Source organism: Sorex araneus, chromosome 4 (genome assembly GCF_027595985.1).
Source record: "Sorex araneus isolate mSorAra2 chromosome 4, mSorAra2.pri, whole genome shotgun sequence".
NCBI lineage: Eukaryota > Metazoa > Chordata > Mammalia > Eulipotyphla > Soricidae > Sorex > Sorex araneus.
The window spans coordinates 75930310-76052205 of record NC_073305.1 but is presented as its reverse complement, the minus strand read 5'-3'; the positions used below and the strand labels follow the sequence as shown (position 1 = coordinate 76052205).

The following is a 121896-nucleotide window of genomic DNA, read 5'->3' as shown; positions in this document are numbered from 1 at the left end:
TCTGTCCAGGGAAGGGAGGGGTGTCACAAGGGTCCCAGGCTCCTGCCAAGTGGATCCAGCCTCTGAGGGATCCACAGGGTGACCCACCGCAGGCCTGGTGTCCAGTGACTGGAGCCGGAGTCACCCCCCTGCCCTTGCCTGCTCCCCGGATCACACAGAGGCTGCACCAGGGCTGTCCCTGACTGCGGGCCAGCGCCAGCAGGGAGGGGGCTGGGGGCAGACAGGGAGAGACCAGCCAAACTCCAGGGAGCGGAGCCCCCATGCATGGAGGGCAGCGTAGCACTGGGTGCACCTAGGCTGGGAGTGCACATATGCGTGTATGCATGTATGCACTGTGTATTCATATGCACACATGTGTGTGTACATGTGCGTATACGTGCACACATGCTTGCATGTATGTGTGTGCACATGTGTGTATGTTTATGTGCACATGTGTGTGAGTGTGTAAGTATGCATATATGCACATGTGTGTATTGTGTGCACATGTGTGTATGCATGTGAATGTGTGTGCATATGCATGTGTACATATGTGTATTGTGTGAACATGTGTATGTGTGTGCATATGCATGTGCACATGTGCATGTATATGCATATACACAGGTACACATGTATGTGTGCACGTGTGTGCGCGTGTGTATGCATGTGCACATGTGGGTGTGCGTATGTGTATGTGTAGCACCTACGTGACTTTCTCGGGAGAGAACCCCACTGCCACCAGGGACCTCTAGCCCTGTCCCCTACAGCCTGTGGAGAGTGGCTGGGACTTCTTGGAGCTGGGGAAGCGGGCACAGGCAAAAGCACAGGCCCACTGTGTCCGCTCAGACAGGGCACACGCCCGGTCACCCCATCACTGCTGCCTCCCGAGCCTAGGTCTCTGGTCTAGGCTGCAGTAGGAAAAGTCACCTTTTAGGGGGATGACAACTGCTTGCACCCAGGCCAGGGCCCCTGTGGGTGGGGTTCTAATCCACATGTCTTCAAGGTAGGACGGCTGAGTTTTCCTGTGGGAAAAATACAGGACTGTTCCCAATCCCAGGACTGCATGACCTCTGGCCTTTGACCCCTCCTGCAGGTCATCCACAGGGTACCTGGCCTGTGACAAGTACTGCCAGGGCTGCCTGGAGGACAAAGATTATATGGCACCTCCCTCATTACTGTCCCCAAAGGGCTTTCGTTGAGATGACAAAGCTCATCAGGGTCCTAGGAGTAGCCCTGGAGAGGCAGGCGCCCAGCCCACATCTGCTGGGGTCAAAGGGCACCACCTGGGGTCTCATCCCAAGCCGGGCTCTGAGCAGCATCCTGGCAGCTGCTTCATGCAGACACACTGAGCTCTTCCCAATCTGCTCCCCACCTCCTCCTTCCTTCCTTCCTTCCTTCCTTCCTTCCTTCCTTCCTTCCTTCCTTCCTTCCTTCCTTCCTTCCTTCCTTCCTTCCTTCCTTCCTTCCTTCCTTCCTTCCTCCCTCCCTCCCTCCCTCCCTCCCTCCCTCCCTCCTTCCTTCCTTCCTTTTTCCTTCCTTCCTTCCTTCCTTCCTTCCTTCCTTCCTTCCTTCCTCCCTCTTTTTCCTTCCTTCCTTCCTTCCTCCCTCTTTTCCTTCCTTCCTTCCTCCCTCTTTTTCCTTCCTTCCTTCCTTCCTCCCTCTTTTCCTTCCTTCCTTCCTTCCTTCCTTCCTTCCTCCCTCCCTCCCTCCCTCCCTCCCTCCCTCCCTCCCTCCCTTCCTTCCTTCCTTCCTTCCTTCCTTCCTTCCTTCCTTCCTTCCTCCCTCCCTCCCTCCCTCCCTCCCTCCCTCCTTCCTTCCTTCCTTCCTTCCTTCCTTCCTTCCTTCCTTCCTTCCTTCCTTCCTCCCTCTTTTTCCTTCCTTCCTTCCTTCCTCCCTCTTTTCCTTCCTTCCTTCCTTCCTTCCTTCCTTCCTTCCTTCCTTCCTTCCTCCCTCTTTTTCCTTCCTTCCTTCCTTCCTCCCTCTTTTCCTTCCTTCCTTCCTTCCTTCCTTCCTTCCTTCCTTCCTTCCTTCCTTCCTTCCTCCCTCCCTCCCTCCCTCCCTCCCTCCCTCCCTCCCTTCCTTCCTTCCTTCCTTCCTTCCTTCCTTCCTTCCTTCCTTCCTTCCTTCCTTCCTTCCTCCCTCCCTCCCTCCCTCCCTCCCTCCCTCCCTCCCTCCTTCCTTCCTTCCTTCCTTCCTTCCTTCCTTCCTTCCTTCCTTCCTCCCTCTTTTTCCTTCCTTCCTTCCTTCCTCCCTCTTTTCCTTCCTTCCTTCCTTCCTTCCGCCCTTCCTTTCTCCCTCCCTCCCTCCCTCCCTCCCTTCCTTCCTTCCTGTTTTGGGTCTCACCCATCAGTACTCTGGACCTAATCCTGGCTCTGTGCCCAGGGATCACTCCTGGTGGGCCAGGGCACATATGGGACCAATCTGGGGTTGACTCTGTGCAAGGCAAGCTCTCCCCGCTGTGCGGCCTCCTGAACCCCAGGGTGGATCTCTGAGCTGCGGACAGGCCCCCTCTCTCTTGCCCCGGCAGGAGACGATTCTCACCTCCTCCCTCGATGCATTATGACCCTGAAGGTCCCACCTGTGGCAGAGGCCAGAGCCCACCCCCACGTCTCCTCCCTCAGTAGCCCCAGCTTGCCTGTGTGGCCCCCAGTCCCCTGCCTTTTGCATTCTCCTTCAGACGTGCCTGGGGGAGTGAGGAGGCCCGGGGGTGAGGAAGCCCTGAGTAGCTGTGGAGTCTCAGAATGTCAGATTTGCTTGAGACCCGGAGGAGCAGGTTTTTCTTTTTTTTTTAATTTTTTTATTGAGTCACCATGTGGAAAGTTACAAAGTTTTCAGGTTTAAATCTCAGTTATACAATGCTCGAATACCCATCCCTTCACCAGTGCACATATTCCACCACCAAGAATCCCAGTATAGCTCCACCCTGCACCCCCACACCCCTAACCCCCCACGCCCCTAGCACCCCCTTAGCCCCCCCACCTGTGTAACTAATAAATTTCACTTTACTTTCACTTTGATTGCATTCAATATTTTAACAAAACTCACTATTATTGTTTGGAGAGTCTCTCCCCTAAAGTCAGACCTGCTGAAAAGGAAGCATTAGATAATTTGTTTTCCATTGCTGAGGATGAAGAGGTATGAGGTCGAGTGACCACACTTAGCGGCCTCTCGGTTTTGGGTTTCTGTATTTTAGTATTTTAGTAGCTAAGTCCAGAGAGATATCTGTCAGAAGTTGCATCGTTGCCAACTTGTACTTCTCAGTTACATTATATTCCACATATGAGTGCAATCTTTCTATGTCTGTCTCTTTCTTTCTGACTCATTTCACTCAACATGATACTTTCCATGTTGATCCATTTATATGCAAATTTCATGACTTCATGTTTTCTGCCGGCTACATAGTATTCCATTGTGTAGATGTACCAGAGTTTCTTTTTTTTTTTTTTTTGAGCCTCAATTTCTTTATCTGTGAAATAATTCTTTGGATGAGATAATCAACTGATACAAATAGTTGTTTTAATTCACTACTAGGTCAATGTTATAATCTAGCATATGAAAGACAAGTTGAAAAGCAAGTTTTTAGGGATCATTTTTTTTTTTAAATAAAAATTTTATTTTATTAAATCACCGTGTGGAAGATTACAATGCTTTCAGGCTTAGGTCTCAGTTATACAATGCTGAAACAACCATCCCTTCACCAATGCCCACATACCACCACCAAAAAAAAACCCACACAGTACACCTCCCATCCCGCCCCCCCACCCCCTACCTTGTAACTGATAAGTTTCATTTTACATTCTAAACTTTGGTTACATTCAATATTTCAACACAAACCTCACCATTGTTGTTAGGAGTACCCCACTAGATTCAGACCTACTGTGAAGACAAATAAGGTCGCGCGGCCGCAGTAGCGGCCACACGGTTTTGAATTTCTGTACTTTAACACAAAGTCCAGGGAGATTTCTTCCAGATATTGGATCATTGCAGGCTTGAAAACCCAATCTGTGGTCGTCTTAATATGGCGGGCACCGCGCCCTTCATCCCCGGAGAGAAAGAGGCGAGAGAGAGAAATACCTTTCCCCTCCTGGGCGGGCACGGGGCCGAGGCTTAGTTCTCAGGCTGGAGACATTCTGCGAGGAGTTGTTGCCCATGCCGAAAGAGGTTTTGCTGGGTCTGGGTTCACGCTTGTGCAGCTGTGGAAAGGCCGCACATGTGTGCGGCCCCCGGGATAACATCTCGGCAGTCTGGGATCATTTAAAAAGAGAGCATCTCTTTCAACTTGTTGAACATTTCAGCACTGTTTATATAATTTGACATGCCAGGGGGATTTTTTTAAATTTATCAGCATATTTATATTAAATAGTAGGACATGAAGGTAACAGCAAATACATTATAATTTATGGCATATGGAACTATTTTCTTTTCTTTTTTTTTATTTTATTTTTTTATTTTTAATTAGTGAATCACCGTGAGGGTACAGTTACAGATTTATACAATTTTGCGCTCATGTTTCCCTCATACAAGGTTTGAGAACCCATCCCTTCACCAGTGCCCATTCTCCACCACCAGTAAACCCAGCATCCCTCCCACCCTCCCCAATCCCATCTCTCCCCACCCCACCCTGCCACTGTGGCAGGGCATTCCCTTCTGTTCTCTCTCTCTAATTAGCTGTTGTGGTTTGCAATAAAGGTGTTGAGTGGCCACTGTGCTCGGTCTCTAGCCCTCATTCAGCCCACAACTCCCTTCCCCCGCATGGCCTTCGTCTAAATTATAGTTGGTTATCCCTTCTCTGCGTTGCCCTTTCCCCAGAATGTGAGGCCAGCCTCCAAACCATGGAGTCAACCTCCTGGTACTTATTTCTACAATTCTTGGGTATTAGTCTCCCACTCTGTTATTCTATATACCATAGATGAGTGCAATCTTTCTATGTCTGTCTCTCTCTTTCTGACTCATTTCACTCAGCATGAAACTTTCCATGCCGGTCCACTTATATACAAAATTCATGATCTCCTTTTTTCTAACAGCTGCATAGTATTCCATTGTATAGATGTACCAAAGTTTCCTCATCCAGTCATCCGTTCTAGGGCATTCGGGTTTTTTCCAAATTCTGGCTATTGTAAACAGTGCTGCGATGAACATATAAGTGCAGATGTCGTTTCGACTATACTTTTTTGCCTCTCTGGGATATATTCCCAGCAGTGGTATTGCTGGGTCAAATGGGAGCTCAATATCTAATTTTTTGAGAATCGTCCATATTGTTTTCCAAAAGGGCTGAACGAGTCGACATTCCCACCAGCAGTGTAGAAGGGTCCCTTTCTCCCCACATCCTCTCCAACAGCGGTTGCTTTTGTTCTTTTGGATGTGTGCTAGTCTCTGTGGTGTGAGGTGGTATCTCGTGGTTGTTTTGATCTGCATCTCTCTGTTGATTAGTGATGTAGAGCACTTTTTCATGTGCCTTTTGGCCATTTGTATTTCTTCCTTGGTAAAGTTTCTGTTCATTTCTTCGCCCCATTTTTTGATGGGGTTGGATGTTTTCTTCTTGTAGAGATCAACCAGTGCTTTATATACCATTGATATCAACCCCTTATCTGATGTAAATATTGTGTAAATATCCTTTCCCATTCTGTGGATAGTCTTTGTATTCTGGTCACTGTATCTTTTGCGGTGCAGAAGCTTTTTAGTTTAATGTAGTCCCATTTGTTGATCTCTGTTTTTACTAGATTGCTTAGTTCCGTGTCATCTTTGAAGATACCTTTATCTTCAATATCGTGGAGGGTTTTGCCGACCTTGTCTTCAATGTACCTTATGGTTTGTGGTCTGATGTTGAGGTCTTTAATCCATTTTTTTTAATCTTTTTTTTTTATTTTTTTTTGCTTTTTGGGTCACACCTGGCGATGCACAGGAGTTACTCCTGGCTCTGCACTCAGGAATTACCCCTGGCCATGCTCAGGGGACCATATGGGATGCTGGGATTTGAACCCGGGTCGGCCGCGTGCAAGGCAAACGCCCTACCCGCTGTGCTATCTCTCCAGCCCCTCTTTAATCCATTTTGATCTGGCTTTTGTGCATGGTGTCAGATCAAGGTCTAAGCCCATTTTTTTGCATGTGGTTGTCCAGTTGTGTCAGCACCCTTTGTTAAAGAGGCTTTCCTTGCTCCACTTCACATCTCTTGCTCCCTTATCAAAGATTAGATGATCATACATTTGGGAACAGGATATTCCACCCTGTTCCATCGGTGTACAGCTCTGCCTTTGTTCCAGTACCATGCTGTTTTAATTATTACTGCTTTGTAGTAAAGTTTGAGGTTGGGGAGGGTGATGCCTCCCATCATCTTTTTCCCAAGAATTGTTTTAGCTATCCATGGACGTTTGTTATTCCATATGAATTTTAGGATAGCTTGATCCGTTTCTTTGAAGAATGTCATGGGTGTCCTTATAGGGATCGCGTTGAATCTGTATAATGCTTTGGGGAGTATTGCCATTTTGACAACATTGATTCTCCCTATCCACGAGCAGGGTATATGTTTCCATTTCCTCATGTCCTCTTTTATTCCATAGAGTAGCGTTTTATAGTTTTCTTTGTAGAGGTCTTTTACTTCCTTGGTTAAGCTGATTCCGAGGTACTTGATTTTCTGGGGCACGTACCAGAGTTTCTTTAACCAGTCATCTGTTTTGGGGCACTCTGGTTTTTTCCAGATTCTGGCTATTGTAAACAGTGCTTCAATGAACATAGAAATACATATGCCATCTCTACTATACCTTTTTGCCCCTCTGGGATATATTCCCAGGAGTGGTATTGCTGGGTCAAATGGAAGCTCAATTTCTAATTTTTTGAGAATCGTCCATATTGTTTTCCAAAAGGGCTGAACCAGTCGGCATTCCCACCAGCAGTGAAGGAGAGTCCCTTTCTCCGGAGCAGGTTTTTCGACTAAGGACACCAGCAACCATCTTCCTGCAGCACCTGATGGCTGGCAGGAAGTGGGTGCTAACTGCTGGGGCCAGCGGTACTGGACTGGGTCTCAGAGCCTCACGTGACAGGCTGGGCTCTGCCGCTGGGGCAGCTCTCCAGCCCCTTAGCACTTTCTTTTTTGCTTTATTTTTTCAGCTTTTGGGCCACCCCTAGTGACGTTCAGGCCTTACTTCTGTCAGTGTCAGTGGGCCATACGGGATGCCAGGGATTGAACCCGGGTCTACCTGCTGTAAGTCACGGGCCTTACCGACTGTACAATAACTCTAGCCCCTGGAAAGGACTATTTATTTTATTTTATTTTTGGGGTTTTGGTCATACCTGGTGATGCTCAGGAGTTAATCCTGCCTCTGCACTCGGGGATCTCTCCTGGCAGGTGCCTGGAGGATCACATGAGACGCCGGCGGTCAGACCTGAGTTACGGCATACAAAGCAAACGTCTTTCTCTCTGTACTATGGCTTCAGCCCTCCTCAGTCCTTCCTGAATCCCAAGACCCACCATTTATTCGGGCTGAGCCTGGGCTCTCCTAGGACATTCAGACTCCATGTGTGGACACCGTGTCCTCCAGCTCGCAGCCCTGTCCCTAACGAGCCCCAAGCCCACTAGCATTGTCTGCCGGGGGACAAGGAGGAAGCGGAAGAGACATCACCCGTGGCAACTGGGCTCTGTCCCTGGCACCACATGCGGTTCCCTGAGTGCAGAGCCAGGAGTCCAGTCAGCTCTGAGCACCACCAGGTGTGACCCAAAAAACAGGAAAAAAAAAAAAGACTTTGCCTATAGCCTCCTCGGCTCACTCAGGCTTCTTCCCTGATCTTACTGCTCCTGGCTGGGGATTCCCAAGGACAGAGCCAGGGGGACCGCTATGAGGGAGGGGGTGTTTGATCTGGTGCTTGAGGGAGCCTGCAGGGGGTCGGGGGTGAATCGGGGCTTCCCACCTGCAAGGCACGAGCCCTTCACACCCACTTCCGGGCACCAGCTCTGGGACTTGAACTCAGCCAGCTCGTGGCCTTGTGCGTGCCAGTGAGAGCTTTTAGCCACCAGACCATCTTCCCGGAGCTAGCGGGGAGTCACTCAGGTACCCCCTGACCTTTGCAGGACCTGTGCTGTGGCCCTCAGAGGAGCCTGTGCTGCTTGGGGGTGGGGGTAGGTTGTGCCGAGGGTCTGCACCCCTTTCCCACCTCCCCTGCACACTCTGGTGTGTGCAGGTTCCATTTCTGGGACAGTCCACTTGGCAGGAAATTGAGCTGGCCATGTGGACAGCGGCAGGGACGGGGCCCACAGGTGGCCTGACAACTGAGCGTGCAGTTGTCCTGCCTCGTCAGAGGGGCCCACCCCCCTGCACGTCAGGACACCGCGGAGAAATCTAAGCCCTCAGGCCCCTGGGGTTCCGGGAAGCTGCAGGACCCTCGCCCTGCGTCCTGGGCCACCAGACGCTCGGCCGCGGCCCTGCTACCGTCTCTCCCGTGGGCGTGGGATGCTCAGCAACACGCCTGTGCAGAAACGTGTTCAATAGTATCATTAAAGAAATAATCAATCTATAGCTCTCTAATAAGAACAGGTTCATCCTCATCTTTTATTTTTGGGGTGAGGGGAGGGCAATATCGCCCAGGGGTCATTCCTGGCCCTGTGGTTGGCTGTCGGGGACCACGAGGCCTCGTGTTCACGCTCTGGCCGGCGACACTGCCTCAGCCCTTTTCATCCTTGTTAGGCCTGACGTGTCTCCGTTAGACCTGACATCCTTCTTTGCGTCATGAACCTCTGACTGGGCACTGCTGCTCCTCCATCTTTTTATTTTGTTTTGGGTTTTGTTTGGGGGCCACACCTGGTGGTGCTCAGGGGTCACTCCTGGCTCTGCACTCAGGAATCACCCCTGGCTATGCTCAGGGGACTATATGGGATGCCAGGGATCGAACCCACATCAGCCACATGCTGAACTATCTCTCTGGCCCCTAGTCCCTTCATCCTCGGGGTTGCTCTCTTCTTTCTCATTTTTCAGTTTCTGCAGCGCTTCAGCTGTTTACAACCTTCTTTCTAAAATAGCTTTACAGGGCAGGAGGGAAACTGGGAACACTGTAGTGGGAAATGTCCTGGTGAAGGGACGATATTGGAATATTGTATGACTGAAACCCAATCATGAACAACTTAGAAACTGTGTTTTTCTTGGTGGTTCAATTAAAATATATACATATATATTAAATAAATAAAATAAGTTTACAGGGGCTGGAGCGATAGCACAGCGGGTAGGGCGTTTGCCTTGCATGCGGCCGACCCGGGTTCAAATCCCAGCATCCCATATGGTCCCCTGAGCATGGCCAGGGGTAATTCCTGAGTGCAGAGCCAGGAGTAACCCCTGTGCATTGCCGGGTGTGACCCAAAAAGCAAAATAATAATAATAATAATAATAATAATAATAATAATAATAAGTTTACAGATCCTGAAGAGCGTGTAGGGGTTAAGGCACTTGCCTTGCACGTGGCTGACCCAGGTTTGATTACCAGCACTTTGAGCTCCTCCTCCCCAGCCCCACCGGAGCAATCCGTGGTAATTCCGTGTACAGAGATGGGTTTATCCCCTCTTTGTTTCTGCTGCCCAATGCACGCCCTTAATCTCATTTGGGGAAAACATCAGAAAAACCTAAATTGCATCCTACAAAATAATTTTAGAGGTAGCATGTTCATAAAAAGACAAAAACAGCAACAAAACCCCAAAAACTCCCAAATAAGGGTCTGTCACAGATAGAAGGAGACAAACTAAACAGATGTGAAAAGGAAATGCAACAAGGGAGGAAACTCGACGGGTCTTTAGGTGGGAGAGTGACATTAGTGGGGGAAAAGGGTGACATTCAAATAGACTATCCATCAGTCCATGCTGTTTGGTCACGACTGACTTCCTGTACTACAGCTATGATGGAACAGCTGACAGTTGGTGGTCTAAATAAAAAGTATACGGCATTGGCTGGAGAAGCAGGACAGGAGTTAAGGATCCTGGCCTTGCACATGGCAAACCTGGGTTCAAATCTTGAAGCCACATGGCATATGTCATAGGGCAAGTTCCTATAGCAGTGCTTTTTAACTCCGTGTGTGTGCGTGTGTGTGTGCGCGCGCGCGTGTCACGTGTGTGTGTGTGTGTGTGTGTGTGTGTGTTGGTGGGGGCACACCCAGCAATACTCAGAGCTTTCTCCTGACTCTGTCTTCAGGGATCACTCCTGGCGGGGTTCAGGGGACCATGTGGGATGCTGAGGATTGAACTTGCCTGCTGGACAATCTCTCCAGTCCCCCATTTTAAACTTTTTTTTCCCTGCAGAACAGCACAGTCTACCGATGTAGTGGGTTGAAAACTTTTGCTTCATACTATGCTGGCAAATTCTCTTTAAGTTGAAAATTATATGAAAAGAGAGGAAAAAGGTAAATTCTGTGAACTTGAAATACAATTTTAGGGGGCCAGAGACGTAGGACAGCGGGTAGGGTGCTTGACTTGCACGTGACTGACCCTGAGTGGAAGCCTGGCACTCCATATGGTCCCCTGAGCCTGCCTGGAGTGAGCCCTGAGTTCAGAGCCAGGAGGAACCCCTGAGCATCGCTGGGTGTGTTCCCCCCCCACCGCCAAAAATAATTTTAGGTTCAATGTGTTCCCAGTAGGTTTGGTTGAACTAAACGTGTGTGTGTGGTTAAGTTTATACCCTACATACACAACTTAAGGAAATAGCTATAAAATCATGGTAAAAACAGAAGCTATAACTAAAATTCACACAAAAGCTGCTGAAGGCTTAAGGCTTATCCAATACCTGTCCTCAGAGGCAAGACATGATCATTCTGCTCTACGAACTTACTATCTTTTATTTGATTTTGAACAACACCCAATGTTGATCAGGGGCTGCCACCAAAATGTGGCTCAGGGGTCGTTGATAGTGGTACTTAAGGGATAATATGGTTCCGGGGAGCGAACCTGAATCTTCCACATGCAAAATATGTGCACTAGTCCTCTAACTTATCTTCCCAGACCCTCTGGGGTGAAGTTATTTCATGCGTCAGAAGACACAGAAGGGGCTGGAGCCATAGCACAGTGGGAAGGGCGTGTGCCTTGCACATGGCTGACCCAGGTTTCATCCCTGGCACCCCATATGGTCTCCCACACACCACCAGGAGTGATTCCTGAGTGCAGAGACAGGAGTAACCCTGAGTATTGCCGGGTGTCCAGTCCCCTCCCCCCGCCAAAAAAGAAGACACAGAAACTTCAGCCATCCCTTTTCAACCCAGAGTCCTCAAAAGCTCTCCTTTAGTGTCTGATTGCAGGGCTGGTCATGAGGTGCCGGCCTGACCACCAACTGACCACCATTGGTCAGTTTTCAGTTTGAGTGAAAGTGTTCTTGATAGGAACGAGAAATTACACGTAACCTAAATGAACAGAACTAAGTAATCCGGACTCCTGTGGTGATAGAGCATTGTACAGCCACCAAGTGATAAGAATGTTTATCTCAATGTATGTGCCTTAAATGTCAAAAGCAGAAGTCGCATTTACACTCTGATTACAGCCATGATAACATCTGAGTACGTACAGTATGAGCTAGAAGATAACCTAGAACAGCACAGATGGTTGTAGCTTCCAGGGGCCGTGATTGGGAGGGGGGTGCAGGCAGTACTCAGGGCTTTCGGCCCTGTGTGTGCTCAGGGATCACTCCTGGCATGCAATCACTTGGGAGACATGTGCTGGGACTGAGCGATAGCACAGCGGGTAGGCATTTGCCTTGCACGTGGCTGACCCGGGTTTGAGTCCTCCGTCCCTCTTGGAGAGCCCAGCAAGCCACCGAGAGTATCCCGCCCGCACGGCAGAGCCTGGCAAGGTCCCCGTGGCGTATTCAATATGCCAAAAACATTAACAACAAGTCTCACAATGGAGACATTACTGGTGCCCGCTTGAGCAAATCGATGAACAATGGGACGACAGTGCAGTGCTACAGACAGTGGCTGCATGCGATGCAAGCACCTTAATGCCGCTACTGTCCCTGGCCCATGCTGTGATTTTCAAAAGAGACATATGTATAGTATTCTAAATGAAATTTAGTACACAAGTTTTAAGTGGAAAAATATGCTCAGTGGGTAAGGCACTCACCTTGCACGTGCTCAGTGGGAGAGTATGTGCCTCACATATGTGAAGATCTGTGTTCAATCTGACACAAAGAGAGAGGGGTGGGAAAGGAAGAGAGGGAGAAGAAGATAGAGAAGAAAGAAGGGAGGGAGGGAGGGGAAGGCTGGAGCAATTGTACAGTGGGTAGGGCACTTGTTTTGCATGTGGCTGACCAGGATTCAATCCCACCATCTGATATGGTCCCCTGAGCACTGTCCGGAGTGATCCCTGAGTACAGAGTCAGGAGTAAGCCCTGAGCACCACTGGCGGTGGCCCCAAAACTAAATATAAATAAATAAATAACAGTCAAAAAAGAAGAGAGAGGGAGAGAAGGAAAGAATGCAAGCAAGCAAATAAAATTGGTGAATGCTTTGACTCTTATACTGTTGGACACGGATCGGGGCAGGAGCAACTCCATCATGCCTTGTTCCTGCTTCACGTTTTGTTTTATTTAAACCTTTTTTCTTTTTTTGATGGCATTGCACAGGGGTTACTCCTGGCTCTGCACTCAGGAATTACTCCTGGCGGTGCTCAGGGGACCACATGGGATGCTGGGAATCGAACCCGGGTTGGCTGCATGCAAGGCAAATGCCCTACCTGCTGTGCTATCACTCCAGCCCACCTTTTTGTTTTTCTTAAAACCCTGCTTCTCCCCCCCGGCCATCTATGAGAGAAGGACAACTGGGCTGGAAACTCGGCCTTGGCAAATAGTTTCATCACCGCTATGCGCTGTCTATAAAAGCCACCCAGACACAAGCAGGGTGGGTAGCTGCCAGGATGTTCTGAAAACATGTCTAGATCACCTATCTGGAACTGCTTGTTTGTACTATTTGAAAGTATGTCTTCTTCTGAATCATGAAACTTGCATTTTCACTTATGTTTTTGTTAAAATTCGTATGTGCGGGTTAGGATGTAAGCAGATGTAAGCACTGACTATAAAATTTGCGGCTTTTCCCTTGTTCGGGTCTTGCTTGGGCCTGTGTGCCTAGAAGCCTGACCCCAGCTAGCTGGCTTAATAAACTCCGCTTGTGTTTTACATTACTGGCTGAACTCTTTGTGCGGGTCCGGAGAGGGGGAAATTATCGACACCAGACCCTAACAATACAGAGGTGTTGAGTTATGTAGTTAAATTCTATAATGTTGTATACGAATGGTAAGTCAATAAAAGAGATCCTGAGGGGCTGGAGTGATAGCACAGCAGGTAGGACATTTTCCTTGCACGCGGCCAACCTGGGTTTGATTCCCAGCATCCCATATGGTCCCCTAAGCACTGCCAGGAGTGGTTCCTTCGCGCAGAATGAGGAGTAACCCCTGTGCGTTGCCAGGTGTGACCCGAAAAGCAAAAAAGGAAAAAGAGATCCTGAAATCCTTCACGCAAAGGTGCGGGGATTGACCTTTTAAGGTGAATGGAGAGGGTCGGAGAGATAGGACAGTGGGCTGGGTGCTCGCCTCGCACATGGCCAAGCCAGGTTGGATCCCCAGCACACTGCATGGTCCCCTGGGCCTCCGTGAGCACAGAGTCAGAGTAAGTCCTGAGCACTACTGAAAACAAACAACAGAAAAAGATGAATGGAGGGGCTGAGCGATAGCACAGCGGGGAGGGCGTTTTCCTCTCACGCAGCTGACCCGGGTTCGATTCCCAGCATCCCATATGGTCCCCTGAGCACCGCCAGGACTGATTCCTGAGTGCAGAGCCAGGAGTAACCCCTGTGCATTGCCAGGTATGACCCAAAAAGCAAAAAAAAAAAAAAAAATGAATGGAATGGCTGTGTGGACCACTAAGACTGGATACTTTATTGGAGCCAGAGCTATAGTATACAGCTGGGAGGGCACTTGTCTTGCACATGACCCACCTGGGTTTGATTCCTGCCATTCCAAAAAAAGCTTGGACTCTTTTATAGTCCACATCTAAGGGTTGCGGGGAGCTACATGAAGTCCTATAGTCACACTATATGATCAAAGCTGGATCGCTGGGCGTGGCCAAAAAAACCCAAAAAACAGGAACTAGAGCGATAGCACAGCAGATAGGGCATTTGCTTTGCACGCAGCCAACCTGGATTCGATTCCCAGCATCCCATATGGTCCCCTGAGCACCATCAGGAGTAATTTCTGAGTGCATGAGCCATGACTAACCCCTGAGCATTGCCAGGTGTGACCCAAAAAGCAAAAAAAAAAAAAAAAAAAAGATCAAAACCAAACCAAGCAAGGCCCTGTTCTCTCCAGTCCCAAACCACGTTTTCACAGGGGCCGCTTCCTATGATGTTTAAGGCCCCAGCAGTGTTTAGTGTGGGGCTGTGTTGCCAAGGGTCAAACTCTGCCACCTAGCTATTTCCCGATCTGTATTTTTAATTTTCCCCCCCTTCATGTTATTGTATTACATCCAGCAGTGTTCAGGGCTTACTCCTGGCTCAGCACTCAGGGGTCATTACTGGTGGGGTTTGGGAGACCAAATGGGGTACCAGGATCAAACCATGGTAGGCTCCATGTATTTTTAATTTGGGGGAAATTTTTTTTTGGCTTTTTTGGGTCATACCTGGTGATGCTCAAGGGTTACTCCTGGCTCTGCACTCAGGAATTACTCCTGGCGGTGCTCAGAGGTCCATATGGGATGCTGGGGATTGAACGAGGGTGGGCCGCATGCAAGGCAAACGCCCTACCTCCTATGCTATCCTGTGCCCACCCAGCCCCCCAACCCCCCCACCCACCAAAGTTTTTTTTTTTTTAGGGGCCGGAGTAATAGTGGGTAAGGCACTCATCTTGCATGTGGTAAGCTGAGATTCGATCCCTGCACCCCATGTGGTCCCCGAACCCTGTCAGGAGTAGCCGTTTAGGGATTGAAAGTCTCACTAAACTCATCAGCTTTGATGTTCTGTAGGCAGAGCAGAAACGAAGAACAGAAGAACTGGTCTTCAGCAGGAGGCTCTGAGATGGGGGTGGGGATAGCTAGGGAGGGGGGCACCAGGACAGTGGGGAGGGGAAGGTGACTGCCACAGAGGCAGGCTGGGGGGCAGGAGGAAAACTGGGGACATGGGTGGAGGGTAGTGGACACTGGTGAAGGGCTTGGTGTTGCAGCAATGCCTGAAACTCAATCACAGTATCTCTGTGACTTTGCCATTCACACACAACGATTCAAGTTAAAACTTTTTTTTTTTAAAGAAAGAAAATGAATCTTTTCAAAGACTCTTCTCCCTAATGTACTGTATCACCATAAAAAAAATTTTTTTTTTAATTTTTGGGATGGTGAGGGGGCTGGGGTGATAGCACAGCGGGTAGGGCGTTTGCCTTGCACGCGGCCAACCCAGGTTCGATTCCCAGCATCCCATATGGTCCCCCGAGCACCACCAGGAGTGATTCTTGAGTGTAGAGCCAGGAGTAACCCCTGAGCATCACTGAGTATGACCCAAAAGCAAGAAAAAAAAAGGTGGGGATGGTGAGATAACTCCAAGGCAAGCTTGACCCCTGCTCCTGCATCCCCTCCCGAGCACGACCAGGTGTAGTGGTGGGGTCCACACCGCTGGGGAGGTGCCCCCCAATTAAACAAAGACTTTTTTTGTGTGGGGGGAGGTGTGTTACTGTGTAGAAACCACGGCCTGGTGAAAGCAAGGCAGGCGCCTTGCCAACTCTGCCGCCTGCCCCCCCGGGTCACCAGGTGTCCCTGATGGATTTTCAGGTGGGGGGACAGGGGGACAGGAAAGGCCTCTTTCCTGGAAGCCTCCACATGCATAATCCCAGGTATTAGTTTGGTTTTGGGTCACACCCGGTGATGCTCAGGGGTTACTCCTGGCTCTGCACTCAGGAATCACTCCCTGTGGTGCTCCAGGGACCATATGGGATGCCGGGGATCAAAACCTGGGCCGGCCATGTGCAAGGCAAAAGTCTTACCTGCTCCGGCCCTTGTCTTAGACAATTTTCGGGGTTGGGGCACCCCTAGTGGCACCAGGACCACTTCTCTGCAAACCAGCTCACTTAACGCAAGACGAGCGCCAGAACTCCTGGACTGTCTCTCCGGCCCAGGCCTTGGACTTGGCCAACGTCTCAGAGGAGCTCAGAGGGGGAGCACTGGGGTGATGCAGAGGGAGAGAGAAGCCAGGCCTGGCCCCATCAGGGACTCCTCAGGGGCTTCCTGCCACTGTCCGGGGTCCCGAGTGTCCCGCCAGGCCCGGGCTGGGAGAAGCCCAGGTCTGCAGGGAGATGGGGTGGCCCAGGACACAGCCCGGGCTGTCGGACCCCGCGCCACGGAGAGCTCAGCTCACTGCGCCTGTATCCGGGTGAAGGTGACCTTGGGCGGGAGGCGGGGGTTCTGAATGGCTTGGAAAGTGGCCTCAGCACACATCCGGACATGGGGGGGGGGGGTCCTGTCCTGAAAGGTGGGCAGGACGTGACAGGGAGTGAGGACAGCAGGGGAAGAAGGGGGCTTTCCAGGAACGGAGGGGAGCCTGCGAGAGAGCACAAACGGCTGGGGTGGGTGGCGGCAGGGACTGAGCGGCTGTCCAGTCAGACGGGGGAGGCAGGGGGTGCAGATCCCCAGGCAGGCAGTGAGGTTTGGGGGGGTCTGTGGACTCCCTGGAGGCGCGTCACGGGGGTCTGAATGGCCTCATAAGACAGGGCATGGGCGTGGCTGTGGGTTCTGCTTTCTTCACAGCAACTTGCAAAATTATAAAGATCCCATGATTCCGTGTTTTGGGTTTTGGTCCGTGCTTGGTGATGCTCCGTACAGCTCCAGCGGTTCTTCCTGGCACTGCATTCGGGAATTGTTCCTGGCAGCGCTAAGGGGACCCTAGGGGGTGCCAGGGGTGGAACCCAGGCCAGCCGCATGCAAGGCAAGTGCCCTCCCTACCCTCTGCGCTATCTCTCCCTCGGGCTCGAAGCCTGTGATTGTTTCCAGCCTTGGGATACAGTGTGTCTCTGGGAACAGCCAGGCGGAGGGGGCGTGATCTGACCTTGAGATGCAGCCCAGCAGGTCTCTGGCTCTGTGCTGGCCCGAGCAGACCACTGGTGCTTTCCTCCCTTTGCCCATGGCAGAGAAGAGAGGCCCCGGCACACTGGCAGAGGCAGATGGGGGCGGTGGGCAGTGGAAACCCCCCGCTGGCTGTGGTCTCTAGGTGTGGGCAGCCTGGGCCTGGCCTTCCACAGGGGTTCGAGCACTTGACAAATGTGTCTGGAACCCTGAGTGCAGGGACAAGGGCACAGTGAGCATATTAAGCATGGCGACTTTTCCCGTCCACCCAGAGATGGAGACCCTGCCTGTGCCGGCCAGCAGGGCACAGCAGGGGTGCGACCCAGGGCCAGGAGGACCAACGCCAGGCAGCATCAAACGATAGCGGACACGGCGGTGGACAGAAGCAGCGGCCGGCCCTGCCCCAGGCCTCCAGCCCTTGCAGACTGTGAGAGGCTGTATGTAGAGAGGGTACGGGTGGGGCAGAGTGGTAGCTCAGCGGGGAGGGCGCCTGCCTGGCACGGGGCCAACCAAGTTTCAATCCCAGCATCCTACATAGTCCCCTGAGCCTTCCCGGAGTAATTCCTGAGTGCAGAGCTGGAAGTAACCCATAACCATCCCCAAGCGTGGCACCCGAACAAAACAGAACAGAAGCAAGAAGGCAAGAACAGTGGAAGGCAGTTGCCTCGTGTGATGCTGACCCTGGCTGGAACCCGTGGCACCACGTGTGGTCCCCCAGCACCACCAGGAGGAATCTCCAAGCACAGGGCCTGGAACAGCTTTTGGACACCCCTGGGTGTGGCCCCCAAACCAAAAACCCAAACCAGACCCATGAGAGGGGTACCAGAAGTGGGTGCAGCTTACACTGGGCTCACCCAACACGTACTGAAGGATGATGAGAATTTCTGCAAAGACCCTATTTGATGGCAAAATCTTCCCAAAGCACCCCAATGCCTCTGGTGCAGACTGTGGGGTCCCCCGCTGCATGAGAGTTGAAGCTATCTCAATGGTCATCATGACTCACCACCGGCATCCTTACGACTGACCGTATCAAACCCCAGACGATGGTGGGTGCTGGGGCCCGGGCCCCTGAGTGCACACCTTCTAGAACCACCAGCTCTAGTTTGGCTCCCTAAGGGGACTTTTGGGCTGTCACCACCTTTGTCCTGCTGCTGGTGTCGGGAGTGTTACAGTGGCTGATTAACGTTCATCTCCGCACAGGACAGTTCCCACCCCAAGAATTATGGCTTCCAAAATGTCTTAGCAAACCAAGGCTGAGAAAGCTGCCCTCGGACCCCAGGTCCCGCACCTCGAACTCCATAGGAGCCCCTGGCTCCTGGACAAGCTGTAATCTTGGCCGCCACACCTGGTGGCACTTAATTCTTCCCTATCTCCCGACCTCCTGGCCTCCACTGCTTGTGTTAAAAAGTCAACAATTGAAAAGTCTTTTTGCGGCCCCCCTCCTACCAAGAGGGAAAACACACAGAGACGATAGCTCCCCCGGAACCCAGGGTTCCTGGGCAAAGAGGTCATGTTTGCTCAGGGCAGGGAGGTGGGGCCGGGACCGGGGCCCCGGGTATAAAGGAAGAAGGCGCACACAGGCCTTCACTCCGCTGCGGCTACGCTCCTTGGAGTCGCTTCTCCTCTGCGGCAAGATGGGACTCGGCATCATGAAGTGGGCGGTGGTGGCCCTGGTCTGCCTCCAGCTCCTGGAGGCAGCAGTGGTTAAGTGAGTCGGGTGCCCGGCACTGTGCAGGGGGTAGGGGGGCTGGGTCTGTTGCTGTTCTGCAATGTCTGCAGGGGGCAAGGGAGGCTTCCTGAGCCACTGCAGGGCACGACGCAGAGGAGGCGAGAGACACAGCCTCTGCTGGGGAACCCCCAGCCCAGGGCACCCCCTTCCCTCCACCTGACACAGAAGGGGTGACCGTGTGGCAAGGGCGCTTTCCTCCCCGCAGAGGGCCAAGGATGGTCTCCTGGGGGCCACACCGGGCAGCAGGCAGGCCTACGGAACTGTCCCAGGCTCTGAGTAGGGTGGTGGCCCTGGGGACAGATTCCTGTCTCTGTCCGGCCTGAGCATCTGTCTTCCCAGACCCTCGAACAATTGTTTCTGGAGAGGAAGATCTTTGCTGGAAATTTTCTTTTTCTTTCTTTCTTTTTTTTTTTTTTTTGCTTTTTGGGTCACATCTGGCGATGCACAGGGGTTACTCCTGGCTCTGCACTCAGGAATTATTCCTGGGGGTGCTCAGGGGACCATATGGGATGCTGAGAATCGAACCTGGGTTGGCCGCTTGCAAGGCAAACGCCCTCCCCGCTGTGCTATCACTCCAGCCCCTACAAATTTTCTTAAAGACAATTTGACAGTTGTCACGGGGATCAGAGCAGACACAGGTGCACTGTGACCTCTGTAGGCTGTGGTGGCACGTGGCTGGAGGGAGGGCTCGAGGGAACACAGGGAGGGCACCAGGCTGTCCATTAGTCCACCAGGAGTGATTTCCTGGGCAAAGACGATAACTCTCTCCAGAATCTCCATTTCATGTGCAGACTTTGGCAAAATAGCGGGTCCGGCAAAGAGCTTCAGAAGAATGCAAGGTTCTGGGTTCAGGGAGAAAGCTCGTGGGCTGAGTGCAGGCTTTGCATGTGGGCGGCCTGGGTTTGATCCCTGGCACTGCAGGGTTTCCCAGACATTGTTGGGAACAAAGCCTGAGCACGCAGCCAGGAGTAACCTCAGAGCACAGAGCCAGGAGTAACTCCAGAATCCTGGCAGGTGTGGCCTGAAAACAAACAAAACAAGAACAGAAAAAGAAAATGCAGGGTCAGAGAGATAACACAGCAGGCCAGGCACCTGCCTTACAGATGGCCAATCTGGGTTCGATCCCCGGCATCCCGTACGGTCGCCCGAGCACCGCCAGGGGTGATTCCTGAGCACAGAGCCAGGAGTAACCTCTGAGCATCACTGGGTATGACCCCAAAACAAAACCAAAACAGAAAGAAAGAAAATGCAGGGTGGTGTTGAGGGAGTGGGGGCCCAGCGGGGGAAGCATGAGCAGCAGGTACTCTGGGCCCGGGCGGCCGACGGGCCTGCTGGGAGAGACGAGGCCCCGTGAGGGGAGAAACGCCCCGTTCCACAGCCGGCTCAGAGCACCCAGGCCGCAGCCTGCAGGGGACCCAAGACCGGAAGTGACCCCAGGATCAGGTCAGGCTCCACTTTGCCTCCACGTCAGCGTGGCTCCCCCTGCCCCAGCTCAGTCCCGCGCTGGGCCTGGCGTCCACGCCCACTGCAGGGAGGCCTCTCCCTGCAGAACGTTGGCGCCAGCCCGGGAAGAGGGATGTCCGAGGCTCCGCTTCCCCTCCCCCATTCCTGGGGGCAAATGCTGGGGTGTACGAGTGCAGACCCCGGGGTGGGGGTGGGGGTCCTGGGGATGGGGGCATGCGTGGGTGAGGGAACTGGCCTCAGAATCTTTGAGCATACGCTGAGAAGTTTGGATCTTTTTCTTTCCCCCTTTTTGTTTTTTTTGGTGGTGGTGTGGGGGGGCAGGCCACACCTAGCAGTGCTCAGGGGTCACTCCTGGCTCAGCACTCAGGAGTCACTCCTGGCAGTGCTTGGCAGGGTGCGGGGGGCAGGGGGGCCGACAATATGGGATGCCAGGGATCAAATCTGGGTAAGGTGCCTACAAGGCCAGTGCCAACAATGAACTGTCTCTCTGTTCACACTCCATTTTTGTTTTCGAGTCACATCTGGCAGTGCTCAGAGGCAATCCTGGCTTGGTGCTCGGGGTCACTCCTAGTAGTGCTCAGGAGATCATGCAGTGTCGGGGATTGAACCCGGGCCTCCTGCACACGAACATGCACGCAGCCCCTGGAACCATCTCTCTGGCCCTCTAACTTAGTTTTGAAAGGCAGAGAGAGAACGAGGTGCCGGAGCGAGGGTAGAGCAGGGAGGGCATTGGTCTTGCACGTGAACCAAGCCAGGTTCCATCCCCAGCAACCCCGATACTCCCCCAAGCCCACCAGGAATGATCCCTGAGCACAGAGCCAGGAGTCAGCCCTGAGCACCACCGGGTGTGGCCCCCAAACAAAATCTAAACGAAAAAGACAAAGAGAGAAGGTGGCAGCGCCTGGGGTGGGGGACACACTCCAGTGACAGACACGCAGGGGTGCGGGGAGGAAGGCCGGGAGAGTGGGATGGCAAGAGACAGGGAGCGGGAGGAGAGCGAGACCTGGGCTCTGAGCGCCGAGAGCCAGGCCCCGCCCTGCCCCCGCCTCCCCAGGGTGCCCCTGAAGAAGTTCAAGTCCATCCGAGAGACCCTGCGGGAGCAGGGCTTGCTGGAAGAGTTCCTGAGGACCCGCCCGTACGACCCCGCCCAAAAGTACCACTTTGGCGACTTCAGCGTGGCCTACGAGCCGATGGCCTACCTGGATGTGAGTGGTGACCCTCCCGTCCTCCTCACACACCTGCCACCCCCACACCGGCTGCCCCCGAGCTGACCACCCACCCCCGCCCCCTCCCCACCGCAGGCCGCCTACTTCGGGGAGATCAGCATCGGGACCCCTCCTCAGAACTTCCTGGTCCTGTTTGACACGGGTTCCTCCAACCTGTGGGTGCCCTCCGTCTACTGCCAGAGCCAGGCCTGCAGTGAGTGTGGGGCGCAGGGAGCGGGGGTGGGGGGAGCTGTGCCCGAGTCGGGGTGCCAGGAGTTCACGGACCCCTTCATCTGATCCCGTTGGGCCCTTTCCGGGGGCCAGTCCCTAACGTGCCCACACAAGAGCTCTGGGGAGCAAGGCTGTCAGCTCCTGCAAGCCTTCCACCGACCCGGGGTGCTGGACACGGAGGTGGCCCCCAACCAGCCTGCCTGACTCCCGGCACCCCCTCCCCCCACAGCTGGCCACGCCCGCTTCAACCCCAGCAAGTCCTCCACCTACTCCACCAACGGGCAGACCTTCTCCCTGCAGTACGGCAGCGGCAGCCTCACCGGCTTCTTCGGCTACGACACGATGACCGTATGTGGGGCCCTGCGCGCCAGCCCCGGGGCCCGAGTCTGCTGGGGGTCGGGGTATAGACGGAGGCCTGGGAACCGAGTCCTCTCTAGGGCCCCTGCGAACCATCGTGCCTGGCCAGGCGCCAAGGACACCAGGGGTGCCCCAGATGAGCCGGTGGTTTTCCTTGAGGAGTTTCAAGCAGGTCGTTCAGAGGAGGGGCTGGGGCGGAGGAGGTGTCTCTAGCAGCATCAAGTTCCACGAAAATGGGGTATGGGACATGAGTGAGGGCTGGAGGTGAGGTGAGCAGGTGCCCGGATGGGAGGCCCAGGATGTTTCTGACTTGCCCCGATCCCCCTTGCAGCTTCAGAACATCAAGGTGCCCCACCAGGAGTTTGGCCTGAGTCAGAACGAGCCGGGAGACAACTTCGTCTACGCCCAGTTTGACGGCATCATGGGCATGGCCTACCCCACCCTGGCCATGGGGGGCGCCACCACGGCCCTGCAGGGCATGCTGCAGGCGGGCGCCCTCGACAGCCCCGTCTTCAGCTTCTACCTCAGCAAGTGAGGACCCCACAGGCGCCCCCCCACACCCCGCCTGCCCCTCCCTGGGCCCTGACACACCCGGACAGTCCCAGTGGCTCAGGATCTTGGGGCTCCCACAGGGCACTTCCCTTCCTGCTCCCCTGTGGGCCCCCAGAACCCCCCAACTCTGCTTTTCTGGGCCAGCACAGACTCACTTCCTCTTCTGCCCAAATGACGCTTTGCATGTGGCGGCGGCTCTCAGGCCCTCTGCAGGGACCTTCTCCCAGCGCCCTGGGCAGTGGGGCCCCTCCCACCCCCATCTCCCCTCCAATGGCTTTTCCCTCTCCCTCCATCCGTTGCTCTAGCCGGGTGCTTCTGCGCTGGGCCCCCCATGCACTGCTCCTCACCTCAGACGCTGCCAAACGGGGTGGGAAGGGCTGCGTGCCTGAGACAGACTTCCTGCCCCAGACGCAGCCAATCGGCTTCTCGGGAGAGTCCCCTCACCTCTCCCGTGCCAGCATCAGGTCACGAACACTCCTTGTTCCCTGGATCTCCACCTCTGTGCTCAGGAAGTACTCCTGGCGGTGCTTGGGGGATCATACGGAGTGCTGGGGATCAAACCCAGGTTGGCCGTGTGCACGGCAAACGCCCTGTGCCCTTGCTATGACTCTGGCCCCGTGGTTCTCTACCTCTGATGATATAATCACTTTTAACTTAGCTTGTCCCAGTTCTGCCCACATTAGGCAACCCGGGGTGGTCCTCTAAACCAGCAGGGAGTCCCCTCTCCTGCCCTCCCATCCCAGCAAAAACAAGCTGGACAAGGAGCGGATTCCCAGAGAATGGGGTGTGGGACAAGGCTGGGTTTAGACGCCCCGTGGCTTTACCCCAGACACCAGTCAGTGGAGCACTGGGCTTTGTGTCCAAGCTCTAAGTGAGGAGGTGCCCAGTCCTGTCCTCAGGGAGCCCCAGTCTGAAGGGACACTGTCCTGTCCTCAGGGAGACCCTGTCTGAGGGGACACAGCCCCGTCCTTAGGGAGCCCAGTCTGTGGGGATACAGCTCTGCCCTCAGGGAGCCCCAGTCTGAGGGGACACAGCCCTGTCCTCAGGGAGCCCCGTCTGAGGGGACACAGCCCTGTCCTCAGGGAGCCCAGTCTGAGGGGACACAGCCCCATCCTCAGGGAGCCCCGTCTGAGGGGACACAGTCCTGTCCTCAGGGAGCCCCAGTCTGAGGGGACACAGTCCTGTCCTCAGGGAGCCCCGTCTGTGCGGATACAGCCCCACCCTCAGGGAGCCCCAGTCTGAGGGGACACAGTCCTGTCCTCAGGGAGCCCCAGTCTGTGGGGATACAGCCCCGTCCTCAGGGAGCCCAGTCTGAGGGGACACAGCCCCGTCCTCAGGGAGCCCAGTCTGAGGGGATACAGTCCTATTTAAGAGAACCCCAGTCTGAGGGGACACAGCTCTGTCCTCCAAGAGGAGTCGGGGGCCATCACCTCTCCCTCTGAGGGCTACTGCTCCTTCCAGCCCCTCCCTGATGCACCCCCTTTCTCTGCCTCCTGCAGCCAGCAGAGCTCCCAGGATGGAGGTGCGGTCGTCTTTGGGGGTGTGGACAACAGCCTGTACACGGGGCAGATCTTCTGGACTCCCGTCACCCAGGAGCTCTACTGGCAGATTGGTGTTGAACAGTAAGAGTGGGGGCGCAGCGGGGAGGCCCGGGGAGGTGGTGCTGCCTGGAGCTGACTCTGGGTCACTGCAGGTCACTCCAGGTAGTGCTGGGGTGGGGCGAGAGAACCCCCAGGCTATCTTGGAGGCCCAGCTAGGGTGGGCTGGGGTGGGAACACTTGGGGTCCCCAACCTCACAAGCCCCTCAGTCCAGCTCCACGGACTGGCTCATACACTAGAAACTGGGGCGTGTGGGAGGGGAGGGGAAATAATTTGTTCAAAGTCCTTCCCTCCAGGGGCTGGAGCGATAGCACAGCGGGTAGGGCGTTTGCCTTGCACGCGGCCGATCTAGGTTCGATTCCCAGCATCCCATATGGTCCCCCGAGCACCACCAGGAGTAACTCTTGAGTGCAGAGCCAGGAGTAACCCCTGTGCATCGCCGGGTGTGACCCCCCCTAAAAAAAGTCTTTCCCTCCAATCAACAGCTTTGTCTTTTAGGCTTCTAGAACTTTCCCCAGAACTTTATGCTAGGGATCCCTAGGTAGCCTCTGGTAGGTGTGAAGAGGAGGGCTGAGTGGCCCTCTTCTGGTGCACCCTGACTATCCTGAGCTAGGGTGCTGAACCTCCTCCCCCGTCCAGGTTCCTCATCGGCGGCCAGGCTACCGGCTGGTGCTCCCAGGGCTGCCAGGCCATCGTGGACACTGGCACGTCCCTGCTCACCGTGCCCCAGCAGTACATGAGCGCCCTGCAGCAGGCCACGGGCGCCCAGCTGGACCAGTACGGACAGGTGTGTGGGCCCTTCTCAGAGTCTCTCCGGGGAGCAAGGGAGCAGGCAGATTCTGGGGCTCCATGAACAGGCTGTCCCTGGACATGTGAGGTGGGAGTGCTGGAGGCCGGAGGCTGGAGGGGGTTGAGGAGGGCCCCCGCTTGGCCGATCTCCCCCAGTCCCTCAGAAGAAGCAGGTCTCACACTTGCCAGGCCCTTTGGGGTGTGAGACCCAAGCGCCTGTGCCTTCTCCTTGCAGATGGTGGTGAACTGCAACAACATCCAGAACCTGCCCACCCTCACCTTTGTCATCAACGGGGTCCAGTTCCCCCTGCTGCCCTCTGCCTACGTCCTGAATGTGAGTCCCGGGGCTAGAGGGAGCGGCTCAGCCAGGGCGGGGTGGGGGGCCCAGAACACGGGGTGCCATGTTCCAGCTCCTCGCCGCAGGACTGTTTCTCCCACTTTTTTTCTCTTTTTTTTGGGCAATGCACAGGGGTCACTCCTGGTTAATGCACTCAGGAATTACTCCTGGTGGTGCTCAGGGGACCCTATGGGATGCTGGGAATAGAACCCGGGTCGGCCGCATGCAAGGCAAACGCCCTCCCATCTGTGCTATCGCTCCAGCCCCTGTTTCTCCCACTCTTGATTTAACCTCCTGCTGGGGATCCAGCAGGGAGTCCTGGATGGCTGACAGTTCCTTTTTTCATATGGTGGGGGGTGAGCCATTGCCTTCCCCTCTCTCCCAGGCTCTGGGTGATAATTCCTGGGGGGGGGGTCCTGCTGGGGCAGGGAGGTTCAGCAAAGTGAAGGAACTGACCATAGCTAGTCCAGTGAAGCGAAGGTGGAATCCAAGTGGGGGTGGCGGCTCTTGGCTCATCCACAAGTGGTGGACCCTGAAGAACATTGCCTGGGCCACACTCTCACCCAGACATCCCTCCCTAGACATTCCTCTCTCTGGGGGTGTCACTGGGCGTCCTGACCTGAGAGCCAATGAATGAATGAATGAATGAATGAATCTGCCTTCTCCCTTCTTCTTTGCTTTGTTTTTTCTTTGCTTTGTTTGGGGGTCCCACCCAGCGGTGCTCAGGGCTTCCTCCCGGTTCTGGCTCAGATTGGCTCCTGGCAGGCTCAGGGGACCCCATGGGGTGCCAGGGATGGACTCAGGGTGACGGTGTGCAAGGCTGCGCCCTGCCCGCTGCGCTATCCTGAATCAACCTGCTCTCTGTCTCGCAGAACAATGGCTACTGCACCCTGGGTGTGGAGCCCACCTATCTGCCCTCCCCGACGGGCCAGCCCCTGTGGATCCTCGGCGACGTCTTCCTCAGGTCCTACTACTCCGTCTACGACATGGGCAACAACAGAGTGGGCTTCGCCACTGCTGCCTAGAGCCCGCGCCTGGACGCCCCGGCCCTCGGCCACCTCCTGGCGCCCCGACCCGCTCGGGGCCCTCTCGGACCTGCTTCTCCGGGGTCGACCTTAACCTGGACTCCCCACTTTCTCCCTTAATAAATAGCTCTTCACCGCATCTGCGGCCTGTCGTTCTTAGGGCGGGGCTACCGTGGCCCGGGAGGCTGCAATTGGTCGGAGGGCTGGGAGAGGGCGTGTCAGGCCGCGCTGGCCACGCCCTCTCCGGGTTGCTGAGCACTTTGGTGGTGGGTCCCTGGAACTCTTAAGAGGAATGGGGCTTAAGCTGAGGTCTTGGCCGAGAAATGGTGCAGGGGTTAAGGGCCCTGTCTTGCACGGCTGTCTCTAGTTTGACCCCCACTCCGCATAAGGTCTCCTGAACACCACCAGGACTGATCCCTGAGCACAGAGCTGGGAGTAAGCCTGAGCACAACCAGGTGTGTCTCAAAAGACAAACAGAAAAATATGGAGTTGGGGCTGGAGCGATAGCACAGTGGGTAGGATGTTTGCCTTGCATGCGATCGATCCGGGTTCGATCCCCGGCATCCCACATGGTCCCTCGAGCACCGCCAGGAGTGATTCCTGAGTGCAGAGCCAGGAGTTAATCCCTGTGCATCGCCGGGTGTGACCCAAAAAGCAAAAAAGGAAAATAAGATGGAGTGTGGGGATGGGCTCCTCAGAGCTTGGAGTGTGTGTGCAGTTTGCTCCTGGAGAGGGAAGGTTGAGGGCTGGGGACATCCCTTTGTGATCAAAGGCTCTCCAATCACACCCACGTAGTCTGCCACAGCCTCCCAGTGTTCCCAAATGTTGACCCACGTCAGGGGCAGAGGTTGCTGGTGACAGAAGTTGCATGCGCCCTGGGAGGAGGTGCCACTGTTAAGTTACTGCCCTGGAGGGCATCGGAAGGCCTGGACCCAGTTTCACCCATTTACCTCTATGTCCTAGCACTTGCATTTGAACATGGGCTGGTCTTCAGCTGTGGACAACAGGTCTGGCTACTCAAATACTGTGCGAACAAAGTCCATTGGTCCTAACCGGCTGTTGCAGTAGGGTTCCTACCCAGTGTGTAAGGAGTCAGTTTGATGTAGGAAGGTAGATCCACTGACATCAGTTCAATAAGCAATTCCTGGACACTGGCAAGGGGGATATGAGGATATGAATACAACTCAGTTTTTTTGTTTGTTTTAGCCACACTCAGCAGTGCTCAGGGCTTCCTCCTGGCTCTGTGCTCAGGGATCACTCCTGACAGTGCTGCGGTTGGGAGATTAAACACAGGTCCACGGTGCAAGGCGAATGCTCTACCAGCAGGGCTATCTCCCCAGCCAGGCTCTGGAAAGCATGAGGTGCCTCCCACAAAGGCACACTTCCCCGGGCCGCTGCAAGCTGAGTGGCAGGCTGCTCCCTGGGCTTCTGGCTGCGACAGGCTCTCAGGATCTTCCACTCCTCTTGAGGTTCACTGAATTTGCTGGAGTGGTTCACAGAACTCAGGAAGCTGGATGGATTACTCACTAGATCACCGATGTATTAGGAAGCGATTATATCTCAGGAAAATCAGGTGGAAGAGAGGCAAAGGGCAAGACCAGGAAAGATCAGGGCCCTAGGACCTCTCTGGATGCACCTTCCTCCCCAAACCTCTGTCAGTGTCACCAAGTCCCTCCCTGTGGAATCTCCCAGAGGCTATCTTACTGAGTCTGACTGATTATGCTACTGGCCATTGGCAATGACTGGAACTTAACCTCAAATTCCTTTTCCCTTCCCTGAGGTCAGAAGGGTGGGGACTGGAAGTTCCAATGCTCCAAGCACTTGGCTGTCCTTACTAGGAACCTGCTCCATTCGCAGATACTTCTCAAAGGTCACCTCAGTCAGACAACAGAAGACCCCACCTTGAACTCACCTACACTTAGGGAATTTGAAAGCGTTTTTGGAGTCTAGCACTGCAGCACTGCACTGTCCTCCTGTTGTTCATTGATTTGCTCGAGTGGGCACCAGTAACGTCTCCATTGTGAGACTTGTAGCTGTTTTTGGCATCTCGAATACACCGCGGGTAGCTTGCCAGGTTCTGCCATGTGGGAGGGATACTCTCGGTAGCTTGCCGGGCTCTCAGAGAGGGATGGAGGAGTAGAACCCGGGTCGGCTGCATGCAAGGCAAACACCCTACCCACTGTGCTATCGCTCCAGCCCTTGGAGTCTAGAATGGGGACAATGACCAAATAAATGTGAGAACTATATTTTGGTTTTCTTGAAAGTCCAAATATCCACCCCACCCTAAATATAACCCCAAATATATGTGTCTGTGTATGTGTTTCTTATAAACCAAAATATTGCACGAAGTGAGCAAGAAGCCTTGTGGACTTATTTCTGAGCTCCCTCCTGCCCTTCTCAGGAGACACCTAGCAAAATCCCCAGTAAGCTGGCCACCAGGGGTAGGGGTGGAGGGAGGAACTGCGAGAGGAGAATGGAAGACGGAAGAGCAGCAGAATGATAGCGTAGCACCTGCAATTTACAACAGGAGCAGATGACCTGCAGGAGATGGGAAGTGCAAGTTGGCAGCAAGTTGGTGCCAACCAACGAGGCCCGGAAGGGAGGGTAGAGATGGGGAACCCATGTGGCAGCTCTCGTTCTCCATCCAGCCTCGCCCCTGGGGCAGGTGTCAGAGTCCAACCCCCGGGTCTGGCCCGACTCTCCAGCCAGGAGAGGTGCAGACGTTTCTCACGGCGTCGTGTGGTGCCCACAGCCATAGCAGGATGCCCGCTGGGACCCCGCATCTTTCCTAGGCTGGGGACGACGCTGCCGGACACACACCAAGCTCGGGCCCTGGGACCAGGCAGGACACACGAAACGGAGCAGGGCGCTCTGGCCTGGGCCATGCCTGCCTGAGGAGAGAAGGGAAGCCGGCAAACGAGGCCGGCCGGCACCGAGCGGAACAAAGCGGGCAGGCTGGATCCCGGGCGCGGGGTGAGTTCCAGGCCGGGTCGCCGAGCGGGACTACAACTCCCGGCGTGCCCGCGTGCCGCAGCGCGGACTACGCCTCCCAGAAGGCGCCGGGCGGGGCGGGGCCGGGCGGGGCCGGGCGGGGCGGGGCGGCGGGTGGGCTGCTGCCCTCTGCCGGGCGCGGCGGGAAGTGGGGGTGCGAGTGACAGCGGGGCCGGGGCGCGGGGCGCGGGTGACAGCGGCGGCGGCCGGGACGCAGGCGGCGGCGGGGCGGCGGCGGCGGCGGCGGCGCAGCGGGGCGCGCGGCCGGGCGGGCGGCGGCGGCGCAGAGCCCGCGGAGCCCGGGCGGGGGCGGCCGGCGCGGCTCGCGGGCCGGACACCTGAACTTGGGACAAGTTGCCGGAGTGGCGGGGCGCGGGCGGCGGACGGCCTGACCTTCAGCGCGAGGTGAGCGGGGCCGGGGGCGTGCGGCGGGGGGGCGCGGGCCGGGGGCGGCTGCGCCCCGGCTTATGTAACCGCGCGGGAGGGGCCGGGCGTGGGAGTGGACTCGCGGGGAGCCGGCGGGCCGCGCGGCCGAGGGTCGGGGCCGGGCCGGGCCGCGCCCCGCCCCGGGAAGTGGCCGCGCGTCCCTCCCCGGGCCCCCGCCGGCCCCCCGGGCGCCCCGCGCGCCCCCCGCGCCCGCGGACCCTCGCCGCGCCCCGGCGGCGCCTCGCGGGGAGCCGGCCGGTGCCGGCCCGTCCCGCCCGTCCGCGGCCCGGGCTTCTGGCCGCCCTGGCGCGCCGCTGCCCCGGGCTGGTTGGCGCCGCGGCTGCCCGGCGCTGCCCGGCGCTGCCCGGCGCTGCCCGCTCCCCGCCCGCCCGCGCTCCCCGGCGGCGGCGCGCCCTGGGCTGCGCTCCGGGCCCGGGCGGCGCACCTGGCCGGCGGCCCCCGCCCCGGCGGACGGCCCCGCAGCCCCCGCGCGCGGCTCGGGGCGGCCCTGCCGGCGTCCGTGCGGGGCCGGGGGCTGGCTGGCCGGCCCGGCGGGGGGGCGTGTGCACATGTGCACCGGATGCGCGTGCGCCCTGATCTGTGGCGCTCGGCGCCTCCCGGGCCTTTCCCCTCTGGGACCGTCCGGATTAGCGGGCGTGGGCTGGGGGACTTCCTCGAGGGGAGCCGGGGTGTCCGGGGGCCGCGGGCAGTGCTCGGGGGCCGTCCCGGGTTCGCTCCAGATCATCTGCCCGGAAACTTGCTTCCTGCCTCAGTTTCCCCGGCAGCCTCGCTGTCGCCTCCTTCGCTCGGCCGGCAGGCCGCCGTGGCGGGAGCGGGCGTAAGCGGAGGTGGTTGGGGTGGCTCCCTGGAGCCCAGCCGTGTTGCTTCCAGTTTCCAAGGCCTGCTGGCGTCCCAGCGCCCCTGCGCGGCCTCGGCGAGGGGGACCCAGGTGTGCTGCCCTGGCACCCTGCAGGGGCGCGTGCAGGTGTAGGCGGGGGACCCCTCCAGGGTGTGCCGCCCCGTGGACTGAGGACCTGTGACTCACAGTCAGGTGGGCAGGAGCCCACGGAGCCTCCTGGGGAAGTGGACGCCCCTTCCTCTCCTGGAGCCCACGAAGCTCCCCAGCCTCTTTGCCGGCAGGGGGACAGGCTGGCTTTGAGGGGAGGGAGCACCGGCCTGGTGGAAGGGTCAGCCGCCCCGCCCTCGGGGACTCTGGTTCTGGCCATAATTGCCCCATTAGCTACAGTTTATAGCTCCCAGGCACCTGCCCTTAGGGAGTGCCCAGGGCCCCTGGGCTCCTGCCCCTCCTCTTCAGCTCAGCTGGGGGTGTAGGGGGGGCGGGTTCCCGCCTGGCAGGAGCACAGCACCGCCCCCACCCTCCAGTTGGGCCTTTGTCCTGGGCATGGAGGGCAGTCAGCACCTGGGCCCTGGCTGGGGGCCCCTGGAGCGGACCTTGGGGATGACCGTGGGAGTGGGGTGGGCCTCCTCCGATACTGCAGCGGGGCAGGCCCCAAGCTGTGTGTGCTCCTCACCTCCCAGGGATGCTCCGAGAGGCCCGGGCTGGGAGGGCTGCCGGGTGAGGGTGTGGCTGGGAGCGCGTGTGCTGTCAGTGTCTGGGACCCGTGTGCATCCGCCTGAGATCCCGGTGTGAGGGCACATGTCAGGGTGCGGAGGGAAGACCCCTCTTTTCCCTTCCGCTAGAGCGGAACAGTTTATAGTGAAGTGTAGGTGTGAACCCTTGTTGCCAGCCTGTCTTGTGTGTCTGCTTTAGAATGAGGTAGGGATTATTTTCTTAATACTGATTCAGAGGGGTTAAGCCATTTGCCTGAAGTCACACAGCACAGGTGTTGGAGTCTAACTCAGTGCCACTGAGCTCTAAACCCAAACCCCATGTGGGCTTCTCTTAAAGGTGGAGGTGCGGGCTGGAGCCATAGCACAAAGGGGAGGGTGCTTGCCTGGTACGTGCCCGACCCGGGTTCCATCCCCAGCATCCTCTAAGTCCCTGAGCGCCACCAGGAGAAATTCCTGAGTTCTGAGGCAGGAGTCCCCGAGCGTCAGGCTCGGTGCCTCCACACAGCGGGGACTGCAGCCTGCACCCACTCATGGAGTGTCCCGACACGTGGGAGACCATCCAGATGCAGTGTCCTGGGTCTCCCCGGACCCCGTGACCTGGTTCCAGGGAAGCCACCGAGGGCCCAGAGGCAGAGAAGGCGCTGTGGGGTGCTGGACTCCTCCCAGCCTGTCCCCGCCTCCGTGAGCCCCCTGCGTGGGGAACTTCCTCCTGCTCTGGCAGCGGACTAGGGGCTGCAGGGCGGGCGGGCGGCTGAAACCTGAGGACGACCTTGACTCCATGCCCTGTGCCAGAGCCACCCGCTGGCTCAGCCTGCGACCAGACGACAGAGCCGTGGCTGCCTCCGGTGGGGCCCTGGGAGCTGTGGGATCCCGAGTCATGCCCTGCCCAGGCACTGCCCCCAGCCTGCCCCTCCGCCTCTGAGAAGGGAGGGCTGAGCCCCAGCTCCAGCGGGTAGGGGCGCGGGGCATGCACAGGCCTGGGAACACACAGCGGCCATGGGCTTTTGGTTGTTGGTTTTGGTTTTGTTGGCCTCTCCCAGCTGTGGTCAGGGCTTCCGCCTGGCTCTGTGTTCGGGGGTCACTCCTGGGGGCACTCGGGGCGCCGAGAGTCTAATCGGGACCTAACTGGATGGGGCGCATGCAAGGCAAGCGCCCTCCCCGCTGTCCTATCACTCTGGCCCCTGGAGAGCCTTTTTGTTTGGGGGGTCACAGCAGGAGTGCTCAGGGCTTACTCCTGGCTCTGCACTCGGGGGTCGCTCCTGGCAGAATTGGGGGCAGCCTCCGTGGTCCTGGGGACTGACCCTGGATTGACCCGGCAGAAGGCAGGCGCCCCGCTCACTGGCGCAGCCCCACGAATACTCTTACAGCTAATTTCTTCTGTGGTGTTTGGGCCGTACCTGGGGGTGCTCAGAGCTGGTCCCTGCTTCTTCCTTGGGGTTTGCTCCAGGTGACACTAGCCGTGGGGTGGGGGCGACCCTGCAGTGCTGGACCTGATCCGGGGCTCACCCTGCGAAGCGTGCTACCCCAGACCACTGAGCTACGCCTTTTCTTTCTTTCCTTTCCTTTTTTGGGGGGTGCCACATCCAGTGATGCTCAAGGATCACTCCTGGCAGTGCTCGGGGGGACCATACGGGATGCTGGGGGTAGAACCAGGGTAGGCTGTGTGCAGGGCCAGTGCCCAGTGCCCTACCCACTGTGCTATCTCTCCGGCCACAACCTCATTTCTTTCTTCCTTTAGGCTTTATTCTGCTGGCTCTGTGCTCCAAAGGGGCGTCACATGTATTGCCGGAGACGGAACTCAGGCCAGCTGTGTGGAAGGCAGCTGCCTCACCTGCTATCCAGTCTCTCAGGCCCCCACTGCCTTATTTGATTCTCATTTTCATCTGGGGAAACAGAGGCGCAGAGAGCTCAAGGGGAGAAGTCTGGAGCTGAGGGTTGCATATAGACCTGTCTGAGTGGCCCGTGGCATCTGAGGAGCTGACTTCCCAGGCCCCTGTGCCCCACCCGTCCTGGCCAGGGGCCTTGACCTCGTCAACAGCAGCTTGGCCACCTGCCCTGGGGACTCCTGGGAGGCCATCTGGCCTGGCCACTTGGACCCACCCTGAATGGTGGCTCTCCCCTCCCTCTTTGCCGGACTCCTCCACACCGTTGCAGACTTAGCTACAATGTCACTGACTGTGGAGATAACACCAGAGATAGGGTAGCCTGGGGACTTATCTGGCCACAGGAAGTGCTTGGCAGGGGGAGGAGGGAGAGCAGAGAGCTGGGGGTGGGGGGGCTAGAGGCCCGCATCAAGGCTCATTTTCTTTATCTTTCTCTGTTTGGTTTTTGGGCCACACCTGGCAGTGCTCTGCGCATGGTCCTGACTGTGCTCAGGGGTCACTCTTGGCAGAACCACCTGTGGGTTGATGCACGCTAGGCCGCAGGCGCCCTGCCGCCCGGCTCGCTGGACGCAAGGCCAGTTTCCTCTCCTCTCTCACTGTGGAGCGGAGGAGGGGGAGACACGGGGGCTGTGTCTGTGGGTGGGGCCCCTAGTGGAGGGTCAGCGTAAACGGGGGCCCTGGGGTACAAGTGGGGTATCATCTTGGTTCTGCAGACTCCAGAAACCCCAGGTCTGAAGCCCTCCTCCTGTCCCGTTGGGCCCTTCTAGGGCGACCCCACCCCGCCCTCCTGACACCGCGTCCTCTGAGCCCCAAGGCATGCCTCCCGGCCTCCAGGGCTGCCCTGTCTACAGACAGACCGGGGTGCTGCTGGTTTGGGGGCTACACCCGGCGATGCTCAGGGGTTGCTCCTGGCTCTGTACTCAGGAATCACTCCTGGCGGGGCTCAGGGAACCATGTGGGATGGTGGGGATGGAACTCAGGTTGTAAGGCAGGTGCCCTTCCTGCTGTCCTATCTCTCTGACCCCCCAGGTCAGCACTCTTTTGGGGAGGGGGTTTGGGCCACACCTGGTGGTGCTCAGGACTTACTCATAGTGGGACTCAGGGGACCATATGGGGTGCTGGGGCTTGAGCCCGGTCAGCCGCATGTAAGGCAAGCGCCCTACCTGCCGTGCTCTCTCCGGCCCTCTAGTTTCTTCTGGAGCCACACCCGGCACTGCTTGGGGGTTCCTCCTGGCTCTGAACTCAGGAGTCACTCCTGGGGGTGCCCAGGAAGCCATACGGGGGCCGGGATCAAACCCGGGTCAGGCGTGTGAAGGCACATGCACATGCCCCCCCTGCTGTCCTGTGGCTCGGGCCCCTGTCTCCTGCAGACCCCCCGAGCCCGGAGATGGCTCAGGCCGGCACACAGCTGGCTTGTGAGTTCAAACCTGGGTGCCCACCCTACTCTCGGGAACCACAGCAGGGCCCGCCTTGGAGGAGGCTCAGAGCTTGGGCGCCCCGGGCCGGAGCCCGCCACTGCGCCTTCTCAGGCAGGGCCTGCGTGCTGAGTGACTCCAGCGCCCGGCCGGTAGCTAGGGCAGAGGTTCCCTGCGGCTGGGGGGCTTTGCGCCCTCTGGAGGAATTGTCCAAGCCCACTTGGAGGTGTGCGGACCCCTGGGCTCCAGCGTTGCCTTCCTGACCGGCTCTTGGGCGATCCCCACCGTCAGGGCCCAGCGAGCTGCCGAGGCATATGCCTGCCGAGTCTGGCGTCTGCTTGGCCCACTGGGTGCCCCTCACCCGCCTGATCTAGCTGCTCTGTCCTTGCCACCACCTCCCACCCAGACTAGCCCCTACCAGCCCCAAACCTGGTTCTCTGGGCCAGTCTTAGGAATCATTTGGTCCCCAATCAGTGGTATGAGGGGGACGTAGCCACAGCCTCGGCTCTGAAGCACCTGTCGGAGGGACCCCAGCACCATTCCTGGAGAGGGGGTGACATCCCGGGGCCCCAGTGGGGGGGTGAGGCTGCTGGCTGCCGATTCTTGTTAAGAATGAAAATGGGAAGGGTCTGGAGGGATAGCAAAGTGGGTCAGGCTCTTGCCTTTCACGCCTCCACTTGGGTTCCGTCCCCAGCACCCCATATAGTTTTCTGAGTCCCGCCAAGAGTGATCCCTGAGCAAGGGCCAGGAATCAGCCCTGAGCACAGAGCCGGGAGTGAGCCCTGAGCACAGAGCCGGGAGTAATCCCTGGGCACAGAGCCAGGGGTAAGCCCTGAGCATTGCTGGGTGTGGCCCAAAAAACAATGGAACATAACAGAATGAAAGTGGAGAGATGGCCCAGAGGGGCCGGAGCACATCCCTTGCCCTGTGACCCCCCCCCCAGGTGGCCCTGCACAGCCCTCCCTGGCCCAAGCACTGCCCAGTTCAGCCCCCCCACTCTGTGTCCAGACTCACTGGGAGCAGCCCTGCCCAGCAGGGCCCCCGAGACGCACAGAGGACAGAGGGGGTTGCGGAGGGTCCTGCCCTGGGCTTTGAGGACAGTGGACAGGAGGGCCACGGGGGGGGGGGGAAGCTTGTGGAGGTGGAGTGTCCCTGGGAAGTGGGGTGAGGCCGGTGGGGGTCTCTGCTCTGCAGGGTGGGCTCTTCCGCCTCTGCCCTGTGAGTCTGCCGCTCCTCGGGGGGGGTCAGGGGATCGGGGCTTTGAGGCAGGAGCCGTTTGTGCCCCGTGAGCAGGGTCTCTGTGGGGGAGCACCACCCCCAGACCCAGGCCTTGCCCAGGGCCGCTCCAGCCTGGGGCTCCCCCTGCCCCCCACCCCGCCTCGTGCCAGCTCCAAGGGAGGTCACAGCCTGTCCTCTGCCTTGTTTATAGTTGGTCTGGGGACAGCACCTGCCCCAGCCCCTGCAGAGTCGCCAGGAGGTGACATCCTATCCGAGCCACCCCCCACCCCCCCGCCTGGCGTCCCCCCCAGCGGGCAGGCACGAGCCAGGTGTGTGCTCAGCTGCTGGTGGACTGCGGCTGCGGCCAGCAGGGAGAGGAGAGACAGGGGCCCGGGGGGGGCACCCCTGAGCCCTGAGCACGCTAGGGAGCAGGCTTGGCCTGGCACTGTGAGCTGTCCCCGGGTGTCACCGGCATACCACCCGCCCCTTTGCCCGGGCTGGGATGAGTGGACGGAAGGGCTCCTGGAGGGCAGGTCCAGCAGGGCCGCTGCTTCCCTGGCTCAGTCCTTCCCCCGTGGGGGCCGGGTGGGGCTCCCCGCGCACTCAGCGGCCTCTGACCCACGTGTGGTTGCAGCCCAAGGCGTGGGCCTGGGACGGGCAGCCCCCAAGTCCCGCGTCGCTCCCCTGCCCCTCTGCTCGCCCGCTCAGGGCCCCGACACCCTCACCTCCTTGTGCCCGTTTGCCCAGCCCTCTGCTGCTCCGTCCCGCGCGCTTTCCTTTTCTCTCTCTCTGGCCTTGGGGCCTCACGCGGCGGTGTTCTGGGTCCTGGGGCTGCCGGGACTGTGATCTGCCCTCCCGGCCAGGCTCGTGCTCCCGCCCCGTGCTCTCCCCGGCCTCCTCCTTTAGTCACTGATGATTTATGTACTTTGGAGGGTGCTTGCTTGGGCCTTACTCCTGGCTCTGTGCTCGGGAATCACTCCTGGTGGTTGCTGGGGATCAAACCACGGTTGGCCACGTGCAAGGCAGGCGCCTTACCCCCCGCACTGTCTCCCTGGCCCCTTCATTTAATGTCCTGCTTTATTTTTGTTTGGGCGGCCACACCCAGCAATGCTCAAGGGTTACTCCTGGCTCTGCACTCAAGAATCACTACTCGTGGTGGGGCTGGAGCAATAGCACAGCGGGTAGGGCGTTTGCCTTGCATGTGGCCGACCTGGATTCGATTCCCAGCATCCCATAGGGTCCCCTTGAGCACTGCCAGGAGTAATTCCTGAGTGCATGAACCAGGAGTAACCCCTGAGCATGGCTGGGTGTGACCCCCCAAAAAAAAAAAAAAAGAATCACTCCTGGTGGTGCTCAGGGGACCCTATGGGATGCGAGGGATCAACCCGGGTTGGCTGTGTGCAAGGCAAACGCCCTGCCACTGTACTGACACTCCGGCTGTTCCCTTTTTACTTGACCCCTCCTCCCCTTCTCTAGTTTCCACAGGGCCTGCAGCCGGGGTGGGTGCTACTGGGGTGGTGGGGAGGTGGGCGGTGCTGCTCGTGTGCTCCGTCTAGGTGCTTCCTGGCCCGCAGAGCATTCCCCCATTCCCCCCCCCCCCCCGCCCCGGGCATGGCTGCAGGCTGTGCTTTCGGGAGCAGGGGCTGGGGACGGGCCCGCCTTGGGCCGTCAGCAGCTGCAGGTGGCACCGGATCTGGGAAAGCAGGGTTACCCAGCATGGTGCTCAGGGCGGGCGGGGTCCAGGGGGGGAACCCGGCCTCACACTTGCAGGGCCCGCGCTGTCCCCACGGAACCCGCTCCCCGCCTCCCTCCTGCCGGGGGGGTCAGTGTCGGTGGCTCCTGCTAACTTTCCCTGGAGAGCCCAGGGGAATGGCCAGGGGCAGGCGCGGGGGCGGGGGGGGGGGGAGAGGGGGGTGAGAGCGCCCGGTGCCAGGCGGCCCCCTGCTCCTGGCCAGGCAGGTGAGGGAGGCAGCAGGGGGAGGGCCCCTGGGAAGCCCCTCTGTGCAAGGCACCGGGGCTAGACCCGGGCTAAGTATAGGTTCTCAGGGCAGGTGTGAGGAGGACCGGCCGCCCCTCTGCTTCCTTGGCGCTCCTCGGCCTCCCCTTTGGGTCCTGCGGGGCGTGACCCCGGGTGGGTCTGTGGTGGGGCTGGGGATCCCTCCCGCTGCCCCTTTCTGAGATCCAGGACCCCACCCCGGGCTGTGACCCTGAGGCCAGTGTCCCCAGCTGAGCACACACCCAGCCACCTGCCACCCCAGCATGTGGGAAGAGCAGCCTGTACCCCGTGCAGGGTACCGGTGACATTCCTCCCTCCCCCCTGCCTCCTACTTCCCCTCCCTGCCTCTCCCCTCCCTTTCTCTCCTTTTCCTCTCCCCTCTCCCTCCCCCTTCCTCTCCCCTCTCCCTCCCCCTTCCTCTCCCCTCTCCCTCCCACTCCCTTTCCCCCTCTCCCTTTCCCCTTCCTCTCCTTTCTCTTTCTCTTCCCCCTCCTCTTCCCTCCCCATCTCTCCCCTCTCACCACTCACCTCCCCTCTGCTCCTCTCTCCTCCCCACCCTTCCCTTCCTTCCTCCCCTCCCCTTTCCCTCTTCTTCCTCCCCTCTCCTCTCTTCCTCTCCTCTCCCCCCTCCTTCCCTCCCCTCCTCTCCCCTTCTCTTCCTTTCCCTTCCTGTCTCCTCCCCTCCCCTCCTCTCCCTTTCCCTTCCCTTTTCTTCCCCTCTCCTCCCCTCCCCTCCTCTCCTTTTCCCTTCCCCTCTCTTCCCCTCCCCTTCTCTCCCTTTCCCTTCCCCTCTCCTCCCCTCCTCTCCCCTTCCCTCCCTTTCCCTCTTTCCCCTCCCCTCCTCTCCCCTTCTCTCCCTTTCCCTTTCCCTCTCCTCCCCTTCCCTCCTTCCCTGTTCCGTCTCCTCCCTTCCTCTCCCCTCTTCTCCAGTCCTAGCCTCTCTCCTCCCCTCCCCCCCTCCTCTACTCCCTCCTTCCCTCTCTCACCCACACCTGGTGAGTACCTACTCTCAGGGGTACTCCTGACTCTGTGCTCAGGAACCACTCTTGACTGTTTGGGGGACCCGCTGCTGCACTGAGGATGGGCCGGATGGACCCTTCTCCTGTCCTGGCCCTCTGCCCCTCTGGCGTCTGTCTGGGTCTGCCTGCTGACTCTGAGCCCCGCTGGTGTTCATGAGCAGCTCCCTGGGAAGAGTCGACGGGATGCAAGTGCTTTGGGGGGCGGGGAGGAGCCCCTGCGAGTCCCCTGCCCCGAATTCACCCTCCCTCCCCATCTTCTGATGGGTGGGTGCGGCCTTTCCGGGACCCTCTCCTGGAACAGTGCTCCCCAGGGGTGACTCTGCCGCTCCTGCTCTGAGTGCTGAGTGCTGAGTGCAGCCCAGGCCTGGCCCGTGCTGCAGTCGTGCTGTGTTTGAGAAACAGGTTCCCTGAGATCTGGGCCCGGGGACGGTCACCTCAAGCTTTGATTCTGTCTCTTTGTCTGAAAACCAGTGTGGTAGGGTTGCTGCCCCCCCTCCCACTGTGGGCAGGAAGAAGGGGGCTCCTTGGGAAGGACCCATTCCAGCCTGTGATCCCTCGGCCCTGATCCAGTGCTGGAGGCGTCCGAGGACTGTGTGTGTGTGGGTGTGTGTCTGTGTGTGTGTCTGCGTGAGCATGTGTGTATGTGGACATGTGTGTGTAGGGTGTGTGTGCGCGCATGAGCGTATGTGTGTGGGCATGTGTGTGCAGGCGTGTGTTGGGTGTGTATGTATGCGGGTGTGCGTAGGTGTGTGTGGGTGCATGTGTGTGCACACAGGTATGTGGGCATGTGTGTGTACGTCTGGGGGGCATGTGTGTATGCGCATGGGCTTGTGTGTGTGGGCATGTGTGGGCATGTGTGTGCCAGCATGTGTGTGAGGGTGTGTGTGGGTGTGCATGTGTGCAGGTGTGTGTGTGCATGGGTGTGTGTGCTCATGTGTGTATGCATGCGTGTGCGCGCATGTGTCTACGTGTGTGTGCGTGTGTGGCGGGGGCAGCCTTTTGACAAGGGCTGCAGAAATGCGGGATTGTGCTCCAGGCTGTCTGGGCCAGTGCGCCCGACTTTGTCCTGTTGCGAGCGTTGATAAGCGGAGCTTATCGTGGTCCTTATCTGAGGCCCGGATGCTGTGGGGTGGTGGGGGGCAAGAGCCAGAGGTCCCCACGGGGGCCCTGTGTCCTTCTGGTCCACTGTCCGGCCAAAGTCCTGGTCAGTCCTAGCCGGAACTCGCCGGGCCCCTCTGCCTGCTCTCGTGGTGGCGCTGCCCGCCCGCCCCCTGCCCTCGCCCCTTGGAAACACCCGAAGGGGGAAGCCCCTCAGAGCACCGGCGGGGAGCAATGCTGAGCACAGAGCAGGAGAGGCCTGGGGCCTGCCGGTGTGGCCCCAAACCAAGAATAAAACCCAGGAACCTGAACCGGAGCCTCACAGGACCCCGAAAGGACCCAGCAAACTGGCCCACCCTGAGATACAGAGGAAGCAGAGGATGTCAGGGCAGCAGGGCAGTCAGAGCAGGGGGCCAGGGGGCCCTGGCCAGGCCGGCTGAGGCGGCACCGCAGGGGTGGGGGGGTCGGGGTCGGGGTTTGCCCAGTGGGGCAGTGTGGGGGGGGTCCTCTGGAGGCTGCAGAACCGGCTCCACTAGGACCAACCTCGCGTGGGCTCCAGGGGCCGTCAGGCCACGCCTGGGGCTGCCCCGGGAGCCCCCTGGGTGCGCCGAGGCCTTGCCAGCAGCGTGCGTTTGCCCGGTCTGGTCTCTGTGCTCCATGACTAACCCTTGGCTCGGCCCAGGCTCCCAGGGGATTGTGCAACTTCCTCCGAGGCCGGGGCCGGGTGAGAGGCAGTGCCGGGGAAAGGAGGAACCGCGGTGCTGGGCCGGGCCAGGCCCCAGGCTCGAGGGCACGGCAGGGCACGCGGGAGGGACGGCCGTGGACGGGGTGGGGAGACCCCTGCCCCCACCCCCAAAGGATGCACGGCGGGGGTTAGTGGGGTCCCGGGGCCCCTGTGTCCTGGCCCTTCTCAGACCCCAGAGAGGAGGGTGGGTCCCACACAATGCACCCCAGGAAGCAGCCTCCACTGGGCTGGGAGTGGACGCTGCGGCCAGCGCTAGGCTGCCCATCCCCGGAGGCTCCTCAGGCTCTAGGACCGCAGTTTCCTCCTCTGGCACGTGGAGATGACACTCACAGTGACCTCGGGTCATTCTGAACTCCTTAGGTGTTTGGGCCACGCTGGCCGGGCCCAGCGGTCATGCCTGGTGGTGCTCAGGAGGGGACTGGGGGCTGCCCACGGACTCGGTCTCTGGCCCGCATCCCGCCAAAATGACTTCTGTGGTGTGCTGGGCGCTCGCAGGGAGAACTCAGTGCCTGGGAGCACGGGTTCCCTGAGTGCCACCAGGAGGAGGGTCTCAGGGCTCCTGGGTGTCCCTTGAAGGTGGACATTGGAGCGGACTGCCTCGGCACGTCAGGTGTGAGGGCACACTGGAACCGGCTCTCGGGGCCGTGTGGAGGCCAGGGCCCAAGTGACAGGCCTCAGGGCCACAGCCACAGGAGCGTGTATCCGTGCCTCGTACCCCAGCCCCTCTCTGGACACCCTGGGGGTGTGGGGGGGCAGTGGCTGGAGAGGGTGAGGCCCTTCTTCTCTGCGCCACTTCTATTGTTTTCTCTGGGGGCCACTCCTGGGGGGCTCAGGGGGCCATATGGGGGGCCCGGGATTGAACCTGGGCGGATTGCATGCAAGGCGAATGCTCCCCGCTGTGCAGTCGCTCCGGCCACCGTGCCCGCTTCTGGTGGGCGCCAGCAGGTTGAAGAGGTCAGCCGAGGGTTCCTAGGAGCAGGCGTCAGGGAACTGCGGCGCTTTCCCTCGGGGCAGTGGCAAGGAAGCGGGGGCCTGGCCTCCCCTGAGCAGGGCGGCCTTTGAGGAGCTGGTGGACTTCCTTGGGGGGGGGGTGCTGTGACCGCCAGCCCAGGGCACAGCGGTGACACATGGGCCCCACACCAGACAGACCTGCCTTTGAGTTCTGCCCAAGCTGCCGGCTGACCTGGGCCTGGGCTCCCTCCCTCGCCCGGGGGCACGCAGCACTGTCAGGTGTCCAGAAAGGGGCTTCTGTGGGCAGGGGCGGCGTACCCTTGGGACTGCTGTTTGGACCCTGACCCATGAAATCAGCTTCCTGGGTCTTGTGAGCATATTGGGGTGGGGAGGGGAGGGGTCTCCCGGGACCGCTCAGGGGCCGAGGGCCGCACCTGGACTGCCTCAGCTAGTCAGGCCGGAGGGTTCCGGGCCTGGGCCCCCTGGAGGGGGCCGGGGGGACAGACATGCACTCCATCCCATTGATCTCGGTGACGTGAGCCTGACTGCATTCAGGAATCCCTCCTGGCCGTGCCTGGAAGGCCAGCGGGGTGCCAGGCGTCGAACCCTGGCCTGTCCCTGCTCTCCTGCCCCCTCCCCCGCCCTCTCCAGCCCTGCTTGGCCCATGAGTATTTTGTGTGTGTTTGGGGGGGGGGGGGTTGGAGCGTCACCAGGCAGTGCTCAGGGACTGTTTCTGGCTCTGCTCTCAGGAGTGACCCCTGATGGTGCTTGATGGTGCTGGGAATTTGAACCGTTTGTCAGGACAAAAGGCAAGCCCCTTTGCCTCTGTACTAACTCTCCAGTCCCTGAACATTTGGGGCGGGGGTATGGGGCTATACCCAGGGGACCGTGTGCAGTGCTGGGGATACAGCCTAATTGGCTGCATGCGGGGCAAGTGCCTTAACTTCTGTACTATCTCTTGACACCTGAACATTTTTTTTTTTGGGGGGGCAGTCAGGCAAAATAGTTGATTGAAAAAATTTACTTAAGTGTTAGGAGAGAGAGACAGAGATGTGTTCAAGAGGGAACATGGACCTTTTCAGAGTGGACAAAGCCTTCCCACATTTTTTTTTATTAATTCATTCATTTCTTTTTAATGATGATTTGCTACTGCGTCCAGTATTCCAGCCCCAACCCCACCACCATTATACTTCCCTGCACCACTGTCTTCATGTTGCTTTTGGGTCACTTCCAATGACACTGAGGAGTCACTCCTAGCGGGACTCGGGGAATAAGAAGGGTGCCAGGCCACATGCAAGGCAAATGCCCTAGCACTGTACTGTCGCTCTATAGAGAGAGAGAGAGAGAGAGAGAATGCCACAGAGGTGGGGGGCGGGTTGGGGGATGGGACCTGGGGACACTGGTGCTGGGAAATGGACACTGGTGGAGGGATGGGTGTTGGAACACGGTATGACTGATGCCTGATCATGAACAGCTTTCTCTATCTCACAGTGATTCATTCAATTAAAAAGGTAAGATTTGAAAATTTAAAATTAAATTTAAATTTAAAATTAAAAAAAGAAAAACAGATCAGAAAATGTATAAGGTGTGTTGTCCGTTCCAGTATCCGTGGTGCGGCCGTCTGGGTCCAGTCCAGTCCACTGTGGGGGCCACACCCGGCTCTGTGCTCTGGGCACCAAGGGTGGGGCCAGAGTTTGGACCACGGGCTGCAGGCCCCACTGATTATTAGACAAACGCCCTGACTTCTGTGTGGTCAGTTTTTCTGGGAGTGGCCTCGCACCCATGACTCCGGTAGGGACGCTCTCCCACCTGTGCGGACCTGGGCCCCAGGGGGCTCTGTGTGGAGGGGGCGTCTCAGTGGTGGGGCAGGCTAGTGGGGTCGGCAGGGTGGGAGGAGGGCCTTGGGGAGCACTTCCTGCGTGATGACCGTGCTCTTTTCATGGGGAGGGGACGTAAGAGGAGATAAGGCCCGGGGAAATGATTCCGTGGGGTCTGACGCTGGAGCCTCGAGGGAGGTTGCGGGGTCCGAGTCCTTTCAGGATAGTGTGGCCGGGCCAGGGCCTCACATGTGTCCCCCCGCTGAGCTCTGGAGCTGGTGAAGTGCCCACCCGCTTCTCCACATACTGGGTACAAGAGATGGGGCAGGGGCAGGCCCGGCAGTTTCCCCTTCCCCTGAGGCCCCGGGGGTCTCCCGAGCCTTCTCCCTGCCCCCCACTCCGTCTCTGGCACCAGCTGAGCCCCCAGCCCTGGTCCATGAGCCGAAGCCATTTTGGGTTTTGATTCGTTTTTGTTTGGGGGCTCCTGGTCTGCATCAGGACATCCCTTCAAGCCGGGGGGCTTGAATCTGGGTTGGCCTCACGCCAGGTGTGCCCTCCCAGCTGTGCTCTGGGGCCTTCTCAGGCCTCGGGTCTCTGCTGGTGGGGCGGGTCAGGCACTCCGTCGCCTCATCTGCACTGTGGGCCTGCTGGCCTGCTGCGGGGGGCACCGTCTCGGGGCTGAGTGTGGGGGAGTCGGCTGGGGAAGTGTGGAGCACTGTGGCTGCCGCATCGCGGGTGGGGGTGTTCCCACCTCGAAGGCTGGCAAGGTCATGAGCCCATCAGCTGCCTTCCACCTCATGACCTCGGGCCACGGGACGGTGGAGGGGAGAGACCCGTGAGTCTCCCCGGCTCTGGGGGACGGCGAGGCTGAGAGCCGGGGGCGGGAGCCCCACCCTCCCGAGACCCCGCTTGCTGGGGCGGCTGGCACTGCTGAGCACTCCCGCGGGTGGGTGTGGCGGGGACGAGAGTGCCCTGGCCCAGACCCTCGCAAGGTGCTGAGGAGGCCCCGAGGACCCACTGAGCTGGGCTGGCCGGGCCTGGGCCTCCCGCTGCCTTCGAGCCCGACCTTCCCCAGGGAATGCACCTCCCGACCTTGAGTCCGGGCCCTGAGAAGTGGGGGTGGACACAGTGCCCGCCAGGGCAGGGTCGGGGGCGTGGCAGGAGATAAGGATGGACGGAGTGCTTAGAACATGGTGGGGTACAGGAAGTATACTCCGCTTCCCACCTCAAGTTTTTTTTTTTTTTTGCTTTCTTTTTGGGTCACATCTGGCGATGCACAGGGTTTACTCCTGGCTCTGCACTCAGGAATTGCCCCTGGCCATGCTCAGGGGACCATATGGGATGCTGGGATTTGAATCCGGGTCGGCCGCGTGCAAGGCAAACGCCCTACCCGCTGTGCTATCTCTCCAGCCCCCTCAAGTTTTTTTTTTAATTGAATCACTGTGAGATACACAGTTACAAAGTTGTTCATGATTGAGTTTCAGTCATACAATGTCTCAACACCTGTTCCTCCAAGGTGCACATTTCCACCACCACCCACCCTGGTTTCCCTCCCACCCCACCGCCTCCAGTCTGCCTCTGTGACAGGTACTTTTCTTCTGTCTCTGTCTCTCTCTCTGCCTCTGCTTCCTCCCCACTTCCCCCGCCACGCAACACACCCTTTTGGGCACTGAGGTTTGCAGTACAGATACTGAGAGGTCATCATGTATATCTCTTTACCTACTTCCCCTCTCTTCCCCCTTATCGCCATCCCGTGCTTGCAGCCGCCACCTATTGTGGGACGCCCCCCACCCCAGGCCACCCCCATGCCCAGATGGCCCCAGGATCCTTGCCCATGCCCCAGGCCCTGCAGCAGGATCATTGAGGAGCAGATGAGCTCAGAAATCTGGGCTGTTCCTTTGGGACACAGGAACACGGGTGCTCAGTGCAGTGAGCCTGGGGAGGGTGGGGGCCTAGCTGGGGATGTTTGGGGTTGACAGCTCAGTGTGACGTGGTGAGGTGGGCACCAGGGCCTGCCACACTGTGTTGGCCCCAGCTGTAAGTTTTCCTGTTTGCTGTGACCCCTTTGAGCATTTAAACTAAGGACCTCACGTGAAAGGGTCAGCATCAAGTAGACGTGGAGGGTAAAATAAAATAAGCGTGGGACCTGAGAGCTCAGCAGGGAAGGCACCTGCTTTACACGTGACTCGCCCGGGTGAGGCCCCCGAGCAGGCCAAGAGGGAGCCCTGAGCACTGGGGGGGATGGCCCCACACAGAACAAAACAGAGTCCCCCACATCAACTAAAACCAGAAGTACAACGGGGACGGGGAGGTGGTTCAAGCCTTCCACAGACGGAGCCTGTGGAGGGCCCTGAGTGGGACCCAACACACCTGTCGTGGCCCTGGTGGGTTCTGCCAGGAGCGGCCCCTGTGGGGACGCAGGAGTCTCGGCTGTTGCCCGTGGTTCCTGTGCCGATGGTTTGCCCCAAAATGTAGCTGGGCAAAGGCCTAGTTTTATTTATTTATGTATTTTATTTTAAATATCCTTTTATTTTTTGCTTTTTGGGTCACACCCCGCGATGCACAGGGGTTACTCCTGGCTCTGCACTCAGGAATTACCCCTGGCGGTGCTCAGGGGACCATATGGGATGCTGGAATCGAACCCGGGTCGGCCGAGTGCAAGGCAAGCGCCCTACCCGCTGTGCTGTCGCTCCAGTCCTGTATCACTCTAGCCTCTAAAAAAAAAAAAAAAAAGAGTTGTTTGGTTTGTCTGTTTGCTTTTCCTGCCGGTCGTCTTTGGGCCCCTCCGAGGCATGGATGGAGTGAGACGTGGAGGGCACCCTGTGGGCTCCTCACCCTCCTCGCGCAGAGGCTGTGCCCCGCACAGGCCTCGTGCTTGGTGGGGTCCCGAGCAGCCCAACTCGGCCTCCTGACCGCCACCCCAGGCCTCCTTGTGCACAGTGAGGCTGGTGCCCCACGCTGGGCACGGGAGGGCTCTGTGCCAAGGCGCCGTCTGCCAGGCGGCCACGGCCTGGCCTCTGGCTCGGGGGAGTGCACGGCCAGGCAGGTCTGGTTCGGGCCGTCCCCCGGGTCCCCATCTGGCCCCTGCCCTGGGGTTCTTGGCTCCAGGCTGTGTGAAGTGGGGCGCAGCGGGGGAGGGGCAGGCAGGGGAGCCCCTCCTGCGTCCCTGGGGTGCTCCCCCCCTCCACGACACCCACCCACGGCTCTCAAGTTGGCAGCGAGAGCCCCTTCGTGACCTCTGAGGGCCCCCCGGCTGGCAGTTGGGGGGCTTCCTGCCGGGGGGCCCTCAGAGGTCACGAAGGGGCTCGAGTGAAGCCAGGGCTGGGCCGAGGGCCGGTGGTGGCTTCCTGGCGGCGTCATGGCCAGCGCCGTGTGCCCGGGTTAATCTTAGCCCTGACTCATTGGAGCGGCTATTTTTAGCCGTGCGCTGAGTGCTGCCAACATCTGTGCAGCCTGTGTCCATCCTCGAGGGGGTGGGGCCTGGCAGGGGGCTGGAGGGCCGGGCGCTGGGCAGGGAAGCCGAGTGGAAGGTGCTCATCCTCTGTGGAGGGAAGGAGCCCCTGGTGTCGGGCACTGGTTACCAGGCCCTGCCCACCCCCCGAAAGCTGTACGTCTACTTCCTGTGCTCCCAGGTGCTCAGTCTGTGCTCAGCTGCTCTGAGAGAAAGCCTGAGTGTTGAGTAAGACAGTTAGGCACGAGGCGCCCGATGGCAAGTTCTCTGTGACGGGTAGCGTGGGGGGGGGGGATCGGCAGTGTGTTAGGGGCCCAGGGAGGGGTGTTTTCTCGGGCCACCCTGTCCCGAACATCTCTCGTCCCGCACGCAGAGCTGGGATGGGGCCTAGAAGGGGTTCACCCGAGAGCCCCGGAGGCTGTGATGGCTGCAAGTCTGGGGGGGTGTTCAAGAGCAGGGGGGTGTTGGCTGCCTTCCCTGCAGCACTGCAGGAGGTGGGAAAGGCGGCCGGAGCTGTGGGTCAAGGAGTCTTCTGGGTGTCTGACTCGGGGTTTGCTGCCTGCTTTCTCTGGGAGGGAGGGGTGCTGCTGTCCCGGGGTAGGCGGGGAGAGCCTGGCCCAGCGTTTGGGGGGCCTGGGGGCCCCGGAGACCAGCCAGCCACGGCTCTCCACTCTCCTCACACAGGGCTGTCGGGGCTGTGGGGGTTGGGGCCCCAGGGGAGGCAGGTGTCTGGCCCCGGGTGTTCTCAGGTATGACATGCCGGGGTTCCGTGTAGCTTGCTCTTGAGAGTGGGCGCTCTGCTGAAAGTGTCTGGGCGCCCCCCAGCACCCTCGCCTGGTGGCTGGGTCCCGCGGCTTAGCCTGGGCGCTGGAATGCTGCTTGGGGGCCGTGAGGGTCCGAGGGGGCACCCAGCAGTCTGTTCCCAGGGAAGGGACAGGACACCTGCCAGCCCGGGGGTGCCCGGGGATGCCCAGCCCAGGAGAAACCACACAGGCCCGGGAGCGGGGCTGGGCGACAGGCTGCCTCTGGCGCTGTCAGCACTCCGGGAGTATTGGACTGCTTCTGAGGCGTGTGCTGGGGCTCGAACCCAGGGCCTCGTGTCTATGTGAAAGGCAGGACGAAGCACAGAGGCGAGTCCAGTTGGGACACGGCTCAGCCCAGCGCATCCAGCACACGCCACACGCCACACACACGCTGACACAGGCCCACGCCACAGACACATGCCGCCCAGCTCCCCCCACCTGGCCTCGCACCCCCTCCTCGGTCGGGCCCGGCTGGTTCATAAACAAGAACAAAGGCACTCGCCCGGCCTGAACCTGTTGGTTCATCAGGAAAAGAAAAAGGCGGAGGAAGCTTCAGAAGGTTTCTGCCTCCCCGCCCTCAGCCTCACCTCTGCTCTCAGCACGGCTCTCTCCGAGCTTCACACACACACACACACACACACACACACACACACACACACACACACACACACACACACCCCACACACACACCCCCACCCCCCCCACACACACACCCACACACACACCCCACACCCCCACACACACACCCACACACACACACCCACACCCCCCACACACACCCCCCCACACACACCCCCCCACACACACCCCCCCCACACACAAACACACCCCCCCACACACACACCCCCCAACACACCCCACACACACACTCCACACCCCCCCACACCCCCCCCCACACACACCCCCACACACACCCCCCACACACACACCCCACACACACCCCACACACACACAAACACACCCCCCCACACACACCCCACACACACACCCCACACACACACCCCACACACACCCCCCACACACCCCCCACACACACCCCCCCACACACATACACCACACACACCCCCCACACACACCCCACACACACCCCCCCACACACATACACCACACACACCCACACACACACACACCCCACACACATACACCACACACACCCACACCCACACACACCCCACACACATACACCACACACACCCCCCCACACACACCCCACACACACCTCCCACACACACACACCCCAAACACACCCCACACACGCACACAAACACAGCCCCCACACACACCCCCACACACACACAAACACACACCCCACACACACACACCCCACACACACCCCACACACACCCCCCCTACACACCCCACACACACCCCCCCACACACATACACCACACACACACCCACACACACACACCCCCCACACACATACACCACACACAAACACACACACACACATACACCACACACATATACATACCACACACACACCCCAGACACATGCTCACACATCGCACAGCACACACATGCCCCCAGCACACACTATGCACACAGACACCACAGACACATGCTCAGATTTCACATCCACTTCACACACACCCCACTACACACGCATGCCTGCCACACATACACACCCCAGACGGACTCCAGCCTCACACCCCAGTACTGTCCACTGTCCACACACCGCAGACACACATCGTCTGGCAGGGAACGGGCTCCTCCTCCTGCCTCTCCTGAGAGATTTGGGGTGCAGTGCTGCAGTGCTCTGATGGGCCCAGGTGTGTGGGGGAGGAAGGTGGGGCACCCAGCTGTGTCCCTTGGACTGCCCCCCCACTGGGATTTTGTGTGTGACCTGTGGGGAGTGTGGGGGAGGGGCAGGCAGCTTCCACCCCCGGGTGCCCAGAGGCCCGAGAGGGAAAGTGAGGCTGTGCCCTCCTCCATTGGGCCACAGCCCGGCTCCCCTCCCCCCCTCCCCGCCCCCCCCCCCCCCCCGCCTCTGACGGCCCGGGAGCCGGCTGCGGGCTGCGGGGCCAGGCGGGACGCTGTGGTCAGCACCTGACACCAGCCCTGTGGTGTTCCAGCTCGCACAGGCCTGCCAGGGCCGGGAGGGAGCCCCACCTGCACCCGCCTGGGTGACCCATCCCCAGGGGACAGCCTGCAGAGTCGGCCCTGAAACTGCACCTTCCTCCGCCCAATTACGTAACAGCCCACAGGCCGCGCCCAGTCCACTCTCGGTGGGGGTACCCGCGCCCCTCGCTCTCCCCTCTCCCCAACCCTACAGCCTGCCCCCCGCCCCTCCCCCCAGCCTGCCCCCCCAGCCTGCCCCCCTGCTCCCCCTCCCCCCAGCCTGCCCCCCTCCCCTCTCCCCAGCCTGCCCCCCTGCTCCCCCTCCGCCAGCCTGCCCCACTGTGTGGCCTGAGAGGGGGCAGGGGCCCTCTCCAGGGAGATGAATTCCTGGCCTGACCCCAGCTGCCAGCCTGCGCAGCTCTGCCCAGGGGAACGCTGGGCTGGGCACACACACAGTGCCATTGTGTGCCTGGGCCCCAGGCCTGCCGCAGGCCTGGCACCAGCTCTATCAACAGCCTCCTCCGCTGCACCCCTGCCAGGCCCCTCTCGGGAGAAGGAAGCTGCGATCAGCCCCGTGCTGGAGGGGCCCTCCAGACGCCCCCACCCCCACCCCTACCCGCCCACCTACGGCCAGGGCTCTCCTCACCCACCCAAGGTCACAGGGCTGGAGGCGGCAGAGCTGGGGTCAGGCCAGGACTCCTGGGGCCCAGGGTCTGTGCTGGGGCCGCCCCCCCATGTCCTGGACCCGGATGGAGCTGAGGCCCTTCCCACAGCTCACTCTCGGGGACCCCACAGGCTGGCTGGGCAGGGCGACCTCGGCAGAGCAGGGTCCGGCCTTCCCAGGCAGGGGCTGCTGCGGACCACGGGGGTGAATTCCCAGAGAAGGCAGTGGGTGCCTCAGTTTCCCCACTCTTCCTGCACAGCTGGGGATGGGACTCTCACTCCTGGGCGGTGGCGGGGAAGTCCCAGCCAGCTCGGCTTCTATTCTGAGAGCCTGTCCCGAGAGCCGCTCCTCGGGTTTCCCCGCTGGGGCCAGTGAAGCTGTGAGGGGGGCTGGGCTCCAGACTGCAGGGGTCAACATTCGGGTGGGGGCAGTGCTCAGGGCTGTGCTCCCGCCCTGGAGAGGAGTGCGGGGTTCTGCTCCGTCCTCCCGGCAGGCCTCCCTGAGGCCCACCCTCCTCCCCCGCTCCTCCTGGGCAGCCCGGCAGCCCCCCGGCGCCCACTCAGGGCGGCCGTGGGTGGAGCTCCTTGGCAGAGCACCTGCCCCACAGAGGCGAGGCCCTGCCTTGGCTCTCCGGCACTGCAAAACAATAGGAACAAGTGAAAGGAAGGAAAAGAAAAGGGGCAGTGTGCTGCCAGGAGCACCAGATTCTGAGTCGAAGGACTGGGTTCAGGGCAGGGGAGCGGGGGACCGCTCAGGCCGAGACCCCTTTCTCCCCGTTCCTGTGCAGGTGTGGCCACAGCCCCTCGGAGCCCTGAGCTCAAGTCTGAGCATCCGGCAGGGCACAGCCGGGCTGGGCTCAGGGCGCCTCTCTGCCGGGTACGCACCTGCCTTGCCCCCAGGAGGTCGGGGAGGGCCCGGGAGACAGGCTGAGACAGTGCCCGGCGGGCGGGTGCATGAGGAGCAGGCAGGGGGAGCCACAGCCGTGTCGGGTGCAGGATGGCGGACCCCCCACCCCCAGATTGTGATCTCCACAAGGGCAGGCAGTTCCTGTGCCCCTCAGAATCCTTGGTCAGGCGCGGCACCTGGAGCTGATCAAGTGTTGTTCAAGGAGCATGCGGTGGGGGGTAGGGTGGGAGGCTGCCTGGAGGAGGTGGCGGCCACCCTGGGTAGGAAGAGCTGAGTGGAAATTGGACAGTATGCAAGTGGGGAGGGGTGGCAAGGTGCTGGTGCCGGGACGGTCTGTTCTCCGGTTTGCTTGCCAGAGCTCCGGGCTCTCGGGAGGGCTGTGTCCATCTCTCCCAGGGCCATGAGCCCCGGGTTGGGTTTGGTTTTTCTGAGGCCTCTCCCATGGTGCTTGGGGCACCGTGTGGTGCCGGGGGTGGGGAATATGACACATGGGCACACAGGGATGGGATGGAGGCGAAGCCCGTGCCCGCCTGGGTGCCGCCCCCTGCCTGCTGCCTTGGCGTTGTCCTCTCCCTCCCCTTGGGGCTGGACTGGGCACCGGGGATGGAGGCAGGAGGCAGTCCCGAGCTCCTTCACCCCTTCTCCCCTGGAAGGCCTGGGCAGGGCCGGCCTAGGAAGAGCTTCCCTGCCTCCATGACCCCTGTGACCCCTGCGTGGGCTGGGGGAGCCCGAGCCTTCCCTTTCCTGCTCCACGCTCAGCAGAAAGGGATGAGAACAGCTCAAATGTCTCGTTTCTTGCAGTTCTCCCGCTCAGGGCCGGATAAGGTACCTGCCGGGCATGCAGCTGACCCCGGTTCAGCCCGTATGGTCCCCCGAGCACTGCCAGGGGTGATTCCTGGGGCAGAGTCAGGAGTAAGGTCAAGCATCATCCCCAAAGAAACGTTCACCCCTCATCCATATTATCATCCTCATCCATTGTAGCCGTCCATATCATCCTCATCCATTGTAGCCGTCCATCTTCCCTCCCTCCTCCCTCCCTCCCTCCCTCCCTCTCTCCCTCCTTCCCTCCCTCCTTCCTTCCTTCCTTCCTTCCTTCCTTCCTTCCTTCCTTCCTTCCTTCCTTCCTTCCTTCCTTCCTTCCTTCCTTCCCTCCTTCCCTCCTTCCTTCCTCCCTCCCTTCCTTCCTCCCATCCTTCCTCTTCCCTCCCTCCTTTCCTCCTCCCTCCTTCCCTCACTCCCTGTGTCAGAGGGCAGCCTGGAGTGTCTCTACATACATTCCTATCCCTGCACCATTGTGTCCATCTGCCCACCTCTGTCTGCCATGCGTCCACACGTACTTTCTCTGCCCATTCACCTCTGTGTCCCTGTGCCAGAGCGGAGGACCCACCCGTGCGTCACCCTGAGGACTCGTCCCTTAGGTCCAGGTGTCACCTTCCCACCCCTCCGTGCACCCATGTTCACACCCATCTCCATCCATCACGGAGCCCCAGAGCCCACCCCGGGCCCTTGCCGGAGCCCCCCAACCCCCGATGCCCAGGTCCTGGCTAAGCCCAGGGACTGTGGACCCCACGGAGCTCAGGGAGTGACTGGTGCCAGCTGAGAGTATGCGGCGTTTCGGGCCGTCAGCTCTGCCTATCCCCTTTACTCTCTCCTGGCTCATCCTGCAGTGCTCGAAGGCTGAAGGACCCTGGGCACTGCGGCTCTCTCCTCCTGTCCTTGTGCCCCCTGGGCTGGAGGGCCTCGAGGCCTCTGGTCTGGTTGTCCTGGCACCTGCCCCTCTGTGGCCATGGGTTCTCGGTGCACAGAGTGGACGTGGCTCATCACTTAGCTGCCACCTGGGCCGTAGCCTCATTTCCTCTCCCCGTCTTGCCCGCCAGCTCCCAGGGGCACGTCCCTCCTGCAGCTAGGCACACCGTGGGCAGGCACTGCCCACATCCCTAGTCGGCACGCACCTCCCTGCCACCGCATTCTCACTCCGGCCCCGGTTGGCCTTTCTTGATGCTTGAACTGAGCTGCCCTGAGGCCCCAGTGACCCCGATGGCCCCATGCAGGCAGCTCCCAAGAGGTGCCGGGATGGGGGAGCAAGCGAGGGCAGGCCCCAGGTGCCCATGGGTGCTGGGGCACTCCTGGCTTGATCTGGGGCCCGGGATCAGGGGTCAGGCCTGCACTCACTGCGGCCAGGGGAGGCTCAGCAGCTCCTGAGTGGGGCCAGGGGGGCACCGCCCCCACGTCCCGGGCACAGGAAGGGGGGCAGGGCATGCCCAGGGCACGGGACTCGGACCAGCTCTGCACTCAGACTCCGAGTGCTGCCAGCACCATGGCAGTGCCTCTTGTCACACCCTCCTCCCTCGAGGCTGCCACCTCTGGCACAAGGCAGAACCTTCCAGCTGGACCGTCACACAGCCCAGTGGTGGGGGTCACACAGCCCAGTGGTGGGGGTCACACAGCCCAGTCATGGGGTCACACAGCCCCTGTGATGGAGGTCACACAGCCCAGTGGTGGGGGTCACACAGCCCAGTGGTGGGGGTCACACAGCCCAGTGGTGGGGGTCACACAGCCCCTGTGATGGAGGTCACACAGCCCAGTGGTGGGGGTCACACAGCCCAGTGGTGGGGGTCACACAGCCCAGTGGTGGGGGTCACACAGCCCAGTCGTGGGGGTCACACAGCCCAGTCATGGGGGTCACACAGCCCCTGTGATGGAGGTCACACAGCCCAGTGGTGGGGGTCACACAGCCCAGTCATGGGGGTCACACAGCCCAGTGGTGGGGGTCACACAGCCCCTGTGATGGAGGTCACACAGCCCAGTGGTGGGGGTCACACAGCCCAGTGGTGGGGGTCACACAGCCCAGTGGTGGGGGTCACACAGCCCAGTGGTGGGGGTCACACAGCCCAGTCGTGGGGGTCACACAGCCCAGTCATGGGGGTCACACAGCCCAGTGGTGGGGGTCACACAGCCCAGTCATGGGGGTCACACAGCCCAGTGGTGGGGGTCACACAGCCCAGTGGTGGGGGTCACACAGCCTCTGTGATGGAGGTCACACAGCCCAGTGGTGGGGGTCACACAGCCCAGTGGTGGGGGTCACACAGCCCAGTCATGGGGGTCACACAGCCCAGTGGTGGGGGTCACACAGCCCCTGTGATGGAGGTCACACAGCCCAGTGGTGGGGGTCACACAGCCCCTGTGATGGAGGTCACACAGCCCAGTGGTGGTGTTCGCTGCAGGGGGGTGTGGGGGGGCGGACAGCTCTTCAAGCAGTGCTCAAGGCCTTTGGGCTTACTCCCAGTTCTGCACTCAGGAATCACTCCTGGCATGCCAGGGGACCATATGGGACGCCTGGGATAGAACCCGGGTGGGCCATGTGCAAGGCAAACGCCCTCCCCGCTGTGCTACCGCTCCAGACCCAAGATACAACTTGTTGCTGTTTTGTTGGCCTCTGCCCGGGCCTGTGCGTGGCGGTGCTTGGGGCTGAACCCCAGTGCTCAGCGTGCGCACAGGCCAGTGATCGTCTCCTCAGCCCATTCCGTGACGCTTGGCCAGATGGTTCAGTGCTGGGGCTAGTGATGCCCGGGCCAGCCAGGGAGGGGCACCCCTGGGACTATGGGGGCCCCCAGGCTGAGTAAGGGGGTGGCACCTGGTGCCAGGGGCCTGAGCTTTCCCCTTGCTCTGCAGCAGGCATGTAAGGGGCACCTGCACCTGCAGAGGGAGGGCGGGAGGGGGCTGTCAGGACCCCTTCAGGCACGGCGGAGAGGAGAAGGGCCCGGTGCTGTGCAGCTGGGGACAGCTGCCCTGACGGTCCTTCCGTCCCCGCCCCTTCAGTCAGTGGGAGCGAGCAGAGTCCCTCCTTGGCTGGGGTCGGTCCGCTGACTCAGGGTCCCTCGCTGCCCCTCCCCCCTGCTGCCTGCTTCCCTCCCTACCCTCCCCTGCTCTCAGGCCGAGGGAAGTGAGGTACAGTGGGCCCCTCGGGGGGAGCGGGCAGGAGCTAGGCCTGGGGCCCGCGCCATCACCCCAAACTCCGTCCAGCCAGTCCCGCTCTGGCCTGTGCTCACTGACCAGGTGTGGCCAGGCTGCGGGAGCCAGAGCCAGGACCCTCGCCTTTGACCTGCTCCGTGATTCCCCACAGCTGCCCCGGGAGGGCCGGGCCTGCAGAGGTGGGGTGGTGGGGTACTGCAGGGTGGAAGACAGGGCCAGGCAGGCGTGTAGCAGAGAACATGCGTGTGTTGTGAGTGTGCACGTGTGTGCATGTGAGTGTGAGCGTGTGCTGTATGTGTTCACATGTGTGCCTGCACACTTACTTGTGAGCGCATGTGTGTGGTTTGTGCGTGTGCATGCCTTTTCTGTGCGGATGTGCTGTGTTGCGTCTGGGCTGTGAGCCTGTGTCTGTGCTCTGAGGGGACCTTGTGTGTGTGAGGCAGGTGAGCCGGGCTCCAGCCTCAGCCCCGCCCTCCCCAGACCCTCGTCCGCCTCCCGGGTCACGTCCAGCGGGGCGAGGACGAGGCGGGCTCCCTGCAGTCCCCAGGAGGGGCGAGGGCCAGGCCGCGTGTCTGTCCCTGCAGCTTCCAGAAGCCAGTGCGAGCAGGGGAACACGGAAGCCGGTCTGGGCCTGTGGCCGGCCCTGGCCCCGCCGCGCGTGAGTCAGAGCGAAAGCAGAAGCTGCCAGACCGGGCGCGGGGTGAAGCCAGGCAGAACCCAGCCGGCTATTTTGGAACCCGGTTAATTCCCGCCCGGCCCCGCCTCCCTTCTCTCAGGGCCGCTTGGGAAGGAACTTGGTTCCCCCGACACAGAGGTGCAGGCTGGGAGCTCTTCTGCTGGCGGGGACCCCCCCCCCCCCCCCGACTTCCTGGCCCCTCGGGCTTCTGATCAGCCTCTGGGGTGTCAGGAGGGCAGAGCGCCCCCTCCTGGCGGGAGCTGGTTCAGCTGGTGCCCCGCCCCCTCGCCTCCCGCAGCTGGCAGGTGGCCCTCCTGGCAGGGGCTCTGGACGCGTGGGGGGGCTTCATGGGCCCAGAGGGGTGAGCTTTAGGGATGGCAGGCTCACCTGCTCACTCGGACCCTGGTTCCTTCTGGCCCACCCCTGCCTGTGCTCTGGCTCTCAGTGCTCCTCTGGGGCCTGCCAGAACTGGGCCGTCAGCAGTGTCGGGGGGATTCTGAACTGAAGAAGGGGTGCAGGGGGGAGAGTCAGGGCTGAGCTATCACTCAGCCTTTCTGCGGGCACGCTGTGTGTGTGTGTGTGTGTGTGTGTGTGTGTGTGTGTGTGCAGAGTGGCGCAGGCAGTGAGGGTGTGTGTGTGACCCTGAGCTTGGCGCTCCACTCTGCTCTCCACCCCACAGCAATCTGGGTGGCGGGTTTCTGCGCCCACAGGCAGCATCTGCAGGTCCCTTATCAGTGACTTGCGGAAATGTGTCTGGGCTGGCTCAACAGTATGGCAGGTGAGGGCCAGCCCTGCACCCTGATTTGAGTCCCAGCACTGTGTCTGGTCCCCGAGCACCGTCAGCGGGAGCGGAGAGCACTCGGATATGCCCAGCCCCCCACCACGTATGGGTCCTTGTCTGCCACGGGGGAGTCAGCCCAGACTGGGGCTGCTCGGTGCTCTGGGCCCGCCACAGGGGCCCTCTGTTGCCGCACGTCTTGGGAGCCCCGAGCGCAGACACACCCCAATGTCTGTGCCCTGCCAGCAAGCCCCGGGGCTCCGCTGGGCTCACGTGGCTGTTGGAGTTGCCCCCCACTGGTGGGTGTGTCACCGGTACCTTGGTCATTGCCCCCACGACCCTGGCTCTTTGCTGGGCTCACCAGGGTGCGTGTGTGTGTGTGTGTGTGTGTGTGTGTGTGTGTGTGCGCGCGCGCGCGCTAAAGGTCCCTCTCCAGGACCTGGGGATGCCTCAAAGCTTGGGGTCCCTGGTGCAGCCCCCTGCAGTGCATGACTCCCGAGTGCCTTCAAGAATGACCCCCAGCCCCCCAAAATAAAATAAGGGAGCCATAATGACAGTGCAGCTGGCCTTGCACGTGGCCAATCCAGGTTCGATCCCAACACCCCGTATGGTCCCCCGTGTCCTCCCAAGAGTGATCCCTGAGCACCACCGGGTGTGACCCCAAAACTATCGGCCCCCAACCTGCCCACTCAGGCCTCTTCCTCGCAGCGCCCCGAACTCAGGAGGCACTGGGTGGACCCACCAGCCTGGCCCGGCCGGCTTTGGAGAGGCGGTGCTCAGACCCCAGTCCCAGCACTCTCGCTCTTGCCTGCCTACAGTGTGACCTTGGGCGAGCCCCAGGCCTCTCTGTGCAGTGCAGTGCCGGCGCCGAGGGCAGGAGGCAGGGGGCGGGCCAGTGCCAGGGCTCAGGGGCTGGGTGCTGCAGAAGTCCTTGCCTGTCCCCAGGAGACGGGGCCTGCTCCTCCACACTGTCCGCCGGCCTCTCCTCCAGCAGGGCCTTCCCGGAAAAAAGCCGGACAGCTGGAGTGATAAAGAGGCACTTGGAGTTCTCAGAGGCAGAAGCGCAGAAGGGGGGTGGTGGGAGGGGTCAGAGGCCAGGCACTCGCCTTCCTGCGCTCTCTCTCTCTCTCTCTCTCTCTCTCTCTCTCTCTCTCTCTCTCACACACACACACACACACACACACACACACACACACACGTGTTGAATGCTATCCCGACAGCATGTTATTTGTTTTTTTAAAAGTATTCTGGGTCTGGGCTGGAGTGATAGCACAGCGGGTAGGGCGTTTGCCTTGCACACGGCTGACCTGGGTTCAATTCCCAGCATCCCATATGGTCCCCTGAGCACCGCCAGGGATAATTCCTGAGTGCAGAGCCAGGAGTAACCCCTGTGCATCGCCGGGTGTGACCCAAAAAGCAAATATATATATATATATATATATATATATATGTTCTGGGTCACTCCTGGCAGTGCTCAGGGCTTACTCCTGGCTCTGCTCTCAGGAATCACTCCTGGCGGGGCTCAGGGGACCAGTAATTGAGCCCGGGTTGGCTGCATGCAAGGCAAGTTCCCTACCCGCTGTGCTTATCTCTCTGCCGTCATTTTGTTTGTTTTTGAGCCACTCCTGGTGATGCTCGGCGCTTACTCCTGGCTGCTCTGCTCTCAGGAATCACTCCTGGTGGTGTTCCGGGCTGGAACCTGGGCCAGCTGCGTGCGAGGCCAGCACCCTCCCCAGGGTACCGTCGCTCTGGCCCCGGCACTGCTGTTTCACATCCCCAGTGCCATAACCTGGCATGGGACCCTGCGGCCCTGCGGGGGTGTCGTGGGGAGGGTGCCAGGTGTCGGAGGGGGTGGGAGCTCGTGTGGGTCAGCGGACACTCCGACCGGGGTGGGGGCCGGCCTTCATCTGGGCAGTGTGAGGGGTGGGATGGGACCTGAGGAGGGAAGCTGCTTTCTCCAGGAGCTTCCTTACAGCTGGGAGACAGGGACGTGGCAGGCGACAGCAGCTCCTGGAGGATGCAAACGAAAACAGACAGTGGGGAGGGTGGGCTCCAGGGGAAGATGGACTTAAGTCCCCCACCGCCCAGCTGGGTGCCGGCGGTCGGGGGCAGGATGGCCGCCCCTCCCCCAGGACTCGCCTCGCTTTGCCTTGCTTGGCGTTAGTTTGGGGGTCCCACCCGATGTTGCTCAGGGGGTCCTCCCAGCTCCCTGCTTGCCTCTGGCTTCGCTGGGGACCGTGTGGTGCAGGGCTCGAAGGTGGGGCTCCCACATTCCAAGCCTGTGCTCCGGCCCTTGGACCCACCTCCCGGCGCCGAGCCATCTGTTCCTCGTCCCTCAGTGCCCGGGGGCACTGCCCCCGCCCCGCCCGGGCAGGCCTCCTGCCAGGGCTCAGCCGGTCCCAGTGGATCGGGCGGGCATCTCTCCGGCCAGGGCTGGCCTTTGAAGTTGTTCCCCTGCCGCACAGTTGCTGTGGCCTTGCCCAGGGCTGATAGGCCACCGGCCGGAGGCGCCTGCTCCCTCCCTTCCTGTGGGCCCAGGCTGCCCTTCCCTCCCCTCCCCTTCCTGCCTCTTCTCCCCGTGCCCTGCTGCCTGCCGAGGGTCCGGGTGGGAGTGCGGCTGCCTTTTGAAGCTGGCTTCCTCTGTAACTCATGTGTTTCCTGGGCTGGCGTCATCACGCGGAGCACGTGCCCTCTTGGCACCAGGCACGGGCGCAGGGAAGATCCGGAGAGCCACGTCCGGAGGCTGCCTGCTTGCGGCCGCTCAGGTGACCCTCAGCCCGGGCGTGAAGGCCGGCCGCAGGGTCCCCGGGACCTGGAGGGCGATGGAAACTCCATCTGGATCTGGGTGGGTGGCCACAGGGGTCCACGCCTGCCAGCGTCCATCCCTGGGGCACTGCCCGCCATGGACGCGCCCGCGGGAGAGGGAAGGCGGCAGGCGGAGGGCTCGCCCCCAGCACCCGCTCCATGTGGCCTTTCGGGGCCTGCGTGCAGCTCCCTCCGCCTGGCTCACAGCAGATGCCAGAGAAAGGCCGTGCCACGGCCTCCGCCACACATCAGACACGCACCGGCCCCACAACCCACACGCTTCTCACGTGTGAGCCAGCCGCCCCGCCCTCCTGGCTTGGAGTGGGGCGGGGTGCATATGTGAATGTGTCCATGAATATGAGCATGTGTGAGATGTGTGTGAACACGTGAGTGTGTAAGCGTGGATGTGTAAGCATGTATGAGTGTGTAAGTGTGAGCTTGTGTGAGCATGTGAATGTGTGTGAACGTGTGTGAGAGCATGTGTGGGTGTGCGCGAGCATGTGAGTGTGAGTGTATGTGAGCATGTAGGTGTGTGAACATGTGTGTGAGTGTGAGAACGTGTGTGCGTGTGCATGTGTGTGTCAGCATGTGTGAGTGTGTGTGTGCACGCGCATGTGTGTCAGCTTGTGTGGTTGTGCGTGTGTGTGTGCATGTGTGAGTGTCAGCATGTGTGGGGTATGTGGGGGGGTCCTCCCCCCCTTCCCCCCATGTGCCCCTGTATGCTGCCATAAGTCACGGCGTGTGCTGGGGCAGGAGCCATTTGAAACCCGTGGCCCTGGAAGAAGGAACCAGCTGGGGTGGGCCGAAGCCTCCCCGCCGTGGCCAGCCCTCCAGGGCTGCTCTGCCCACACCCAGTTTCTGATGGGACAAGTGTGTGCATGCGTGTGAGAGCACGCATACTCGTGTGTAAGAGAAAGGGAGCGAGACAGGGGCCGGACACTCGGGAGACACGCCGGAAAGGTGCCCGCCCGCCCGGGAGCCAGCACCCCGGTATCCGCCCGCCCCTGTCTGGCGCTGAGCCCGAGGGTTTGACCCAGGTGCCCTCGGCCCTGGGGAGTCTCAGGACCTGCTCAGCCCAGCCCGGGTACCCTCTGCCTCAGGCCCTGCAGGACCCGTGACTGCCGGGGGTGGACGGCCTGTTGGGCGTGGGGGGGCTCCGGCACTGGGTGAATGTCTGTCTTCTGCCTCATCTGGCAGAGCTTGGCTGAGCACTGAGAGAGAGCAGCCCATATGTACTGGCCTCCTTCCCCTCCCCTGGAGGGGCTGGCACAGCCTGGATCGGGGGAGAGCGACATCGTGGCCGGGCCTCGCCGCTCCACGCGTGCTCTGTACCTCAGCCGCACACGTGTTGCCCTGGGAACAGGAAGCCAGGAGTTTCCCTGCCCGTGCTGGGGAATTTCAGGGCACTGAGGTCGCCAGGCAGGAGAGCACTGGACCGTGGGCACGCCTTGATCTGGAGGGATCCCTAAAATGAAACGTGACAATCTGGCCCCAAACACGGGGCAGGGGCCAAACTCTAGGCCCCCAGGGCCGCCAGGCTGGGCACTGCCGGGCTCTGGGGCCTGGCAAGGGGCCACTCGGTGCTGCCTCCCAGCCGTGAAACGGGGCCGTGCCGGACTCGTGTTGGAGAAAGACACGGCGGTGATTATAGGGGCGGAGCACACAGCGTTAGCACTCCCGGCGAGCTTTTTCCAAGGCGGGCACGCGTGGTCGTTACAGGGCCAGGGCTCCAGGCCGGAGGCGAAGAGAAGCCACCAGAGGCCAGAGAGATGGCAAAGGGCTAAGGCGACTGGCCTTGCCAGTGGCCGACTGGAGTCCAACCCTTGGGACTGTATTTGGTGCCCGGAGCCCCGCCAGGGGTCACTCCTGAGCACAGAGCATGGAGCCAGGAGCCGCCCCCGAGCAAAAACCAAACTACAACAAGCAAAACAGAAAACACAGAGAAGGAAACTGCACCGAGGAGGGCGGCTGTCCCAGAGGCCTCGGCCTTACAGTGTTTCCTCCTTAGAGGTTCCCCTGCACTGTTTGTCTGGTCTTTTGTTTATTTGGCTTTGGGGCCCCGCCCGGCAGTGCTCAGGGCTTCCCCCTGGCCGGTGAGCCGCCACTCCGGCCCCGCAGAGCACATCTCCAAGAGGCTGCATCAGGCTCAGTTAAGCTGGGGCTTCCGCTCCGTCTTCTCTGGGTGGGTAAATAAAGATGCTTTTACCTTTATCATCTCGTGCTGTTGCCAGGGCGGTACCTGCTGGTGCTGGGGGTGGGGGGGAGGGGGTGCTGGTGAGGGCTCAGATCCAGGACGCTCCAACACGCAAGGTCTGTGGGTGACCTGCCACACGGGGACACTCATGTGCCCCCAGCACCGGCATCAAGATGCAGGCCCATCCCTGCCCACTGCTCCCCCCGGCCCGCGCCTCCCACCCCTAGATTTATTTGGTATTTTCATTTTCAGGGGGGCGCACCTGGCGATGCTCAGGAGTTACTCCTGGAGGTGCTCAGGGGGCCGTGTGGCATGCCAGTGTCGGACGCAGCGCCTGCCCGCTGTGCTGACTCTCCGGCCTGCCCAGCATTCCCCTCGCCCGGCCCCCCTTGCGGACAGAGCTCAGGCCACGTGTCTTTCTGGTGGTTTTGGTGTCTGGCTTTAGCTGCTTCACCCTGTGTCCTCGTGTGTGCATGTGCATGTGTGTGTGTGTGCATGCGTTTCATGTGTCTCGCAGTGAAGGCGGTGCCTGCTGCCCCACCCCTGACTGGCAGGTGTGCGCTGGGGGATTCTAGTCACATCCCCGTGAGCCCCCAGAGCCCCTGCTGGAAAGACTTAGGAATGACGGAATGACGGGACTGCAGCTCCTGGCCGTGTGTCTGGGGCCTTAGGTGCCGGTTTTGGTCTGTATGTTGTCGTCTGTCTGTTTGTTTGGGGGCCACACCCGAGATGCTCAGGGCTGACTCCTGGCTCTGCCCTCAGGAGCCACGCCTGGCCATGCACTGTCACAGACGGCCCTCCCCGCTGTGCTGTCCCTCCAGCCCCAGGGCTGGCGCGGGGGCCCCGTCCTCAGGCTCACGGGAGTCGGCCCCTTCCTGTTTCTGGTCACCCCATGCCTGTTTCCTCAGTCTGGGGCTGTTGTGTGGAAGGTGGGGGTGGGTTGTGTGAGGGGTACACAGGCTCTGCCCCCCACCCAGCAAACAAACAACAAAAACCATCACAAAGACAAAACTGGTGAGTGAGTGAAGCACTTGCTGGAGGCTGCCCTGACAGGGGGCCTCTTCGGCAGCCCGGGACACGGCCACAACCTGGGCCAGGTGCAGGGGGCTGGAGGCTGGGTGGAGCCACGCGGGGCCCCTCGAGGCTGCAGAGGGGGGTCCTGCTCAGGCCTCCTGGCTGCGTCCCCTGTGCGGAGGCACTGCGAGGGCCGGGCTCTCCTGAGGCCCCCTGGCAGTCAGAGGCGCGTTGCTGCCCAGCCTTGGCTGGGGCCGGCGGGTGAGGGGCTGAGGGGAGGGGGCCTGGGTGGGATGCGGGGGGCGGGCGGGTTCCGGCTGTGCATGGACCAGGGCTTCATCCTCTCTGTGCTTTCTTTCCCCGAGACCCAGAGCCTTGGACTGTGTGTGCGTGTGTGTGTGTGTGTGTGTGTGTGTGTGTGTGTGTGTGTGGTGGGGTGGGGGTCTCCAGGGAGACACCCTTTCCTGGGGCACATTTGGGTGGGCCGCGTCCCTCCTGTCATGCTGGGCCGGGGTCCGGAGCACCCTTAGGCTGTGGTGTCAGGAGTTCTCTGGGGGCTGAGGGGGGCAGGTACGTCCGGGCCTCTGCTGGCCAGCCAGGGAGGGGGCAGTGCAGAGCCCGAGCGGGGCCTGGCCCGGGCCCCCTGCACAGAGGCGTCCCGAGCTCAGCCCTGTGGAGAAACAAGGGGCTCCTTCTCCCCTCCCCCCCGCGCCTCGTGCGGGCTGGCACTGCCAGGCCCGGCGCCCACACCACCCCCAGGGGCCAACTGAGGCCAGATTGTTCCCGAGGGGCGGGGCGCCCGGCCATGCCTGTGCTGGTCAGTCTGCAGGGCCCGGCAGGGGGTGGGGGTGGGCAGCGGGCCAAGGCTGCGGGGGGTGGGGGGGCTCTGCCCTTTCTCCTGGGCCCTCCTGTCGGGAGCCTCAGTGCGGGAGCTGCTGGTGCTGGCGGCCCCAGGGCCAGCCGAGGGCTCTGCTTCCGGGGGGGAAGCACCTCCAGTGCCTCTTGCTCCCCGGCCCCGTTTCCTGCCCTGGGCCTGCACCCCGCCCCCCCCCCCCGGCTGACTTTCCTCGTTTGCAGGAGAAGAATGGCCAGAGCCAAGTGCTGGAGCACACGTGTGCTGGGTCCTGTGCATGACCGTGTGTGCATGGCTACGTGTGCTGGGTCGCGTGTGCTGGGCCGTGGGTGCATGACCATGGGTGCATTACCATGTGTGCTGGGCCATGTGTGCATGACTGTGTGTGTACGTCTGTGTGCTGGGCTGCATGTCCTAGGTGGCATGTGCTGGGCTGTGTGTGCATGACTGTGTATGCATGGCTGCATGTGCATGACCGTGTGTGCATGGCTACATGTGCTGGGTCGCGTGTGCTGGGCCGTGGGTGCATGACCATGGGTGCATTACCATGTGTGCTGGGCCATGTGTGCATGACTGTGTGTGTACATCTGTGTGCTGGGCTGCGTGTCCATGGCTGCATGTCCTAGGTGGCATGTGCTGGGTCCTGTGTGCTAGGCCACATTTGCATGTGCTGGGCTGTGTGTGCATGACTGTGTATGCATGGCTGCATGTGCATGGCTGTGTGTGCTTGGCTGTGTGTGCTGGGTCATGTGTGCATGGCTGCGTGTGCTGGGCTGTATACTGAGCCATGTGTATGTGGCTGCATGTGCTAGGCCACGTGTTCTGGGCCATGTGTGCTAGACTGCCACGTGTGCTAGGCCACGTGTGCTGGGCTTCCCATGCATGGCTGCATGTGCTGGGCTGTGTGTGCTAGGCCATGTGTGCTGGGCACATGTGCCAGGTCATGCGTGTGCTGGGACGGGCCCAGTACCCAGAACTATGCCTGTGACCTCAGCTACTGCTTTCTGCCATCCGGACTCTCACCCGGCAGTGCTCAGGGAGGGAGCGGGGGCTCTGGCAGGCAGGTGCTGCAGCCCTCCGACGCCCCCCTTCTTGGAGCCCCTGAGCACCGCCGTGGGGGCGTGTGGCGCCAGGGCTCGGCGCGCTCCTCCCCAGTGCCCGCTCACACTGCCTTGCTCTGACCTGCCAGCTCTGCCGCCCTCCTTGGCCATCTCCAGAGGTCTTGGTCTCGTCCTCAGCACCTTGGGGGCACAGGTCCACTCTGGGCAGCTCACGGCAGCGGTCTTACACTGTCCCTTACCCACCCACCTGCCCACCAGGCCAGACACATGGTTTTCATTTGGCGCCTTCACCAGTATTCGCTAGCTTGATTTATTTATGGACAAGGCAGTGGAGGCTCAGAGAAGTTAAGTGACTTACCTCAGATCACACAGCAAAGAGCGGAGGTTTAAAGCCCTGTTTGACTGAATGTCCCCGCCCCGATGGCCACTGCAGCAGCTCCAAGCAGCTCCAGCCCCTCCCGAGGGCTCTGTGATATCACAGGAGACTTTCTCAGAGGGGCCTTAGAGACCCGGGCCGGGGTGAGGGCCCAGAGCTGCCCCCGACCTCTCAGACCAGGCCCTGGTCCCTGCGCCCCTGAGGCCTGGAGCGAGGCCCACAGGCCCTGCTGCCGCTCTGCTCTCTGGGCTTGGTGGGCCTGCCCCGGCACTGCCGTCCCGTCAGAGCGAGCCCTCCCCGTCAGGGCTGACGTGCTGGTGTAGGAAGCCTGCCTTCCTTTTCCTGTTTTTGTTTTTGGGCCACACCCAGCGGTGCTGAGGGCTCACCCCCGGCTCTGTGCTCAGGGTTTGCTCCTGGTAGGCTCAGGGCACCACAGGAGGTGCCAGGGATGGAGCCCGGGCCGGCTGCGTGCAAGGCGAGTGCCTGACCCGCTGTGCCACCTCTCGGCCCCAAGGGAGCCCCTCACTGATGGGAGCCACTTCCTGGGGGCTTGCAGCTCTCACGTGCAGTGCTCGGGTTTGATCCCCAGACACCAAGCAAGGCGCAAAGCCACAGAGAGCCTGGTTTCCTCACGCCACTTGTTCCTGCGGGACGGCCGGGCCCTGGGCCGGAGGCTGACCGCAGGCCCGCCCTCAGGGAGCTCGCATTCCCAGTGCGCGTGAAGGAAGGGACACGCGAAAAGGCAGCATCCCAGATGCAGCCTGTGATAGGGCCAGCAGGGTGGGGCGGGGCAGTGAAGGGGGGTGCGGGGGGTTGCAGTTTCCCACAGGGTGGTCCTCCCGGAGGACTGAGGTGACCCCTAGACTTGGGGAGGGGCCCGCAGGTGCAGCGGGCGGGCGAGAGAGGGAAGAGGCAGGAGGCCGTGCTGTAGGCACTGGCCAGGGGTCACTGCCTGGTGGGGGTCTGGGCTGAGTCGGTGGCCGAGGGCTGGGCAGAGGGGATGGATCTGCCTGTGGGGTTGTTTTTGTTGGAGCAGCGGGGCCGTCCCTGGCCGTGCGGGGTGGGCGGGGCAGGGGATGCACCGAGGGCCACACGTGCGCACACGCACACACATGCAGGGCCTGCGCTCTGCCCCTCGGGCCTCCCGGCCCCTGCCGCGGGTTCTGTCAGAGAGCTCTGGCTCTGAGCTGAGAGTGGCTGTGGTAGGGCAGGACCAGAGACTCCTGAGCATTCAGGAATGTTCTCCTTCTGGAAGCCGGCTGTGGCCTGGTAAGGGGGGTCAGTGAGGTCACCGCCGGGTGGGGGAGAGAGAGGGAGGCGTCCAGGCTGACCCCCAGGCTTTGGTTGTGGTGGTGGGGGTGCTGGCCAACTCCAGGGACTGGGGGGGATGTCTGTTTGTCCTGGGGACCAAGGGAGTGTCTGTCTGTCCTGGGGGTCAGGAGGGTTTCTTTGTCTGGGGCTGGGAGGGCATCTGTCTGTCCAGGGCCAGGACGGTGTTTGTCCGGGAGTGGGAGGATGTCTGTCTGTCCCAGGAACTGAGGGGGCGTCTGTCTGACCCGGAGACTGAGGGGGCATCTGTCTGACCCAGAGACCAAGGGGTTGTCTGTCTGTCGGGAGGAAGCCATCTGTCTGTCCGGGCGGAGGGCATCTGTCTGTCCCAGGGACCGAGGGGGCGTCTGTCCGGTTCGGAGGACGTCTGTCTGTCCCGGGAACTGAGGGGGTGTCTGTCTGTCCTGGGGACCGAGGAGGCGTCTGTCTGTCTGGGCAGAGAGCATCTGTCTGTCCCAGGGACTGAGGGGGCGTCTGTCTGTCTGGGTAGAGGCCATTTGTCTGTCCTAAGGACCAAAGGGGCGTCTTTCTGTCCGGGCGGAGGGCATCTGTCTGTCCTGGGGACCGAGGGGGCGTCTCTCTGACCCGGGGACCAAGGGGGCTTCTGTCCGGGCGGAGGGCGTCTGTGGCCCCTTCTGCGCTCACCCCCACCCCGCCGTGTCCGCAGGGAGCCGGCGCCCGCCGCCACCATGGCCTCGCGCATCGGGCTGCGCATGCAGCTGATGCGGGAGCAGACGCAGCAGGAGGAGCGGCGGGAGCGCATGCAGCAGCGCGCGGCCATGCACTACATGCCGCCGCCGCCGCTGCCGCCCACGCCGGCCATCAGCACGCCCGTCCACTTCCAGTCGCCGCCGCCCGTGCCCGGGGAGGTGCTGAAGGTGGGACGCGGGTCCTGGGGGGCGGGGTGGGGCGCCCGCGGCCGGCCGGCGGCCCCGCCCACGCTCTCCCGCCCCGCAGGTGCAGTCCTACCTGGAGAACCCCACCTCCTACCACCTGCAGCAGTCCCGGGACCAGAAGGTGCGCGAGTACCTGTCCGAGACCTACGGGAACAAGTTCGCGGCGCACATCAGCCCCGCGCAGGGCTCCCCGAAGCCGCTGCCCGCCGCGTCCCCGGGCGTGCGCGCCGGGCACGTGCTGTCCTCCTCGGCCAGCAACAGCGCCCCCAACAGCCCCATGGCCATGCTGCACATCGGCTCCAACCCCGAGCGGGAGGTGAGCGGGCGCGCGGGGTCCCCAGGGAGCCCCCGTACCACTGGACGGCACCCTAGTTTGGGAGACTGCCCCGAGAGCCGCGCGTGGAGCCGGGCAGTGGAGCCTGGCGCGGGCAGAGGAGTGTCCAGCCCTGCTGCCCGGCACCCCACGAACCAGGCCTCGTCCCCCAGGGGTGCAGGGGCGACAGGGTGCGCGCCCTCCTCACACGCGCGCCTGTGTTTGTTTCAGTTTGACGTCATCGACAACATCATGTGTCTGGACAATGTCCTGGGCTTCATCAATCCCGAGGCCCAGATGCCCAACACGGTACTGGGGGCCGGGCGGGGGGTGGGGTGGGGGCAAACCCTGGGGTGGCACCGGGAGACGCGCTCCTCAGCCCCTGGGCAGGAGCCACTCCTGGCAGCGCCTCTGGGATGTGGGTCCCCGCCGGGTGCCCGGCCTGTGGCCTCCATCAGCAGCTGCCATGTAAGGGAGGCATCAGGGATCTCGGGCAGGGGGGCTGGTGGGGGGGTGCCCCGGCCTCCCCGAAGAGCCCCCACGACGTTGCCCATCACAGAACCCCCAGGGGACCCAACCCTCCAGGACCTCCCAGCCTACCCTACACTCACTCTAGGGGCCAGCAGCTCCTACCCCGGCCCAGGCTCATTCGAACCCAGCACCTGCTAGCACTGGCTTGGCGGGGCTTCCTCAAGCCAGCGGGGCTATCCGAGCCACGCCCCAGGGCCACCCGAGGCCCCTCTGCACTCCAGTGCCCCTGCCTGGGCTCACCGTGTCTGCGTGCCCCTCCCCCACAGCTGCCCATGTCCAGCAGCCACCTGAATGTGTACAGCAGTGACCCCCAGGTCACAGCCTCCTTGGTGAGCGCCACCAGCAGCTCCTGCCCGGCAGACCTGACCCAGAAGCACGAGCTCACAGGTACCAGTGCCCCCGCCCCGTCCGCCCCGCCCCCACCCCACCCTCCTCTCCCCAACCCCTCTCTCCTTCTCCCCGCCCCCCAGATGCAGAGAGCCGGGCACTGGCCAAGGAAAGGCAGAAGAAAGACAACCACAACCTGAGTGAGTGGCAGCCTGCACCCAGGCCTTGCTCCCCCTCTCTGGGGGCTGGGGTGGGGGCCGCTCCAAAGAGGAGGGGCTCCTGGGAGGCGGGGCTCGGGGGCCCTCATGCTTGAGGGAGTGAGGGGCCTGATCAGACTGTTTCGATCTTTATTATTACTTTTTGGAGTCCAGATTTATTTCTTTAAAAAAAAGTATTTTTTTTTTTCGATTGACTCACCATGAGACACACAGGTACAAAGTTATTATTTTGGTTTTGGGGCAACACCAAGCGATGCTCAGGGCCTTCTCCTGGGTCCGCACTCAGGAATCTCCTGGCGGTGCTTGGGGACCACATGGAGATCAGACCTGGGTCAGCTGCATGCGGGACAAACACCCTCCCCGCTGAGCTATTGCTCCAGCCCCACGAAGCAGTTCATGGTGGGGTTTTACTCACACATGTTCCAACACCCACCCCTTCACCACTGCGCATTTCCTACCACCAACACCCCCAGATCCCCCCCACCATTCACCCCCAAAGCCTGCCTCTATGGCAGATACCTCTTGCTCTCTCTCCCCCCCCAGTACTTAAAGGGCACCCCGAGTGCCCCTTCAGCCCCTTTCAGCGCCCAGTCCCCGTCCATGTAGCCCTTTCTCTTCAGAGGATGGGCCCTGGGTGCTCGTTGGTGGGGCAGCCCCGCCCTGCCTCGGAGCCTGCCCCCTTCCTGTGGGGACCTCAGTCCGTGGGTTGCCCGTTAGCTCCCTGGGGATCCGAGGCTGCTCCTGGGCCCGGCCCCTCTTTCCAGCCCTCTCACTGCCCCGACCATGTCACCCTTAGTCGAGAGAAGACGGAGATTCAACATCAACGACCGCATCAAGGAGCTGGGAATGCTGATCCCCAAGGCCAACGACCTGTGAGCCTGGGGGGTGCCTGGGAGGGGTTGCGGGGGAGGCAGTTGTGCATGGCCAGAGAATTTCTAGGCTGTTCTGCTGGCCCCCCTGAAAAGCAGTTTCTCCGCTGGAGAAAAGAGCCGCCTCTGGCTGAGTCAGGGAAGCTCCAGGCCGGGGTGGGGGGCTTCCCGGAGGAGGAGTCAGGCTTGGGGCGGTTTGGAGAAGGAGGGTGTCCTGGGGTGGTGGGCGTGGCCGGTGGTCCTGCAGGTGGAAGCCTGTTTCCCTGAAGCCCAGGTGGCCGGCTCACGGCCTTCTCCTGCAGGGACGTGCGCTGGAACAAGGGCACGATCCTCAAGGCGTCCGTGGACTACATCCGCAGGATGCAGAAGGACCTGCAGAAGTCGCGGGAGCTGGAGAACCACTCCCGGCGCCTGGAGGTGACCAACAAGCAGCTCTGGCTGCGCATCCAGGTCTGGAGCCCAGGGACACGCCCCCGGGGGGTGGTGCGGTGGCCCTCGCGAGCACATAGTCCCCGGCTGTTTCAAGCAGCAGCGGGCTGGAGCAATTTCTGCTGTTATTGTGGCGGGGCCACACCTGGCGGTGCTCAGGGCTCACACCTGGGCTCTGCACTCAGGAATCACTCCAGGTGTAGTCAGGGGACCAGATGGGGTGCCGGGGATCGAACCCGGGTCATCCGCAAGCGCCCTCCCCACTCCAGACAGGGGACAGGTGTCCATCAAACGCAGTTTGAGTGACTCCCAGTCACTGCGAGCGCCTGACCTCCAGGGGGCGGCAAGCGAGCACGCGCCCCGGTCTGGGCGCCTGAGCCCTGGGACTTGTCTGTGTTGGGTATCCTGACAGACCCAGATGGCAGGGTCCCGGCCCATCTGGGCCCCGTGCAGCGCTCCGGGTCCCGTCCAGGTCCATGTCCGAGGCCTGCGGCATGGCTAGTCCTGTGCCAGGGGCAGAGCCGGGGCTCCGCCGCTTTCCCTTACAGTAGATGGTATCTTTGCCAGGGCCCCTGGCACCCTGGCCCGCGGCAAAGGGAAAATCAAAGCTTCCTGCAGGAACCCTCATCCTCAGGGCCGGCCAGTTCTGGTCTAGTCTGGGCAAGTCTGTTGTCACAACCAAAACAGAGAGGGAGCGGGCTGGGCCGGACGGCAGAGCTCACCGCAGTGTTTCACAACCCGCAAAGAAGTTGCAACTCGCAGTTCAGGGGAAAAAATAAAAACCCAACACCGCCAAGAAACCCACTGGTCTAGCCTCCCGCGCAGAGACACCGGCATATCAGGCCGCCCCCTCACAGACCCCCGGGCCCACGGGGATCAGCCGCCTGTCACGCATCGACGCCCAGTGCTATAGTCTGTATGAAAACACACTCAGGCGTGAGCCACCGGTGGCATACGCGGGCACTGACATGCTCGGGCCGCTGCTGCCTTCCTGGCACGGTTCTGCCCCCTGGTATTAGCCACTTTGGGGAACGGCCCAACGTTTTCTCCCAGCCCACACTTTCTGTGCCGGGGACAGTCAGGGCTGGCGCAGCTCAGAGCTCTCGTTTTGTGACCTCGCCAGCAGCAGGTCATGAGTTTGAATCCCGGGTGCCCCACGTGCGCGTGGCCCTGGGGTTGCGCCCAGCCTTGCCCTGCGCCCTCTCCCCGCAGGAGCTGGAGATGCAGGCGCGCGTGCATGGCCTCCCCACCACCTCCCCGTCGGGCGTGAACATGGCCGAGCTGGCCCAGCAGGTGGTGAAACAGGAGCTGCCCAGCGAGGAGGACACGGCCGAGGGCCTGCTGCTGGGGGCCGAGGTCCCTGACGCCGAGCCCCTGCCGGCCCTGCCCCCCCAGGTCCCGCTGCCCCCGCCTGCCCAGCCCCCCCAGCCGCCGTCCCCCTTCCACCACCTGGACTTCAGCCAGAGCCTGAGCTTCGGGGGCGACGAGGGGCCGCCCGGCTACCCCGAGGCCCTGGGGCCGGAGCACAGCTCCCTGTTCCCCACCCTGTCCAAGAAGGACCTGGACCTGATGCTCCTGGACGACTCCCTGCTCCCGCTCGCCTCCGACCCCCTCTTCTCCACCATGTCCCCCGAGGCCTCCAAGGCCAGCAGCCGCCGGAGCAGCTTCAGCATGGAGGAGGGGGACGTGCTGTGACCCGGCCGCCCCCCCCCCGCCCCCCGTCCCTGCGGCCGCACCGCGAGTAGAGCGGCCGCCGCCCGCCCCTGCGGACCTAGAGCAGGAGCCCCCAGCCCTCAGCCCCGCCCCCGAGGGCGGCCCCCTGGACGGGAGGCGGAACCGCGAGGGGGAGGGCGGGAGCCGGGCCCCCACACGCGGACACGTGGGCTCGGGGAGTGCGGGAACCTCCTCGGGGGCAGACACTGGCGTGGGGGCGGGGGTCTCGGAGCCTGGGCCCACCCTCCAGCCTGCCCCTCGCCCACTCACGGGCCGGCCCCCCCATCCCCTTCGGTGCTAGCAGCTCTCCACGCGGTGGCGTGAGGGCAGGGCTGTCCAGAGGAGGGTGTGGGTTCAGGTTGGAGCGCGGGGTCCTTCCTGGACGCGCGGACCCCCGCCAGGCCCCCCCATTTGTGCCTTTAGTAAACACTGTGCTTTGTACCCGCTTGTCCCGTCTCCTTGGTGTGGGGCGGGGCCCGGCGGGACAGGTGGGCGTGCAGCCCAGGGGCCCTTTCCTGAGTCCCGAGCTGGGCTTCCTGGGGAGGGGGCCCAGGATGGCGGGCTGAGGGGCGGGACAAGCCCCAGCACCCCGCCGGGAAGCTGCCCACGGTCCTCGGAGGGGGCGCTGCCCCTCTCTCGGCCGCCAGATGGCGCTGCGGCCACACCGTCTCCCGCCCGCTGTTTCCTGGCTGGGAGACTGGCCCCTGAACCTCCGTCTTTTGTGTTTGAAGGGGTCCTGGGGCCACCCCCAGCGGGATTCAGGCACCACCGTGCTGGTGTTTCCCTGCCAGGACCTGAGCGTGCAGAGCTGCTCAGGGGCCACCCCCAGGGTGCTGGTGATGCTTGGGGGGCCACCAGGGGCCCGGGTGGAGCAGGGGTCAGGTGCATCCCAGCCTGGACCCTAGCTTGCCCTGTGTCCTCTCCCCAGCCCATGTTGACCCTAACTGCTGCTTCCGAGGGGCCCTGGCCTGGTGGTCTGCCCGCGGCTCTGGGAGGCCAGGTGCCTCCACGCTCTCTGACCTGTGTCTCGGAGAGAAACGGCAGGACTGGGCCTTCTCTGGACAGCAGGACGGGGCCTTCTCTGGATTGGAGGTAAGAGGGACTGTGCCAACTGCTTGGACAGTCGGTAGCACAGGATGCTAGTGGGCCCAACGATGCAGGTTCTGGCCCTGGGTGCATTGGCTCAGAGCTCTAGTTTTGTGACCTTGCAAGCAGCAGGTCATGAGTTCGAATCCCCGGTGCCCCACATTTGCTACACCCTAGCGGTCCCTTTATTTATGGTCCCTGGTGCTGCACAACAAAGGCTGGGGCCCCACTGTCCCTGTGTGCAGGGCAGCGAGGCCCTGGAAAGCCTTGTCCTCTCTCTCGGCTCCAGTTCCCCTGTCCCACAGGTCCAGGGGATATTGTGGAGAGACAGGCTTGGGGACGGGAGGGGGGTGGCATCAGGAGACCCAGTTCTTCCCCTTGCCAGTCACAGACCAAGTGGTATCTCCCTCCCTGAGAGGCTGAAGGCGCCTAATTTAAAAAAAAAAAAAAATCGAGGATGAAAATGGCTAAGAGGGCGATTTCCTCTGCGAAGAACTGCGGGTGGGGTCAATGCAGCAGCCGGTCATGAGCGAGGGAGACGGCAGGGGGGTGCGGGCCTGGACTCTGGCCCTCCCCCACTGTCCAGGCTCCCTCTCCCCCTGGATTCTGGCTGGAGACACGTGGTGGTCTTGGGGCCGTGTTGGCAGTAGAGGGGGGTCCACCCTTCCTGCCAGAGACAGCCCTTCTCTGTGTGTTCTTCCCTTTCACCCTGGGGCCACCCAGGGGAGTGGGCTGGCTGACAGCAAGGGCCACTTTCCCCCAAAAACCACCCTGAGTCCAGGGCGGTTCTGCAGGGAAGGGGGCCTGGGCTGGGGGGGTGTGAGTGGCATTTGCCCACTAGAGGGCGCTGCGGGGCCAGGCCCAGCTGGGCAGAGCCAGTGTCCTGCAGGGGGCGCTGTGTGGCCCCTGGCAGCCACCAAGGAGTGTCCGTGTGCAATGCAGGGTCATCAGCTCTGGGCTGGAGATGCCGGACGGACACCCTCAGACGGCCCCAACCCGCACCTCTCTGGGGGCAGGTTTATTTTCCTTTCCCTCTGGTGCCAGTCTGGGGCAGGTGCCAGCCGGGTGCCAGGGTGCGACTGCGTGTGGCAGGCAGGTGCTGGGCCGCCGGAGGGCAGGTTCTTCTTCAGGAAGATGGGCGGGTCATTGGGGTCACCTGGACGTGGGGTGGCCTGTCTAGTTCTCCGAGGAAGCTAGCCCTCCCCCGAGGGTAAATAAGCACTCTGCAAGGAGTGAGCAGAGGGGTGGGCTTGCAGCTCCGGGGGCTTCCTGGGGGCGCAGAGCAGACGCGGGGTGCTGGGGACCCCTGTCTGCCTTCAGGGGCTTCCCCGGGGGTCTCTGACACTGGGCAGGAGTGCTGGGGGTCCTAGGGGCGCAGGAAGGAGCCCAGGTGCTGCCTCCTGGCTCCACCCCCTCAGCCTTGGGAAGCCCAGATATCCTGTGTCCACCTACACGGCCTGGTGGTCTGAAAGCCAGCGCAAGCGGGGGTTGGGGGGGTGGATGTGAATCTGAGGAATGTCCTGGAATCTCGCACGTTTCTACTCACACCACCACCCCCCCAACCTGAGATTCTTCCTGTGCTGTTTGGAGCCATCATCCGGGATAAGGGTCTGATAGACCATCCCCTACCCCCAGCACAGATTCTGAGAAGGAACTCCGGGGCCGGGGCAATAGGCCAGCAGGCTGGACACAGGCTTGCACGCGGCAGACCTGGTTCATCCCCGCATTCCACGCCCGCCAGGAGTAACTCCTGAGCCCTGAGCACTGAGCACCAGTGTGTGTGTGTGTGTGTGTGTGTGTGTGTGTGTGTGTGTGTGTATTTGTGTGTTTGTGTGTAGAGGGAGGAGAGGAGAGGGAGAGAGAAAGGAAGAGAGGGAGAGAGAAAGGAAGAGAGGGAGAGAGAGGTGAGAGGGAGAGAGGGGGAGAAAGGAGAGAGAGGGAGAGGAAGAGAGGAGAGGGGGAGATAGGGAGAGAGGAAAGAGGGAAAGGGAGAGAGAGGGAAGAGGGGGAGAGAGGAGAGAGGGAAAGAAGAGGAGAGAGAGAGAGGTAGGGGGGAGGGAGAGAGGAGAGAGCCCACAGGGTCTGTCCCCCTCTTCCCTTTGCTGTCTCCCTAACCGGGGCTGCACACACGTTCGTGGTAGTGTGGGGAGCCCACCCTGGCTCTGTGCTCCTTGGTGGTCCTCGGGGGACCATATGACGTGCCAGGGAAGGAGCTGGGTCGGCTACATGCAAGGCAGTGCCTGACCCGCTGTGTACCCCCAGAGCCCTGCTCGCCTGGGACCCAGCTAAGCCGACCCACTCCCAAGTCACGCCCCTGCCCGTGTCCCCAGGGATGCCGTGAGCCCTCCTGTCCCTCACCCCTTCAGACCTTCTCGGGTGTGCGGCCGCCCCAGGCCCCAGCCACCGCCTCCTTTTCCTCTGAGCTCTCTCTTCCAAGGGGGCAGTGGAATTTATACAATATTTAAGCCGCCAGAGCCAAGCCCGGGAAGATATTATTAATGTAGAAGGGACAGGCTGCAAATGCTTTTGGACCCGGTTACAATTAGAGGGTGATTTTTCTAAAGGTCAATGAATTCCGATAATATCCACAGGGGGGAGAGAAATTTAATACCTTTTTAGTGAATTAATTAATTATAATATTATATCGGCTTGGGGTTCTTTTCCAGAGTGATTAAGGGAGCGATCCGTCTTCCGTGGGGCCAGGGTGGGGAAGAGCCCCCGGCCTGCTTCGTGATGGGCCTGCCCTTGCCCCCGGCCTGGCCTCACGCCACAGCCTGAAATGCTGAGGTGAGTTAGGGCCTCTCAGTCCTGGGAAACTGAGGCACACTGGCTAGCAGCGAGGACGACCTGGGTGACTGGAAACGAGAAAGCTCCCGCACCCGCAAACCAGGCCTCTGGCATTTGGCCGATGGGCTGGCTGGGGGTGAGTGGGGCAGGACTCTAGACGCAGTCGGAGGGGCCGCAGTGGGGTCACTCCTGGGGATGGGATGCCCGTGGCCTCCTCTGTCCACGCAGACTCTGATGACCCAGCAAACATGGTGCCCGGAGCCCGGCAGCCTTTGGGAGTGTCCACGTGACATTCATCCCCCAGCAAAGCCACATGGAGCCACACAGGGGGCGAGTCTCGGGGACAGCAGGACAGCTGCGATGAGGAGGGGCCCGAGGACTCAGGGTAGCTGACTGAGGCTGGGGGAGGGGGCCCATGGGTGGTTGGGCTAACCCACCCCCACTGTGTTGAGGGAACGTTGTTTTCCGTGGCAGGGAGAGGCCACGGCAGACAGGCCTGGGCTAGAGGGGGCTTTGTGCTGTGTCGGGTGCAGCTTCCCGTGCCTCAGTTCCCCTCTGGCAAAGCGGCACCAGACTTGACTTCTCAGACATGGCTCTGACTTCTCTGCCTCCAAGTGACATCTGGGGGGTGGCGGCCCAGCCCTGGCCCTGGGGGCTCCCGTCCTTTCCCGGGTGGGGGGAGCAGGAGGGGACTTACGCCCCTCCCTGGTGCCCGCAGCCCCCCCTGGGGCGCTGGCCAGGAGGCCCTTCCCATTGTACTATCTTTGGGCCCTAAATTAAAATTGATGACATCTTGAAATGAGCAGCGAGGGTAATTTTGCTTCTGAGCCGGGATGCTAATGAGGCCCCTTAATGGTGCGAAAGCCGGCTGACGGGTCGTGTGTCACGCGTCGAGGGGGTAATGGCCGTTGGTTAGTGCCGGTAATTACACCCTGTCTCGCTGTATTTTGGCAGGCCTGGTAGGAGAGCAGGGCGCCCCACCCACTGCGGCTCTGACGGCCAGAGACCCCCGGCTGGGCCACTCTGTCCTCACAGAGCAGGGGTGAGGACACACGCATGCCGGGTCCTGCCAGTGCATCCCCCTGAGCCTGTTTGCTCACTCAGCTCCCCCACGGAACACATGCATGCACACATGCACACATTATACATATAAACATATATAAGTACACACCAACATGTGCACTCACATATAAACATGCATGCCTGCAGTTTACATGCAGATCCACACATGCACACAATGTACATGCAAATACACATGCACAGTCACATGTGTGCATACAAATACATGCATAGACCTGAAGTCACACTGTGTGCACATTTGCACATCCACACAACCACATGCATACATGTTCATCCACATATATGCATGCAAATCTCAATATACACATGAATACAAATATGTGCAGACACAGACATGATGTTTATACAGCAATACAAGACATGAACGCAATATACATACAAACACGTGCTTATATACACTCCTATTCACGCATATCCACAATATACACGTGTGCACATTATGCATACAAACACAGGATATGCACATTTATGCATAGGCCTCACTGCATGCAAACACATACATGCATGTCCACACATGAACACACATGCACATACATACACAGACTCATTCATACGCTTGCACATTCACAATAGGCACATATGCGCACAGTATTCATGCAAACACATATGTGTATGTATAGTCACACAGAGACACACACGTGCACACGTTGAGCCAGCCCTGACCTCCCTCTGGAGACAGCCTGTCATTACTGTCATCCGTGTCCTAGCACAAGGGGCCTCCCGGACACCCGGCTCCTGGGACAGCCCCGCCCCTTGGCGCTCCAGGGACAGCCCCGTCCCTCAGCCCCTCTCCGTGTACAGGGACCCACACCCAGAGCTGGCACCCCCTACCGCGCCGTGCCCGGGTGAGTCCGGCAGGCTGCTGACACGCAGTGCGGGGTGACACTCAGGGGCCCGCACACCCCCAGGCGGCCGAGATGCAGTGCTCAGCGAGGAGGGATTCTCCAGAGCCTGAAACTCCCAGACTCCTGGTGGTCCTTGTCGTAAAGATGCTGCCCCCACCCGCCCACCAGTCTCATTACAGGGATGTGGCTTCACCTGGGGCTTCCTGGGCCCAGGCCATGCTGTGTGCTGGGTGACCTTGGTGCAAGTTACTTAACCTTTCTGAGGCCTTTTTTTCCTTTTTTGTGCCATGCCAGGAAGTGCTCAGGGGTCTACGCCCAGGGATCACTCCAGCCGGTGCTTGAGGGTCTGTATGTGGTGCCAGGGACTGAACCGGGGTCAGCCTTGTGCAAGGCCAGCACCTGTGCCCGGCTCTGTCTTTCTGGCTGAGTCTTGTTTGTGCCCTCTGTGAAATGGGGAGTTTATCTGCCTTTCGGAGCACTGGGGGTTAATGAGAGGACAGGCGTGAGGTCCTTGGTGCCCAGCACAGAACAGAGAATGTGCGGGCTGAGGGAAGGCCGTGGGCACGCGAGCTCTGAGGAAGCAGGGAGGAGTGGGAGCTTAGGTCGGTGTGATCTGAGAGGGCTTCCTGGAGGCAGAGAGGTTTGGGCTGGGCCTTGAAAAACAGTCCCCAGGCTAGAATTATAGCACAGCGGGTAGGACGCTTGCCTTGCACGCAGCGACCTGGGTTCGATCCCCAGCATCCCGTATGGTCCCCCAAGCACTGCCAGGAGTAATTCCTGAGTGCATGAGCATCGCTGGGTGTGACCCAAAAGGGAGAAATAAAAAGCAGTCCCCGGTGGGGCCGAGGCAACAGTACAGCTGGTGGGAGTTTGCCTTGCACACCCGGCCACGGCCAGGCCCTGCCGGGAGCAGCCCCGCGCACACCGGGGGGCCCCAGACGCAAAGATTTAAAAAAAGAAAAGAAAAACCGTGTGTGCCGTCCCCTGGGCCTATGGTCAGCTCTGAGAGGCCCCCGCTTGTGCCGCTATACCAGGGGCCTCTGTGTGTGTGTGTGTGTGTCTCTGTGTGTGTCTGTGTGTCAGTGCCTGTGTCTGTGTGTCTGTGTCTCTGTGTGTGCATGTGTATATGTGTCTCTGTGTATGTGTCTCTGTGTATCTGTCTGTGTGCGTGTGTGTCTGTGTGTGTCTTGTGTGTGTCTGTGTGTGCGTGTGTGTGTCTGTGCATGTCTCTGTGTCTGTGTGTGTGTCTGTGCGTGTCTCTGTGTCTGTCTCTGTGTCTGTGTGTGTGTCTGTGTGTGTCTCTGTGTGTGTCTGTGTCTGTGTGCATGTCTCTGTGTGTGTCTGTGTCTGTGTGCGTGTCTGTCTGTGTGCATGTGTGTGTGTCTGTGTCTGTCTGTGTGTGTGCGTGTGTGTCTGTGTGCATGTGTGTGTGTGTCTGTGTATGTGTGTTACTGTAGGGGGGCACTGCCACTCCGGAGCAGGGGCTAGCTCTGGCATTTCTCCTCCCGCCCCAGCCGGGGTGTGACCAGTGGGTCTGGCCCAGCCCTAGAGTCTTGTGGGTCCAGGCCTGGCTCCCTGGGGGAGCTGGGGGCTGCCGCCCTGGGCAAGGGTGTGGGTCTTGCCCAGCCCACCGGGAGCCAACAGCCAGGCTGGTCCCGGGTCCCCTTCTTGTGCCCAGGCTCCGAGACAGGCAGCAGGACCCCTGGGCCCCTGTAAGGCCAGGCCAGGCCGGACAGCCGACGCTGCACCCTTGGCCCCAGGAGTGGGGTGGGCAGTCTGCACCCCTCTGGCCAGCCGGCCCCACACGGAGGGAGCCCCAGTGGGCGGAAGGGGTGACCGTGTGGCCGGGACGGGGCTGTCGGGAGCACTGTGGGGGGAGGAGGCCTGGATGTTCTCTGGGCCGGCCGCCTCGAAATCTCACTCTCCTCAGCTGCTGCCCCCGTGGGGCTGAGAGGGGAGCAGTGCGGAGAAGGGGGGCGCAGGCTGGGAAGGGCAGCGCTGGGGCTCAGAGCCAACCCAACAGAGAGGAGAGAGTGCTGGGGTCACCGTGGGGAGGGGCAGCATGCCCACAGCCTGTGCTTTTGAGGGTTGAATTTGACACCTGAGGTTTGACTGTGCTCAGGGCTGACTCCTGACTCTGTGCTCAGGGCTCAGGGGAATCAAACCCAGGTCCACTGTGTGAGCAGCAGCCGCCTCCCTGCTGCTCTGTCACGCCAGCCTGGCTCCACAGAGGGCCCCTCCCCTCTGCTCCCCCCCAGGGGCTGCTGCTGCGTCTGTCCTTCAGGCAGTGCCTGCGGCCAGGGCCATGACAACTGTCCAGGGTGGTCCTTGCAGGGACAGGCCAGGCTGGGGGGCGCTGCGCCTCCCAGGGGCCCTTCAGCGGCCTTCACTGGTAGGTCCTAAGAGGGGGGGACAGGAGGCTGTTTCCTAACGAGCAATTAGTGTCGCTGCGTGGCTAATCATGAGGTCCCCTGTAATTAAGAAGCTAATTAGTGCTGTGTCAATTAAGGTCTAATTAGTCCTCTTTGGAGAAGCCTGAGAGACCCGTCCTAGAAGAGCTGGAGTGGAGGTGTGGGGCTGCCGGAGGGACAGGGAGGAGGGGGACTCTGTGTGGCCCGAACCCTGCCGTCCTGGGGGTAGGACACGCCCTGTCACCATGGGCTCTGAGCACCACGGAGTTTTTTCTGGACGGCCCTGGGTTTGTGATGGAAAAAAGGCCTTAAGTCTTCGCATCTCCTAAGGGTGCACCTAAAGCTTTAGGACAACTTTAGCTGCTTCTTCCCCCCAAGGGGAGGAAACAGAGAGGTTCAGTAACTTGCTCAAGGTCACACAGCCCCTGGGAAATGGCAGGATCTGGGCTGGATTCTGTGACGGGCTCTGAAGATTTAGGAGGAGAAGCCAGTGCGAAGCACACAGCCCCCCCCCCCCACCTAGCCCCCAGCCTGAAGCTCCCCTTCCCGGGAGTCGCTCAGGCCTCTAGTGCCCCTGGGGCGGGGGCAGGGACGCCTGGCAGCTAAAGCACCCCCTAGTAGGAAGGAGGTGGAGAGTCCATCCTGTGCCCCTGGCAGCACCGCCTCTGGTCCCAGGCTGCGGTGGCCTGTGCTGTCAGCGGGGAGCCCTGGGAAGAGGGGAGGGGCGAAGGTCCACAGAATGTCAGCAAAGGGGCGGGGCCATAGTATGGGGCAGGGGCAGCACTCACCTTGCATGCTCCCCGGCCGACCCAGGTTCAATCCCTGGCAGCCCACAGGGTCCCTGAGCCCCTAGGAGTGATCCCTGAGCACAGAGCCAGGAGTCCACCCTGAGCATTGCCGGGTGTGGCCCCAAGACCAAAAACTGTTTATCAGCAAATTAACAGGGCCAAGAAGATGGCTCAGGGGCTGGAGCAATAGCACAGCGGGTAGGGCGCTTGCCTTGCACGCAGCCGACCCGGGTTCGATTCCCAGCATCCCCTATGGTCCCCTGAGCACCGCCAGGAGTAATTCCTGAGTGCAGAGCCAGGAGTGACCCCTGTGCATCAATGGGTGTGACCCAAAAAGAAAAAGAAGAAGAAGAAGAAGACGGCTCGGGGGCTGTGCACGCGCTCTGCACGCAGGGGGCTGGTGTGTGGCCCCGTGAGCACCCGCCAGGTTTGCCCCGGGAGACCCTCAGATTTGGTGTGGCCCAACACCTCCCCCCAGCTGGCCCTGCCCATGCTGGTCGCTGCCCTCAGAAGGTCACCCTGTCACGTCTCTGCGGGGGTCTGAGCGCCTGTGAGCCGGGACTCGCTGCCCCCCTGAAGCTGGCCCAGCCGGCACTCAGGGCACACGCCAGCACCAGGTGAGACAGGAAGTGCGGCCCGAGGGGACTGCGGAGAGGCAAGTCTGGTTTTCCTCTGTTCGGGGGTTCACACGGTGCTCTGTGCCTGGGAGGTGCTCCCGGTGGGGCTCTGGGCCCACGTGGTGCTCGGCGCTGAGTGCTCAGTCCTTTCATGCTCTCTCTGGCCCTTTGGGGGGGCGTTTCTTTTTAAGGGGAGAACAACTTTTATTTTATTTATTTATCGCAGGGCGCCTCCTCTCCTCCCTGCCAGCAGGGGGCGTCCTTCCTCTGGGACTCGGCCTGCCCGCAAGGCTGGGCAGAGAGCAGCACTGGCCGTTTGCCTGCAGCCAGGAGGCTGGGGGAGCTGTGGCCGTGCTGGACAGCCACGTGGACATGGCCGTGGTTGCCCACAGCGAGTGGACAGTGATCTCTGGAGAGACACTCAGAGCGCTCCTGCTCCCTGCACCTGGGGTGTGCCTGGCCCCTCCTGCCTGTCCTGGGGGGACCCCTTTTCTGTCGCAGGGCCTTCTCTGGGGCTGTCCGCTGCATCACACCAAGACACACTCCTGGGCCGGAGAGAGAGAGCACAGTGGGCAGGACACTCGCCTTGCACGTGGCTGACCTGGGTTCGCTCCCCGACACCCCAAACACCAGGAGTGATCCCCAAGTGCAGAGCCAGGAGATACGGCCCCAAAACACAGCCCAAGCAACCCAGCTGTGTTCCTCCCCCCTGCCCCGAGCCCCGTCTCCCTGCTGGTCCTGTTTGTAACGTGTATCGGATCACAGACAGTCCAAACTGCTGAGTGCACACATGCAGGCAGGGGGCCCGTGTTTGACCCCTGGCACATCCTCATCCCCTGAGCATCCTGAGGACAGACCCCCAGCCCAAGCATCAAGCTGGAATTCGTCCCTAAGTAAGCACCACTAGGCAGGTGAGGGTGGTGGTGGTGTGGGGGGGTGGGGTGGGGGGTGTTGCACCTTCTCTGCTGTGAGCTCAGCAGGGGGGCGCTGTGGTGCTCACATCTTTAGCTGTGCTTCCGTGCCTGGGGGTGCTGGAGGTCCCACAGGCTGTTGTGACACTGGGGTCCCAGACAGTGGAGCCACTAAAACTGCACTTGTCACGCGTGGGTGTCCCTGGGGCCCAGACACATGGCTTCATGCCAGGTGAGCGTCATTAACCATGGGAATCACCTCGCGGGCGTATTCACGGGTTTTGCCATCCGTGCTGAGAGCTGAGTGGCTGCCCCGGGAGCCAGTCTCTCCCAGCATCACCCGAACAGAGTGTGCCTACAAGCGGTCAGACTCTCTCTCGCCCACGTGGACACCGCCAGCGGTCACGCCGATTTCCTCTATCTTGACATTTCACCTCAGTGCGACAGTTCCACTGCAGCCTCTGTGACTGGCCTCTCTCTCTTAAACCACCCGCCCTCTCCATCCCAGCCTTTTGGTCCTTTCGGTGTGGTGGGGAGGGGTGTGTTAAACCAACCCCTGGCTCAGAGCGGGGCTGTTCCTGGCTTGCCGCTGTTTGGGTCTTGCAGTGTTAGGGATGGCGCCCAGCCCTGAGCTGCCCCTGGGACCCACAGTAACTGCATGTGTGTGTGTATGCGTGTGTGTTTCGTGTGTGTGTGTATGTATGTGTGTTTCGTGTGTGTATGTGTGCATGTGTGTATGTGTGTGCGTGCATGCGTGCATGTATGTGTGTGCTGTGTGTGCGTGTGTTTGCAGTGCCAGGGATTGAACTGCCAGGTCTCATGCATTCAAGACATAAACTTTTTAATGGAGCCACATGCTCAAATGTGGTTTTTTATTTTCTTTTCGCTTTTTCGGTTTTTGTTTTGGGGTCACACCTACCAGTACTTTGGCACTACTCCTGTCTCTGTGCTCAGGGATGTTCTCCGAAATGCTGGTGATGAAATCTACTCGGTGTCAGGGGTGGACCTTGGGCAAGCAGGTGTGTGTGCCAGGCTGTTTAGTGCTGGATGGCCCCAGAGTCTTCCCGCTTCTTCCCGCTTTGGTGCATGTGATGGGTGGGAAGCATGCACCTTCCATCTGTTTCTGTGGGGCCAATCCCGAAGCAAATGGCTAAGGCTGAAGGCGAGGGGACTCTTAGCTCAGCTGCTCCTCACCAGAGACCCCCCTGCCCAGTCCTTCCCTTCTCAATGTCCCATCTCTCCTTTATTGGGGGGCACACCCAGCTGTGCTGAGGACTTAATCAGGCCTGAGCTCAGGGAGCACGTGGTGGCACCTGGGGGACGATATGGTCTGCCCAGTATGAGATGCAAGACTGGCAACTCAAACCCTGGGCTGCCTCTCTGGTCCCCTCTTAATTCTGTCCCAAGCACAGACCAGGCTTCTGCTTCTACTTCTTTTTTTTTTTCTTTTTTGCTTTTTGGGTCACACCCAACGATGCACAGGGGTCATTCCTGGCTCTGCACTCAGGAATTACTCCTGGCGGTGCTGGGGGGGATGGGACCCTATGGGATGCTGGGAATCGAATCCGGGTTGGCTGCGTGCAAGGCAAACGCCCTACCCACTGTGCTATCGCTCCAGCCCCAGGCTTCTGCTTCTAGCAATGGCTTATTCCCCAAAGCTGACAGAGAGCTGCGGACCCCTTGTGTGTGTGTTGGGGGGTGGGGAGGGGCCCTTCCGGATTAATAGCACCCCCTCCAGCCTCATCTTTGCTTCCTGCCCTGCCCCCAGTACTTCAGCCCAACCCACTGTCTCAGCTGCGCTGGCTTCCCACGTGTGACCTTTTGCAGGGGGAGGGGGAGGGGGAGCTCCGCCCCTCAGGTCTTTCCTCTTGGCCCTGCGGGGACCCCCGCTGGACTGAGCGCCTTCTGGCCCCAGAGGGGATGCCGGGCTTGCGCGCGAGGCGCCCTCTGGCGGATGTGGGCGGAAGGGCGGTGAGGGCCACGCAGCGGCGCGCTGCACGGGGGACCCGCGGGCCAGCTGCAACGGGCAGCTGGGCGGGGGTCCAGAGACGGGGTCAAGCGAACTGCCCCTCTCACCCCGCCTCCCCCGGGGAGGGAGCACAAGGAAACTCCCCCTGGAAAACGAGGTTGGGGAGGGGGGCTTGGGGCCCCCCTGCACCCCCAAATCAGAGCGCCAGGGCAGAAGGCCCAGTGGGGGCGGGGAAGAAGCAGCGCGATTTGGCCTGAGGCTGGGGGAGAAATGAACCAGAGAGATAACTGTTCTCGCTTGACAACTTCCTAATTGGGGACCAATTATGTCCTCAGGTACCAAATTGGGGTCCTGGTAGATTCTCTAATTTACTAGGTAATTACTGGCTAGTAATTCTACTAGGATGAAATTTGGGGAAGGAAAAACATGATCCCAACATTTGGACTTCAGGATTTCCTGGCCTGGAGCCCTTGCCGGGAAAACAAGAAGGTGCTCTGAGCTCTCCGGGTCAGGATGGGCTACCTGCCCCCTCCCCTCTGTCCCTCCAGAAACCCTGGCAGCACGTCCACAGCCCAAAGCTGGCACCCAGTTGCAAACCATAATGTACCAAGGGAGAGAGGAAGGGAAAGGTGCCTGCCACAGACACAGAGGCAGACGGGGGACTCTGAAGCAAGGCCGGGGGAGAGCTTCCCGGGGTGCTGGGGCTGTTTTGTGGGGGGGGGGGCTGTTGTCCCACCTCCTTGCGATGCCCCTGCCCACCGCCTCTTCCAGGGGCTACATATCACTGAGTAATCAGCAGATGGTACATCTCTGTGTTTTGTTTCCAAGTGTGGGGCCACCCCCAATGTTATACTCACTCTGGGCCTTGGAGTGACCCTGACAGTGCTCAGGGGACCAGATGCAGTGCCCGGGTTTTAAACCAGAGTCACAGCCACCATAGGCGCATTCCAGGCAGGGGTGTTATCTCTGGGGCCTAGTCACTGATCATATGGCCCCAAAAATGTTTGTTTAGAAAATTTGAGATGTGGGAATATGTGAAACAAACAAACAAAAAAATGGTGCCCAGAGCTGGAGAGATAGTAGAGTGGACCGTCAACCTGGATTGGGTCCCCAGCACCCCATGGGGTCTCCTGAGCCACCAGAAGGGATCCCGGAGCACAGAGTCAGGAGTAAGCCCTGAGCACCGCCAGGTGTGGCCCCCAAGCCCAAACCAAACCAAACTGAAACAAACACTTGGACCGCAGAGAAGCAGTTATGACGCTGGCCCAAACCTCGGTCCCTTGAATACTATCACTCTGGAGCAAGAGCCAAGAATAACCACTAGTTCCACCAAACACAGCCCCCAAATGCCCCCTAAATAATTTTTTAAAGCATGCAATGATCGTGAATATAAGGTAATATAAGGTATGTAGTAATAGATCACGATAGCACAGCGGGTAGGGTGTTAGCCTTGCACACAGCCGACCCAGGTTTGATTCCTCCACCTCTCTCAGAGAGCTCGGCAAGCTACCGAGAGTATCCCGCCCGCACGGCAGAGCCTGGCAAGCTACCCGTGGTGTATTCAATATGCCAAAAACAGTAACAACAAGTCTCACAATGGAGACGTTACTGGAGCCCGCTCGAGCAAATGGATGAGCAACGTGATGACAGTGCTACAGTGCTACAGTAATAGATATTTCATTGTGGCTTTAATTTTCATTCCCATTGTGCTTAATGGCACGTTTATCCACCCTATTTCCCCCTCCCTCTCTTCCCCGTGTTGCTGTGGTCACTGACCGGATAGTGGAGCCGGAACTCAAGGACTGCGCCTCCAGGCTCTGGCTAGGCTTGTGGGGCAGAGGATTGAGCGTCGTGCGTGGAGGCATGGGTTCCAGGGAGCTCTGCAAGCCCTGGGGCTTCCCGAGTGCTTGCCTTAAGGGTGCTCAAAGGGGGCCCAGGCTCACTTTCCTGCAGATGAAAACCCCAGAGGTTCCAGCCCTGTTGGTTGTCAAAATGAAACCTTGTTCTTTCAGATTTCCTTGGCAACTTTGTTGAAACTTTGTTGCAAATAGACCCTTGGCCTTGGATTACAAAACTGGGGGGGGGGGGGGCGAGGAGACAATGGCTGAGATAGCAGGACGCACAGACAAAAGAAGCTAAGAGAGGGGCACGGCATGGGGCACGTCGGGGGTACAGGGCTTTGTCCTTCAGTACCGCCCTAGCATCGTCCGTGTTAACACTATTGTCATGTGACCGAGACTATGGTAAGCAATAGATGGGCTATATCTACACACATACACATCTTTTTGTTGTTGTATTTGGGCCACACCTGGCAGTGTGCAGGGGCTACGCCTGGCCGGACTCCGAGGACTGTACGGGATACCAGGGACTGAACCCGGGTCAGCTGCATGTCAGGCAAGTGCCCTACCCACTGTATTATTGCTCCAGCCCCTGTACACAGCTTCTTTAAAAAGTTCTATTCTGGGGCTGGAGCAATAGCACAGTGAGTAGGGCGTTTGCCTTGCACACAGCCGACCGGGGTTTGATTCCCAGCATCCCATATGGTCCCCCGAGCACTGCCAGGAGTAATTCCTGAGTGAAGAGCCAGGAGTAACTCCTGTGCATCGCCGGGTATCCCCCCAAAAAAAGAGTTCTATTCCATCTATTTTTGTCTTGATAACTATATTTACTTATAAATTAGATAGTGTAAATCCTCCAAATCCCTCCTTTTCCCGAAGAGGGCATTCTAGCTGGAGAGCGTGCAGCAGAAAGGGCGCCTGCCTTGCACATGGCCCATCTGGGTTTGATCCCAGAACCCCACATGGTCCCCCAAGCCCGCCAGGAGTGATCCCGCAGCCAGAGCCAGAGTATGACCCAAGCACTGTTGGGTGTGGACAGAGTTTTTAAAAATTGGCTTTTGTAGGTCATTTGTTTCTCCCACGATAAGAATTTTCGAATGTTTGTCAATCTCCACACAAAAGCCTGCTGGGTTGGGGCTACACTGAGTCTGTGGGTTGATTTTTGGAAAGAATTGGTGTTTCAACAACACTGGTGTTCTCATCTTTGAACGTGGTTCTCTATTTCTTCTGTTTCTCTCAACAGTATATTCTCTCTCTCTCTCTCTCTCTCTCTCTCTCTCTCTCTCTCTCTCTCTCTCTCGGCTTTTTGGGTCACAAAATCTGGCGATGCATAGGGGCAGTGCTCGGGGGACCATATGGGATGCTGGGGATCAAATTCGGTTCAGCCGCGTGCAAGGCAAACACCCTACCCACTGTCCTATCGCTCCAGCCCCAGTATATTCTCATTTTTTCAGCATTCTTGTTTGACTGGTTTTATTTTTGTTTGTTTGTTTTGGGGTCACACCCAGCAGTGCTCAGAGTTTACTCCTGGCTCTGTGCTCAGGAATCACTCTTGGTGGTGCTGGGAGAACCATATATGGTTTTGGGGATTGAAGTAGAGTCAGTCACAATTAAGGCAAATACCTTCACCCCTGTATATTCTCTTGAACCACAGTTTTCAATGCTATTGTCAATATTTGTCCGGTAATTTGCCCTGATTAGGTTAATCAATTTTACTGTTTTTTTTTTTTTAATTTTGGGGCCACACCTGGTGGCGCTCAGGAGTGACTGTATATGGTGCTGCAGATTCGAACCTGGGTTGGCCATATGCAAGGCAAGAGCTACCCACTGTGCTCTCTGGCCCTGAGGATCTCTCCGTGAGCTGATTTCAGAGTGTTCTTCCAGCTCAGAGAGCCGAGCAACTCCCTTGCTCGCGTGGGTTGGCATGCACGGGACCCCTGTTGCTGGCATGCAGACAGGGGGCTCCAGATTCCTCCCCAGGAGACCGAGGCGTTAGGGAAACCTGTGCATGTATTCCTCTTCGAGGGCAACGGTTGTCCAGAAAGGGAAGGCAGTCTGATTGCTTTCAGCCACATATCACAGGAAGCTAAACTCAGTTCCTTTTAGCCACACATCATTTAAAACCTCTTAAATATGAATTATCACAGGGGGCTGGGGAGATAACTCAAAGGCTGGGGTGAATGTTTGGCAGACAGGAGCCCTGGATTTGATCCCTGGCACTGTCTAGTCCTCTGAGGGACCCCCAAGCAGTGAGCTGGGAGTAGCCCCCGAGCATCGCTGAGTGTGGCTCCAAAACCAAAAGAAGAGAAAAGAGGAAGAGGGCCGGGAGATGAGACAGCGCATGAGTAGGGCACTTGCCTGGCACATGGCTCATCCGTTTTCAGCCCCCAGTGTCCCCTACGGTCGCCCAAGCACTGCCAGGAGTTAGAGCCAGGGGCAAGTGTATAGACATGGGGGGAGGGGAGGGGGAGGAAGGGGAGGGGGGAGGGGAGGAGAGGCAATTCCCACCCGCTGTGGGACTGCTGGGGGGCCCCCTTACTATTTCTCTTCAAGTCCCATAGGAGGAAATATAATTCCGTATCTATCCCTCCCCTTCTCCCTGACTTCACTCGCCTGAACCCTCTAGTCCCATCCTGTTGTTATAAACCGCACACTTTTGTTGTTTGTTTGTTTTTGTTTTGTTTTGTTTGGGGGCCACACCCATCCATCCTCAGGGATTACTCCTGGCGCTGTGGCTCCTGGTGGTGTTGAGGGGACCATAAGGGGAGGTGGGGATTGAACCCAGTCCGCTGGGACGCATGCAAGGCAAATCTATCTGCTGTACTATTGCTCTAGCCCCTTTCGTTCTTTCTTAGGGCTACAAGGTATCCCACTGTGTATATAGACACCACTACTTTTTGTGTATGTTTTTGAGCCACCCCCACCCCCAAAAAAGTGCTCAGAGATCACTCCCGGTGGCTTGGGGACTACATGGGTTGCCAGATCAAACCTAAGACAGTCTTGTGCCAGGCAAACGCCCTACCCACTGTACTATTGCACTGGCCTTGGCAGCATACTTTCTTTCTCTCTCACTCTTTCTCTCTCTCTTTCTTTCTTTCTTTCTTTCTCTCTTTCTTTTTCTTTCTTCCTTTCTTTTTTCCTTTCTTTCTCTTGCTTGCTTGCTTTTTCAAACATTTTTATGGAATCACTGTGAGATTCAATAAAATCCCTTACAAAGACCCTTACAAAGCTGTTCATGATTGAATTTCAGTCATCATCATCATCATCATCATCATCATCATCATCCCGTTGATTGTTGAATTTCCCAAGCGGTCTCAGTAATGTCTCCATTCATCCTAGCCCTGAAATTTTAGAAGCCTCTCTCTAGTCCTTCCCAATGATGCCGCATTGGAGGCTCTTTCAGGGTCAGGGGAATGAGACCCAGCTTGTTACTGGTTTTGGCATATGAATACACCATGGGGACGGTCAGGAAGCTCCCGGTAGTTTGCCAGGTTCTCCCAGAGGGAGAAGTAGGATATAAGATATTGCATGACATATGAATTTCAGTCATACAGTATTCCAATACCCATTCCTCCACCAGTGTACGTTTCCCAGCACCAGTGTCCCCAGGTTCCCTCCCATCACCCCCCCACCCATCCCTCGCCTCCTGCCTGCCTCTATGGCAGGTGTTTTTCTTCTCTCCCTCTCCCTCTCCCTCTCACTTTCTCTCTCACCTCCCCTCCCTCTCTCCCCTCTCTCTCCCTCTCCTTCTCTCACTCTCTTTCCTCTCCCTCCCTCCCCCTCTCCCTTCCCCCTCCCTCTCTCTCTCCCATGACTTTCTAACCCATTCATCTGTAGTTGGGCATTTGGGCTGTTTCCACAGCTTGGCTAGGCGCTAGGCTCAGCAGGGAATATGTGTGTGTGTATCCTTTCAGATCGATGTTCTGTGTTTTGGAGACGAGACGCCAAGGAGCGGTGTTGCTGGGTTCTCTGGGAGCTCCGTGCCTGTTCTTTGGCGGGACCGCCACTGCTTTCGAGAGAGATGGAACCAGATGACGTTTCCACTAGCCGACTAACTGCGTGAGGGTTTCTTTCTCAGCCTTGCCAACACTGGCTGCCCCCAGACTTTGGGTATGTGCCATCCTCACGGGCACGAGCTCACTGCTGCTTGGAGTTGCTGCCAGACTCTTCTTGAAGAGACATTACAGATGAGCCTTTTGCTATCTTTTCTTCTTGTCCTCCCCCATGGGCTGCCAGGAATGTGGGTGCCCCTGCACTGATCCCGTGACTGGTGAGCTGGAAGGAGACCGGGAGGGGAGACTGTGGGGTGCAGGGAACCGGGCCAGCTTCACACCCCTCCAGCAGCTGTGCCTGATGCTGCCCGCATGGCCTCAGACATTGACAGGAAGTGACCATCGGGCAGTCAGATTCGGTCCTCACTCGCAGGCCCCGCCTACTTTCTAGAAAGTGGCATGGGGAAGGCGCCGGAGCGATAGCACAGCGGAGGGTGCTTGCTTTGCATGCAGCCGATGCGGGTTCGATCCCCAGCATCCCATATGGTCCCCCGAGCACCACCAGGAGTGACTCCTGAGCACAGAGTCAGGAGTAAGCCCTGAGCACAGCCAGGTGTGGCCCCCCCAACAAAAATTTAAAAAAAATAAAGGAAGCAATACGGTGAAGTGACACAAGTTTAAGTGCCCAGGGCCAGGCTGGCACGTGCCTCCCTGGAGCTCTCCTGTAAGCACGACTGGACGCCCGTTGATGTACCTACAAAGTGGGCAGGATTCTGTTTTGTTTCGTTTTAATGCGAGGGCTGGCAGCATCAGGGCTTACTCCTAACTCAGGAATCACTCCTGGCAGGACTCGGGGGCCACCGGGGGTGCCAGGGATTGAACTCCATTCAGCCATAGCCATACCTGTCAGGGTCCTGGCCATTAGACCAAACTGGAGTATGATCCCCCAGCCACCGGACTTACTCCCTATAGGAGAGGGAGTGGGAAGGGAAGAAGCCTCTGCCCTGCCCCCCTGCGCACCGCGGCCACCCTACCGCCGCCACCGAGAAAGAACCACGCAGAGGGGGGAGAGTTGGAGGTCAAGTAACTCTCGATTTTATTAAGCTCACACGCCAATATTTAAAGAAGAAATTTTAGGGAGGAGTGGGCATTATGAACATCTGGTTATCGTATCTGAAGTAAACATTTTGCTAGGCCCTTTACAGATGTTAATTGATGATCTATGTTCCCTCCCTTCCAGGCCGGGTATGCTTAGCTCAGACAAGCGGTGACTTTCAAGTTTCATCCCACTATCTCCTTGACCAGGGAGCCTTTCTGGGTGGAGTGCTGGCACAGGGCCTTAGGGTCCTGTTTGAAGAGAGCCTGTTTCTGTCTCTAAGGGCAGGGGATTTGGCCAGGGTCTCAGACTGGCTGCTGAGACCCCAACATCTCCCCCTTTTTGTTTTATAAAAGCCAGCTGCCGGGGCCACCCGACAGCCTCACACTGGGGCCATAGGGGTCGGGCCTGTCTTAGGTTGCCTCCTCTGAGGTCTTACCCGTCTCTGGCTCTCTGACCCAGCGTTCCCCAAGTGGTGGCTAAGTGGCACACTCACGCACTCCTTCCATGGCCACATGCACCCAGGCCGCATCTCCTGGTCGAGGGTCTGCAAGTTTATGTATTGCATGGCTGAGCATCACCACGGCCCCAATTTGGGTTCTTATCATCTGAACAAAGCGGTTTACAATACATGGTCCAAGTGTTACAAGTAACAATAGCAAAATGACCGGCCCAACAGGGCAGACACAACTGTGGTAAGCCAAAGTGACACGCTAAACCATCTCTCAAACCATCCCTCTTGTGCCTCACGCTCCCTCTTTTACTTAGCTAACCCACCTCTCAGCTTAGCCATAGAATCACGTACAACTCCAGTGTGGTCAGCATAAAAACAACACTCTTCCCATAATGCAGTGCACAACCCCCCCTGCTGCAACATTAATAAGTCCAGTCCTCTCCTGTTCTGCAACACCACTTCTGACAGGGACGTCAGGATTCTCAAGATGACTGATGGAGGTCTCGATCCTCTCCAAGTCTTCATTGATGGCCGCTCTGAGGGATGAGACTCCACTCTGCTGGGTCTCGAGTAAAGCGATACCGGTCCCGTTTCCTGCCAGTCCAATTCCAGACAGCGTGGCTATGGTTAGAGTGGATATCAACTCCCTCTTCTGAATGGGCTGATGGGTTACCTGTGGGGGTAAAGAGTCTCCTTCATAGTAAGGGATTCAAGGCAATGATCCAAGAGCACTGTAACAGGAGTCTGGATACTGGAACAATTCTGCAGATATACCTTAAAGAGTTTTTACAACAATATGGGTTGATTACAGTTTCTTTTCCTCAAAACACAACCTCAGGGGCTGGAGCGATAGCACAGCGGGTAGGGCGTTTGCCTTGCATGCGGCCGACCCGAGTTCGAATCCCAGCATCCCATATGGTCCCCTGAGCACCGCCAGGGGTAATTGCTGAGTGCAGAGCCAGGAGTAACCCCTGTGCATCGCCAGGTGTGACCCAAAAAGCAAAAAAAAAACAAAAAAAACACAACCTCAAACTTCCTTTACATCCATTATGTCCTATAACTTTTCCATTCCAAAGCCAACTACACTTTGCTTTTCTACTTTTCACTGATGATATCTCCATACATTATCTTTCTGACTTAAGACATACATCTGTAGTCATTCCACAAGTTTAAACTCACTGAAACTGGTACAAAATGATATCACAAGTTTGGACACAAGTTGACAATCATCTTATTTAACATGGCAAAACTACTCTGCAGTCACAAACATTATATCAGTTCTTATAGATTTAAAGATGCTCACAACTAAAGTTCTTACAACATGTATTAACCTGGAGACATTTTTAGAATTCTGATTTCTAGGAAAACACTTTTTAAGGATTAAAACACTCATAGATTACCATGAAACAGTAAGGATTTTACACTTGTGTACAAAATTCTCTGAGGTTCAGGATTAGGTTGGTACCGTAAATCCCAGACTAAGTCATCAGGCCAATTCAGCCTGTCCTTCCCTATGGGGGTCCTTTGTCGCTGACTCTTCCTCAGATTTGCTTGTGATTTCCAGCTGAGATCTGTTTGAGGTTGAAGTTTGGAGGGTTGTGGAGTCTCAGGTGGTTTGAGGTCTGTACCAGGAGGATGAAGTTTACTCCAGATGAAGCCATAACAGGACCCAAAGTACATTAGTAGGTGTTATCTGTCAAAATATAAGCATAGACTTTTCCTCCTACAAGGAGGTTTCCCACTATTTCCTTTTTGTGTGTTTGTCAGATTTTAATGCAAATATAAGAATCAATTGTTTCCCAAGCCCTTTCTCATTTATAAAGTTGCAAGAACCAGATACCTGGAAGAAGAGTTAACAAACTAAATTAGCAAGTCTTATCTGCTGGGCGAAAGTGTGATTAGAATTTACTGTTGAGGTTAGGGAGGGTCTGAAATACAGTCTTCAACTGAGGCAGGGCTGGCTGAGCTGGGAATGCACAATGCTGTGGCTTCAGACTATAGGGCTGACATCTGAAATTAACCCCTTATAGCCCTTTGCTAAGTAGCTCTAAAAATTTTAGTTGCCAGTGCCGGTGAAAAGGCATACTTTTGAAAAATTTAATATATTTAATGTGAAGAGTGCAAGTCCTAACTGCTGGTGGGGGCTGGCTCCCCCTTTTTGTTTTAAAGGCTGGTTTTAAAGAACCTGTAAACAAATTATTAGGCTATAGAACTTTTCTGTAAGGCTATGACCATAGCGGAGAGCTCTTTGAGTTGTGCTGAGCAGTGCACTCATGTAAGAGATAACCTCAGCCCCTCTAATGATAACAGCTGTTCCTCTCTGCCCGCCATCAGTGTACACTTCTGTACCACCCTTAATGGGTTTATTTTGAAATAAAATAGGTTCTTTCCAATCTAGGCGGGAAAAGGCGGATACCCATTTATATGGCCCATAATGACAATCAATCTTTCCTTGGAACCCTTCGAGGGCTACTGCCACCCTATCGTTGTTACGCATTACCCATTGCAGGTCTCCAAGCCGGGATTGGACAATTATTGTATGTGGCTCTTGGGCATAATGTCGAAGTGCTAGGTTCCTGCCTCATTGGATGAGGTCAGCCATCTGATCCCTAGGGGAATAAACTCTGGGACATCCCCCAAGTGACAGGTGTACCCACTGGAGGGGGGTCTCCTTCCTGGATGATTACTGCTAACAGAGTTCCTTTGCCTGCTATTATCCAGAGCTCCAGTTCTTTTGGAGTCAAGCCTGCTCAGAGAAGCCCTGTTTAAAGCCCTCTGAACTTCTCCTAGCGCAGCTCTTTCCGCAGGCCCTAGTTCAATAACATCTGCCAGCTCTCGTCCTCTCAGTGCTGAGGACAAGGGGGCAAGCTGTCCTGAGGAGATTGGGGTCCACACCCAGAGCCAGTTAATCTCTCCTAAGAGTCTTTGCAACCCAGGGAGAGAATAGGCTTCCTGTACACTGAGCTGGGTTTTAGAGGGGTGGCATGGTCGAGCCAGAGGGTAGTGCCAAGGATGGAAAAAGGTGCCAACTTTTGAACTTTATCAGGGGCGATGTCTAAACCTTCTTTCAAGAGCTCCTGGAGTTTCTGATATGCCTGGCTGACAAGCTCCCTATTATAACATCATTCATATAAATATAAAGAATTACATTAGTCATTTCTTGTATGGGTGTCAATAAGGATGCTACATACTGTTGGCAAAAAGAGGGGCTATTTGCCATACCTTGGGGCAGTACTGTCCATTCATATCTCTCATCTGGGCCTGAAAAATTGGTGCTGGGGATTGAGAAGGCAAATTTTTCACAATCATTTGTGTGTAGGGGGATGGAAAAAAAAAGCAGTCTTTTATATCAAGAACAGTTAGGAAGAGGCTACAATCGATGGCAGGGATCCAAGGCATTCCCCTCAACGGGATCCCCTGGATTCTCATTCACTCATTTACCTTCCTAAGGTCCTGAAGCATTCTCCACTTCCCTGAGGCTTTTCGGATGACAAACACAGGGATGGTACAGGGGCTAGTTGACTGCCTGAGATGCCCCTGGGTCAGTTGTTCTAACAATCCAATTCAGATGCAAACAAATATACACATTTAGACAATAGTTCTTCTGCCTTAGTTATTTCAAATCATAAATTTTCTATACCAGATACTTTACAATAATACAAACATGCTTTCCGACACAGAAAAAGGCCTTTGGTTCTTACCAAACTTTGGTATTAGCGTAAGAAAATACTTGAACAGCCACTGTTTATGAAAACATGAAGAAACTTAATTTTAATGTCTTCTGTACCTCTGTTGTTTATAAAATGGCTTATTATTATTATTATTAAATTGACTGAAGCTTGTAGGATAAAGCCTTGTATTCTCTGAACTCTTATTTCACTTTAGTTTCTGGCTCTAATTCTGTAGCTTTTCTTAGATAATACAGATACTGGAATTCAAAATAATTTCAACTATTAATGTTCTTCCAATAAGAAATTTAGATTGAAAATTTTAATTTCTTTGTAGCACCACATTCTGATTAGAAATCTTTGTTTAATCCTGATCTAACAAGTTCCAAAGATACCTAGATCTTTTAAATTGCTGGGCTTCATATCACTCTGACCTTCCTTCATTTTATTTGCCCAGGTCTAAGAATTGCTGACTTTAAACTAACTCTAACACTCGAGTGTTCCACAGACAGACAGACAGACAGACATCTGGACAATAAACTGACTAAAATCACTACATGTACATGTGCACACATCAGCAGTTGATTGATCGATCTGATCCTTCAAAAATGGCAGGGAGAAAACTGATAGACTGAGAAAGGAGGGGGCAGTCCCCAGGGCAAAGTGAGCCCTGTCGGCCGATTGGGAACATTGCTCCCCCGTTTCCCAGCCTGAACAGCCAGTTTCCTGCTTGTTAGAAATGGATCAAAAAAGCGCTTTTGTTGATATAAGCCGGCAAAACCTTTTCAAAGTTGTTGAAACCTAAGGTGGTCAGATGCTAGCATTTTCTTTCTTGGCCAAGACTAGTTTGAGGCAGGGAACTAGTATCTTCTTACCAGTCATGGGGATAGGCTGCCTTAGTGACACAGTTCTTTCCATTCTGGAAGGGGCTCCTCAATTCTAATCTTAGTTCTATCTGCGGCTGAGTCTAGCTGTCCTTTGAACTCCTTGCCGCCAGCAGTATGGGTATCTTTGGTGGTGCCCTGCTGACAATGGGGATGCTAACATGCACATTGGTCTCTTTTCCCCCTTTTATTGACAAGCCTGGGGGTTGCCCCTTCTGTAGTTTATTCTGATTCTGCAAGGTTGCAGCTAGAACCTGGGTCTGAGTAGGGGACCCTGAATCTTGGGTAGCACATATCCAATTACTGTGGGGCTGGTTTTCATGCCCGTACAAGCGGCCCTATGCTCTGTAGTTTGTTGCATTCCACCCCGGGGAGCCTCAGAGGGGCTTCCTCAAGCCGCCTCCAGGCTGATAACGCCAAGGCTCGAACCTGATCTTGATAAGGGTCCAGGATGGCTGCCTGCTGGGGGCCTGTGCTCCACTGATCTGCTGCCTGTATGTTATGGGGATGGGGGGTTGGGCAGCAGCATTGCGGTCTGCCTGCATGTGGCATTCTTCCTTAAAGAATGCGCCCCAGGGACCCTCTGCGCCTAAAGACTTTGACTCCAGAGATGTAACACATTCGGGCATCCAGCGCAGCATCTGATAGCGATGCATTGGGACTGCGAACTGGGCTACAACTCTGTGCTGCCGGGGGTGGATTTTTTTCCTCCCCACCCTGCCTTCCTGCACGAAAAGCGGCGGCCTGGGGCTGGAGCGATAGCACAGCGGGTAGGGCGTTTGCCTTGCACGCGGCCGACCCGGGTTTGAATCCCAGCATCCCATATGGTCCCCTGAGCACGGTCAGGGGTGATTCCTGAGTGCAGAGCCAGGAGTAACCCCTGTGCATCGCCAGGTGTGACCCAAAAAGCAAAAAAAAAAAAAAAAAAAGAAAAGCGGCGGCCTGGCGGCACCCACGTGGCAGGCGCCATCTTCTGTGACTCCAAACCCACAGGTATTCGGTTTTTACTTTTGGGGCTCCCAGGAACTCATGGGAAGGGGGCGTAACCGGCACGCCCTCGGCCCAGATAAATCCGGAGCCGCTGAGCACGAATCGGACCCTCTGCGCCTAAAGACTTTGAATTCAGAGACTTCTTACAGCAATGCACTGAAACTGTGAGTTGGGCTATGTAATTTCTGGCAGAATTTTCCCTGGACTTTATACAGAAATCCAAAACCGCGTGGATGCGACTTAACATTTATAATTGTCTGCAATGTGAAACGGTTCCATTTGAACAGGTCTGACTTGGGGGGGAAACTCCAAATAATAACAGTAAGTTTTTGTTGAAATATTGAAGGTTTTTAATGTAGCAGCCACCTCTCTGGACTGTGAACTAAGTAAAAGCCCCACGCTGGCCGATGCGGCGTGGCGTACACCATACTATGAGGCACAGGAAGGAGGATGAGGGGGAAAAAGAAAAAAAAAAAGGGAAAAGGAAAAAGAAAAAAAAGAGAGAGAGAGAGAGTTATGTACTTGTAGCAGTGGGGCTACATATCTCTTCATTTCCAGCAATGAAAAACTAATTATCAAATGGAGTAGGTCTGTCTCTCTTGGTTGGAAACTCCAACAACTATAGTGTGAGTTTTGTGTTGAATTATGGAATGTAATCAAGGTAAAGAAAAAATGAAGTGAAATTCATTAGTTATACAGTAGGGGGTAGGGGGTGGGGGCGGGGGTATACTGGGGTTTTTGGTGGTGGAATATGGGTGAAGGGATGGGTGTTTGAATATTGTATAACTGACATATAAACCTGAGAACTTTGTAACTTTCCACATGGTGATTTAATAAAAAGTTTAAAAAAACAAACAAACAAACAAACAAAAATAAAGTCACCAATTCACAAATGAAAAAAAAAAAAGAATGCGCCCCATACCAAACTGCAGGCCAGACTCCCCCCGGGTTGAACCGGGAAGGCCCAGAGGGGTTTCCAATAGTCCTTCTCCAGTCTTGGGTCGAAAAAGGGAGTAGAAGCTCCTTCTGGAGGGGCAGTGGGGTGAACAGGCTCAGGTCTATCTCCCCCAAGAATTTCTTCAGCTACTCATCTTCTATGTCCTGATCAGTAAGGGGCGGCCCTGAGACAGCTGCTTGTTTAGAATCTGGAGAGGCCCACTCTCCAGGCCACTCCCGGAAGCATGCTTTTAGATCTGCTACTGTTGCATGCAAACCTGGTGGGGGACTTTTGCCTGTTTTTTTCTGTCTGTCCCCTAACAAGCTTTTCTACCTGATCCAGGTGTCCCAGGAGAAGGTTCCCCAGTGGGAACCCACGGAGCCACCTCAAGGATAGTGCCCCAGATCTTAGCTGCCCTATCTTCAGAGAATTCTAGCCCCCGACTCTTTAGCAGATAACATAGGGCTTTCAGAGCCAGGTGATGCACCTTCTGAATGGAGTTGCCCATGATGTTAGGGAATCTAGTAGTGTCAAAAAGGTCAGGATAGATGATGGCCCCTCTAGGAGACCACCGAGGCAAAGGAAAGAATACGGAGGAGAGAGACTCAGCAGCGCCCGCAATAAATGGTGACGGATGGAATGCTTATTTACGAGTTCCTGCCCATTGCACAGTTTTTCTTCTGCGGGGGACTCGAGTTTATCTGGAACCCGAGGCTGTGACCCCCTCATCCTATCACGGGTGTCTTTTCTAGCGGCGAGCGCCCTGTGGCATTTAAGTGCTCAACCCGTGCCCGCGGGGAGAAAGGCGGTTGCTGCTGGCCTTTCGAAAATACACACAGCAAGAATGAGACAATACAGAACAGATGCTGGGCACCCCATAGGCAGGGGGAGAAGCGAAAACAAAGTGAGAATTGACTGAAACAGTCCTGTCCCGAGGAGGACTCTTCTGATAGCCTGCCTTACTATCAGGGGGCAGAGCTTTAGCTCCAGTTGCATTCCCCTTCCTGAATTCCCAGCCTGGTTTCTCCATGCAGTCGCCTATTTTACTGCATGGATTCGGGGTGGTCAGGGGATCATACCTTGCTCCAGCGATGTCCTTGCTGTCCACGTCCACACCGTCCCTGTTCGGGCGCCAGATGTCAGGGTCCTGGCTATTAGACCCCGGCAAACTGGAGTATGATCCCCCAGCCACCGGACTTACTCCCTATAGGAGAGGGAGTGGGAAGGGAAGAAGCCTCTGCCCTGCCCCCCTGCGCACCGCGGCCACCCTACTGCCGCCACCGAGAAAGAACCACGCAGAGGGGGGAGAGTTGGAGGTCAAGTAACTCTCGATTTTATTAAGCTCACACACCAATATTTAAAGAAGAAATTTTAGGGAGGAGTGGGCATTATGAACATCTGGTTATCGTATCTGAAGTAAACATTTTGCTAGGCCCTTTACAGATGTTAATTGATGATCTATGTTCCCTCCCTTCCAGGCCGGGTATGCTTAGCTCAGACAAGCGGTGACTTTCAAGTTTCATCCCACTATCTCCTCGACCAGGGAGCCTTTCTGGGTGGAATGCTGGCACAGGGCCTTGGGGCCCTGTTTGAAGAGAGCCTGTTTCTGTCTCTAAGGGCAGGGGATTTGGCCAGGTCTCAGACTGGCTGCTGAGACCCCAACACATACCTACTGTGCTATCGCTCCAGCCGGAAAGTGGGCAGGATGTCAGCACACAGGCCGAGCCGAGCACTGGAGCCAAGGAGCATGACATAGAAATGGAAACAAAGGCTGCTGGGTTTTTGTTTTTGTTTTTTGAGGGGGTGTTGAGGGGTGCGGCCAAACCCAGAACCCAGAACAGCCCAGTGCTAGGGGGTTCCACAGCTCTGTGCGCGGGGGTCCCTTCTGGCGGTGCCCTTGCCACCATGCAGGGGACCTTGCAGGAGCCGTGGCGGAAAGCTCCTGAACCCTCAGCTCTCTCTGGATTCTCACACAGGCGTTGGGGCTGGGGCTGCCTGCTGGAACCAGCACCACACCTGAAGGTCTGGGGGGGGGGCATTTGTTGCCAGAGATAGACCCCTGGTCCTTGCTAAGTAAGGCAAGTAAGGCAAGTGCTCACCCCCCCCCCCAGAGTCCTAAGCCCCATCAACGATGAGTGAGGGGGCTGAGCGGGCTGTGACGGGGCACTTGCTGTGTGTGTGGCTGACCCTGGTTTGGTTCCCGGGATGCCGCAAGGTCCCTCAAGCACCACCAGCAGTGATTCTTTTCTTCTTCTCTCTTTTTGGGTCACACCTGGCGATGCTCAGGGCTTACTCCTGGCTTCGCACTCAGGAATTCCTCCTGGTGGTGCTCGGGGGACCATTTGGGATGCTGGGAATCTAACCCAGATCGGCACATGCAAGGCAAATGCCCTACCCGCTGTGCTATGGCTCCAGCCCCAGGAGTGATTCTGAAGTGCAGAGTAAGTCCCGAGCATTAACACGTGTGGGCCCAGCTCTAATCAGCATGGCAGCTGACGCTGGGGGACGCGGCTTCCTGAGTCTGGGGATCACAGCCGTGTGTCCCTGCCAGCAGCAGAGAGCCAGCAGGGGGCCGGGCCAGGCCCAGCCTGTGCTGTGGCCGAGGGCTCTGGCTTTGGGAAAGTGGGATGTGCCTCCCGCCAGGCTCCCTGCTAACTGGCCCGGCTGCTTGCAGGTGGACACGCCTGGCCTGCAGCCCCTGGAGAGTCCCCACCAGAGCCCACCATTCAGCTGTGCCCAGGAACAGCACTGAGGGAGGAGAAACATTTGAGGCTGTTTGATGCAGTTAGGTTTGGGAGGGGTGTCCTTTCGCAAGAGAGAGCAAGATCATGCTGGGCCCAGAGAGAGTGGACAGTGGGAAGGCACTTTCCCTGCCCATGGCTGACCCCAGTCTGATCCCTGGCATCGCAGAGGGTCCCTGGAGTGACCCCTGAGCACAGCTGGTGTGTCCCCAACTCTCCCAGTTTTAACACAGTGTTTATCCACTGCAAGCAAGTTCCCTCTTCTTTCTGTCCAGAACATTCTCTTCTGCTCCAGCTGCCCCCCCCCCGGAAGCCCACTGCCCAGAGACAGGGTCCAGAACACAGAGCAGCCCCCCAGGAGGGGAGATGTCCCCGTGACCATGAGCTTTGTCCCCGCAAGCTCCTGTTCCACGTGCTCTGCAGGGCCCGGTGACCCCGGTCTGATGTCCTGGGAAGCACGACCCTGCCACCTCCTTGTCACACTTGTTCACCCTGGCTCTGCACTCAGGAATCGCTCCTGGTGGTGCTTGGGGACCACAATGGGATGCCGGGGATCGAACCTGGGTCAGCCGCGTGCAAGGCAAGAGCCCTCCCCGCTGCCCTGTGGCTCTGGGCCTGCTCCCTTCCTTCCCGTTGAAAACAATTTTGGGGGATGGAGGCTCCTGACTGGCTTGGGGCTCGGGCCACTCCTGTGTGCAGGGTGCTGTCAGGCCCTGGTGAGGGGGCGCGGCACCAGGTGAGACGCCTGCTTCGGGGCCGAGCCTTGGCCTGGCCTCTCTCCTGGCCCCCTCTGCCTCGTGTCAGACAAGGGGGCCCTGGGCACTGCCTGCCCCTCTTGATGACACAGAGGAGGCCAGGTTTCCCCGGCTGTTAGAAATGGTGTTGCTGTGGACATTCTAGTCTGCCCTCCGGGGAACGTTTGTATGTGATACATACGATCTCTAACTTCATTCATGACTTTTTTTATTTGGGAGGGCATACCTGGCAGTGGTCGGGGCTGACTCCTGGCTCTGTGCTCAGGAATCACTCCTGGGGGTGCTCCGGGGACCATCTGGGATGCTCAGATCCAACATGGGTCTGTTACATGCAAGGCAAGTGCCCTCCCTGCTGTCCTCTCTCTCCAGCCTCAAGGAGGTCCACTTCGGAGGGAATTCCGCCAATTCAGGATCACCGATATTCCCCGGCTCCAGGGGGTCCTTCCTGCCTGTGGGGACCGGCTCTCTTCCTGTGAGGGGGACGCTGGCACCTGGATGGAAAGATCTAAGCTCTTCCCCTCTCAAAGTGGGAGGCAGCAGGAGAGCAGGGACCCTGGCTCTGGAACAGAACCCGCGGGGCAGGGGCTGTTGCCTGAGGAGGCCATTGAGCAGCCTGGCTTCCATCCTCTGCTCTGTCCTCCTCAGCCTCTGGGTCACAGAGTGGCTGCTGCTACTCCGGCCATTCATTCTGAAGGGCCTCCTTCTTTTTTTTCTTTTTTTTTTTGGGGGGGGGGTCACACCCAGCGATGCTCAGGGGTTACTCCTGGCTCTGCACTCAGCAATTACTCCTGGCAGTGCTTGGGAGACCATATTGGATGCTGGGAATCGAACCCAGGTCAGCCGCATGCAAGGCAAATGCCCTACCCGCTGTGCTATTGCTCCAGCCCCAAGGGCCTCCTCCTTCTTTATTAAATCATTTTTTTAATGTTTGAAACTTCTATTTTATTGAATCGCTGGAATTACAGAATTACAGCATTATTCATGATAGTTTCAGTGCACCATGTTTCCACAGCAGTCCCTTCACTGGTGGCCGCCTTCCCTCCACCAGCGTCCCCAGCCTCCCTCTTGGCGGGCACTTTTTTCTTTTTTCCCCTTATTTGTTGTTTCCCTCTTAGGAAAACGCTGTGGTTTACCCACCTGTCACTGAGAGGGACTCGTGCGTGTCACTTTGCCTCCTCTGAGCGCCCAGCCCTTGTCAGGGTGACCACATCCTTCTGTCATTGTCCTCAGGTCCTTCCCTGCTGCCCTCCCCCAGTGGCCAGCTTCCTTCTGAGGACCACTTCTCCAGCCCTTTGTTAGTTATTCCTCTCCTGCTTTTTTTTTCTTTTTGGGTCACACCCGGCGATGCACAGGGGTTACTTCTGGCTCTGCACTCAGGAATTACTCCTGGCGGTGCTCAGGGGACCATATGGGATGCTGTGGATCGACCCTGGGTTGGCCGCATGCAAGGCAAATGCCCTACCCGCTGTGCTATTGCTCCAGCGCCAGCTCTCCTGCATTTTTGTTTCGTACCTCACATGAGTGAGATCATTCTGTGCCTGTCCCTCTTCTCCTGACTCATTTCATTCTGCACCTACTCTCTAGGTCCATCCATGTAGCAGCAAATTGCATGACCTCATCTTTGCTCAAGGCTGAGTAGTATTCCTTTGTGTAGATGTGCCATAGCGTCTTTGTCCACTCGCCTGTTCTAGGGCACCCGGTTGTTCCCAGATTCTGGCTCTTGTGAGCAGTGCTGCAGTGAACATAGGCATGCAGATGACTTTTCTGACGTTTCTGGGCTCTTGGGGTATAGTACCAGAAGCGGAATTTCTGGGTCATATGAAAGCTCAACTCCTAGTGTTTTTTTTTTTTTTTTTTTTAGAAATGTCTGTGTTGTCTTTCCCCAAAGGCTGGGCTGGGCGACATTCCCAGCAACAGGGAACAAGGGTGGGGAGGACCCTCTCCTCCTTCTCTTCGACTGAGCAGGTGGAGGCAGACAGCTCCTGGGCTGGCCCTGTCTTCTCTCTGTAGGGTTCGTCCAGGATCTCCTGACAGAGAGCCAAGTGGGAATCACTCGCCTGTTACTGCCTGTGGAGGCAGAGTCCAAAGGGGTCCCCAGGAGGGTGGGGGAGGCTCTGTGGGGACCCAGAGGGGCCTTACTTCCTCTTCACAGAGACGGGGTTGCTCTGAGCACTGAGCACCGCCCACCCTGGTTCCCAGGGCAGGGATGGGCCCACCTGCCCCGGCCTTAGCAGCGTGACCGGCCCCTCTGCCAGCTGCATCTTTATCCCATCAGCCTGCAAGAGCCAGAGGACAGACACTCCCTCGGAAGGACCCGCACCAGTGGCCGTGAGTCTGGGGGATAAGGACTCGAGGCTGTGAGGATTGAGCCCTGAGTCCCAGTCACCCAGGGGTAACCACTAACTAAGACTAACTAACTAACTAACTCCCTAACTAACTCCCTGACTAACTGCAAAGGGCCTGTGGCCAAGGAAATACCATCTCTTGGCAGAGGTGTCGGTAGAAGTTTGTCAGGAGCTTCTGGAAATGCCTCCTCCTGCCTCTGGTAGGGGCTGCAGGAGAGAAGCCTTCCTTTCCCACGTGCCTGTGCCGATGTTCCGTGTGGGATGTGGTGTGTGGACTCGATGGCTGGTGCAGCAGCAGACACTTTGTGGCCAGGACCCTCCCTGCCAAGAGGGATAGAGCTGAGGCTGGAAGCCAAGATTCTTGAGGACCTCTTTGCTTTTTTAGATTTTTATCCAATTTTATTAAAAAAATGTATTTCCTTCTAATTGAATCACTGCAAGATGCGCAGTTATAAGGTTGTTCCTGACTGGGTTTTGGCCATACAATGTTGCTCCTGTTCCTGCCCCAGTGCGCATTGACACATTGAGGGCATCTTCAGGCGAGCAGCAGCTGCCCCCCTTCCCCGGGAACTGTGTCCTCCCCTCTCCTCCTCGTACTGTGGTCTCCGTCTTCCTGTTGCCATTCACTCCTTGGTGGCATCTTTGAGTCTCTGGATCAGCTCAGGGACACCTACATGCGTGTCTCACTTAGGACACAAGAGTGTCCATCTGGATGCAGGCACCTTTACTTGGCAGCTAAGTATGTCAATTTTACTTATTTATCATCATCGTCATCATCATACCATTGATCGTCGATTTTCTCAGGCGGTCTCAGTAACGTCTCCATTCGTCCTAACCCTGAGATTTTAGAAGCCTCTCATTACTCGTCCTTCCCAGTGGTGCCACATTGGAGGCTCTTTCAGGGTCAGGGGAATGAGACCCAATTACCCAATTATTTAAATAAAAAATAATTTTATTAAAATTTTATTAAAATGAAAATTTTATTAAACATCCTGGTGGCTGTCTTCATTGGGGCCCCTAGGAGGGGGTGGGTTGAGTTTCCCTCCCTGCCCTGAACAGAGCCCCGGCAGTTGAAGACCTCCAGAACCCAGCCACAGCCGTGCTCAAGGCCCTTCTCCACACGTTTGGATGAGCCTCACGCATGAAGGAACTGGCAGAGGAACCCAGGTGTGTGGGACCCAGGGCTGAGATCTCCAAGGCTGCTCAGATCGGGATTGGGCCTCTTCCACCAGGATCCCCCATTTTCCAGTAGCTAGGCAGCCACACCCAGAAACTGCCCCCGGTGCTGTGTAATCCCATCAATGGCCAACATCCAGAAACTATAAAACCAAGCTCCTGGAATGTGGCTGCGTGACATCTGATAGCCTAGTTCTCCCTCTTGGAGAACCTGGCAAGCTATGAGAGTTTACTGCCCACACGGAAGAGCCTGGCAAGCTCCCTGTGGCATATTCATATGCCAAATACAGTAATGATGATGGGCCTCATTCCCCTGTCCCTGAAGAGCCTCTAACACAGCACCATTTAGAAGGACGAGTGAGAAGAGGCTGCTAAAATCTCAGGGCTAGGACGAATGGAGACATTATTGGGCCTGCTGGAGCAAATCATTGACCAGTGGGATGACAGTGACAGTGACTTATTTATTATTTATTTATCAGGGGGGCCACACATGGCTGTGCTCAGAAGCCAGGCCATACTCCTGGCTCTGTGCTCAGCAATTACTCCTGGCGGTGCTTGGGGGACCATATGGGATGCCAGAGGTTGAACTCAGGTCAGCCATGTGCAAGGCAAATGCCCTCCCAGCTGTATTATCGTTCCGGCCCCCACTCACCAATTCCTGGCCCAGGCCTGTCCCAGAGGCCTCTCCTGGACTCCCCCTGTCCTGGGCCCCTGAAACTTGGTCCATGCTGTGAGGGGCAGGCTGAGCGCCTTGGGAATCCACCGGGGGCAGCAGAGAGCCTGGGGCTGAGGTCCTGGGTTCCTAGCAGGATGTGGGACATGGGGCCCAGGTGTCTGGGGTCCCGAGGACAGGGCCTGGGGAGGGAGAGCAGTCAGTCCCCCCTCAGCCTGCCCCATGCGCTGTTGTTATTGTTGTTATTGTGAAGCACCTCAAGGCTCACCATCCTCTTGGCCTGGTCAGGCCCCGGTAATGGCCCCATAAATCCCAGCCATAAAGAGTAATGGGGGGGGGACAAATGAGATAATTAGGAATAAATCTCACTGATGTCTCGACTGGGCAGCATCCCTGGAACTCGCCAATCTTCCGAGCCATTAGCTGGGGCCCTAATTAATACAGAGATGCCTAGAGAACGAATGCGGGGCCCTGGAGAAGCAGGCTCGTGCCTCCCTGCCCCCCAGCCCATGGCTGTGACCTTGGGCGGAAGTGAGGGACACAGGCCCTGGGCTTTCCTGCGTCCCCAGGGGGCACCCTGCTGTCCACCTGCCCCTTCCCTCTTGTCCTCCTCCCGGTGCCCGGCATGGACGCCCGGTGGGGCCCTGGCAGGCCTGGGTTTGCAGGGTGCCCGTGACCTCTACCATCAGGGGGACCCTTTCGTGCCTCCTCCTGCACAGTCCTTGGGACCCCAGCCCCCTGCATCGGCTGTTCTCTGAGAACCAGTGTAGAGCGGGAAGCTCCGTTAGACCCTCCCGGGGCTGCTGGCTCCGCTCTGCCCCCTGGGCGGGCCCAGACCTCTGCTTGGCTTCCCCAGCTCCAAGCTGCTGGGTCAAGTTGCTGCGCAGTGGCTTCCCTTGGGGTCCCCCACCCCCACCCCCTCCTCCTGCTCCTCCGACCCTGACCCCAGTGCCTCCCGCTGTTTCCATCTGCCAGTCCCTCCTTCCCGGGACAACAGCCCCTCACCCTGCACCCGGGGGAGCTTCCTCTCTCTGACCTCCTGCTTCTGCAAGCTACCCTGCCCCCAAACCTCCCCACCCCTCACCACCTTACACCCCAGGAAACATGGCCCTTCTGGGAGCCCTAAGCAGCATGATTTTTTTCTTTTATGGGCCTCTAGCAGTGCTTGGGGTTTCCTCTAGGCTCTGCACTCAGGGATCACTCCTGGTGGTGCTCGGGGCTGATTCCGGGCTCTGCACTCAGGGCTCACTCCTGGCAATGATCAGGGCTGACTCTGGGCTCTGCACTCAGGGATCACTCCCGGTGATGCTCAGGGCTGACTCCGGGCTCTGCACAGGGATCACTCCTGGTGGTGCTCAGGGATCATATGGGGTGACAGGGATCAAACCTGGGCCAGCCACAGGCCGGGGAAGGGCCTGACCCACCATCCCATCACACAGGAACCACTCCTGGAAGTGACAGGACCGTAGGGGAGGCTGGGGACTGACCTAAGATTGGCCGTGTGCAGGGCAAGCGCCCTGCCCGCTGGACTATGGCTCGGCCCATGCCAGGGACAGCCTGACCTGCCTCAACCCCTCTGCACCCGTCAGTGTTGCCAGGCCCGTGGGCTGGACACCCTAGGAGCGTGTCCTCTCAAGTTCCCTGGGCAAAAGCAGGCCGGGGTACAGTCCCAAGACAGAGACGGGGCCCGCCTGGTCCCCCAAGTCTTACTGGCATGAGGAGAACTAGCCTGGAGGGCGGAGGGGGCTCTTATAGGAGTGCTCCCAGGGCCAGGGCAAGAGCTGTGCTGAGAAGCAGAGTGGGGGCTGGCCCTGGACCGGCAGCGGCAGGGCGCATAGCACGGGGGCGTCTGGGGAGGGCATTGGCGGGCACAGCGGGGCAGGCAGGGCGTGTGTGAGTGTGTGATGGTCCATAGGAGTGTAAAAGTCAGTGTGGGAGTGTGTGGGATGTCCAACTGTGTGACTATGTGAAGAGGTGACTGTATATATTAGGGTGTGTGTGTGTGTGTGTGTGTGTGTGTGTGTGGTGTGTGCATACATCTGTGCCCTGGTGGTATGCATAGGTGACAGTATAGGGAGAGTGAGCGTGTGTGTATGTGAGTGTGTGTGTGTGTAAGTGACAGTATGGGGAGAGTGAGTGTGTGTGTGTGTGTGAGTGAGTATGTGTGTGTGTGTGTGTAGGTGACAGTATGGGGAGAGTGAGTGTGTGTGTGTGTGTGTGTGTGTGTGTGTGTACAGAGGTGACAGTATGGGGACAGTGGGTATGTGTGTGTCTGTGTGTGTAGGTGATAGTATGGGGAGAGTGAGCGTGTGTGTTTGTGTGTGTGTAGGTGACAGTGCGGGGAGAGTGTGTGTGGGTGATAGTATGGGGAGAGTGAGTGTGTGTATGAGTGTGTGTGTAGGTGACAGTGTGGGGAGAGTGAGCGTGTGTGTGTGTGTGTGTGAGAGTAGGTGGCAGTAGGGCAGAGTGAGCGTGTGTGTGTGTGTGTGTGTGTGTGTGTGTGTGTGAGAGAGAGAGAGAGAGAGAGAGAGTGTGAGTGTGTGCGTAGGTGGCCAGCAGGGAGGCTGGCCTGGCCCCTTCTCTGGTTTCAGCTGGGCCTGCAGCAGGAAATGGCTATTTGGATTGCAGTGCCTGCTCTTCCTGCCAAGGCCCCGCCCCCACTGCGGGAGAGGCCAGGGAGGGGCCTTCCTGCCCACCTGGGCCAGGCCTCAGGCTGCGGGGCCTCTAGGAGCCCACCCGCTGGAGATGAGTCTGAGCGGGCTCTGCTGGAAGCCGTGGTCCCGTGTTCCCTGCTCGGGACAAAGGGCTCAAGGAGGGTCCTCCTGTGACCCCCAGCCCCGGACACGGGCCAGCCCCCTCTCAGGGACCCTTCTCTGAAAGCTCCGCCTCTCTCCCGCAGAGGGCTACAGGCAGGAGGGGGCTGTGACACCTGGCACTGAGGCGGGTCTGACCCCGGCAGGCAGGAGCGGCTGGGGACGGCCACCACGGGGCGCCATGTCTGGCTCCGGGCGTGCGGGGACAGTGGGCAGGGGGCTGGCCTTGCATGCAGAGGGTCCCCGAACCCACCAGGACTGACCCCTGAGCACTGAGCCAGGAGTAACCCCTGAGCATTGCTGGGGTCTCAAGCAAACGAACAAAGATTCTGTAGGACCTTGGACAAAGGAGTCTGACATTTTCGCAAAAGGAAGAAAAGGAAAAATTCAAATAGGTGCTTGTCCAGGCAGAGTGAGACTCGGACTTGGGGTATTCAGGGAGGGACAAAGAGCCACAAGCTGGAGAAGCTAATGTGGGGCCAGGGCTGCCGTCTCGGGGTCTCAGCCAGACCGCGGGGCTTCCTCCCGGGCCCAGAGGTCAGAAATCCTTAATGTGGCAAAGGGAGGCCTGGGAGTGCATGCGAGGGTCAGAGGAGCTGTGTATATGCAGTTGTGTGTGTGTGTGTGTGCATACGTGTATGCACAAGGTGTGTGCGCATGCATGTATGAGGTGGGTATGTATGTGGCTATGTATGCATGTGTGTGGTGTGTGTAGGTGTGTATATGCACATGGGTGTGTGCAGGTGGGCATGTATGTGGCTATGTATGCATGCGTGTGTGCGGTGTATGTATGCACGCAGTTGTGTGAAGGTGTGTATATGCACATGCATACACACGGGTGTGTGTATGCACATGCTGTGTGTGATGTGTGTGCAAGCGTGTGCCTGTGTGTGTGTGTGTGTGAGGGTGTGGGTGTGTGAAGGTGTGCGGGTGTATGTGCATGCAGTGTGTGATGTGTGTGAGGGTGTGTGGCTGTGTGGAGGTGTGGCCCTCACTTTCTGCACCACCTCCTCCCTCTCCTCGGCCCCAAAGCCCTGCTCAGTGTTCGCAGTTTCAGCTCTCGGGGAAGGAGGCGAGGCGGGCACAGGTGGGCTGGATGGGCTGCTCTCCGCGGCCTGCACGCGGGGGGCCTGGGGCTCATCCTCAGGACACAAAGGGGAGAAGAGAAAGAAGAGCAGAGAGCCCCTCCCCCACCAGGCTCATGCCCCAGATCCCCCACCCACCTTGGGACACAGGAAGGTCCTTGGTTTCTCTCACGGGGCCCCCTTTGGCGGGTGGCCTGGGGCCTCTGAAGCTTCTGGTCTGTCTAAACCCGCCTGTGGGCATGGAAGAAGCTGGTGAAGAGGCAGCAGCAGGTGGTGGTGGGAGTGGGGGGGGGGTCGGGCTGCTCTGGGTGCAGTGTGGGCAGGAGGCCTGGGGTTGGGGCGTCTGCTGGGGGATGGCGGGCACAGATTAGGACTGAGACAGCTCTCTGGGCCTGGCGACCGTCACTCATGACGCTCCTCTTGCCAGAAGCCCCCGGCAGTGCCCCTCCATTCCCCACCCCCCTCCCCGGCCCTTTCCACCCCTGTCCTCTCCACCTCAGCCCCACCGGCCCACCCACCGGCCCCTCCTGCTTCCTCAGGTCAGGAAGGACAGGGCTCAGCCGCGCCCCTGCCGGTGGCCCAGGCCCCCAGGACGCCCCCCTCCACACCCCCCCCCATCTGCTCCTCTCTCAGGCCAGCTGCCAGGTGCCGACAAAGGAGGCCGATGGGGTCTCCCCTGCTGCCCCAAGCACAGCCCGGGGGCGGGTGCCCCAAGCCTTGGAGCCATCTGGCCCTGAGCTGCCCGTCAGGAGAGACATTCACCAGAGCCACACATCTGCTGTCAGTGATTTCTGCCCCAGCTCTCCCTCCCCCTCCCTGGGCTGTGGGGGGAGGCAGGCATGAGGAGGGAGGGGGCAGGGAGCAGCTTTTGGGGTGAGAAAAGATGAAAAGCCGAGGGCAGAAGCCTCAAGTCTGTGTGTGAGGAGGCAGGATTTGCTTTTTTCCCTTGGGCTGGGGCAGGGGGGCTTGTGGTGGTGGGTCTTGGTTGTGGGGGAGGTTTGGGGGGACAGGAGGTGGAACTTGCTTTTTTTCCCCTTGGTTTTCGGGTCACACCTGGCAATGCTCAGGGGTCCTCCCGGCTCTACACCCAGTAATCACTCCAGGTGGTGCTCAGGGGACCATATGGGATGCCAGGGGTGGAACCTGGTCGTGTGTGTGCAAGTCAAGCGCCCTACCCGCTGTCCTGTCACTCCAGCCCCCAGGACGTGCTTTTTTATTTGGGTGGGGGGCACACTTGGCCGTGCTCAGGGCTTCCTCCTGGCTCTGCACTCAGGGGCCGTTCCTGGTGGGGTTCGGGGGCCATCTGGGCTGGCTGGGAACCCGGGTTGGCAGTGAACAAGGAAGCGCCCTACCCACTGCCTGTTATCAGGTCCCCGAGGACTTGCTTCTGTTTTTGGTTTTGGGGTCACACCCAGTGATGCTCAAGGCTTACTCCTGCCTCTGCCCTCAGTAATTGCTCCTGGCAGTGCTCGGGGGACCACCCGGAGCTGGAAGCTGGGTGGGCTGTGTGGCTGCTGTGTCATGGCACTGGTCCCAAAGAGACTGGCTTTTGAGAGTTGAAGTGATTCTCGCAGGAGGTAACCCGAGACGGACACGTCTCTTTATTTACAGCCACAAATGAACAGACCCCCTCCACGCCCTCCCGCTCCCCTTCCAGTCTTACCATAAAGGGGCCCTATCCGCCCTGCCCCGCCCATGCCAGCCTGCCCTCTGGGGTCCCTGGACGGGTCGGGCCCCCCAGGGGTCCGGGGCAGGGGTGACTATTCACATTTTGCTGCCCTCGAAGTCTGGGGGCGGGGGAGGGGCCCCAGCGGGGCGTTCACAGTGAGCCGAGCCCCGCGCGGCGCCCCTGCCGGTCACGAGGAGAAGCAGAGCCCGCAGCACTCCATGCAGATCTCCAGGCAGTCAGCCGACTCGCAGCACGCGTCCAGGATGCCGCAGTCCAGGTCGCAGGGCAGCTCGCAGTCGGAGCACTCGGCCTGGCCGCAGCAGCAGCACAGGCACGAGTCCTCGGAGCTGCAGGAGCCACAGGTGGCGCAGTCCAGCACGATGTTGCACAGCGTCAGGAACTCGCAGAACAGGCAGGACAGGATGCAGTGCACGCAGCAGTCTGCGCAGGGGAGGGGAGTGTGGGGGCGGGCCCAGGACCCGGTATGGGGGGGGGGCGGCTCATGCAAGGCTTTTGGGGTCACACAGGTGATGCTCAGGGGTTACTCCTGGCCCTGCACTCAGGAATTACTCCTGGCAGTGCTAGGGAGACCATATGGGATGTCCACCCAGGATCTAACCCGGGTCTGCCCGGTGCAAGGCCAGTGTCCTCCCAGCTGTGCTATGGCTCTGCCCCTTATGCAAGCCTCTTTGATGTGGGGATTGAGGGGTCCGGTGTAATGCCTCCACGACCACTGTTGCTGGGGCTGGACCCTGGTGGGATCCCCACATAAACATCTGCTCCAGCCCCTAAAACCACCCCCTCAGCCTGTGGTTCCTTCCTTCCTCCCTTTCTTTCTTTCCCTCCCTCCCTCCCCTCCTTCCCTTTTTCTTTCCCTCTTTTTCGGGCCACAGCTGGCAGTGCTCAGGGCTTATTCTGAGCTCAGGAGTCCCTCCTGGCAGGGCTGGGGGATCACATGTGGTGTTGGGATTGAATCCAGATTGGTCTAGTGCAAGGTAAGAGTCCTACCCACTGTACTATCTCTTGGTAGTATTTTTTTGTAAGTAGTATTTTTTTGCTTGTTTGGGGCCACACCTGACAGTACTAAGGTGTACTCCTGGTTCTGTGCTCAGGATCCAGCCCTGGTGGGTTCTGGGAACCACGTGGGCACAGGGGACAGCATCTGTGTGGAGGCGGGTAGGGGGCTCTCTCCTGGCTGTCCTGGGGACCGTATGGGATGCTGGGGATGGAACCCAGAGCGGCCGCATCAGGGCCGTACGCGTGCTGGCTCTCTTCAGGGAGTCTCTGAATTGGTTTGGGACGCCGGGGATGACGCCAGGGCTCTCACACAGCAGGGCCTCACCCCAGCCTCACGCAACTCTGGCTTCTGTTTGTTTCTGCGGTGACCCTATCTGTGCTGGGGTCGAGTCCCAGTGCAGTGACGCAGTGCTGCCCGGGGCCCTGTCCCTTGCCCCTCACAACCTTTTTCTCTTTTTTTTCTTTTTGGGTCACACCCGGCGATGCTCAGGGGTGACTCCTGGCTCTGCACTCAGGAATTACTCCTGGCGGTGCTCAGGGGACCATATGGGATGCTGGGATTCGAACTCGGGTCAGCCATGTGCAAGGCAAACGCCCTCCCTGCTGTGCTATCGCTCCAGCCCCGCTCACAACCTTCTTTACCAGACCCCGCAGAGGCTGAGTGGGGACCTGTGTCCCTGCTCATCACCCCCTTGTTTACTTAGCGAGCGTGGGAGGAGGATGCCGCAGCGCCTGGCAGAGGGCAGTGCCGCAGGACAGCTGAGGAGACGGGCAGGTGACACCGCTCTGAGACGGTCGCTTGAGCCCTTGGGCCTTCGCAAACAACTGTCCCCATCCCGTCTCCCCGCACCTCACCTTTCACCTCCCCGCGGACCTCGGGAAGGACTCTGCAGTGATGCCAGTCCCCCTCCCTCGGGCTCCTCTCTGGTCCCGTCCCGGGAGGGCAGGACTCTTCCCCCTGGTTTGCCCACACAGCCCCTGGGAGACGTGGCCCATAACGAGTCTCTTCCGGGGCTGGAGGGATAGCCCAGTGGGGAGGGCGCCTGCCTTGCATGCAGCTGACCTGAGTTCAACCCCCGGCATCCCATATATTCCCTGGAGCGCTGTAAGGAATGATCACTGAGCACAGAGCCAGGAGTAACCCCTGAGCACCCTGGGGGTGGCCCCAGCTCCCCCTCATCACCCCCTCTTTAACACCACACCCTGGACGGCCAGTGATGGCACCAGGGCAAAGACACCTGCCTGGTGAGTGTGAGGCCATGAGCGTCACCAACCCGAGTGCGGTGCCCATGGCCTGCTGGTGGGACTGCCAGAGGGCACCACAGAGTGTGACGTCTGGGGCGCCAAGGCCAGGTGTGGGCCTGGGTGCACCACGGGCAGGTGTGCATCCCCCATCCTTGTGGCGAGAGCAGGGAGGAGGAATTAAACAAACAGAAGTGCTAAAGCCGAAGCCAGAGGGGCCGGGGAGCGTTCGCCTTGCACGATCCCTGGCATCCCATACGGCACCACCAGGAGTGATTCCGGAGTGCGGTGCCAGGAGTGACCCCTGAGCATTGCTGGGTGTGACTCCAAAAGAAAAGGAAAGTACTGCAGGGGGCCAGAGTGAGAGCACCGCAGGCAGGACATTTACTTTGCACATGACTGACCTGGGTCTGACCACCCCTGGACCATGTGGCGATCCCTGAGCACCCCCAAAGCTGGTCTCTGAGTGCAGAGCCAGGAGGAAGCCCTGAGAACGGGCCCTCCAACAAGCCAGCAGGAAGGACTTCAGTCCGCGGCTGCCTTCACACGCCCGGAGCCCCTGGCCCTCTGTGCCTCCTCCTCCCCCCGGGCTGCTCAGCTTCCTGAGGCACCCACAGGGAGCCTGTCATAGTGGGTGTTGGGTTGGGTGCCCCTGGGGCCCACCTGGGCTCTCGGCACGAGCCGCCAGCCTTCCTGCTTGTCTTGTTCCTGGGCCAGGAGGGCGCTGAGCAAGGCTGCAGGGCTGTGGGGTCTCTCCACCACAGGGGGCCCTCCAGAGCTGGACCCCTGCAGTCTCTCCAGTGCACACCAGGCAAGGCCCCTGCTTACTGAGATCTATCTCTGGTGGCACCCCAGCGCCCTCCGAACAGTCTGCCCCCCTGCCCCCGAGCCTGCCCACTCGTACCTGCCCGCCACTGGTCCCCTGGACCTTCACAATCCAGTCCACAACAGCCGTTTCTGCCCTCGCTCTGCCCTTAACACCCACCCGCCACCCCTCTAAAGCCTTCCTAGATTCCTTCATATTCTCCATTTTTAGGGGGGGAGGGGCAGAAGTTGACAGTGCTCAGGAGTCACTCCTCGTAGTGCTTGTTGGCCATGGCAGGGTGTGTGCTCTGCACTCAGGAATTACTCCTGGCAGTGCTCAGGGGACCATATGGGATGCTGGGAATGGAACCCGGGTCGGTCGCGTGCAAGGCAAACGCCCTCCCTGCTCTACTATCACTCCTGCCCCTTCTTATATATGTTTTTTCTTTTTTGTGGTGCTGGGGATCATGTCTCGTGCATGGAAGGCATATTCCTTTTGCTCTGGACTCAGACCACGGCAGTGCTCAGGGCTTGCTCCCGGCCCTGCACTCAGGGAACGAAGGGCGGGAGCGTCACCACACCTAGGCCCTGGCTGTGTGCTTGGGACTCACTCCTGCTGCAACCGTCCCGGCCCATGTGGTGCTGGGGGGTGAACCAGGTCCCCCATGTGCAAAGTGAGTATGTGCTCAGCTGACTAGGCGTCTCCAGGGCTCCAGACTGTACTTCTTTTGTTGTTGCTCTATTTTTTGGGGGAAGGGGTCACACCCAGGGTGCCCAGGGCTTCTTCCTGGCTCAGGGACCGCCCCTGGTGCGGCTCAGGGGAATGTACATGGTGCTGGGGGTCAGACCTGTCAGCTGTGTGCAAGACAAGCCCAGCCCCTCGGTGTGTGCGGAGCAGCTGCCCGGCCGGACTCACCTTCCTGGGCCTGGAGCGGGATCTGGGAGGCGGCTGACTTGGTGCTGTTCCTGCTCTTCCTGCTGCTCTGGCTGGTGAGGGACGGGTGTGTCTGCAGCTTCCGGTGGGCCTTGGGGCCCCCCAGGGCCCCGTTGCCTGCCCGCCTGGTGCCGCCCGGCTCTGCGGGTTGGCCAGAGCCGTTCACCAGTAGTGGGGTGCCGCCCAAGGGGTTCCCCTGCGGCTGGCCTGGAGAGCAGACAAGAAAGGCGGGGGCGTGGGGGCAGGGCCTCCCGGGGGTCCCCGACGGCAGACAGGGGCACAGAGTGGTCATCCCCCGGCGGCCCCGGGTAAGACCCTCGTGCAGTCCACCCTTCCGCTCTTAGGGGCCACGCTTGGAGGTTTGGTTGGGGGCCAGGTGACTGCTGGTGCTTGGGGTGGGGGCTCTTCCCGGCTCAGGTCAGGGGTCACCCCTGGAGCAGCTTGGAAACCCTTGGGGCCGGGATCAGACTTGGGCCCCGGCCCGCACACCCTCCGAGGGACCTCGGGGCCACCGGCAGCCCCCGGGACCGGGTTTTAGCGCGTGCCCTGGTGCAGAGGGACGGGGAGTGAGGAGGGCCAGCTGGGGGTGGGGCTGTGCAGGGAAGCGGTTCACTTCCACGGCAGCCTCTGCCAGGCCCTGGCTGGCGCTGCCCTCCTGCGCCGGGTGGTTTACGTCCCAGCCCCGGAACTCGGCTCTGCACACAGCCCCTCGCCGGGCTCCTGCCCCGGCTCCCCTGCCAGGCCAGCTTTCATGGGGTGTCCTGGGCAGACAGAGTTTGGGGAGGGGCCTCTGGGGTCTGGCTGAGGAGAGAAGAGATGAGCAAGGCCCCCGGAGAGACCCCCGACCCAGGCCATCCGAGCCCCCAGCGGGGAGCGGCAGCACACCAGGACCCTCCTGGGGGCTGCGTGTGGGGAGGGCTCAGGGCTCGGCCCTCGGACTTATAAATGGGGACATGCCCAGCCGGAGCCAACATGCCAGTGGGCATTTGCCTTGCACGAAGCTGACCGGGTTAAAGCCAGGCGTCCCAGAGGGTCCCCGAGCACTGCCAGGAGTGACCCAAACCAAAAGAAGGAAATAAATGAGTAAAGGCGTGTCCGCCTCCCGAGGCTGGTGGGGTGGGGCCTGTTCCCTCCGGCCCTGGTCTCGGGGGTCTGGAGAGAAGCAAAGGCGGCCTTGCTGCTTCCGTGGCCGAGGCGTCGTGGCCGTGGGCCCACAGGGCGCTCAGCGCTGACAGCTTGGGCCTCAGAGAGGTGCAGTCCACACAGCTGGTGCGTGTCAGGGCGGGAGCTCCCCTGAGGCTCAGAGGAGACAGGTGCTGGGGGATAAGCTGCTTCTCTCGCAGCACTTACTGTTTTTTTCTCTTCTTGTTGTGGGGGCCTTGTGCAGGCAGTGCAGGCATCAGACTCATGGCCTTGTGGGTGCTCTACCCACTGAGCCACATCCCCAGCCCTCAGGGCCCACAGCTTATGTGTTTGGGGCTGCTGTGCAGTGATAGAGTTTTCCGTGTGGTTACTTCTGGGAGCCATGTGATGGACATAGTCTCCATGGCCCCATTTCACAGATGAAAACACTGAGGCCTGCAGGTAACAGCTGGGAAGTTGTAGGGGTGAGGGGAAGGAAAGGCGGGGAGGATCCAGGAGTCGTGGGGGCTGGGGAGGGAGGAGACAGGGCTTCAGACTGCTCCACGCTGGGATTCCCAGCCCTTGAGGCATGGCTGGAGGCCAGGGGAAGTGGCCAGGCCTGAAGTATCCTGCCCCCTGCCCGCATCTCATGGCCCCACCTGGGCCACTGGGTTGAGTCACTCTGAGTCACAGAGCAAATGCTCAGGAAAAACACAGGAGCGCCTGTCCGTCCCTGTCCATGGGGCCCCACGTCCTCCCGGGGGCCAGTGGCTGGGCATGGCGGAGATGCAAGTTCACTGTCTGGGAGGTCAGCTAGCCAGGTGCCCTGGTGAAGGTGGTCCCGGCTCAGCCATGCCCGATGGGCCAGAGAGTGCAGGGTGCCCGGGTGCCCAGCGGAAGCCAAGTGGCCTCTGTGTCCCTGTCCCCCTGCTGTCACTCAGGACGAGCCGGCTGCAGGGAGGGGACGGGCGGGCACACATGTGCAGAGGTGTTGCTGCTTTCATTGATTTGGTTTTGAGGACCCGCCTGGCGGTGCTCAGGACTCACTCCTGGCTCTGTGCTCAGGCACTGTTCTTCGAGATGCTCAGGGGACCGTACGGGGCGTCAGGGATCAAACCTGGATCGCAGCACACAAGGCCAGTGCCAGACCCGCTGTACAGTGCTCTGGCCCCTGCTGTGGACTCATTTGGGTTTGATTTGGAGCCGTGCCCAGTGGTGCTCAGAACTTATTCCTGGCTCTGCACTCAGAAATCACTCCCTCCCTCCCCCCTCCCTCCCCCTCTCTCCCCCCTCCCTCTCTCCCTCCCTCCCTCCCTCCCTCCCTCCTTCCCTTCCTCTCTTTTTTTCTGATTTTGGGTCACACCTGGTGATACTCAGGGCTCACTCCTGGCTCTGCACTCATCACTCCTGATGGTGCTCAGGGAACCATAGGGGGTGCTGAGGACTGAGTCTGGGTTGGCCGCACGGAAGGAAATGCCCTCCCCGCTGTCCTGTCACCCGGCGCGCCCCTTCTTACCTGTCTACAGAGCTCCTGGCGCCCCTCGGCCCTGCAGGACAGGGCTCTGCGCTGGGCTCTGTGCCCTTGGCCAGCTGGCCCGGACTCACTGTGTCCACCCTTCCAGAGACGAGCACCGCCCTGTGCCAGGCACGTGGCCACTGCCCACAGGACCACCCTCAGGGTCCTGGCACCCAGGGGCACCCAAGAGCACCCACTGCTTTTCCCTGCCAGACCATCTGGATTAGAGTCCCTAGTGTGGACCTGCCCTTCCCCCCTTCCCCCACCTGCTGCCACCCCAACCCCCTGGCCACTGGGACTCACGTGTCACAGCTTCTATGGGGATATTGAGGTCAGTGCTGTCCAGGCTCTGGAGGGCCCCAGAGTCCTTGTCTTGAGGCATGGGGGGTGCCGCCCCCTCCAGGGAGCCCTCCTCCAGCACCACCTCCACGGGGCAAGTGGGTTCTGTCAGTACCTCCAGTTCAGGCGGGAGGGAAGGGGTTGAGGCTGGAGAAAACAGAGACCAAGGTTCACTCTGAGGTTCACCCCTGGGCCTCTCTCCGCCACTCCCCTCTGGGTCTCATGGCACCAGTGACCCAGTCTGACCCCCGCCAAGACAGTGCAGAGTGTGAGAGGGGGTGGGGAACTGTGTGCCCACGGGTACACATGGGATGTGGGGACAGGGGGAGGCAGGGGGGAATAGGAGGGGGTTGCGTGTGGGTGGGGCAGCAGAGACCTGAGAAGGCCCGGGCCAGGCAGTCAGGAGAGACGGATGGAGTGGGGGTCCCAGGCAGGGGAAAGGGGGTCCGAGAGAGCGAAGCGAGAGAAGGGCAGGAGAAATGTGAACAGAGCCAGCGGGCGGGGTGAGGCTGGGCTGGGGTGGGTGACTTCGTGGGCAGGGAGTAAGCGTCATCCTGGGCTTGCAGACCCTCTGCAGAATCCCACCCTCGGACCCGTAGCTCTGGGGGTGGGGTGCGGGACAGACGGTGCTGGCCCTGCAGGCGCCTGTGACCCTAGTTGAAATCCCAAGCACTTTCAGGGGTCACTTCTGAGCACAGAGTGAGGAGCAGTCTCTGAGCACCGACAGGAAGACTGGAGGGGCCGGGCCAGAGGTGGCAATGCGGTGGTGGGGACAGGAGTGTCCTGGAGGGAATATTCCAGAGCTTGGCTGGGCCTGAGACCCCCCCACCCCTGCCGCCCCCACAGGGCCCCCTGGGTGATCCTCATCCTTTGGATGGGGGATGGAGCCCCAGTGGGGCAGGTGGGGGAGGGGCCTCTGGGGGGGGGTGAGTCTGTCCGGAAGGGAGAAAGCTGCCTGCCACCCCACCTCTCAGCCCAGGGCCAGGGCCAGGAAGGAAGCAGGCTCGGGCTGCATCCTAATTCCCTAGGGGGTAAGGGCCAGCCAGCCCCACTCTGGCCCCAGCCTGACCAGCTCTCAGTGTGGGGTCATGAAATAGGCCTGAGCGCACAGCTGCGGACCCAGGCCTGGCTCTGACCAAGACCAGCTTGCTCAGGCCACTGGGCAGGGGTGGGTCTGGGAGGGGGAGGGGGCCGAGACTTTTCGTAGTCACAGAGCAAATGAAGTGCTCAGCACTGCCCTTCCAGCCACCCTTCCACTCGCTGCCTGCCCGTCCTCATCCCCTCTTCCTCCCTTCCCTCTTCCTCCCTTCCTCCCTTCCTTCCTTCCTCTCTCCCTCCCTCCCTTCCTCCCTCCCTTCCTTCCTTCCTTCCTTCCTTCCTTCCTTCCTTCCTTCCTTCCTTTCTTTCTCCCTCCCTCCCTCCCTCCTTCCCCCCCTCCCTCCCTCTCTGGCTGAACTTTTGTTAGGCTCCTAATAATACGCCAAAGTGACAAGTCCAGTCAGTGTCTGGGATGGTGTGAGGACAGTCACACACTCACATGACACGGACAGGCAAGTCACAAATGGGGCATCTATGGATGGAGGCACACAGATGGCATAGAGCATCCCAGAGGCACATGTGTGTATCAGTATGCATATAGATGTGTAGGGTAAGTGTGTATGTATGTGTGAGCATGTATATAAGTGTATATGTTTATGCAAGTACATATATCAACATACATATCTATGATTCATGTATGAGTGCATGCATGTATGTGTGCATAGGTGTGTATATGTGTCTGAGAGCATTTATGTATGTAGGAAAGTGCATGTTGTGTATGTATAAGTGTGTATGTATGAGTGCATATCTGCAGGTATGTATGTGAGCACGTGTGCTTAGGAGGTTTCTGCAGAAACACCCCCAAATTCCCCTGAAGAAGGGGTGAGCCATTTCTGGGAGAGCAGAAACCCACACCCCCACACGCACAGGGAGGCACCGGGGCAGGCAGACCTTGCAGTCACTTTCCAGGCCTCCTCGGCTCATGGCGAGAGGGGGGAAGCATGGCGTGACCTTAGTCCCGCAGACTACCCCCCTGGGCGGGAGGGGGGTGAGAGAGGGTCTAGGGCACCGTGGCTCCTTGCCCTCCTCCCCAGAGCCCCGGTCTTGGGGCAGGTCAAGGCCGGGAACAGGAATTAGGGGAGCACAGATGAGGGTCCCGTGGGGGCCCGGTCATGCAGGGGTGGGCACGGGCATTGTGGAGGGCAGCAAACACAGGGGAGGGGCTGGGGTTGGACATTGTATACATGAAACTATCGAATATGTTTGTAACTTGTAACTCACGGAAACAGCAGCGTGCAGGCAGGAAAAGGCAGGGCTGTGGGGGTGGGGCCCCAGGGGTGGCGTCTGCTCCCCCAGCTGCACCCCTGCGCCTCTGCTCACGTGCCGGGGAGGACACAGACATGCCCCTACCAGGGTCCCCACACACAGGTGAAGATGCAGAAAGGCAGAGCCCTTTGCCGCACACCCTCTGACCCCCGGCACCTTCCTCAGCACATGTCGGGAGTCAGGTCGAATCCCACAGCCCGAGGAACACTGGGAAACTCCGTGGGTCCCTCTGCCCACCGAGGGGAGGGCACTCTGGGATTGGGGGGCAGCAGCGACACCTCTTCTCTCCCAGGGGAACAGGCCAGCCCGAATGCAGAAAATGCCGGCAGGGCCTCTGGCCGTGGGCCCTGGCTGGGACCCCGAATCTGTGTGTGGCCGTGTGTCCATCCTTCCCCCCAAGTCTTCGGCAGTCTGTGAGGGGACCAGACCCCAGCCCAGAACTTCCACCCCATCCGTGGGCCAGGGGCGTGATCTGGGTCTATGTGACCCACAGGCCTCTCTGGCCGACACCTCTCACTTCTGTTCCTCTTGTTGCTCCAAATCGGGCCTAGCTTCCATTATATTGCCGCCTCCAGGAAGCCTTCCTTGATCCCTGGCACACCAACCCCTCCTCTGAGTGACCCTTGTTTGTTTTGTTTGGGGGCCACACTTGGTGGTGCTCAGGGGTTACCCCTGGCTCTGTACTTAGGAATCACTCCTGGTAGGACTCGGGGGACCATATGGGGTGTTGGGGATCAATCCCGGGTCAGCCACCTCGAGGCTAATGGCCTGCCGCTGTCCTGTGGCTCCAGCCCTCTCGAGTGACCCTTGTATCAGAAGCCTAGCACTGCCCTTCCTCTGCTGTTGGCTCTAACTTGGGGATCCAGTCCTGGTTCTTCAACCACCAGGGGGTCTTTGGGGGTATATCCCTGCACCCCTGCACGCCAGGGGCCCTCAGAGGGGAGGAGGCGATGGCCCTCTGGTCTGTCCCAGGCCGCCGGGCAGAGGCCTGGGCGGGGTGGGGGAGGGGAGCTTGCGCCAGTGGCCAGTGAGGTTGGTTCTGTTGGTTTTATTTTAGGTCCGAGGGCTCCAATTCCCCAGGAAATTCAATTTAGACCTGAGAGCAGGAATGTGACGCCCCAGCGCTGGGCAGAGTTAGGGAGCTGGGCTCTCGGGGAGGGGGGGCGGGGTAGAGAGGAGGCGAGGAGCCAAAGGGGTGAGTGCAGGCCCTCCTGCCCCCCCAGAGCGGCCCGGGCACCCTTCACCCCAGGGCCCCCTGGGCGGCTG

At 59.2% G+C, this 121896-nt stretch overlaps 3 protein-coding genes across 3 annotated transcripts in view; 2 read left to right on the top strand and 1 right to left on the bottom strand.

Moving 5' to 3' along the window:
- Nucleotides 1–18659: 18659 nt before the first annotated feature.
- Nucleotides 18660–26376, top strand: PGC (progastricsin). The gene is made up of 9 exons (XM_004605793.2): nt 18660–18732; nt 21272–21422; nt 21519–21636; nt 21883–22001; nt 22342–22541; nt 24062–24184; nt 24801–24948; nt 25186–25284; nt 26160–26376. Exons 1-9 carry the CDS (start codon nt 18674–18676, stop codon nt 26310–26312), a joined length of 1170 nt encoding a protein of 389 aa, XP_004605850.2. The 5' UTR covers nt 18660–18673; the 3' UTR covers nt 26313–26376.
- A 3179-nt stretch (nt 26377–29555) lies between these two features.
- Nucleotides 29556–72123, top strand: TFEB (transcription factor EB). The gene is made up of 9 exons (XM_055136141.1): nt 29556–29708; nt 67054–67264; nt 67344–67598; nt 67827–67904; nt 68393–68513; nt 68597–68653; nt 69468–69543; nt 69843–69990; nt 71182–72123. The coding sequence occupies exons 2-9, from the start codon at nt 67076–67078 to the stop codon at nt 71662–71664; spliced, it is 1407 nt and encodes a 468-aa protein (XP_054992116.1). The 5' UTR covers nt 29556–29708; nt 67054–67075; the 3' UTR covers nt 71665–72123.
- Nucleotides 72124–111233: 39110 nt separating this feature from the next.
- Nucleotides 111234–121896, bottom strand: part of MDFI (MyoD family inhibitor) — a 12606-nt gene continuing 1943 nt past the window's right edge. Inside the window, exons 3-5 of the mRNA XM_055136089.1 lie at nt 118231–118413; nt 115272–115496; nt 111234–111733 (exon numbers count right to left, since the gene is read on the bottom strand). Coding sequence (XP_054992064.1) covers nt 111480–111733; nt 115272–115496; nt 118231–118413 — 662 coding nt within the window. The 3' untranslated portion in view covers nt 111234–111479. The remainder of the gene's footprint in view (nt 111734–115271; nt 115497–118230; nt 118414–121896) is intronic.

Excerpts from the sequence above, each read along its gene's own strand:
- TFEB (XM_055136141.1), top strand. The coding sequence starts at position 67,076 with ATGGCCTCGCGCATCGGGCTGCGCATGCAGCTGATGCGGGAGCAGACG. Across the intron at positions 68,654-69,467 it reads GAAAGACAACCACAACCTGA|TCGAGAGAAGACGGAGATTC; the intron begins GTGAGTGGCAGC and ends TGTCACCCTTAG. Across the intron at positions 69,991-71,181 it reads AGCTCTGGCTGCGCATCCAG|GAGCTGGAGATGCAGGCGCG; the intron begins GTCTGGAGCCCA and ends CTCTCCCCGCAG.
- PGC (XM_004605793.2), top strand. The coding sequence starts at position 18,674 with ATGAAGTGGGCGGTGGTGGCCCTGGTCTGCCTCCAGCTCCTGGAGGCA. Across the intron at positions 18,733-21,271 it reads CTGGAGGCAGCAGTGGTTAA|GGTGCCCCTGAAGAAGTTCA; the intron begins GTGAGTCGGGTG and ends CCGCCTCCCCAG. Across the intron at positions 21,637-21,882 it reads CTGCCAGAGCCAGGCCTGCA|CTGGCCACGCCCGCTTCAAC; the intron begins GTGAGTGTGGGG and ends CTCCCCCCACAG.